Genomic DNA, 130,250 nt, shown 5'->3' with positions numbered 1-130,250 from the left:
CCAGCTGCAATTGAACCCAGATCCCTGGTGCTGTGAGGCAGCGGTGCTAACCACAGTCCCATTGTGTCGCCCCCATTGGTACCAAGTTGTGAGACTCTGCAGTATTAACAAAGTAATTTGAGATTATAGCAGACTAATCTTACAGCCTCCTGTCTCTGGTTCTTTTTCCTGTGTTGGGGTCAGTTAACTCAACAAACCCCTCTAATTTAAACACAGACTTATTGCTTACTTTTATGCCAGTTGTAATTCATGCAGCAGTATTCCTGGCTGGAACTCCAAATTGAAACCGCTACAATAATGCTGTTGAACCAGATGTCACCCTGAAGCAATGTAAACTTGCTTTACTGTTTGGCTGTATTAAAAATAGAACAGCAGAGATAATGAACACAACACTGCTGAGGAGTTGTGAGGAAACATCCCTCCAGCTGAAAACTTCACTTCCTGAGGTAAAGCCACTTGAGAGGTGGACATGGCAGCAGAGGCATTTTCAAAATCACAGTAGGGCATACACATGTATCAAAAAGGTTGGGTGGAAACTGCAAAAGAAGAAAGTATTTTAGATGCTGGAAATCCCAAAACAAAAACCACAGTGCCTGAAAAATTTGACAAAGGATTGCAACTGAAACCTGCTGAGTGTTTCCAGCACTTTATGTTTTTGTTGGATTGGATATGTTCCCATCATCCCCGCTGGCTGTTCGTAGAAAATATAACTTTTACCACTTTCTGATTCACCTGTTGTGTGTTTCCAGCATTCCCATTTTACTTTAGATTTGAACTATACTGCTGCTGCTAGCAGTCTCAGCACACAGGTTAGTAGCTTTAATAGAATCATAGAATTCCTACAGTGCTGAAGGAGGCCATTTGGCCCATCAAGCCTGCACCGACAATAATCCCACCCAGGACCTATCCCTGTAACCCCACGCATTTTCTTTGCTAGGCCCCCTGACACTAAAGGGCAATTTAGCATGGCCAATCTATCTAATCTGCACATCTTTGGAGTGTGGGAGGAAACCAGAGCACCCAGAGGAAACACACACAGACATGGGGAGAAAATGCAGACTCCACACAGAGAGTCATCTGAGGCCAGAATTTAACCTGGGTTCCTGGGGCTGTGAGTCAGCTGTGCTAACTACTGTGCCATTATCTGGTATGACAAAAATTATGGTCATGTAAATTTACTCCATTATTACAAATCTAAACAGGATACAGTCAAACCATCAACTATTGATAATCAAGGGAAGTAAACACTCTTTGATAAGTCCTTGGCTGCGGAGCTTTTGGTGTGGTTGTACCATTTTTTAATGCAATATTAATTGCAAATTAAACTGACATTGCAGTTATGTAGGTGGTTCTTTTTACACATTCAGATTTCAGACAGCCACAGAACACAATCCTCAGCCTGGGAAAATAATATAATGCAAGCTTGAGAAAGAAAATAAAGCCACTGTGATTCTGTATAAGAGGATATCCTGTATGACTCATATGATACTTTTATGATGCTTGTGCACAATATTTTGTGCTAAGTGGCGTGTTGTAATTTGGGTTAAATCAAAAAAGTTTCAATAATTGTTTAACCCATTTTCACAACTCAGAAATCAGGCCATTAATGCTCAGTGAGCTGTCATACCAATATCCCAATATTGAAGATAATTACATGCTGACAAAATAGAATGCTTTAGTTCCGATTCAATGAACAGATACTGGAAATTATAACGAATGACGTGCTCAACTGAAGTCCAAAATTATTGCAATACTCAATCCCTAAACCTGAAGATACATAGTTGAACGTATGATAAATCATAAATCTTTTGACCTCTATCTCTCTCAAAGTCAGATCTTCAGGGGGAATCCCGTATTTCATCAACAGAGTGAACTAATTCCCAGAATACGAAAATACTTTACTGCATCTTCGACCTGCAACTGAGTTCCCAGGTCCAAAAACAGGAATTCTGCCACACAAAGCCACCATTGAACGTTCTTTGGATGTTGACTTACTGAACTCTGCTCGTGTGAATTAATGCCAATACCTTTTGCTTGTTTTTGATTAACTCTCTATTTCTAACTTCTTTCCCCACCTTTCTGTGGATGACCAAATGGCTTCCCTCTGTGTTGTTAGGTTCTAAATACTCTGCAGGTCAGGTATCATCTGTGAAAAGAGAGAGAGAGAGCTAATGGGTGAGATTTTCTGTCCCCCAGGTGGCAGAGGCAGCCCACCATTGGCCGCTGGCATGGTCTTTTGGTCCCACTGATGTCAATGACTTTTTCCATGGCTCGTGCCCTCAGTTGCTGGGGAATCTGCTGCAGGAAGGGCCGGAAAACTTCAGGTAGCTAGCCATTTGTTGGAATTGGTGAAAGTTATAGATGTAATGGTTTTTCAAACCAGTCAGAGGCAGAGAAAGGGGGTATTGGGGGGAGGAAAGAATAAAAGGAAATGTCTGTGATAGGGTGGGAGGAGTGATTAAATGAGAAAAGTGATAAGGGTGCCCAGCTGAAGGGAGTGGTTCTATAACGGGATAAGTAAATAAATAAAAGGTAGGTCAAGTGGTGCTGTAAATAGCAACAGCAGAACTGATAACAGTGTCAGCAGCCTGATAAAATGGGAGCAATGGTCATGGTCTGAAATTGGTGAACTCAACTTTGAGTTCAGAAGGTTGTAAAGTAACAGCTGTAAAATAAATAATTATATTATTTTCTTTTTTGAAGTCCTTTAATTGTCTCATTGAGGTAACTTTTTATACCAGTACCATATTTATAATCATTTATTCCCTCACAAGTAAAAGAAAAGTGCATACTGCTTAAGTTCTTCTCATTAATGGAAATTCCATCTCTTTGCTTTATAACATTACAAAGAATCTTTCTTATCTCAGTTTTGAAGGAAAAATATTAGCCTGCTTTACAGTTATTAACTGAACTACTACTAGATATTTCCAGTAGATTATGACCTCCATCAGTGAGGGTGAGTGGAAGTGATGGTTTCACCCCTACTAGGCTGTCTGTAAACAAACTAATGGACAGATTTATGTAAAACATGGTACATAGGGTATGGCCCAAGGCAGAAATGATTAGTTTTGGGTGATAGTACAAATGGACATTTCCTTAGAAGGTTATGGATTGCTTTGTTTAGAATGTTGTTGTTTTAGAATGTTATAGATTGTCGCGGCTGTTGTCGTCGCATCTGTCACAGCTGTCGAAAGGTCAGCAGAGTTTTCAAAGCAGGTCATTGGATGTGGATTAGCTTGAAGCCTTCGCTATGAGATGGACACTCTTAATAAAAAGATGTTGTTTTCAGCTTTGTAGTTACAGACCATCAAGCCCACAGGAAAAAGCCTCAAGCTGTACAATTGTGATAACCTTGAGTTAATACAGTGCGGCAGAGGCATAAACTCTTCCAAGTGTCCTCTTCAATAGTTTTCATTTATGAAAACATTTTATTCCCCTGATTTTAAACTGATCTACCAAAAATAATAACATTTGTGGATGGTTAATACAGAAAATTGTATATTAATGTAAAAAACCTTATGTAGAATGTAGAGTAACAGAAATATGACATTAAATAAACGGTACCCTATTGCACTTATCAGTACAGTTTTGTCATATCGAATGGTATTCTGCTGAGGACAATCCAGTCATTGGTCACATATCTAATTCATTGCATATAGTTGCCATAAATGTCTATTCTACATGAAATATAGTTAGCACAGAGTAAAATGCATTTGTTCTTTCCTATTGTGCCTGTATTCAGTAAACTGAAAAGGAAAATGAACTTCAAATCTTAATGCAGAGCTGTCTTCTAAGTACAGATTCTCAACATTATGTTGATAGTTTCTATGTTGTCACATTCATGAATAATTTGCATATATCCTAAGTAACAGATGATTTCTTGGGCATCAAACTTGTTTTGCTGTTTTAGAGAGAGGAGGAAGAAGACTAAGGTGATTCAAATGATTGTGATAAAGAGAGATAGAACTTGATAGCTTTGTAGATCCAACAAACTTAGGATAAAAAAGCTGCAATAAAATTTTCCCATACAAGTTAATTAACTCATGCTCAACATAAAAGCTGCACCCCGAGCAGATATCCTAAACTTTTAATTGATAATAAACCTTCGGAAGTAGAAAAAGTATTGTTTCTATTTGTTCACAGGATGTCACCAAACCTGGCAAGTTGCATTTACAAGTTGCATTTACAGATATTTCCCATTGATTATTGCGTTGAGAAGGTGATGATGGTCTTTATTTTGCTCAATTCCTCGAAGTTTATTATCATGTCCTCTAAAGTTATAAGCTGTAATCATTTACATGTCTACATTGAATTTGTATGCATCTGAGAGAGAGATAAAAAAGACCATCCAACCTCAGGTGACCATCTGTATGGAGTTGACACATTCTCCCTGTGTCTGTGTGGATTTTCTCTGTGTGCTCCAGTTTCTTCCCACACTCCAAAGATGTTCGGGTTAGGATGATTGACCATCCTTAATTGCCCGTTAGTGTCAGGGGAATTAGCAAGGTAAATTTGTGGGATTACACAGATAGAGTCTGGACGCAGGCTGGACAGCCCAAATGGCCTCCTTTTGTACTGTAAAATTCTATGATCCTATGAGTCTCCTGATCATGAACTCACTTGCAGAAGGGATTTGAGTCAAATTACTTCTTAGAATCACAGGATTGTACAACACAAAAGAAGGTCATTTTACCCATCGCCACTGTATTAGCTCTTAGAAAGAGCTATCTGATTAGTCCCACACCCTGACACTTTCCCCATTACACTCCAAATTAATCCTTGAAGCATATGTCCAATTGCCTTAAATATCTCTCCTTTGATATGAGGACTTCTATGTGCCTGTTCTGCAAAGTGTCTTGCCAAGTAAATTAAATGAAAACCATCTAAGCACCTTGCCAGAAAGTTTATGCAAAGTAAAACACTAGCTACTTCCCCTTTCCTTCCTTGGCGCCAGCATGCTTATCATTTTAAAAGTAACTGCATTATCCTAACTCTTCACAACACATTCTGGTTAAGGAAGGCATTCATTTGGGACCCCACTGTATGGGAATCCAACTCCTTTGTCAATAACTACAACATTTAATTTCATGCAGATATTTACAGACATTCCGTACTAACAATGTGTTCAAGATGCAGACTAGGTAGCAATCCATTCTCTTTTAAGTCTAAGTCAACAGTACCCCACCCCTTGGCTCTCAGAAAGTGTGGCAAGGCACTGTATAATGATGGCAAAGAACAGCATGTGGAGACTGTAAGCTGTCCTATAGACATTGCCTGCCACTTGCATTTTGTTATTCACATTGGGAGGGCATATTGGATACAAAGGTGAATCATGCTTCTAGAGTTCTTTTCAGGCATAATTCCATTTAATCCTTGGCAACACCATGTTGCCATGTGGGTTGGCATAAATTGCCTTAAACATTTCCTTCCACAGTGCATATATTTATGGGGCTTCATATTAAATGCTAAAGATTTGGTCTCTTTCTTCCCTTATCTATGTCAACAGAATATTCACTGATGCTTCGGAGACTTAGGAGGGATGTTATAGAGGTCTATAAAATAATGAGGGGCATAGATAAGGTAGATAGTCAACAACTTTTTTCAAAGGTAGGGGAGTCTAAAACTAGAGGACATTGGATTAAGTTGACAAACGAGAGATATAAAAGGACCCAGAGGGGAATTTTTCCACACAGAGGGTGGTGAATGTCTGTACCAAGCTTCCAGAGGTAGCAGAGGCGGGTACAATTTTGAGTTTTAAAAAGCATTTAGACAGTTACATGGATAAGATAGGTATTGAGGGATATGGTCTAAATGTGGGCAATTACAACTAGGTTAATGATGAAAACTAGGCAGCATGGACAAGTTGGGCTGAAGGGCCTGCTTCCATGCTGTAAACCCCTATGACTCTATGACTGAGTGTCTGAGAATCTGGAAGCTGCTACCATAGCAAGTGCCTTTGAAGTTCCTCTTGCTTAAGCCATTTTAGACTTCTCTTGGTTCTCTCTATCTCTTTCTCTCTCTCTCTCCATCTTCTCAAGTTTAAAATACTTCTGGACCTATAAGCAACTGAAACTTCTCAAATGCCTTACTGTAACTACAGTTGCCTTCCTCCCAATGGTGGCAATACACCACTCATAGAATTCCTACAGTGCAGAAAAAGGCCATTTGGCCCATCAAGTCTGCACCAACTCTCCGAAAGAGCATCTTACCCAGGCCCACACCGCGCCCTATCACAGTAAACCTGCGCATTTACCATAGCTAATCCAGCTGATATCCAGATCTTTGGATGCTAAGGGGCAATTTAGGATGGCCAATCCATCTAACCTGCACATCTTTGGAGTGTGGGGAAAACCGGAGCACCTGGGGGAAGCCCATGCAAACAAGGAAGTGTGTGCAAACTCCACACAGATAGTCACCCAAGGCCGGATTTGAATCCAGGTCTGGAATAGGAATATCACTGAAAACCCATTCTGCGTATCAAATATCCTGGGAAATGTCATTTCTTTCCAGTGTTGTCAAATATACAGGTGAAGATCAGCCTCGAAGAAATTCCATTAGGCAAAGGAAACTGGCCAGTCCCTAAATTGAATAAGAGTCCCTGCTCAGTCATATTGACCGCAGTCTATGAACGGATGAACATGTGCAAGCTCTGAGAGGCGTTCAACATCATATTTAAACATTGACCCAGATCTTCTGATCTCCAGATAATCATACTCTGGAGGTACCATGGAAGGCACACCAGGGAACGACTTGGAAGTTCTCAGGCAATAACTATTACACAGGAGTTGCCCAGGAAGTTTCAGCTTCCATTGGGCAATTACCCTGCATCTGGAAGCCTCTGAAACTCTAGGTTAAGGCTGGGGACTTCAGATGGTTTTGTCTCACTTACAGAATTGTTACCCACGGAAAGTTATAAGGAGTTAGACCAATTCTAACTCCTTGCTTCTAGGTACTAACCCACCCGACTCACCACTGGAACCCCACTCACCTCCATTTCCCCCTCTCCCACTACACCCCCTGAAACTACTGCCCCAACCGCTGATTACACCCTAAACCCCAAAACTAATCACTTGATCCCCTGAACATCCAACAACAACTATCATTCTGATCCCCCAACTGCTCAATGACCCCTGCCTACCTTCTCTACGTATCCTACACAATCTACCCCTCACCCATCCACCTGCCACCCTGCCCATTCATCCACCCATCCCCTGAGGAATTGACAGTTTTTGTGCTGTAAGTTAAAAGCCTAGTTGTTACAACTTCTTTCTTCTGGTTAAGTTTCGCTATTCAATAAATCAAATCTGTAAACTATCGTCTAAGTTACATGGTTTAATGAATGCTTATTCTACCAATACCCTGTATTGTATCATTTCGAGTGAGCAAGATACAATAACATGGGTATTCTGTTCAACTTTACTTTCCCAGATATTAAGTGTAGAAGTTGCTATGTCAGTTTGTTGGGGAGTGAGGCTCAATTACAGGAGTGTTCTTTGGTGTCAAGTTTGAAAATTGCAACAGCAACAAACTCTGAATGTGGAAATTACATTTGTACTATTGAGATTCATGTTTCACATACAGAAACCAAACCTACAATGAAATATAACCTATGAATGCTTTATTAATACAAGCTAACAGGTAGTTATGAACCAGAAATGAAAATTTAAACCAACCATTAAGAGGTAAATGCTCCTTGTAAGTGTAGCTTGTTCTATCAAAATTACTTCTTACAAAATTACACTATCAAACAGTTTGTGGAGTTCTACCAGAAAATACTTTTTGTTTGCAGACTTTAAGCTTTGTAATTCATTTCCAATTCTCAATTTTAACAGGATGTAGTCCATTTCCCCTGGCCCCATGTGCAAACACAACCTTACTAGCCAATTTTATCACAGATTGTAGATCCTGTGGATCTATTATTAGAGTTGCTAAACAGAATTTTATTACAAAGTATCACCTGCTGTCCCAATAGGGGTCATTTTATCTGCACCATCTGGTGACAACTTGGCAGAATGAATCGCTCCCCTGTTGTAAAGGCCGTTATATTGCCCTTATTTTGGGCAATATAAATTTCAATTCCTGAGAAAAAAAACAGCCAATAATTATTTGGGGCATTTAAATGGTTCATTTTATTATTGGTTTGTCCTTCAGATTAATCATTCAGGATTGTCTGTTTCCATCAGTCCATTTATAATATTCCAGTCACGTTTTTCAAACTAAATTCTGAATTTTCTACATCCTCAGTCTGATTTTCTGCTATTTTTCTTAGAACCAATGAATGAAATGTTATAGGAAAAGTGTGACATTGTAGGAAATAAGTGTTAAACAATAGTGCACGCAGAGGGAAGATTTTTGATTTATAAGGGGAAAAAATGCACTTTAGATCGTGCATTTCAGGCTAATGGTGTGATGTTGGCAGGTTTCAAAATTAGAATTAAACACAGTGGATGGAATTTTCCCTTCCCACTCACCACATGAATCATAGCGGGCGAGCTGCGGACAGTGCAAATGTCTGTAGACTTCAGGCAGGATTTTCCAGTCTTGTGGGCAAGTACAGCTGGAAAATCCCAGTAGTGGGTATGTTATATATCCTCTGACAAGGTCAAACTTAATTGTTAGATCTTGGCTGTGTAAATTAAGTGCATTTTAATAACATAATACAAATTTCATTTCCTAGTCAACTTTCTGAGAAAATGAAAAACACAAACAGTTATATTTATGTCTAGCCATAGTTGCGTGGATTTCCTCCGGTTGCTTCGGTTTCCTCCCACAGTCCAAAAGACGTGCATTGGCCGTGCTAAATTCTCCCTCATTGTACCCGAACAGGTGCCAGAGTGTGGCAACTAGGGATTTTTCACAGTAAATTCAATGCAGTGTTAATGTAAACCTACTTGTGACATGAATAAATAAACTTTAAACTTTAAAACTTTTATAAGAGTATCCTTATTTGTAAGCCATTGTAGCATTTTCTTAAAATATATTAGAATGAACCAGACATAGAAACGTAGAGTGGAGTTTGACCAAAAAAATTGCGAAGTGACAGGGTCTGACTGAAAACCAATGTGTTTCACTCCAGGGAAACAGACAGGTTTTCTCAACTGATCTAATGGCACTTTTTCAAAAAAAAAGCAGTGGGGTGTGTTTCACCATGTTATTTCGCAGGACGGGACCTTAATAAAACTGGCACAGCCCAGAACCAGTCAAAGCAAAAAGTAACCTTTGCCCCACCTCTCCATGGAGGTATGAGGGCTCCCCTCCCCCACCAAACAGACTTTGCCCCCCTCGGTTACCTTTCTCCTGAACATCGCCAGAATCGTCCAACGTTCCCCCCCATCATCATTGGCATCTCCCCCACCCCCTTCCCCCCAAACTTCACCACTATTCCCATCACTCCCATGTCTGCTTCACTCCACCATCACCACAAATAAATGAGTCCCCGCAGTACAGACTCCCTATAGGGCCTGCCTCGGCACTACCTTCTGGTCTGACCTGTGCCATGGGCCCTTGCCAGAGTCCTGCCTGGCCTTGTCCCTCTCCCCTGGGAGCTATAGTCACCTTTGCTTCTTTGTGGGGATCCCAATGACAAGTTCACATCTGGGTGAACCTGTTGTAAACGTGCCAATGTGACGGCGTGGTGGGGATATGGCAAGAGGGCTGGTTAATCATATTCAAATTTATTAAAATTAATGTAAATCAGGTTCTTGCCCATTATGGGCCTGATTACATCAGGGGCAATGCGGTGGGGGGGGAGGAGTGAAAAGTGGAAATTGCGATCTCACCAGCAAGATTTGCAATTTCCAGATTCTGCCAGAACTTGAGCCCCCACCACCAATCCCCACAAAGACTGCAGGCTCAAAATCGCCCCCATAGTTTCTCTGGATTTGAGCACTTTCTGTAAAAATCATACGCCCTCTTAATTCTAGTAAGAAGTCTCACAGCACCAGGTTAAAGTCCAACAGGTTTATTTGGTAGCACAAGCCACAAGCTTTCGGAGCACTGCTTCTTCTTCAAATGAGTGGGAGTTCTGTTCACAAACAGGGCATGTAAAGACGCAAACTCAATTTACAAAATGATGGTTGGAATGCGAGTCTTTACAGGTAATCAAATCTTAAAGGTACAGACAATGTGAGTGAAGAGAGGGTTAAGTGCAGGCTAAAGAGATATGTATTGTCTCCAGCCAGGACAGTGAGTGCAAAATCTCACTAATTGTCCTGGCTGGAGATAATACACATCTCTTTAACCTGTGCTTAACCCTCTCTCCACTCACATTGTCTATACCTTTAAGACTTGATTACCTGTAAAGACTCATATTCCAACCATTATTTTATAAATTGAGTTTGTGTCTTTATATGCCCTGTTTGTGAACAGAACTTCCACTCACCTGATGAAGGAGCAGTGCTCCGAAAGCTTGTGGCTTGTGCTACCAAATAAACCTGTTGGACTTTAGCCTGGTGTTGTGAGATTTCTTATTGTGATTACCCCGGTCTAATGCCGGCATCTCCACACCATGGCTCTTAATACTAAATAGATTGCTGTCCCTGAACTACACAAGAGGTGAAAATGACTCCAAGGAGTGCTAATCATCTTAAAATAATCTGTTTGCTAAAGCTAGGGCAAAGGTAATTTAGACAAATCCTAATCCATTTGAATGTGATGTACACTATGAGTCAATATGAGTCAAATGTTTACAATCCTGGTACACCTGAAAAGTAAGCAAAACAATGAACTTTCTACCCCACTGGAGCATAAAAGCATTGTCTGCAATTGTGTTTTACATTTTCAATTGATAAATGTAAAATGTATGTAATACCATAATGGAAATATCAAATTATCTTTCCTAATGTACATTTTTGTTGACCAATTATTTGATAAAGCACATACCAGAAAGAAAGAAATACATTGATTAACTATGCAGCTATAGAGGAGAAACCAAAATGAAAGACAAATATTTAGCACATATTTATTAGGTACAGCATATGCACCGTGGTGTACGTCACTACAAAGAAATACAGGGTGTAGTGAAATGATAAAAAATTGGCTCTCTTGCTTTCCTTTGGAAAAAGAATGAAAGGAGACGTGAAGCAGATTTTAAATGGGTATATAAGGTGAAATGCAAATACAGCAGCTCATTTAATTTGGATGCAGAGCCAAGCTTTATTTGGAATAGCTAAAAAAAACTGGTATTTACTTGACAAAGTGATTTGATTTTTGATTTGATTTATTATTGTCACATGTATTAATATATAGTGAAAAGTATTGTTTCTTGCATGCCATACAGTAAAAGCATACCATTATAAAGGAGGGAAGGAGAGAGTGCTGAATGTAATGTTACAATCATAGCTAGGGTGTAGAGAAAGATCAACTTAGTGCAACATTGGTCCATTCAAAAGTCTGATAGCAGCAGACAAGAAGCTGTTCTTGAGTCATTTGGTACGTGACCTCAGACTTTTGTATCTTTTCCCTGACGGAAGAAGGTGGAAGAGAGAATGTCCAAGGTGCATGGGGTCCTTAATTATGCTGGCTGCTTTTCTGATGCAGTGCAAAGTGTAGACCGTGCCAACGGATGGGAGGCTGGTTTGAGTGATCGGGTTTGATTGATTGAGATTGCCTAAGTATGTCTTTTCCACAAAGAGAAAAGCAAATCCAATCCAGCCAATTCTCATTCCATCAGTCTACTCCCAATCATCAGAAAATTAATAGAAGTGTCATTGAGAGTGCTCTCAAAATTCACCTATACACCATTACCCTGAGTTTTGCGGAGGTCAATCATCTCAGTCCCAGGGCATCACTGCAAGAGTTCTTCAAGATAGTGTCCAAGGCCCAACCATCTTCCAACTGTTTTATCAATGATTCTCCCTCTAACATAAGGTCTGAAAGTGCAGATGTTCACTAAAGATTGCACAGACTTAATTTCCGTTGGCAACTGGTCAGATATTGAAACCACCTATGCCACATTCAGCAAAAACTGAGCAACATTCAGTTTTGGACTGATAAGTGACAAATAACATTGGCACCACACAACTACCAGGCAATGACCATCTTCAGCAAGAGAAAATGCCAGCAATATTGATCAACATTGGCATCATTGAAATTATCTCATCTTCAGCATTCTGGAAGTCACCATTGACCAGAAGATTAGCCATGTAAACACTGGAGCCACACATGCAGCTCAAGGGCTGAGTCATCTGTGGTGAGTAATTCATCCCCTGACTCTCCAGATCCTTTCTGCAACTGCAAGGCACAGACCAAGAGTGTAACGGAATACCGTTTGCTTGCCTGGATGTATAGAGTTCTACGAACATTCAAACCAAGATCCAGGTCAAAGCAGCATATTTGATTATTACTCCTTTAAGCATCTTCAACATTCAATCCCTCCAGGCACACAGTGGCAGCAGTTTGTGCCATGTAAAAGTTGCACTGCAATTCACCAAGGCTTCTTCAAAAGCATCTTCCAATCCTGCAACCTCTACCACCTAGAAGAACAAGGATAGCAGGTGCACAGGAATACCACCAAATACAAGTCTCCCTCCAAGTCACATGCCATCTTCATTTGGAAATATATCACTGTTCCAAACCTCTGACCTAACAGCACTGTGGATGCAACAACAGCACTATAGATGTACCTACAGCACACAGACTGCAGCAGCTCAATAAGTCAGCTCGCCATCACTTTCTTGATAGGCAATAAATGCTCACCCACATCCAATGGATGAATAAAAAAGAGCACATGCACCTCCAACAGGACTTGAGAGTGAATTTCCTCATCATTTCCTGAATTTCAGTGCTGCCAAAATGGCATTGGCAATCCTTCAGTACAACTTTGTAAGGCCTTAGCACAGAGATTCTTCACAATCCTTGAGCTGTTCCAAACATTGATTCCCACCCCACACTTCCACTATTTACATTTACTTCAGTTAGTGAGATGCATTGGGGGGAATTTTCTGTCTTCGTTTTCAACGTTTTGGAACAGCAGTGTGGTATGAAGTGTTCAATGTTGGGGAAGTCTCCTCAGTTGGCTTTTTGATGCAGGCATTGTGTGCAATTTCCTCCTGCAAAGCAACCAGTATATGAGCATAAGCTTGGCAGAGTTTGTAAAAGCAGATTGGGAGAGATTAAGTAATATACATGGAGTTGTGAATGAATGAGAAAAAATTGGTGTCATGGTGACACGGTGGCACAGCGGATGGCACTGCTTCCTCACAGTGCCAGGGACCCAGGTCAATTCCTGGCTTGGGACACTATCTGCGTGGAATTTGCATGTTCTCCCATGTCTGTGTGGGTTTCCTCCAGGTGCTCCGGTTTCTTCCCACAGTGGGTTAGATGCGTTGGCCATGCTAAATTCTCCCTCAGTGTGCCCGAACAGGCACCAGATGTGGCGACTCAGGGATTTTCACAACAACTTCATTGCATTATTAATTAAGCATCCTTTTCACGCTAAAAATAAACTGAAATAAATTTAAAAATGACACGTGATAAAGTAATTTGTGAGAGAATTGAAGGAGTTCTGGTGTTTTTTTTGTCCTATGGTCTGTTGAATATGACAGATTGAACTGTGCAATTAAAGAAATTTCCTGCCTGTACCAGCTGTTATAGTTTGACAGTATGACTTGCACAATGGATATGGAAATACCATACCCAAAAAACCTCTATACATCTCCCTCTAGAGACCAGCAGCAGATGTGACACTTTCTTAAAATAAATGCAGCAGCAGCAGCAGCCTGATTGGCATCGAGGAAATTATGGGGCCCAAGATTAGAAGGCATTTACATCCTGCTACGAGATTGTTAAACATGCAGAATAGATCTCCTGATAAAGACAGTTAAGGCTTCATGGACTGGCATGATTGACCAGCACGTAAGTGCAACAACAATTAGGAAGACAGTAGCAGACTTCAAGAGGACATAGGCAGGTGAGTAGACTGGGCAGATGCATGCCAAATAAAATTGAATGCAGAAAAATATAAGGCGGTATATTTTAGTAGGATGAATGAGGAAAATCAGTATGTGCTGAATGGTACAATTATTAATGGGGTGATGGAAGATAGATGTGTGGGATGCCTGGCATTGATCTTTAAAAGTGGTAGGGCAGGTTAACAAAACAATTTTTTCAACTTTTGAGATCCTATGTACAAGAATAATGGAGCAATTTGGAGAATGGGTGCGTAAGTAGAAAATGAGTTTCAATGTAGCTTAAAAAGATGCTGCATTTTGCAAGGAAACTGAAGAGGCCACCTATCCTCTAAATTCAGAAATTGTGAAACCATGCTTTATGCAAAAAAGTATTTTATGCACATACTGGCAGGAAAACATGAAAAAACTGAAGTCACAATCCAGTGATTTTAAATCACAAAGATGGCTGCATATTTGCATCACTGTTCCTTCCAAATTCCAAGTCTATTAAGTGGTACTAAGCAGTCTGCAAACCCACACCAGGAATAATTGCCTTGAAGGAGTATGAATGGAAGCTAGTAGCAAAGCACCAAGACAATCACCCTGATACCCTTCCGAACAGCACTGTGAGTGTTTCCTATGATACATAGACCGCAGCAGTTCAAGAAGGCAGCTCACCACCACCTTCTCAAGGGCAATTTGGGATGGGCAATAAAGCTGGCCTAGTCAGCAATATCTATATTCCATGAACAAATAAAAAAGGGCCTTTGTTTATTTTACATAGGACAAAGACTTGTTGGTCATTCTTACTAAAATAATCCTGCAGGACCTACAAGGATCCATGCAGACATAAGCAATAGTAAATTGGATGGATAATACAACTTTTGTTTTTCAGATTACAGACATGGTTTCAAAGGAATTATGCAATCACCACTAGTGGCCAGGTTTTCGGTTGCAAAATCCCAAACTCAGGAATTTCCCCCACTCTCACACACACACACCTCTCTACCTTGCTGATTGCACAGAGACCTCCAGGCCCATGTCTGAGTGAGGGTTGGGGGCACCTAAGGTTCAGTAAGTGACGGAGCTCTCATTTCAGTATGTCTATAACCACCAGTCTCCATGGCTCTTATCATTGGAGTTGCTTGGGGGGCTGGTAGAGGATTCTGAGTACAGATGGGGAGACAAAATCCCAGTGGGGAACAAGACAAAGAGGGAAATGTAGTGGCTTTGAGGTGCAATATGCTTTAATGCTAATTATTTAGTGCCAATTATCCTATCCTTAACTATAGTGTCTGCTTTCACCCATGCCCCCTCGATGATCTGAAATCTTCTTAATCTTGCGTGACCTAGCACTACGTCTCAATGACTCCCCAGGTTGCACATCAGAGGTAGAGCAGCCTGCTATTCCACATCTCATGGCCTTTGAGGCCTTTGGTGGTCATCCTTTGGAGGGCCAGGACCTGGATGATCCCAGTCGACTTTCAATATTAATAAAGCAAAAAGACCAAAGAAGGATTGAAAGACTTTATTAACATTTATTAATATGTAGCCGTGCCACCTGATTCAACCTGCTGCTCTTGAGATGCAAAGATATCAGGAAAGGAGGATTCATAAGGGCTGGAGAGTGCTGGAGTCTCCTGTGCGGAAGACCCCAGGATGTCCTCCAATGCTTCTTCCTTCTTCAGGGCATCGGTGGACACTCCATGGGTTGGGAGGGCAGCTGGAGTGAGCTGGTGCTGCTAGTCCTGGAGGTCCAACATCGTCTGCACCATGGTGTGAGAGCCCTCATCAAGGAACCTCTGCATCTGGACCAAGTTCTGGAGCCCTCTGCAATTACCCTTTGTGACTGGGCTATGCTTTCAAAGCCCGCAGCCATGGCTGTCTGTGTATGTAGCATGTTCCTGATGCTCTCAGGCACAGTCCTCAGAGACTCAGCCATGCCTTGGACCCTGCCACCCATGGCTACAAATTCCTGCTTCAGACTTCCTACTGTGGCAGCCACTCTGGCAGTGTTGGCCTGGGTGCCGTGCAATGCTGGCACCATCTCCTGTGCCTGAAAGCTATAGGACTCCTCCAATGCTGAAAGTGATATAATGTCAGAATTCAAACCCTACACATGTTGGTATACTTTGGCATAATTGCAGTTCAGGCATCTCACAGACGAGTGGCTCAAAAGTGTGCAACAACTGCTCTTTGAAAGAACTTGCACAACAACCATTCTGGTTAATGATCCAGTTTCTGACTTGGGTGCCACATGCAACTTTCCAGGCTTACGTATAACTCTGTTTATAACACAAAGCATATCCTGTGACATCTGGAATGCAAATAAAGCCAAAGTAGTGGAAAGAGGAGATGACCAACATCACCTGCATAACACAGGGCCTCTCGAGCTGTGACACCTAACCTAGGCCAATGTGTAATACTGTCAAGCAGATGAATGCTTTGAAGTCTGGATTCATACTTGACATGCGCCTGCTTCCCAGCATCTGCTTGTGTAGTCTGATCATTGAGCCACCCTTAAATTTGAGCTTTAATAGACAGTGAAAGATACAAAGTGCATCTCAAAGAACTTTTGAACACTGGAATCGTAAGTGATGTACGAGAGAGGAAAGAAGCCCTCTAAAGCATTACTAATCAGCCAACAATCTCAATTCTTTTGACCGCATGTTGAGATGAACCTTAGCATGCCACTCATGTTATCACTGGTAAGAATCACCTTCATAATGTTACCATTCTTTTGCCTTGGGTGAGGTGGAGGCAGGCTGCTCATTTCCCTGTCTAAATAGAACTGAGAAGAATGGTGGCATGCGGCATCAAACAGTCACCTTTCAGAACTGTAATTTCTACTCTCTGCATTGATAGCTGCGCTCACTAACATGTGGAGCAAACAAGGACTGTGGTAGAGGGGTTAGGAAGGTGAAGACAGATGAGGGTATTGAAGAGCTCTGTGATCTGCACAGCCTGATTGCTCTTCATGTGGGGCTGGTGGGTCTGGTTGATTGTCATTCATTCCAGCAACCACTGTGCCACGGTACAATATGCTTTTAAGGGATTGCAGTGCGCCATACCTCAAGAGAAGAGTGTCATGTGATCCAGCTTTTGTTTCACTTTGGTCTGAAATGGAGCACAGACACGTACAGCTCTGCAGCTCTGATGTTCTCATGCTTCCTATCCATGTAGATATGTTCACATGTGCCTGTTCTTAATAAATGAACCCACAATGTTATGAATGATTGATTGGTGTCTTTATTTCATCATAATACATATAACATGCTGTGCAGCAATTGTTCCTTCTAATTTGAAACAGATACGACAGAGTGAACAGTTTTAGATCATGCTACATGGCATGATCTGACACTCGAAATTCTGGTGAGACTGCATTGGGGTTGCAGCGTCGGAGAGTGTTGAAATTGCAGCAAGATGATTACATCACAAACTTTTGAAAGCACAGCTTTGGCATATTACTCAAATAAAGAGCTATCCTGAGATGGATAGAAAGCTGGTTAGCAGATAGGAAGCAAATAGTTGGCATAAATAGGTCTTTTTTAGATTGGCAGCCTCTGGTGGTGTCCCGCAGGGATCTCTGCTAGGACCCCAACTGTTCACATTATGTATTAATGAGTTGGAAGAGGGAACTGAATGTATTATCTCCAAATTTGAAGATGATTCAAAATTGGGTGGGAGGGTGAGGTGTGAGGAGGATGCAGAGATGCTTCAACGTGATTTGGACAGGCTGAGTATTTGGGCATAAGCATGTTGGATGCAGTATAATGTGGATAAATGTGAGCTTATCCACTTTGCTAGCAATAATAGGCAGACAGATTATTACTTGAATAGGTGCAAATTGAGAGATGTGGACACTCATCGAGACATTGGTGTCCTCATGAATCAGTCACTGAAAGTAAGTGTTCAGGTACAGCAGGCAGTAAAGAAGGCAAATGATGTTTTGGCCTTTTTAGCAAGAGGATTTGAGTATAGGGATAGGGATGTTTTGCTGTAATTTTATAGGGTATTGGTGAGTATTGTGTGCGACTTTGGTGTCCATATCTGAGGAAAGATGTCTTTGCTATAGAGGAAGTACAACGAAGGTTTACCAGGCTGATTCCTGGGATGGCAGGTCTGTCATGTGAGGAGAGACTAAGTCGGTTAGGATTATATTCACTGGAGTTTAGAAGAATGAGAGGGGTTCTCATACAAACTTATAAAATTCTAACAGGGTTAGACAGGGTAGATTCAGAAAGAATGTTATTACTGGTGGGGGAGTCCAGAACTAAGGGTCATAGTTTGAGGATAAGGGGTAAACCTTTTAGAACTGAGGTGAGGAGAAAGTCTTCACCCAGAGGGTAGTAAATGTGTGAAATTCACTAACACAGAATTGCAGTTGAGGCAAAAACATTATCTGATTTCAAAAGAAATTAGATATAGCTCTAGGGCATAAAGGGATCAAGGGAGATGGGAGAAAGTGGGGGGCATCAGGATATTGAATTTGATGTTCAGCCATGATTAAAATGAATAGCAGAGCAGGCTCGAAGGGCCAGATGGCCTATTCCTGCTTCTAGTTTATATATTTTCTATGTTATTATGTAAGCAGACAGATGCTTTGTGTTGCAGTGCATAGTCTGTTCAGTGTGTGGGATAGCATGTTGATAGGACCAGCATGGGGTCAGCTCAGCCGGCAAAAGTGAGTGACCAGAGGATAGGCCAGATCGATAATGACCGAGGGAGAGTCAAAAAACATCCTAAATCAAAACTTGTGATTGTAATGCGTGGAGCTTCGGAAGAGTGGCACAGTGGCAGAGCGGTTAGCACTGCTGCTTCACAACACCGGGGACACAGATTCAATTCCAGCTTCAGGTGACTGTGTGGAATTTGCACATTCTGACCCTGTCTGCATGGGTTTCCCTCTGCAGTCCAAAGACAAGTGGGTTAGGTTGATTGGCCATGCCCCCTAGTGTCATAGTAAATATGTGGGCTTACGGGAATAGGGCCTGGGTGAGATTCTAGTCGGTGCAGGTTTAATGGGCCGAATGGCCTCCTTCTGCAATGTAGGGATTCTAAGGAAGAATCCTTAGATTTGGGAAAGTGGCTACAACAGCTGCCATCCCCGATGCTATAGGAGAAGGCAGGAAAAGGAATATTGTCAGAGTGCCCACAAAACTCCCCTGAATAAATTGGGATTAAAAAAATGACCTAGTATCAGAATTCAAAATGTTCAAACAACGTGCAGAGCCTTGTTCCTTGATTCAGGTGTTTCTGAAACAGAAAAGCAAGCCATACAAATTTGGTTAACAATTGGGAATAAAGGTGTAAACGGATGGAATGATTTCACAGCAGAAGTGCTAAAGGATCCCCAAAAGATGTGGACTACATTGGAAGAATGGTTCAGTATCTGGTGAAATTTAAATTTATTTATTACTGTCACAAGTAGGCTTACATTAACACCGCATTGAAGTTCCTGTGAAAATCTCCTAGTCATCACATTCCGGCACCTGTTCAGAGAAATTTAGCATGGCCAATGCAGCTAACCTGCACGTCTTTCAGACAGTAGGAGAAAACCAGAGCACCTGGAGGACATGGAGAGAATGTGCAGACTCCACACAGACAGTGACCGAAGCCAGGAATCGAACCAGGGTCTCTAGTGCTGCGGGGCAGCAGTGCTCACCACTGTGCCAGCATGATGCCCTAAAACCATGTTCAACAACTTGAGTTCATGTCATTTCATAAGAACACAGAAATAATAGTAGCTCATACCACGCCTGCTCTACCATTCAATATGATTGTGGCTGATCCTGGGCTTTAGTTTACTCCACTTTTCTGTTTGTTTGCCATATCCCTTAATTCTCTGAGAGAAAAAAATCTGTCTATCTCAGCCTTCTCTGTATTTAATTCCAGAGTGTTTACAACCCTCTGTGGAAGTGAATTCCAAAGATTTAAGCAAAATAATTTCTCCTCATCTCTGTCCTAATCCTGGCATAGTTTGAGACAAGAAATGTTGAGAGCTGGGCTGCATACTAGAGGATTAGATTCCATTTCAATCTAGCTAATGTAACCTATACAAAGGTTTGCATTGCTGTAGCACCTTTCACAACGTCAAGATGTTACAGCCAATGAAGTACTTCTAAAGTGAAGTCACCATAGCAATCATTATGGTAATTCATACTGCTGCAACATACAATTACGCCTAATGACAGTCAGTTTGTTCTCTAATGTGAAGCCAGGATTATTTTATCTTTGTAGTCACACTTTTTGAGACAAATAACAAAACAAAAGGTTTCACACGAGTTCTCAGGAACATACAGTTCAGCAAAGGGCTGCTGCATTAACTGTTTGTACCAAGCCTGTGCTATAGAGTCCATTGAACATTTCATTAGCAGATATCGAGAAACGGGTATGCGCCGTGATTTTGCCAGAACTAGCAGATAGGATTGTTAAATTGATGATCACATTCACTCCATGGAAGCATTCCAGCAAATCTGCTGGACAAACTCAAAATCCATAACATCAAAGACATCAAGGATGGACATAAGCGCAAAGCGATCCTCGAAAGTCGATGAAGCCTGCAGGTCTGAAGTTAAACCCCAACTGGTGATGAACTAACTAAAACACCAACATCAAGCAAGACATGTGGAATGCGTAGCCTTCTACCAAGGAAATGCCCAGCTTTCCAGCAATTCTGCAAGGCATGTGACAGAATTGCTGGAAATTCAAAGCAAAGGTTAATGCGACTACAAAGATCCACGTGCTGATCCAAACAGACGATTCATGATGGATACCTTCAAACAATAAGAATGATCATCCAGTATCATGTCGGAAACATGCTCATGACACTTGCATTTAAAGTGTTGTTCTCAGGTGCAAAATTACAATGCATAGATCTTGCTGTCTACTTTTGAGAATTAGGAATTTCATCGTGTGAGTTATTCGTTCAGCAAGGTCATTACATAAAGGGTAATGAGGAGAAGTTGTAGTGTGATCAATGTTCCATTTCCCACACATATCCTGAAATGGCTTAGCGATGGATTGCAGACGACTACCTGTGATGATCTCTCCAGGCACACCAAATCATCATTCAATCAAACCTCCTGGAATCCATCCAGCTGGATTTTGTTTCCCACAACAACAGTGCTTTAAACTGGAGGAGGATGCAGAAAGATGGAGAGTGCAGCTACTGAATGAGGTGCAGCATGTAACAAGTTCCATGGATATGCAGTATGGAGTTTGTGTGGGAGACCTGATGGTCTGAGCGGTGCCACACAAATAATTAGATCCTTGGGAAGTCAGTCCAAACTCTAGCCTATGCCATGATGCAGCCAGTGCAGTATCTTGTAACTCCCGTGCCATACTTCTGCAATTTCTTCAGCTAATGTTTCAATTCAAAAGACTGTAAAATTAGGTGCATTGACCCGAACAGGCGCTAGACTGTGGCGATTAGGGGAATTTCACAGTAATTTAATTGCAGTGTTAATGTAAGCCTTACTTGTGGCTAATAAGTAAACTTTAGCAACAAAAACAGAATGGTGAAAGAGTCATCTGGACTCAAAATGTTGGCTCTACTCTTTCTCCACTGATGTTATCAGACCCGCTGAGATTTTCCAGCATTTTCTGTTTCAGATTGCAGCATCCGCAGTGTCTTAACAGGTTTTATGTAAAAATTCGCAGTTCGGGACGGGCAACCCGAAGAATTTACTAACTGGCTGCTGTCACCAGATGTCAGTGTAACACACCATAAAGAGAGCAACAGTTGGCTGCTCGGGAAGTGTGCGTTAAATTCATAGTTGGTGGCGAATTGGGAACCTGGGGACACAGCGGGCGACTTATTATTTGAAGTGGGCCCTCCCCCCCCCACCTCCACCTCCATCGCCAGAGGCAGGATTTAGCTGCGGGGGTGTGGAGACCAACTGGGCTACAAAGAGTTTAGAAAAAAAACAACCATTTTAAAAATGGGAGAAGGAGTCAGACCTGAAGCACTAGTTGTGGGAGGGGATTGATAACCCTTCCCTGTCATGGGGATAGTTTTCTCTGTACATCCTCTGCGGCAGTGGTCAACATAATTGATATTCAGTAGCCAACCAAAGTGGAGCAGAAGGCACGTTGGTGACAAGTTTGTTTCGGTTTTGTTTAGTCGTTGCTGTTGTGAGAGGCGCAGCCCCTTGGGGTGGGGAAGAATAAATAAATAGTCATCTTTCTTTCAGTCGCAGCGCTCCCGCCCAGTGGCTGCATTCTGCCAGAGTGCGCCAGCACCGCTTCACCGCCAGGGCTCTCCTCAAGGTTGCCTCTAATCTAAGTTACATAAAACACTCTTACACAACTCCCTCCTTCTGAAACCCCGGGAGAAAGCACTTGCAAAACACTTCGGCGCTGGACCCAACTTTAAGTCAGACCCAACCACGAGGAGAATTCCGGAGAATTTGCCTGCCCCATTCTTATCCTCGGGGCAGTTTTTGGCCCCTTGCTGTAGGTGCCCCAAATGGAGTGCAATCCCGGAGTCTTCATCGTCGGGCTCTCTTTTGGGGGCTTCAGGCTCATCAACCGGGGTCTGGAGTATCTCCCAATCCCGGAGTCTGCCCTGAGGAACACCTGGAAATGGAGAAACATCTGTACTTCCATGGTACACAGTGTGGTGACGGGCATCTGGGCTGTCCTTTGGTGAGTGTCAAATTTATATGTCCGATTAAAAAAAAATCACCAGGCTTTTTCGCCATTCCTTTCTTGTCTCTTTTGGATTTTATGGAGTTTGATGGGTGATTTGATTTTGTTTGGGAAACCGGTTTTTACACTGGAATCATCTTTCATCATAAACACAGCATTGCAATTTTCAGTCAGATAAGAAAGCTGATCTTTTCTCTACACTCTATCTGTAACTGCAACACTGTATGCTACACCCTCCTTTCTTTCGACCGCTATGTACTCTATGAACGAAGTGGAAATTATCGCGAGTTTCAATTTTCTAGGTATCTGGATCACCATCAGCCTGTCTTGGTCTCTCCATGCTACAGTTAAGAAAGCCCACCACTTTGTCAGGAGGCTAAGACAGTTTGGCATGTCCACTACAACTCTCACTAACTTTCACAGATGCATCATAGAAAGCATTCTTTCTGTTTGTATCATAGTTTGATATGTCTCCTGCTCTGTCCAAGACTGCAAGAAACTACAAAGAGTTGTGAAAAAAGTCCAGTCCATCACACAAACCACCCTCCCATCTTTTGACTCAGTCTACATTTCCCGCTGCCTCGGAAAAGCAGCCAGCATAATCAAGGACCCCACAAACCCCGGACATTCTCTCTTCCACCTTCTTCCATTGGGAAAAATATACAAAAGTCTGAGATTGTCTATCAACCGACTCAAAAATAGCTTCTTCGCTGCTGCTATCAGACTTTTGAATGACGTACCGTATATTAAGTTGAGCTTTCTCTATCTTCTAGCCATGACTGTAGCACTACATTCTGCACCCTCTCCTTTCCTTCTCTATGTACGGTATGCTTTGTCTGTGTAGCACACAAGAAACAATACTTTTCACTACATTCTAGTATTTACATTGAACATAGAACACTACAGCACAAACAGGCCCTTCAGCCCACAAGTTGGGCTGATCATATACCTACCTACTAGGCCTATCTGTAACCCTCAATCCCATTAAATCCCATGTACTCATCCAGAAGTCTGTTAAAAGACCCCAACGAGTTCACCTCCACAACCACCAACAGCAGCCGATTCCACTCACCCACCACCCTCTGAGTGAAAAACTTACCCCTGACATCTCCTCTGTACCTACTTCCCAGCACCTTAAACCTGTGTCCTCTCACAGCGACCATTTCAGCCCTGGGAAATAGCCTCTGAGAATCCACCCGATCTATACCTCTTAACATCTTATAAACCTCTATCAGGTCTCCTCTCATCCTTCATCTCTCCAGGGAGAAAAGACCGAGCTCCCTCACCTATCCTCATTAGGCATGCCACCCAATCCAGGCAACATCCTTGTAAATCTCCTCTGTACCCTTTCAATAGCTTCCACATCTTTCTTGTAATGAGGTGACCAGAACTGCGTCCAAGTGGGGTCTGATAAGGGTCTTATAAAGCTGTAGCATTATCTCCCGACTCCTAAACTCAATCCCTCGATTTATGAAGGCTAGTACACCATACGCCTTCTTGACCACATCCTCCACCTGCGAGGTTGATTTAAGAGTCGTTACTCTTAACCAGAAGGACCCCAAGGTCCTTCTGATCCTCTACACTGCTAAGAGTCTTACCCTTGCTATTATAGTCCTTCACCCCATTGGACCTGCCAAAATGGACCACTACACATTTATCCGGGTTGAAGTCCATCTGCCACTTCTCCGCCCAGTCTTGCATCCTATCTATGTCGTGCTGCAACTTCTGACACCCCTATTTGTGACAATAATAAATCAAATCAATAATTAATATTTTTCACTGTTTCCCAATACATGTGACAAGAATAGATCAAATCAAAACTTTTTGGCTGAATGAGTCTGCCAATGAGCATTCTAACTCATTTTCCTACTTTCCAGTTTTTATATGCACCCGCAGATGGCTGAAGACTTGATTGATACTCATTCTCCCTCCTCTCACGGCCTCGTGTCACTTTCCATAGGTAAGTCTGTAAATACGTGGGGGCTGGCAAGGTCTCCTCTTGTCAGTTTAACAATGTAATGCAAATGTTTATACAATGCAAGACTGTCATCAAATTATACCAGTATCCATCTTTGTACCTCGCTGACCGAATAACTGGGAGGGGTCAAGTGGATTTTACTGTGTGATTTCATTATTAGCTAATAAGATAAAATGTTGATTTTTGTCTAAGTAAAGCTCTGGGTTCTCAGTTGGGATTTTCAGAACTGTCCTGGTACCAGTTCCTCAGAATGATCTGTTCAGTCTAAATAAAGTAACGGAAGTTCACAGAATGTCACTAAGATTGTTCAGCTATGTCACCTACCAAGTCATGCCTTATTGCATACCCACACCCACTGGTGGAATTTCCTGTGTATTTGCATCCAGAGACATATATTGCAATCTGGATGCAAATCAGTCCTGCCACTAAAAGATTGCTGGATCTCCAGTTGGATAGTCGAAGATTGAATGTATCCCCAAGATGTGCTACGGGATGCCTTGGAAGCTCCAGTGTGGGAATTTCCTGGGAAGTTTAAACTTCTGATTGGCAATTCCCCTGCCCCTCCTGATCATCTGAAAAAGTAATATTACAGCCGTTCATGTTAGTGGGATTTTCTCATCGCACTGCAGTGATTGGAGATTTGGCTGTGTGCCAAATTCTATGAACTCCCTGCAGAAGGAGCATGGCATGAATGGCCAGTAAGATCATGCCAAAAACAACTTTGTGTCAGAAACTTTGGAAGTTCTGACTTGTTTACCTGGGTAGTTACCCAGGAAATGTTGGACAGAGCAATCCAAATCTGACTCTTGCATGACTATACAACTGATGCTCCAACTCCTCCTCCAACACAACTCCCATGCCCCAATCTCCTCCCAAAACAAATGAGTTTGTCATCGACTTCAGGAAGTGTAAAGGATGACATGCCCTTGTCTGCATCAATGGGGATGAAGTAGAAAGGTCAAGAGCTTCAAGTTTTTAGGTGTCCAGGTCACCAACAACCTGTCCTGGTCCCCCCATGCTGACACTATAGTTAAGGAAGCCCACCAACGCCTCTGCTTTCTCAGAAGGCTAAGGAAATTTGGCATGTCAGCTATGACTCTTGCCAACTTTTACAGATGCACCATAGAAAGCATTCTTTCTGGTTGTATCATAGCTTGGTATGGCTCCTGCTCTGCCCAAGACCGCAAGGAACTACAAAAGGTTGTGAATGTAGCCCAATCCATTACACAAAGCAACCTCCCATCCATTGACTCTGTCTTCAATTCCCACTCAGCAAAGCAGCCAGCATAATTAAGGGCCCCATGCACCCTGAACATTCCCTCTTCCACCTTCTTCCTTTGGGAAAAAGATACAAAATTCTGAGGTCATGTACCAACTGACTCAAGAACAGCTTCTTCCCTGCTGCTGTCAGACTTTTGAATGGACTTACCTTTCATTAAGTTGATCTTTCTCTACAACATAGCTATGACTGTAACACTACATTCTGCACTCTCTCGTTTCCTTCTCTATGAACTGTTTATTTTGTCTGTATTGCATGCAAGAAACAATACTTTTCACTCTATGTTAATACATGTGACAATAATAAATCAAATCAATCTGACTAGCCCCCACCAATTGACTTCCCTCAATGCCCTAACTCCCCCCAACTTAAATCAATGCCCCATTCCTTCACCAACCCTTAGCTGCCCTGCCCCTTTATCCACTTACCTTACCCATCCTACTCCCTTCCCTATTCTGTCCCTTTACCTAGTTATCTTACCCAGCTTGTCCCCTTATCTTACCCATCCCATCCCCTTAACCACTTTCCTCTCTCTGTAGCTTTTCAAAGAAGCTTCGGGACTTTTAAATTCTTTACTTATCAGAACACAAAGGTAGCGTCTTCTCCCAACAACCCAACACTACGAAGAAGCAGTTCCATTTCAGGTAAGCTCCGCATTTCTGAAGAAGCCGGAATTGGATGTCCCATCTGGAAATGCAGAGCTCCGGCATGGCACAGGAAAATAGGAGTGGAAGAGCAATCCAGTGGTGATTGTTGCTCCTTAGAAGATTTGGGTCTAAGTATTTGGTGTGAGTTACGTAAACAAGTGCAATACATCCAGATCTCCAAGATCTATTAGAGTTGTCTTTCAAATCCTTCACTTGAATAATATTGACTCTAATCCCAAGTTAGCACCTTTAGACCAAATGGGCCAAATTTCTTTTGGGAATCAGCACCACTGAGGGTGGTGGTCCCAAATGGGGCTCGCAAGCTTCCTAATTGGCTGCCTCTGACCTTGTCATCCTATTCTGGGTAAGGCCTCAATGCTGCAGGTTTATTCAGAGACCCTGCAGCTTAGAGTCTCAGCAGCCCCACTGGGAGGGTGGACACAAATGACCCCGCTCAGAGGATGTGAGGGCCCCTTACAATGGAGACACTCACAGAGCCTGGAAAATTAATAATTTAAGAAAGGGGAAGTGATAGGCTCCTTGGGATGAATGTGAAGCCTCCCTGCTTCAGTTGTGGCCTGGGGACATCCTTTGATGCCTGCATCCCCTTCTTTGGGAGATGGCTACCCCATCACCAGCAAAATTCTGCCAAGCATGAAAAATCACCCCTAATTGAGTCTTTAGTTACTTCAATTGGCTGCACACCTGAGTTGAGATGCAGGGATAGAAACAGGATATTTGTTGCTTCTCTTTTACAAGCAAGGCAAGAACAATTTCAGAAACCAACCCCATGTACCCCAAGGACATCTGGAAAACATCCAATGTGAAATAGGGCCCAGCTCTTTTTCAGGCAAACCAGATTCCTTACATGTGTACGTGAACAACCTAAAGTTTTTTGTGCTTTCCAGAACAATTGGCCTGTGTTGAAGAGGGGAAATGTTGGGCCTGCTCCAGTTAGAAATACCTGACATAATGTCAGGTTTTGATGTAAGCTGATGGCACCAAGTTCTATCTCACCAGCACTAGCACCTCTGATAACAACAATACCAGCCCACCACCACCCCCCCAACCCACCCCCACTGCTTCTGATTTATCATGCTGCTTGTCCAATTTTTATTATTGTGTGAGCAAAGGTTTTCTTCAGTTAAGTATTGGGAAGATCAAACCTGTTATCTTCAGTCCCCATCAGTAATTCTATCCCTCTCCTGACCACTGTCTGAAGCTGAACCAAACTGTTTATAAACTTGGTGTCACATTCGACCTCAGATGAGATAGGATCACGTATTCTTTCCATTACCAAGACCACCTACCTCCACCTCTATAGTATCTCAAGGCTCTACCCCACTTCATTTGCTGTTGAAACTCTCCATTCATATCCTTTCTTACCTCTGAACTTGACCATCCATTTTTGTCCTGGCTGCTCCCTACCCCACCTTATACCCTTTGTGAAGTTGAACTTCTGCTGCCTGTATCCTAACAGGCACCAAGTCCTGTTCACATATCAAAACCATGCTAAGTGACCTACATTGCCTCTGGCACTGACAATAATTAAATTTTCAAAATTCTCATCCTTGTTTTCAAATTCCTCTGTACCCTCAACCCTCCTCTGCAACCACCCCCCCACCCCACCCCACCCCTACAACCCTCAGCTTTCTGCACTCCACCAATTTTGATGCATGCCTAGTTTTCATCACTCCTCCATTGGTGGCCATGCCTTCAGCTACCTAGACATTAATCGCTATTATTCCATCCCTATGCCTCTCCAACTTTCTAACTCTTTCTCCTTTAAGATCCTCATTAAAACCAACCTCTCTAAGCACGTATGTTGATGTCAAGTTATGTTCACAATGCACCCCAGATGTACTGCGTTAAGGTCAGTAGATAAATATAAGTTATTATAACATCGCGAACGCTGCAGACAATTGTGCACAGCAAGGCTTAACAGACAGAATGAAATTAATGACTAAATACCTCGTCTTTGCAATATTCGCTGAGGGATAATCATTGAGCAGGATACTCTTACTCTACCTTCAACTGAGTTGGCATTCAATGTGTCTATTTAATATCTACCCCAAAAGCAGAGCGTTCATGGATATTCAGGGAAAATAGATTTTGTTTTATTCATTCATAGGACTTGGGCACCAGTATTTATTACCCAATGCTAGTTGCCCGAGGGCAGTTGAGAGTCAACCACATGTAGGCCAGATCAGGTAAAGATGGCAGATTTCCTTCCCTAAAGGACATTAACGAACTGGATGTTTTTTTTCCAAACAATCAACAATGGTTTCGTGGTCATCAGTAGATTCTTAATTCCAGTTTTTTTCATTGAATACAAAGTCGTGGCAGGACTTGAGCCTAGGTCTCCAGCACATTACCTTGGGTCTCTGGGTTAACAGTCTTGCAATTATACCACTAGGCCACCATCACCTCCCTGAATCTACAAGTCTGTTTGAAGCTATGCGGTCTGTTTAGTTATGAAGGGTATGTCCTCCATCTACTGCCCATGGTAGCATGGCTTGCACTCAAAACTGCTCTTTCTGGCAGAAGTCAGTGAAAGATAGAGTACATGCCTCCTAATGGATACATTTAGCAATGACACTTGAGGTACAGTAACCTGTAGGGTTATGGGCCACAAGTTGGAAGGTGGGATTATTAGACTGCATAGTTCTTTTTGACTGACACAAACTGGCCTCCTGCTGTGCTATAATCTTTATGTTTCTAACAATAGGTCTGACGCCCCATACAATGTTTAGGGAATACATTCTAACCAGCTTCGTCTTGCATAATAATGTAAGGCAGGTAGCATCAATCGGCTGCCGGTTTTGCGATATTTTCATTTCCACGTCAATGGAATAATTGAATGACAGTTGGGTTATTACTCAAACACATTGACTAATGTCAAAGATGAATTTTTGCCCATTGTGTTTTCAAGTGGTAGTCACACTGCTGCATACTGCACACTGCTCCACCCCATTTTTCTTCTATTATTCTGCATCAATTAGAATTAATGAACAGGAAACACTGGAAAGTCAATTCTCAGTCATCCGATTGTGCTCTCCGGTGGATGAAGCTCCACGTTGGGAGCATTCATTCAGAAAATCCGTGCTGCAGTGTTGATAGGATATCACAGAACTAGCATGTAAACATTTTGATTGGAAAGTTAGTTAATGGAACTAAAAATGTTGTACACCATTATCCCAATGATAGAATCCAGGTAAAGGAATCAATAGCACCATCATCTCATGTTTGTATAGGCGTGGTAACATAGCAACACAGCTCGAGATATTTTGTTGATGTTTAATCGGACAAAGATCAGATGCAAGACCAATGCAAGGAAGCAGACTGACCCGCTGGTACACAAGCTGGGTGTTAAGGAAGCGAGAGAGGTGGAGAAGGGAGGGGTTTAGAGAAGGTATTTCCATGCATTGGGCCTAGTCAGCTGATGATGCAGCCATAAATAATGGGCTGAAAGAAGCTGGGGTTGCACAAGAGGTCGGAGTTGGAGGAGCAAAGAATTTCTTTGTCCCTTTGAAGGAATAAAAGTAAGTACAGGGACGAGAAAGCACGATAATTGGGGAACATTAATTTTAGTGGAACAGGATGTTGAGATCTTGAAACTTTCCAATCAAAATGTTTACATGCAGTGGAAACTTAATAAATTATTGCCGGATAAAAATCCTGTGATTAATTTTGAAATTTCCTAGTGTTGAGTAACTGGCAGCTGTTCATGACCTCATTAAAGCTGTGTTAATCTCTACTTTGTGTGACCACATGGCAGTCGGAGAGAAGGGGCAGGAAATAGCTTGAAACTTCTTCGTGTTGAACGTTTCAGGAAATGATGCCTACATCATAAAGAATCACATTTCTATTATTAGAATTTCACTGTAAAGTTCTTTTACAGAAGTTCATACAAAAAAATTATTTTGTATGGAATTGGCAAATTAAGCTTGGCCAAATGCTCCAATAATTTCCTGAAGCTTGTGTTGTTATGGGCAGAGGAGAGATGTTAAGGATGGCTTCCCCTTTCCCTACCTCTCAACTGATGAAAGACATATGTATTTTCAAGTGTTTTAACCCCATTGAGTGCTGTAACTGGCAAAAACACACACAGGCACATGCACCCTGTAAGTTTGTAGTTTCTGTAGTTCCTTTGTTCCATTGACAGTAGAATCTGAAGGTTCGGGAAGATAAATTCGCTATGGTTTATTGCTTGCAGGAGCAGATTCATCATGTTCCACTCCAGTTGAGATACAATCCAAGTCCTTTAGTGAAACCCTGTTTTGGTCCCCAAATAGAGGAGTCAAGGCCAATCCAAAAATGTGATGTGGAGTTGCTGGCATTGGACTGGGGTAGGTAAGTAGTCTCACAACACCAGGTTAAAGTCCAACAGGTTTATTTGGTAGCCCGAGCTTTGGGACCACCGCTGCTTCATCAGGTGAGTCAATGTAAACCTGAGTTTCACTCCACTAATGAAGGAGCTGTGCTCCAAAAGCTTGTGCCACCAAATAAAGCTGTTGGACTTTAACCTGGTGTTGTGAGACTATTTATTGTGCCAACCCAAATATGTGCCCTATTAAATTTGATATACAGATAAAGCATACCGTTCATAGAGAGGGAAACGAGAGAGTGCAGAAAGAGGTGTTACAGTCATGGCTAGGGTGTAGAGAGAGATCAACTTAATACAAGGTAAGTCCGTTCAAAAGTCTGACAGCAGCAGGGAAGAAGCTGTTCTTGTGTCTTTTGGTACATGACTTCAGACTTTTGTAAATGTTCTTAATAAAAACATTGGGGGTGACCTTGAGCCCACATTTGCATCCATGCAAATGCCAATGAGCAGTCAAATCTCGAAGACACAGATCTCGCCAGTGAGATCGTGATCACAGATCTTACTTTGCCCTCACCGGTGACATCGTGCTTTACATGAATTTAAATAGATTTTAATATAATTAACCTGCCTCCTCGCCATATATAGACCTTCAGGTTTGCAACTGGTTCACCCAGAATTGAACCTATTGTGGGGGTCTCCCCAGCAGCACAAAGGCAAGTATAGCCACTGGGGGAGAGCGACATAACCAGGCAATGGCCTGGCAATGCCCCCTGGTACTGCTACTTGGCACAAGTTGGCACCATGCTCATGCCAACCTGGCAGTGCTAACCTGGCAGTACCAACCCATATCAGGGGGCAGGCCCCAGTGGAACCTCATGAGGGAGGTGGGGGTATTTGGTTGTGGACCAGGAGCAGATGGAGGAGCAGGGGATGCTGGCAAGAGGGAATTATGGGTGGGTGCCAGCTCCAGTTGTTGGGGAAGGGGGGGAAGGGCCAATGATCAGGGGTGAGGGGCTGATGACTGGGGAGAAGGGACTGATGTTATGGGGAGAGGGGGGCAGGGGCTCATGACCGGGGTGGGAGAAAAAGGGACTCATAATCGGTGGGAAAGGGGAAGGGGCCGATGATCGGGGACGGGGCAGGGGGAGAGAATGCCGACTCCAATCGGGAGAGGGAAGCCCCTGAGATCTCCCTGGTGGGCTGGGTGGAAAGTTCATTCCTGTTGTGATCAGGGCACCCTTTAAACTTGACGACGCCCCCCCACCACCACCACCCCCCCCACCCACCACGCGTGACAGTGAAATACACGCCTTTAATTCTTTTAGTCAGAGTATTGTAAAATCAGGAGATAAAAGCAGAGTGTTTCTCTGGAGGAAAGCTTTCCGATTTTCTCACTAGAAACAGCACTGTACCATTTTTGGTAAGACACCACCACTCCCAGTTTCTGTGATGTGACCAGTGTGTTTCTTCACAAGTCACTTCCAACAGCTATTGTCAAATAATCAAGATCAAGAGGGCGATTCTCCCATCGTGACCCGTGACTTTTCTGGTAGGTTGGGCTGGGAGATGCGCGTCGCAGACCTTGTTCCAGGATTTGCGCGTGGGCCAGGAATGCATGTGCATCTCCCAGAGCCGGAGAACAGTCAGAGGCCACACCATGCTGGAAACCGGCAGGAAGAGAAGTGAGTCGTTTGAATCTTCTTTTAATATAGTTTAAATATGTTTTCACTGTCATTATCGGGAACTTGCCAGTCCCAATTGAATCTCCCATCCTGCCAGGAGTACCGATGGGGTTTAGAGTAGTTCGCACGTTCGGGAAATTATGGGGAGATTTTGCCGGAATGAAGGGGGGAGAGCAGTCAGGACCCCCTAGGGGGTCAGGTGGGGGAGTGGTGCTTCCTGGGCGTGGGCACCCTGGCACTGCCCAAGGGGCAAAGTGCCCATGTCCAGGGAGTAATTTGGCACTGCCTACCGGGCATCGGGCAGTCCCAAGGGGGTGGGGACTACTGTGGGTGGGGCTTAGGGTGATCAGTGGGGATGGGAGAGTCCCGCTGTCGCTGTGCATTGTCACTGATTTGGGATGGAGGAGTAAACCGGGGCGTGTAGGGGGTCAGGGCTAGCCTGGGAATTGTCATGGGGCCAGTGGGGGGGGGTGGGGGGGGGGGGGAGCGGGAGGGGCAGCACTGGATTGTCCCAGGCTGACCAGCGATCAAGCTGGCTAGCAAATTGGGAATCTGACAGATTGGAGCTACTGCACATGTGCAGAGTTCTGGAGCTGTCAGACTCCGGTGCGAATAGACCCTAGGGTTTTTAATAAGATTCACGATTGTGACCTCCGCAGTGCACAGAGTGAAGAGATACGAGTGTGAAGTTGAACTGAGAAAACAGTCAGGATCTAGAACCGTTTTCCCACCAATTCAGCACTTTTGGGAGAATTGCCCCCAAGTTTCACCCATTCAGAAACTTTTCACACCCACTCCCCAAATTTTAATTTTGAAATCAAGAGGTCTGCATGCTGTATTGTGGAAAAGGAATTATTTAGAGACATTTAACATTTTAATTATTTGGAGAAAGGCAGCCATCAATGACAGGGAAGTTCTGTTGCAATTTAATGACTTTTCAAAGATGTGTTCTGAAAGTTGGTGAGCAGTTCAATGACTTGCCCAGAACTGAAAGTTAGCTCAGGGGTCTTTTATAATTCTCTATGTACTGACAGGAAAGAAACGGTTATCTGACCCTCTCAGCTCCATTTTGCTTTAAGTGTCCATTCTCCCTTTTCTAAAAAAAAGTGTCCATTTGGAATTTATACTCTGTAAGCCCATATTACGTAAGCATATCATTGAGCAAGCGATCATTTAAATGAATAAGGCCAATTTTTATTTAATTTGTTTCTAAATGCCTAGTATTGGTAATAATATCATAATTCTGTCCCTGAAATATCAATTCTGTATGAGCAAGAGTTTCTTTTTGAACTGTTAAAATCTTTGAATGGGTGTTTGCATAGTGAAATAGAAAAGAACCTTCAGTACTCATGCACAGAATACCATGTTCCCTTCCCCATTTAATTTGCCATGACCTCAGACTTTAAATGGTTTTATTGTCACAGGACCGTACTTGTAAATCACCTTCTCCTTCCTCTACTTCCTATATAGTTGGCCCTAGGCATGCAACTGTCTCGCAGATTTTTACTAAAGTCATTGTTCATCTAGATATTGGGATGTTGGGATGTTGCAAGACTTTTTTTTGGTTTACCTGTTTTTTGAACATGTCCTTGTCTGGCATATCAAGTTAGATGCAGTAAATTGTGCATGTTGCAGTATCTCCTTTAGTTGCTCTCAGTGTAACCAGCATGTCTCTAATCAACATAGAGGAAATCAGTTTCTGAACTAATGTTAACAATAAATAGATTTGTGAGTTCACAAATAATTTTCATAGAATCATAGAGTGCAGAAGAGGCCCTTCGGCCCATCAAGTTTGTCCTGACAGGCGAGAAACACCTGAACCTATCTACCAGCTCTTGGCCTTTAGCCTTGAATGTTACAACATGCCATGTGATCATCCAGGTACTTTTTAAAGGATGTGAGGCAACCTGCCTCTGTCACCCTCCCAGGCAGCGCATTCCAGACCATCATCATCCTCTGAGTAAAAAAGCTTTTTCTCACATCCCCCAAACCTCCTGCTCCTCACCTTGAACTTATGTCCCCTTGTGACTGACTCTCCAACTAAGTGGAACAGCTGCTCCTTAACCACTCTGTCCATGTCCCTCATAATCTTGTACACCTTGATCAGATCAGCCCTCAGTCTTCTCTGATCCAACAAAAACAAGCCTACCAACCTCTCTTCATAACTTAAATGTGCCATCTCAGACAGCATCCTGGCAAATCTCCTCTGCACCCCCTCCAGTGCAACCACATCCTTCCTATAATGTGGCAACCAGAATTGCAGACAGTACTCTAGCTGTAACTTCACCAAAGTTCTATACAACTTCAACATGACTTCCCTGCTTTTATAATCTATACCTTAACTGATAAAGACAAGTGTCCCGAATGCCTTTTTCACCACCCTACTAACATGCCCTTCTGCCTTCAGAGATCCATGGACACACACACCAAGGTCGCTTTGTTCCACAGAACTTCATAGCGTTCTGCTATTCATTGAATCCTTCCTTGTCAAATTACTCCTTCCAAAGTGTATCATCTCACACTTTTCAGGGTTAAGTTCCATTTGCCACCTGTCAGCCCATATGACCAATCCGTCTATATTTTCTTGTAGCCAAGACACTCGTTGCCCAGAGCTGGGAGTACAATCAAATAGTCAGTCTGTCTCAACAGTAGTTCATAGTTTACAAAAAACTAAACATAAGAACATAAGAAATAGGAGCAGGAGTAGGCCATCCAGCCCTTCGAGCCTGCCCCGCCATTCAATAAGATCATGGCTGATCTGTCGCTGCTCAGTTCCACTTTCCCGCCCTCTCCCCATAACCCTTAATCCCCTCTCTTATCAAAAACCCATCAACCCGCGTCTTAAAAATATTTAGCGAGGCAGCCTCCACCACTTCAACGGGCAGAGAATTCCAGAGATTCACCACCCTTTGAGTGAAGAAGTTCCTCCTCAACTCCGTTCTAAACCGCCCCCCTTTTATCTTGAGGCTGTGCCCCCTAGTCCTACTGTCTTTTTTGAGCGGGAAGAGTCTCTCCACCTCTATCCTATCCATCCCATTCATCATCTTATATGTCTCAATGAGATCTCCCCTCATTCTTCTAAACTCTAACGAGTACAAGCCCAGTTTATTCAGCCTCTCCTCATAGATCAACCCCCTCAACTCCGGCATCAGCCTAGTAAACCTCCTCTGCACTCCCTCCAAGGCCAAAATATCTTTGCGCAGGTGCGGTGCCCAAAACTGCACACAGTACTCCAGCTGCGGCCTCACCAATGCCCTATACAGCTGCAGCAAGACCACTCTACTTTTATATTCAATCCCCCTCGCTATGAAGGCCAGCATCCCATTAGCCTTCCTGACCACCTGCTGCACCTGCAAGCTGGGTTTTTGCAACTCATGCACAAGGACCCCGAGGTCCCTCTGCACCGTCGCCTGCTGCAGTTTTTCGCCCCGTAAGTAATAGTCCTTCCTACCATTCTTCCTACCAAAGTGGACCACCTCACACTTGCCAACATTAAATTCCATTTGCCATTTCCTAGCCCATTCGCCCAGCCTATCTAGATCCTTCTGCAGACTCTCCACACCCTCCGCACAATTTGCCGTTCCCCCTATCTTGGTGTCATCAGCAAATTTCGACACCCTACACTCAGTTCCCTCCTCTGGATCATCTATATAAATGGTAAAAAGCTGAGGCCCCAGCACCGACCCCTGGGGCACTCCACTAGTCACCATCCGCCAATCCGAATAGCACCCGTTGACCCCCTCTCTGCCTCCTATTTGACAACCAATCCTCTATCCACGCTAACACCCTACCCCCAACTCCATGTCCCTTGACCTTCTGCAATAACCTCTTGTGAGGTACTTTGTCAAACGCCTTCTGAAAATCTAGAAAGACCACATCCACCGGCTCTCCTCGATCCACCGCCCTAGACACATCCTCATAGAACTCCAGTAAATTTGTCAGACATGACTTCCCTTTAACGAAACCATGCTGCGTCTGCTCTATCAAGCAATTCCCTTCAAGATGCCTCGCAATTTCCTCCTTAATGACAGATTCTAACATTTTACCCACCACAGACGTTAAACTAACCGGCCTATAATTCCCCGCCTTTTGCCTGGCACCCTTCTTAAACAACGGCGTAACATTAGCCATTTTCCAATCATCCGGCACTTCCCCGGAATCCAGCGACGTCTGGAAAATAACCACCAAGGCATCCACTATCACCTCCGCCATTTCTTTCAGAACCCTCGGATGCATTCCATCCGGTCCTGGGGACTTGTCCACAATCAGCCCCTCCAGTCTGTCGAGCACCGCCTCTCTAGTAACAGTAATGTCATTAAGACCCTCCAGTCCTACCACCTTTCCATCGCTAACACCCGGCAAATTATTCACGTCCTCCTCCGTGAAGACAGAAACAAAAAAGTTATTCAATACCTTAGCCATATCCTCATCCCCTACCACTAGGTCCCCTTTCTCATCCTCTAAAGGACCAACATTCACCCTAGCCAGCCTCTTCCTTTTTATATATTTATAAAAACTCTTGCTATCCTTTTTTATATTAAGCGCTAGCCCAGCTTCATAGTTTCTCCTACCCTTCTTTATCAACTTCTTTGTCAATCTTTGTTGACATTTAAACCTCTCCCAATCCTCATCTCGCCCACTACTCTTAGCTACTCTAAATTCCTCCGCTTTTAATTTAACACTTTCCTTCACCTCCTTCGTTATCCACGGCTTATTACCTCTCTTCCTACTATCCTTTTTGACCATCGGAATAAATTTCCGCTGAGCACCAAGAAAGATCTCCTTAAAGATCCTCCACTGCTCCTCAGCAGACCCTCCCTCCAACGCGCTCCCCCAGTCCACATTCGCCAATTCTTCTCTCATCCTACCGTACTCCCCTCTATTCAAACAGAGGACGCGTGTCCGGGAACCCACTTTCTCCTCCTCCATCTGCACCAGAAACTCCACCATACAATGATCACTCTCCCCAAGAGGATCCTTCACCACAAGGTCCCTAATTCTACCCGCCTCATTACATAGCACCAGATCCAAGATAGCTCGCTCCCTCGTAGGCTCCAACACACACTGTTCGAGGAAACTATCCCGGCAGCATTCCAAGAACTCTTCCTCGATCCCCCCGCGTCCAACATGGGTCGACCAATCAATATGCAGATTGAAATCCCCCATAACTACGGCCGTCCCATTCCTGCACGCCGCACTTATTTGCGCGTTAACAGCCCGCCCCACCTCCAGATCATTATTCGGGGGCCTATAGACGACACCCACCAGCGTCTTCCTCCCTTTGCTGTTCCTAATCTCCACCCACAACGATTCCACCCTCTGCTCCTTGGCTCCAATATCATCCCTTGCTACCACCCTGATGCTATCCTTAATCAGCAGAGCTACGCCCCCCCCCTTTTCCCTCCTGCCTATCCTTCCTAAACACTTGATAGCCCTGTACATTCAGCTCCCAGTCCCTGTCGCCCTGCAGCCACGTCTCTATAATGGCCACCAGATCGTATCCATTTGTGTCGATCTGCGCCACCAGCTCATCCACTTTACTCCGAATGCTTCGTGCATTCAGATAAAGTGCTTTCATCCCAGCCTTCACCTGGACCCTATTTGCCATAACGCCACCAACCATACTCACGCCCCCTACTCCCTCTATTATTGGGACATCCTCGGCCTCTTCCCTTACCTGTACCCTCTCCTTAACTTTAGACCTCGTAACATCACCTACCCTCGCACCCTCCCCCCCCCAATTAGTTTAAAGCCCTGTCTACAGTCCTCTTTACTCGATTAATTATTAGTAAACAAATGCGGGAAATTTAGTGGCAAACCAAGTTACATAAGAACATAAGAAATAGGAGCAGGAGTAGGCCATCTAGCCCTTCGAGCCTGCCCCGCCATTCAATAAGATCATGGCTGATCTGAAGTGGATCAGTTCCACTTTTCCACTTTCTCCCCATAACCCTTAGTTCCCCTGTCTATCAGAAACCTATCTACCCATGACTTAAATATATTTAGCGAGGTAGCCTCCACCACTCCAACGGGCAGCGAATTCCAGAGATTCACCATCCTTTGAGTGAAGAAGTTCCTCCTCAACTCTGATCTAAACTGCCCCCCCTTATCTTGAGGCTGTGTCCTCTAGTCCTGCTATCCTTTCTAAGCGGAAAGAATCTCTCTACCTCTACCCTATCCATCCCCTTCATTATCTTATACGTCTCTATAAGTTCCCCCCTCATCCTTCTAAACTCCAACGAGTACAGACCCAGTCTATTTAGTCTCTCTTCATAGGCCAACCCCGTTATCTCCGGTATCAGCCTAGTGAACCTCCTCTGCACTCCCTCCAAGGCCAATATATCCTTGCACAAGTACGGCGACCAAAAGTGCACACAGTACTCCAGTTGTGGCCTCACCAGTGCCCAGTACAGTTGCAGCAAGACCTCCCTACTTTTATATTCTATCCCCCTCGCTATAAAGGCCAACATTCCATTCGCCTTCTTGATCACCTGCTGCACCTGCAGACTGGGTTTTTGCGATTCGTGCACAAGGACCAGGTCCCTCTGCACCGTAGCATGCTGCAGCTTTTCGCCTTTTAAATAATAATCCCTCCTACTATTATTTCTTCCAAAGTGGATAACCTCACATTTGCTAACATTATACTCCATCTGCCAGGTCCTTACCCACTTACTCAGCCAATCCAGATCTCTCTGCAGATTTTCCGTACCTTCCATGCAATTTGCTTTTCCACTCATCTTTGTGTCATCAGCAAATTTTGTTACCCTACACTCAGCCCCCTCCTCCAGATCTTCTATGTAAATGGTAAACAGTTGAGGCCCCAGCACCGATCCCTGTGGCACTCCACTAGTCACCAACTGCCAACCAGAATAGCACCCATTGATTCCAACTCTCTGCTTCCTATTAGACAACCAATCCTCTATCCACACTAATACCTTACCCCCAACTCCGTGCACCCTAACCTTCTGCAGTCCTTAAAACCTGACATTAAAGTAAAGGAAAATTCAAAGGTGTTTTAAAAGTACCTAACAGTTAACAGAAGTATTTGCAAGAAGATATCAATAGACTGGTGAGGTCAGCAGAAAAATAATGAATGGAATTCAATCCGGAAAAGTATGTGGTAATGCAGATGGGGAAGACAAACAAGGCAAAGAAATACATAATAAATAGGATACTTGGGAACAATAGAGGAATTGAGGGGCATTGGTTCATGTCCACAAACCCCCGAAGGAAGTGGGACAGGTAAGATGAAGTGATCAACATTTATGGAATATTTTATTAGCCAAAGCAAACAGTAGAAGAGAAGGAAGCTTGCGCTAGAACTATGTGAAACATTTAGGCAACAGAGTACTGTGTACAGTTGTGATCATGGCAATAGGTGGCACAGTAGTTAGCATTGCTGCGTCTCGGCGCCAGGGACCCAGGTTCCAGCCTTGGATGACAGAGTGAAATTTGCACGTTCATCCCATGCCAGTGTGGGTTTCCTCCAGGTGCTCCAGCTTTTTCCCAGAGTCCAAAGATGTACAGGTTAGATGAATTAGCCATGGCAAAGTGCCCCTTAGTGTCCCAAGATGTGTAAATTGGGGGATTAGCAGGATAAATGCATGGGGTAAAGGGGTGAGGTTGGGGGGGGTGATGGGCATGGGTAAGATGTTCCGTCAGACAGTCAGTGCAGACTCAGTGGGCTGAATGGTCTCCTTCTGCACTGTAGGCATTCTATGATTCTATGATTACAGAACAGATGTGGTCACACTCGAGCGGTTAAGATGATTTACAAGGATGTTGCCAAGATTTTAGCAATAAAGAATGATTGAATAGTCTGGGATTGTTTTCACTGGAGGCTGAGGGGAGATTGAATTGAAGTATATAAAATTATATGGGATGTGGTTGGAAAGGACCTATTTCCCCTGGCAGTGAGGTCAGTGAAGTAATTGGTAGAATGATTAGGGATCAGTTGAGGCTAAATTGTTTGACCCAGATTATGGTAGGGTACTGGAACTGCCTGAAAGGGTGCTAGAGACTGAAAACTTCATCACTTTTGGAACGTCCTTCGATATACTTAAAGTGCCAGAACTTACAAGGCTGCGGACTGGCTGACAAGGGACTGGGCCAGATTGATATTTTTTGGCCTGCAGTGACACAGTAGGCTTCTTGCTCTGGTGCAAATTTTTATGAACCGCCTTTTTTGCTCTACATTGGTGGCCAAGCCTTCAGCCATCTAGATCCCTCCCTCTCCAAACCACATCACCCCCTCCACCTCCATCCTTTGAGATGCTACTTAAAACCTACCTCTTTGACAAAGTTTGTCCCTCTTAATACCTCTGCCTTTGTTGTGATGTCCACTTTTGAATTAAAATGCTTCTATGAAGGACTGTGGGATATTTCCTTTTTTTACCCTTTTCAGGCAGTGAAAGATGTAGATTGTTGGCCTTCCCTGAATAATTGACAAGTGCCCTTTTAAAATTTGGGATGAAATTTTCCAAGTGTCAGGTTCTGACTGAAAATTGGCATTTTTCTTTCCAGAAATACAGCTAGATTTTCTCACCAAATTTTCCGACACTCTTGTCAAAAAAAATTGGGGACGCACAGTTTGCACTGTCACCCTGGTGGGTGAGGCCTGATAGAGCCAGCAAGGCCAGCTCCACAGAGCACCCTATGGGCTGATTAGTGGCATGTGCCACACAATTGCCAGGCAGTGACCTTCTCCAAGAGAATAGAGTTTAACTAACTCTCTTTCACATACAGTGAAATCCCAATAGCCAGAAACTGAACGGGACTAGCCATGGAAATAATATGAAAATAATAGACTCCTGTCTCCTGCGTAAAGCTGTTAGTTGTATTTAAATTTATGAAAATCAAGTTCACGCCCCCTTCTGGGCATAAACCTGATTACATCACCAGTGGGGATGATCTCTAACCATGATTTTGCTGACACAAATCATGTTATGGCTCTCTCGTGAGATTTAGTGGTCCTAATAGGATTTACACCTGTGGTGAATGGGCCCACTAAATCCTGCTCTTGGTGTCAAAGCACATTAAATCTAGACATCTGAGCCAATGATCTGTACTTGTTTTTCCATCCAAATGAGTAGAAAAGCTGCTACTTTATCTTCTGTGAAGTTGTTTCATTAATAGATGAAACATCATGGGTGGCACGGTGGCACCATGGTTAGCATTTCTGCCTCTCAGCGCCAGGGACCCGGGTTCGATTCCAGCCTCGGGTCACTGCATGGAGATTGCCTGTTCTCCCATGTCTGCTTGGGTTTCCTCCGGGTGCTCCGATTTTCCCCCCCACAGTCCAAAGATGTGGGGGTTAGGTTGATTGGCCATGATAAATTGCCCCTTAGTGTCAGGGAGACAAGGAGGGTTTGTCTGTGGGGTTACTGGGATAGGACTATTGTGGGATGGTTGTCAGTGCAGGTTCAATGGACCAAATGGCCTCCTTCTGCACTGTAAATTCTATGACTATGAGCAGAGTTAAAAGTGTGGCCATCTACCTGACTCTTTTCCCCTCCATACTTTATTGTTGATGGTGTAACAAGACAATGTTGTGAACAGAGGTGAGCATCAAGACATCAGCATATCTATACAAATACCAGACGGTCTGTTCCAAATTCTTATATTCATCTTTTCTGAGCATTGTCTAAGACTTAATCGCTTTTCATTTATATAAATAGCATGTATTGCCCATTCTTAATTTCCTTTGAAAAGATGGTGGTGACCCACCTTCAACCACTCCAGTCCATCTGGCAGTTGTACAATCAAGTAAGGGAGTTCCAAGATTTAATTCAGCCACAGAGAAGGAACAGTAATATAATTCCAAGTCAGGATGGTGTGTGGCTTGGAGGAGAACTTGCAGATGATGGTGTTCCCATGTATCTGCTGCCCTTGTCCTTCTAGGTGGTAAAGGATGTGGGTTTGGAAAATGCTGTTGAAGGAGGCTCAGTGAGTTGCTGCTTGTATCCTGTATATAGTCACACTGCTGCCACTGCATATTGGTGGAGGGAGTGAACATTTAAGTTGGTGAATGTGGTGGTGATCAAGTGGGCTGCTCTGTCCTGGATGGTGCCAAGCTTCTTGAGTGTTGTTGGAACCACACGTACCGGTCAAGTGGAGAGCATTTGATCACACATCTGATTTGCCCCTCGTGGATGATAGAGGCTTTGGGGAATCAAGGAGTGAGATACTGTCTGCAGATTTCCCAGCCCCTGACCTGCTCTTGTAGCTGCAGTATTTCCATGGCTAGTCCAGTTCAGTTTCTGGATATAGGGATTTCACTGAATGTGAAAGAGAGATAGTTAAACCCTATTCTCTTGGAGAAGGTTACTGCCTGGCAATTGTGTGGCGCATGCCACTAATCAGCCCAAATCTAAATGCTTTCCATGTCTTGCTGCATATAGGCATGGATTGCTTCGGTATCTGAGGAATTGTGAATGATACTGAACATTATGCAATCATCAAACTTATGATGGAAATAAGATCATTGATGAAGCAGCTGGACTGGGCTTAGGCCACAATTCTGAGGAATTCCTGCAGTCTTATCCTGGGACTAGATGATTGACCTCCAATAACCACAACGATCTTCCTTGCTACTAGGTATGTCTCCAATGAATCAAGGGTTTTCCCCCGATTCCAGTTGACTAAAATTTTACCAGAGCTCTTCTTTAATGCCACACTTGGTCAAATGCTGCTTTGAAATCAAGGGCACTCTGATCTTGCCTCTTGAATTCACTGCTTTTGTCCATATTTCAACCAACATTTTAATGAAGTCAGGAGCATAGTGGCCCTGGCAAAACCCAAACTGAGCATCAGCAAGCAGGTTATTGTTGTCTCATTAGCACTGTTGGTGACACTTTCCATCACTCTACTGATGATTGCAAAAAGGCTAATGATGTAATAATTGGCCAGATTGAATTTATCCTATTTTTGTGGACAGGACATACCTGGGCAATTTTCCACATTGCTGGATAAATGCCAGAGTTTTAGTTGTACTGGAACAGCTTTTCTAGGAAGTGATCAGTTCTGGAGCACAGGTCTTCAGCACAATTGCCAGAATATTGTTAGGGTCCATTGCCTTTGCAGCATTTTCACTCAGAGGGTGGTGGGTGAGTGGAATCGGCTGCCGTCGGTGGTGATGGTGAACTCGATGGGGTCTTTTAAGAGACTTCTGGATGAGTACATGGGATTTAATGGGATTGAGGGTTATAGATAGGCCTGGTAGGTAGGGATATGATCAGTGCAACTTGTGGGCTGAAGGGCCTGTTTGTGCTGTAGTGTTCTATGTTCTACGTTCTATGTTCATTCCCTTCAGTCATTTCTTCATCTTATGTGCAGTGAATCAAAGTGATTGAAGATTGGCATGTGTGGGCACCTCAGGAAGCGGCTGAGATGGATTATCCAATTTGTCACTTCTGGCTGAAGATGTTTGTTTAAAAATTTCAGTTTTTCATTGCTCTGTCCAGAGGCACTTGAAGCCAATCAGTTAAAGAAACTAGCAACATTGGCTCCTATCCAATATAGCTGGCTAAAACTTTCAACAGCAGAAGGTGGGTTGGAATCTTGGATGCCATTGAAACTTGTAATGCTTCAAACTTCTGTATGTGGATCACTACAAAATTTTTCCCAGATGTTTCAATTGAAACTCTCAGGATTATTTAACTGTTTCAGGACTTTTTTTTTCATAAGAACATAAGAAATAGGAGCAGGAGTAGGCCATCTAGCCCTTCGAGCCTGCCCCGTCATTCAATAAGATCATGGCTGATCTGTCGTGGCTCAGTTCCACATTCCCGCCCTCTCCCCATAACCCTTAATCCCCTCTGTTATCAAAAACCCATCAACCCGCGTCTTAAAAATATTTAGCGAGGTAGCCTCCACCACTTCAACGGGCAGAGAATTCCAGAGATTCACCACCCTTTGAGTGAAGAAGTTCCTCCTCAACTCCATTCTAAACCGCCCCCCCTTTATCTTGAGGCTGTGCCCCCTAGTCCTACTATCCTTTCTGAGCGGGAACAGTCTCTCCACCTCTATCCTATCCATCCCATTTATCATCTTATACGTCTCAATGAGATCTCCCCTCATTCTTCTAAACTCTAACGAGTACAAGCCTAATTTATTCAGCCTCTCCTCATAGCTCAACCCCCTCAACTCCGGTATCAGCCTAGTAAACTTCCTCTGCACTCCCTCCAAGGCCAAAATATCCTTGCGTAAGTACGGCGCCCAAAACTGCGCACAGTACTCCAGCTGCGGCCTCACCAATGCCCTATACAGCTGCAGCAAGACCTCCCTACTTTTATATTCAATCCCCCTCACTATGAAGGCCAGCATCCCATTCGCCTTCCTGACCACCTGCTGCACCTGCAAGCTGGGTTTTTGCGATTCATGCACAAGGGCCCCGAGATCCCTCTGCACCGTCGCCTGCTGCAGTTTTTCACCACTTAAGTAATAATCCTTCCTACCATTCTTCCTACCAAAGTGGACCACCTCACACTTGCCAACATTAAATTCCATTTGCCATTTCCTGGCCCATTCGCCCAGCCTATCTAGATCCTTCTGCAGACTCTCCACACCCTCCGCACAATTTGCCGTTCCACCAATCTTGGTGTCATCAGCAAATTTCGACACCCTACACTCGGTTCCCTCCTCCAGATCATCTATATAAATGGTAAATAGCTGAGGCCCCAGCACCGACCCCTGGGGCACTCCACTAGTCACCATCCGCCAATCCGAATAGCACCCATTGACCCCCACTCTCTGCCTCCTATTTGACAACCAATCCTCTATCCGCGCTAACACCCTACCCCCAACTCCATGTCCCCTGACCTTCTGCAATAACCTCTTGTGAGGTACCTTGTCAAACGCCTTCTGAAAATCAAGAAAGACCACATCCACCAGCTCTCCTCTATCCACCACCCTAGACACATCCTCATAGAACTCCAGTAAATTTGTCAGACACGACTTCCCTTTAACGAAACCGTGCTGCGTTTGCTCTATCAAGCAATTCCTCTCAAGATGCCTCGCTATTTCCTCCTTGATGACGGATTCTAACATTTTACCTACAACAGACGTTAAACTAACCGGCCTATAATTCCCTGCCTTTTGCCTGGCACCCTTCTTAAACAACGGCGTAACATTAGCCGTTTTCCAATCTTCCGGCACTTCCCCAGAATCCAGCGACGTCTGGAAAATAACCACCAAGGCATCCACTATCACCTCCGCCATTTCTTTCAGAACCCTCAGATGCATTCCAATTGTTTATTTTATATTACATACTTATGCAAAGTAATAACTTGGAAAAAATTGAAGGCTGCAGGTTAATGAGTAGGCTGCTGTACAGTGTAAAGAAAGTAGAAGTGGAACCGAACTGGATTTGCTGTTTCACTGTGCAGAATTGGAGTATCTGGCATAGTGGCACAGTTGTAGGCACTGCTGCCTCACCGTGCGAGGGACCCCGGTTCAATTCCCGGCTTGGGTCACTGTCTGTGAAAAGTCTGCACGTTCTCTCTGTGTCTGTATGGGTTTCCTCCAGATGCTCCAGTTTTCTCTTACAGTCTGAAAGATGTGCTGGTTAGCTAAATTCACCCTCTGTGAATCTGAACCTGTGCCAGAGTGTGGGAACTAGGGAATTTTCAACTTGTAACTTCATTGCAATGTTAATGTAAGCATACTTGTGATATAAATAAAAAAAAACTTTAAACTATTTTGGTCTTAATAAAGCCTATGGCTGAGACTGTTGACTCCACCTTCAAAAGACAGTGGGCATGATTCCATCTTACAGTTAAAAAAAGGTTTTTGTCTAATTATTGACAATGTATTGATTCAGCAGCTCCAACATGAACTGACTTGTTGTGGCTTGACAACATTTTCTCAAACAGTCCTTGCTTACTGCATGACTCAAAATAGTCTGTAAACTGTCAATATTGTAAATGTTGCTCTGTCCTTGGTTTGAAGTAAATCATTTGCCTCTGTTCCCTTTCTCCCAAGCTAAGGTCTGGCTGGTAAACATGCATTCTAAACATAGAACATAGAACATTACAGCGCGGAACAGGCCCTTCGGCCCACAATGTTGCGCCGACCAGTCTTATTTTTAAAAAAAAACATTGACCCACTAATCTAAACCAATCCCTTTTCGTCCATAAACCTATCCACCAATCTCTTAAACGCCCCCAAACTAGGCGCATTTACAACTGCAGCAGGCAGGGCATTCCAGTCCCTCACCACCCTCTGGGTAAAGAACCTGCCCCTGACATCCGTCCTATAACTACCCCCCCTTAATTTAAAGCCATGCCCCCTCGTGCTAGCTTTCTCCATCCGAGGAAACAGGCTATCACCATCCACCCTATCTAAACCTCTAATCATCTTATATGTTTCTATTAGATCCCCTCTTAGCCGCCTTCTTTCCAGTGAAAACAACCCCAAATCCCTCAGTCTCTCCTCATAGGACCTCCCCTGCATACCAGGCAACATCCTGGTAAACCTCCTCTGCACCCTCTCCAAAGCCTCCACATCCTTCCTGTAATGTGGGGACCAGAACTGCACACAGTACTCCAAGTGCGGCCGCACCAGAGTTGTGTACAGTTGCAACATGACGCTGCGACTCCTAAATTCAATCCCCCTACCAATAAACGCCAAGACACCGTACGCCTTCTTAACAACCTTATCTACTTGATTCCCAACTTTCAGGGATCTATGTACACATACACCTAGATCCCTCTGCTCCTCCACTCTATTCAAAGTCCTCCCGTTAGCCCTATACTCAACACATCTGTTATTCCTACCGAAATGGATTACCTCACACTTCTCCGCATTAAACTCCATCCGCCACCTCGCGGCCCAGCTCTGCAACCTGTCCAAGTCACCCTGCAAACTTCGACACCCTTCCTCACAATCTACCACACCTCCGACTTTGGTGTCATCAGCAAACTTACTAATCCACCCAACTATACCCTCATCCAGATCATTAATAAAGATTACAAACAGCAGTGGCCCCAAAACAGATCCCTGAGGCACACCACTTGTAACCGAACTCCATGATGAATAATTACCATCAACCACCACCCTCTGTCTCCTATCTGCTAACCAATTCCTGATCCAAGTACCTAAATTACCACCAATCCCATACATCTGCATTTTCTGCAGAAGCATACCATGGTATACCATTCTTTCTGTTTTCTACCTCGTCATGCGTCAAACCACCAGGAGCTTCAATGGCCTCTGATCCCACAGGTGTGGCCATAGTGCATGGTCTCTACTACTGCAGAGCAGTGGTGATTCTCACTGGCGTGACTGTTCTTTCCCTGAATCTTTAGGCTTGCGGTTGTTTTGCTGAAAACCGCAGGCATGTTGTTGGGGAGATCTGAGGAAATTGCAGAGCAGCACCTAATCAGGGATTGTTTGGTGAGATCAGATACCTGAAATTTGCAGTTCTTCAAGTACTAACGTTCCTTTTTCAATGAGAAAATTCACTTTGTGCCAAGGCGAGCAATGGCCTAAAGAGTTGACCCTTTAAAAAGAAGTATTCTTATTTCTGTCTTGCAGGTTATTTCATCCATGATTTTACAGACATGCTGTGGAACCAAAAACTTCAGAATTCCTGGGAACTGCTTTTCCACCATGCTGTGGTAAGTTGTTTCTTAACTGCTGTGTGGCTGTGTTCAACAAGCCTCAGATCTTGTTCACAACCCAGACTGCCTCATCCACAACTACTTTTCTCACTGCAACATGAGTGATATTATCCACCCCAAAGTAACTTGTGACCCAGATCAATAGCCAGCTTTATATCTATGTTGTATTTACTAATAGCCAGCTGTTTTCTTATAGTGTGTTATCCAAAGGACCTCTGTATAATAGAACTAATTATCCCAAGCTTCCTGCAAATAGCTGCTCGAGCAGCTGTTCTTTGAGTGCGGGATGACTGTTTAATATGTATGTATGCAGAATTATTAAATCGAAGGCAGGAATGAGAAACCAAGAAATGACTGTGTTAGTCCAGCGTCTGTGATGCAGAAGTTAGTGAACTTATAATTAAGAGTAGAGTATCTGAGCTCTTGGAGACATTTGAGCTAATTACAGGGAGATATTGTGGATTTTTAAAGAATCGGATGAACCTAGTCAAATTTATTAAGGAAACAACTAAAGTAGTAGGCAGGAAATGTCTAGGAATGTAATATGTTTGGATTTCCAGAGGTTACTCAATGTGGCTGTACATTAGACACTGTTAGCTAAAATTGAAGGTCATGACATTGAGGGCATGTTATTGACCTGGTTAGGGAATAGAAGAAAGTAGGAATAATGGGTATGTACTCTTAATTAGTAGGAAGTGTTTGGTGGTGTCTCAGAAGGGTCTGTTATAGGGTCTCAATAATTCATCATCATTGTGACTGCCATGTATCCAAGTTTGTCAATGACACAAAGATTGCAAGCAATATAGATTGGAATATAACGTTTCAAGAAGATATAGATTAAATGGGATGAAAGCATAGATTAAAGAGATGTGTATTGTCTCCACACAGGACAGTAAGTGTGACAGTAAGTATCTGTAACCCCCATGACTTGCCTGGGCTTGCAAAATCTCACTTACTGTCCTGTCTGGAGACAATACACATCTCTTTAACCTATGCTAATGCTATCTCTACTCATATTGTCTGCATCTTTAAGATTTGAATAGCAGGTTAGCTGTAAAGACGTGCATCAGTATTCTGTAAATTGTGTGTGACTTTATATGCCCTTCTCTGATCATTCCCTTTTTTTGTGAAAAATACTTCCAGATTTCATTTTCAAAGACTCTCAGGAGACCATGAGCACAGAGCCATTGGATGGGAGCTGGGTTAGGGAAGGAAGAGATGGAGACCAGATGCTAAGTGAGATGCCCAAGAGTAACAAGGGTGCTATTTTATGGGGAAACCGAGCATGGAAGTGAAAACATTGGGAATTGATTTTATTCTTTCGCAGGATCTGGGCATCGCTGGCTAAGCCAGATTTATTCCTCAATCCTAATTGTCCTTGAGGAGGTAATGATGAGCTGTCTTCTTGAATCAGTGCATTCCATGTGGTGCAGGTATACCCACAGTGCTGTTGGGAAGGGAGTCCCAGGATTTTGACCTAGTGACAGTAAAGCATTTTGGAAGATCTAATAGAAGTCTACAAGATTATGAGGGGCATGGACAGAGTGCATAGTGAGAAGCATTTTTTCCAGGGTGGAAGAGTCAGTTATTAGGGGGCATAGGTTTAAGGTGTAACGGGCAAGGTTTAAAGGAGATGTACGAGGCAAGTTTTTTATACAGAGGGTGGTGAGTGCCTGGAACTCACTGCTGGGGGAAGTATGGGAGCAGCTACGACAGTGACTTTTAAGGGGCGTCTTGACAAATACATGAATAGGATGGGAATAGATGGTCCCTTGAAGGGTAGAGGCTTTAGTTCAGTTGGGCAGCGTGGTCGGTGTAGTGCCGAAGGGCCTGTTCCTATGCTGTAGTTTTCTTTGTTCTTTGCTCAATGGTGAAATCATTCCACATCAGGATACAGTGTCTCTTAAAGAGAAACTATCAGATGCTGGTGTTCCAGCTTATAATCATGCTGCCAGACCTTGAGGATAGTGCAGCTGACCATTGAGAATGGCTGTTTAGGTCATTGTTTAACATTTGAGCACGGTTAACTATTTGAGTCAGTCAACATCACAGAAAAAATTCAACCAATCAGCCAGTCTCCTTTTTCATTTGTGGACTGATTCTCCTTGCTACTGAGTTAACACATGTAGCTTTACAAAATATTTGAAAAAATATTCCATTGTTTTTACTTCAGAGTGCGTGCAATTTTTTTAAAATCTCAAATGTCATATGAGGAGCATATAATGTTGTACCAAACGTTATGGTTATTTGTAGACATCATTTTGCAGGCAGGAAAGCTCGGATACAGAAGGAGCAAGGTCCACTGGGATTCCATCTAAACAAAGCGTGATCATGTGTTGTAATCATTAGTACGCACCGTGAGTGCATGTCACACACGCACAGTAGGAAAGGTAATTGGAATGGTGTCATTGGTAATTTGTAGGAATTGCTACAGCTGAGACCTGTGGTGTTAGGAATATGTTATCTCGACACCATCCTGGTCTAATGGTACAAATGTAAATAGGTATTTTTTAAATGAGCGTAATTCTTTTGTAAATAGGCTACTGTGTTAATACTATTTAGACAAATAGAATGACATAGCACAAAAGGTAGCCATTTGATCCATTGTGTACCCAGCTCTTTGGTAGAACTATCCAATTAATCCTACTTAACTTGCTTTCTCTATCAATATTTTTCCCCCTTTAGGTATTTGTCCTATTTATTTTTGATCTACATCCACCATCCTTTCTGGTTGTACATTCCTGAGCACAACAACTCACTGTTTTTTAAAATAAGAAAATTTCTTCATGCAGCCGCTGTTTGTTTTGCTGGCCACCTTGAAATCTGTCTCTTCTGGTTACTGATCATTCAGCCACAGGAAAATTTCCCTTTATTTACTCTTACCAAAACCATCATGCATTAAAATTGTCATAGGATGGCACGGTGGCACAGTGGTTAGCATTACTGCCTCAAAGCACTGGGGACCCGGGTTCGAATGGGTGACTTTCTGTGTGGAGTTTGCATGTTATCCCTGTATCTGCATGGATTTCCTCCAAGCGCTCTGGTTTCCTCCCACTGTCCAAAGATGTGCAGGTTGGACTGGCCAAGCTAAATTGCCCCTTAGTGTCCCAAGATGTCTAGGTTAAATGGATTAGCCATGGTAAATGTGTGGGTTTGCGGGGAAAGGGCAAGGGAGAGGGCCTGTGTAAGATACTTTGCCAGAGAGTTGCCGCAGACTTGGTGGGCCAAATGGCCTCATCTGCACTGTAGGGATTCTATGATTGATTCTATGATATTTTTGAATACTTCTATCAAAACTCCTCTAAGCTTGCTCTGCTCCGAAGAGAAGTTTCTCCAGCTCCTCCAAATAACTGCAATCACGTATCACTGGAATCATTGTAGTTCATCTTTTCTAAACTCTCATCAAGAGCTTGACATTTGTCCTAAAACGTGATACCCAAAATTGAACATTTTTTACCGGCAAAGGAAGAAACTCCTTTGTTGAGACAAAGAATGAACTACCACCCTATATCTGACTTGGGACTCATGACTGATACTGGGTAACAGAAATGGGAAAAAGAATGTTGCCCATCATTTAACAAATAACATTGCTGGAAATGGAGGAGCACATACCAGTTTCTATCTTAGAGTCATAGAGATTTACAGCATGGAAACAGGCCCTTCAGCCCAACTTCTCCATGCTGCCCTTTTTTTTCAAAACCCCTAAGCTAATCCCAATTGCCTGCATTTGGCCCATATCCCTCTATTTTTGTACCCATGTAACTATCTAAATGCTTTTTAAAAGATAAAATTGTACCGCCTCTACTACTACCTCTGGCAGCTTGTTCCAGACACTCACCACCCTCTGTGCGAAAACACTGCTCCTCTGGACACTTTTGTATCTCTCCCCTCTCACCTTAAACCCTCTAGTTTTAGATTCCCCTATCTTTGGGAAAATATATTGACTATCTACCTTGTCCCTCATTATTTTGTAGACCTCTATAAGGTCAACTCTCACCTCCTACCCTCCAGAGAAAAAAGTCCCAGTCTATTCAGCCTCCTTATAACTCAATCTATCAAGACCCAGTAGCATCCTAGTAAATCTTTTCTACACTCTTTCTCTTTCAAAAACAAACTATGGTCATAGTAACAGCCTTGAGTCGTTGATAGTGTTTTGCTTCTGAGTCAAGACCCGCTCCAGAAACCTGATAGCAAAATCTAGGTTGGCATGCTGGCACAGTACTAAGAAAGTGTTGCAATGTTGGTGTCATCTTTCTGATGAAGCTTTAAACTCAGCCCTTATACAGCCTCTCATGTAGACAAAGAAGACGCCATGACACTATTCAAAGAAGAATTAAAAAACACTTGCTGGTGTTCTGGCTAAAATACATCCCTCAATCAACAGTAACACAAACAGATTTTCTCATCATAAGCATATTGCCATTGGTGAGGCCTTGCTGTGTACAATTTGGTTGCCCCATTTCCTACAGTATCCAACAGTGTCTACATTTCAGATATATCTCATTAATTGTGTAGAGCTTGGGAATGGCATGGTGGCACAGTGGTTAGCACTGCTGTCCTCATAGTTCCAGGGACCTGGGTTCAATTCTGGCCTTGGGTTACTGTCTGTGTGGAGTTTGCTCGTTCTCCCTATGTTTGCTTGGGTTTCCTCCCACACTCCAAAGATGTACTGGTAAGGTTGATTGGCCACACTAAATTGCCCCTTAGTGTCAGGGGGAATTGCAGGGTAAATACTCGGGGTATGCCGATGAGGCTTGGGTGGGATTGTTGTCGGTGCAGGCTCGATGGGCTGAATGGCCTTCTGCACTGTAGGGTTCAATTCTATGTCCTGAGGTTGTGAAATGTGCTTGTCACATGGACCAATACTTTTTAAAAAATAGACAGGAATGTTCCATTGGCCAACACATAGGAATCACACAACAAGATCAATTTTTAAGACTATCATTGTAACTAACCAACAAATGAAAATCAACATCAATGATTGACTAACCTACAGAAAAAGAATTTCAAATTAATTTGATCCCCATGCCATGTTCCTGCATTGCACCGCACTTTAGTTTTGTGTTAAAGATGCCAAGCTTCCCCAGACTTTAACAGGATTCCTTTTCCCTGCCCCCGCAGGATAAATTTTCCAGGGTCCTTTTTAAACAAATTCCCTTCCACGCAGTCTTCTGAGCATAATTGATTGGACTTCCAGTAGTGTACGTTTTAGACAGGCTTTGTAGACAAGACAGAAAGGTGACTGAGAAATACTTTTGTTCAGTAGCTTGGGAGAATTTATTAAGTGTTAAACTATAATGAAACTTAACAAATCATGCAGCAGTTTACAGGTTGCTGCAACAGGCTTTACTTCCTATTTTGATCTTGGAGAGTGGAGTGCACTAGGATTGGTCATGTGATCTTCTCATGACGCTGTGTGGTTGTCCTTGATGATGATCTCCTTCCCTGCTTTGACGAGGATTTTTGACTTGCTCCTTTCATACAGCTTCCAGTGATTGGATCTTCTAGGGTGACGTGGTTTGCCCTTGCTGTGATTAAATTTGTCCTGGCCTCTTCCAGGGATGATGTGTTTTATTCATACTTTCACTCAAACCAGTTCAATCTGTACATGCAGTTAGATGTCATTCTTCTAAGCCAGCGTGCGCAATTTCAGGTAAGTACACCATTTGCAGTCAAGACATTAAAATGCAACATTTAAAATCGAATGTTTACTTATTAAAATATTCTTAGTGCCAAACGAGCATGAAAACAGGAAGATTTCAGATCCGTTTTTTGAGCGAGTTTGAAAATGCAATCTTATACTACTTTGTGCAAAAAATGATGCACAATCTGTTTCCTGCCAGCAGGGTGAGGGGGCGGGGCAGAGCTTAAGCTCTCTGGAAAGCCAGCTGCTGCTCACACCAGAGGGCGTAATTGCACACACAGATATCTCTCTGCCAGGCACCCACTCCGCCCTCCCCTCCCCCCCCGCCCCCTATCCATAATATTGTGCCACCTCTCCACCTTGATCGCTGGTCTTCCCACCCTATTGCCCCTCACCCTGCCCACCAGCCCAATTGATCACTGCACGAACCCCCAATTCCCCAGCCCACCAATCCTCGGTTGCTGAATGCACGTCGTCCCCTCCACCTCCCTCCCACCCCGCCCGCTCTGCTTTGGTTGAAGAAATCAGGCAAAGAAAAACATGTAAAGTTTGCACAGTACTTTCCCAGTTACCAGCAGGAGAGATGGCCGTGTTGGCCAGCAATTCTGGAAGTGAAGGTGCCCAATTCTTAGTTACTAAGCAACTGGAACCTGGATAAACGAGTCAGCAAAAGCAGGGCGAGGTGTGTCAGTTTGTTCCTTTTGGTCCGAGTCCATAAAATTATTAAATCTGGCAGAGTGCACACACGCCAATGTTATTGCTATTAATGGCATTCAACTGTTAAGCAGCTGCAAACTATATGTTATTGCCTCCATTCTGTGTCTCAGATGAATGGATTGTAAATTACTTCAAACATTGACAGCTAGAATCTGTGGTGGGTTCTCCGACAGGCTTTTATTAAAAAGGACCAAAGTTCTCTGTCATTTCTCCAAGGTTTCCTCAGAAGTTAGAGCAGCAAAATCCCATGGAAATTGATTCCTGTTTACATTCATTAGTTGGTGTCAATATCAAATGCAGACAACAGTGTTATTTTGTTTGTTTATGGGAGATGGGTATCACTGGCTAGGCCAACATTTATCACCCTCCCTAATTGCTCTTCAGAAGGTGGTATTGAGCCACCTTCTTGAACTGCTGCAGTCCATGTGGTGTAGGTAAATCCACAGTGCTGTTAGGAAGAGAGTACTAAGATTTTGACCCAGTGGCAATGAAGGAATATCAATACAATCCCAATTCAGGATGGTGTGTGAATTGGGAGGGAACATGCAGATGATGGAGTATCCATGTATCTATCTATTGCTGTGGGAGGTAGAGGTTGCAGTATTGGAAAGTGCTGTTAGAGCAACCTTGGTGAATTGCTGCAAGTGCATCTTGTAGATGGTGTACACTGTTGCTGTGTGTTTAGGATGGTGGATGGGATGCCAACTGAGCAAATTATTTTGTCATAGATAATGTCAACTTCTTGAGTGTTGTTGGAGCTGCACTCATCCAGGGGGAGAGTATTCCATCACACCAATGACTTGTGCCTTGTACGTGGTGGACAGGCTTTGGGGAATCAGTAGGTGGGTTACTCACCACAGAATTCCCAACTTCTGACCCAATCTTGCAGCCACAGAATTTATATGATTGGTCCAGTTCAGTTTTTGGTCAATGGTTACCACCAGAATATTGATAGTGCGGAAGTTAGCAATGTGATGCCATTGAATGCCAAGGGGAGATGGTTAGATTTTCTCTCGTTGGAGATGGTCATTGCCTGGCACTTGTTTGGCACAAAGGTTACTTGTCACCTCTTAATCCAGATTTGAATGTTGCCCAGGTCTTGCTGCACCAAACTAAAATTGATGATACTATTCAAGCACAAAGCTCTCCTCAAAGAGAAATTTCAGAAAGGCATCGTCGTCCATATTCGGAAGATGGGCTGCATAGAAGTAAGCAGGTGCAAGAAATGGATCAAAGAATTGTGAAATTTGAGACAAGGAGGATGATACAAAGAAAAATGTTTGTTCACCTGCAAGATGTTCAAATCCCACCTTGCTGATGATATAATCCATGATGTGAGATCACCAACACTGATGTGGAAATTATGCTGGGCAGTCTTGAGGGTTGTTCAGCCCATGAATGTGTATATAAATGGACAGTCTCTGAAAGATGTGGAACATTTGGATGTTCCCAGGTGAAAACTAAAGGCAGAAATATGCAAATACCCTCACAAGTAATAATGTGCCAATGGGTAATAGACACATGGAATGAACTTAATTCCAATATTGTCAAAATATAACTTTTAATCTGTGGAATATCAACTGCTTGACGGTACTGGGGATGACTACATGTAGAATTATGACACTGAAATTACCAGTGCTACCGATGATATGAAGATGATGTTGACTTTGAAGACAAGGATGAGCCATATTATGTTACACAATCAGGCCACTGGGATAAATTGTTCCGTGATTCAGATAATGATCTGATGATTGCAAAGAATTTTAATATGAAGTTGCAGTTCATTCATTATGGATGTGTTGGATGAAACATATATAGTTTGTAATGTTATAAAATAGATAAATGTTAGGGCATGAAAATTTTCTTTAGTGTTATTAGCTTTTACTTTATTGTGACAAAGTATTTTTTGGGCCCAAATTAAATAGTCATTTCAATTCCTCAAAAATGTTACACATCTTAAAGTCAACCCCATGACTTCAACCTAAAAAATTGATCTTAAAAATAAACTTTCCCATGAGTATATATATGGTAAATGCTGCTGGCCAGACATTGTGAAATAGATTACTTGTATGATAATGGCAAGGCATTCTCAATTTCCTAATGTCTGTAGATGCATTGAAAAACCACAGATGCAACAAATTGCACTTTGATTTCTAAAATGGAATCTTTCACTGTAACTTTAGTCTCTTTTTGAGATGCTGTGTTGAACTCTGTGGATGTGGAGCATAATAGAATTTGCAAGCTGCATGGACAAAACAAGGAAATTCAAGTTCAACAGGGGCCTCGATAGGGAAAATGTTCAGTATTTCCAAGTCTGCAGGAGTACTCATGACGTTAATCATATTGCTCTATTGTTTATTTTCATAGTTAAATGATGAAGCTCTTTATAGTGCAGAACTCCCACTTGTAATTGGCCACCAATTAAAATATATGGCAAATTTTGGGGGTGAGTATGGAGGCAGGTAGGTGCAGATATTTGCATCAGCAGCCGTTTATTGGCACAGTCACATCCCCAAGCCATTTTCTTGGAGGCAGGATGGGCTTCAGAAGGGCTGACCTAATTCCCAGAAATGTCATGATGGGAGCTCTTACACAAAACATATAACCTCCTCTCCGACTTTGCTCCCTCCATCATTTCTTGTGATGCAAATCAAACCCACACCAATGGACAACTGCATTTGATACTTCTAATTAAGTATCAAGAACTTTGAATAGGGCAGCACATTGGTTAGCACTGCTGCCTCATAGCACCAGGAACCCGAGTTCAATTCTATCCTTGGGTGACTGTGTGGAGTTTGCATGTGCTCCCTACGTCTGCGTGGTTTTCCTCCGGGTGCTCTGATTTCCTTCCACAGTCCAAAGATGTGCAGATCAGCAGGATTGGCCATGCTAAATTGTCCTTTAGTATCCCAAGATGCGTAGGTTAGGGGGATTAGTAGGATAAGTACGTAGGGTGACGAGGATAGGGCCTAGGCAAGATATTGTGGGGAACTTTTGTGCGCTCTCAATGGGCTCAATTGGCCCCTTTCTGCACTGTAGAGCTTTTATGATTTAATAAAAGCATCTTACACCTGTAATCAAAAAAATGCCCATCTTGTACATGTCCCGCAGAAGAGTCAATAACATTGCAGTGTGGAGGAATATCCTTCAATCATCTGACCAAAGCAGTAGGTTGTTTCTACCTGACCTCCAAGTATGACTGTTTCCTTCTGGTTGCTGGATATGATTCCCAGTAGCCAGATTAACAGACTCTACACACCCTCTCCTCTTACTGGATGGAGACCAAGTTAGAAGCCTCCTGTGTAAATTAACTGAAGAATTTCTTAACTTATTGTGTTTAAAAAACATCTTCGTATTTCTGTTTTAATTCTTCAGTCACTGGTCTATAAATGCAGGCAAATATATTGGGTCTATTATATTTGGAAAAAGGAGTCAAGGAAGGAAATATGATGTTGAGTAAAAATAATTATAATTGGTGCGGTTTTCAGCTGAATGCGTAGCCTAAATAGATTCCAATATGGATTTTAATGGAGCCTATATCATAAACTTAACCAGTTCTTATATTAAAATAATTAGAACATGTAGGATCGATTCTCCTAGCCCGCTGGGCATTAGGCAGCGCCAAGGGTCAGGGCCAAAGAGGTGGGGCTGTAAAAGTGCAATCGTTGGGGTTTTGGGGATCCCATTGGCACTCTGCCAGAGGATTGCAGGCAGAGGAGGGGAAGGGGGTGGTCAGTACTGGTCATTGGGGTGGGGAGGTGCAGGGGGAGTCAGGGCTGCCGGGGTTGGGGGGGGTCGGGTGGGGGGGGGGGAGGGCGGTGGGGGGAGGCAGTCAGGACTATGGGAGGCAGGGGTTCGGACTGTGGGGGGAGTTGGGGAGATTGCGGCTGGCCGATGAGGGAGGGGTTTGGGGGTGGGGACATCAGGGCTTGCCAGAGAGGCCAGTGATCAGGGGGCAGGGAGTCCAGAGGGTAGCAACAATGTGAGGTCATGGGGCTGGTCAGCGATTGTGGGGCTACTATGCATGTGCCAATCTCCGCTCTGACTGATTAGCGCATGCGCAGTGGCCTGCTCAGTGCTGTGCTGCCATCCTCTCCAGCAGGAATTTCAGAGTAAATCTCGCTAGGGCACTCTACAGTGCTCAGAGTGTGGGAGATTTTGCATATTACTCTTTTCAAAAAAAACCAGCAGGAGTTACTCCAGTTTTCATGTGAATACAGCACTTAGAATTTTTTGGGAGAATCACCCCCATAATGTCTACTTGGCAATATTATCTCATACAAATGTTTTCTTTTGGGAACAGTTGGATCATAGCACTAACCTCTCTTCCCCTGGGTAGCTATTTGGCAATTAATATGGATTCATGAGCAAATAAACTTGTACATCCTCAGTGCTTCAATTCTTTTGAATTACTTCTAAATTTTAGTCACTTATTATGTGGGCGAGCAGAGCAACCAAATTGCGTATGGACAAATTACACAAACAGCATTTTTCACAGCTGCATTGTATATTTGTGAAGAAATCCATATTTGAGTACCTCAAGAATTCTCATTTTAGCTTTATTGATGCCTGATTATGCTTCTAATTATCCTTCCCCACCCACTCATTCTGAACCAGTTGCAGGCTCGGGATATGGAAGCTACAATGCTTTAGCGTCAAAAGCCTGGCCTCCCATCCAGGCCAAATTACTCATTAACAATGGTGAGAACATTAGATCACACTTCTCCATCTTTGGGTTAGGAAACGAAAAAAAAAAATTAGTGAGGTTTAGGGTGAAGGGAAAGGCCTGGTGTATGTGTGTGTATGTATCAGTCATAGGCTTAATTGTAAGGCTTACCTCTGGCCTTACATGAGAGACTTGCATGGAATGTGTGATTTTATACTAATCCAAAACACAGAACATAGTCAAAGCAGAGCCAAGCATCAGTCACTATCCAAGGGAAAGGAATCGTTTTAATTCCTGTAAAGATGTGTTTTATTTTAGTGTTGTAGAACGCCAAAAGGTATGACTGTCAGAATTAAATTGGGTTAAGTTGAAGGTTGGTTGCATAAGCTTGACATATATTCCCCTGAGTTTAGGAGATTGAGAAATGATCTGATTAAGACGTTTAATGTGTTAATAATTAATGGGATTACATAAGGAGAAAATGTTTCTTCTGGGGGAAACACAAATTGGGCAATATAAAATAATAGAAAAACAGAATAGAAGACGACTACTTGATCCATTGTGATTGTCCCACATTCACACTTTTTGTCCATAGGCTATTATGTTCAACAGTATCTGTGGAGAGAGAATAGAGGCAACATTTTGTGTCTGGATGACCCTTTATCAGAGCACTGAACACCAAACATTAGGCCACTGTTTCCATGAGAACATGTTGTACGCAGCAAAGCACTCAGCTTCAAAGATGTGCGGGTTAGGTGGATTGGCCATGCTAAATTGCCCTTTTGTGTCAGGGGGAGTAGCTAAGGTAAATGTATGGGGTTGTAGAGGTAAGACCTGGGTGGGATCATGGGCAGTGCAGATTTGATGGGCCAAATGGCCTCCTTCTGCATGATTTCATGATCCTTATGTCCTCACGTCAACAAATTTTGGTCTCTTCTTCTGCCATCTTCGTCTCCATGCTCACTTCTTTGGGTAGGAGTCCTCTGCCCCATTCAGCAGATCCTTTCACCCACCTCCAGCATTTTCCCTCCACTGGAGCCCTCCCTCTAGCCTCTAACCTGCTCTTTATCTTTTCATTGAGAACTGTCAGCGTGACATCGGCCATCTCAATTTCTCTACTCCTCTCACCCACTCTAACCTGTCTCCTCCTGAACTTGCTGCACTTCACTCTCTCAGATACAACCCCGATTTTTTTAATCAAACCTGCTGACAAGGGTGGTGCTGTTGTCTGGTGTACTAACCTCTACGTCGCAGAGGCTGAGTGCCAATCTCATAGGCTTCTTTCTACCTCCCCCAAACTATGATCCCCCCACCAAACATCAAGCCACTATTTCCAGGAAGCTCTGAGAAAGAGTTATCCTGGCTTGAAACATTCGTTCTATTCTCTCTCCACAGATGCTGTCAAACCTGCTGAGATTTTCCAGTATTTTCTGTTTTTGTTTCAGATTCCAGCATCTACAGGAATTTGCTTTTAGCTATCACCTTCCTTGCACACCAGTTCAGCAATCTTTTTATAATTATTCATGAAGTCAGCTCCCACAACGTTTTCAAGTAGAGCATGACAGATCTTGATAACTGGGTGTTTTAAAAAAAATCCTCACCCACCTCTAATTTAAAGATTTTAAATCTTTGACCTCAGATTATTGACCATAGGAGTAGTTTTTCACTATCCATGTAGCAAAACCTCTCATCATATTGAAAACCTCTATCAAGTGATCTCTTAACTTCTAGAATCAGAGAACAATTAGAGCACTGAACAAACTGTTTGACCCATCATCTCTTCTTTACATTTCTCCAGATCTGCTTCACACTCCTTCTGGACTGCTTCATAGTGATTCTGGCTCATGGAGAAGCAATCTAATTTTTCAAATTTCTCCCAGCATTTAAAGTCCCTCATCCCAAGTAAATCCTTTTTGTGTCCTTTTTAAGATCCAAAGTGTGGTATGTAGAATTGTCCAGAATAATCCTGCTGAACTCCAATGATTTTGAAAAGTAATAGCATCCCCTATTTAGAAAATCAAGTAACTGATACTTTGACAAAACCTTATCGACTTGCTGTGCTGTCTTTAAGGATTTGTGGACACCAAAGTCTTTCAGTCAAACTGCACTTTCCCGATTGTGCCATTAATCATGTGCTGCCTTTTCACATCAATCCTCACAAAGTTAATCACTTCACACTTCTCTGCATCTGACATGTTTCTGCATAGTCCACCACCCTGTCTGACACGCTGAGGCCTCTGTCTATCCTCATCACTATCTGCTACTTTGGGAAGTTTTGCGTCATCTGCAGACTTTATAATACAGCTCTTTACATCCAAGTTTAGGTCATTTATTTAAAGATTGCAAATGATTAGTAAACCCAATGGAGGCTTGAAGGGAAGATCACTCTCCGTAAACCACCTCCTGATCTGAAAAATAATCATCCACCACCAGGCTTTACTTCTTGTCACTGAGCCAATTGTGTGCTCTTTCTTCACTTTTCCCCTTAATTCCATGCACACCATGTTATTAACAAGCCTTTAGTATGGTACTTCATCGAACACCTTCCGAAAGTCCATATATGCATTTACTGCACGACCTGGATTAACCCTGTTTGTTGTCACATCAAAGAATTCAGTCAGGTTAGTCAGACAGATTTGCCTTTAACAAATCCCTGCTGTCTCTTCTTGTCAATCAATGCCTTTCCAAACTAAAGCCTCACAATAGTTTCTAATAACTTACCCATCATCGCTGGTGGGCTAAAAGATTTGGGCCAGAATTTTCTAGCCATCCACGCCAATGGGATTCTCTGGTCCCACTGCAGTGAACGGAGATTTGGCTGAGTGCCAAGTTCTTTGTCCTTGCTTGCAGTGGCAGCGGGGCATGAACAGCCAGAATATTCCGCTCTTCTTGTTTCCTGTTTTTTCAGAAAAGGAAAGCTTGCATTTATATAACACTTCTCACAACCACCAGATGTCTCAAAGTGCTTTACTTTATTTTTGAAGTGTAGTCAATGTTACAATGAAGGAAATGTGACAGCCAATTTATGCAGAGCAAAGTGCCACAAACAGCAATGTGAGTATGTCCAGACAATTTGCTTTGGGGTTGGTAACTGAGAAGGAAATACTGGCCAGGATGTGGGGGATAACTCCTTTGAAATAGTGCCTTGGAATCTCTCACACCCACCTCCCTTTCTTGAATAGTCTCTTCTTTAACTTCAGAGCTAAGCTATACAAGATTGAAATCAGGAACCTCTTCTTCGCATGAAAGGCAATGGAGATTTAGAGTGATTCTCTAAAAGGCTACGGATGCAGAGGGACAATTGAAGCTTGCATGACTGGGCAAGGTGGATTTTCCTCACGTGTGTTTATCAAGAGGCATATAGCAAAGATGAGAAAATTGAACCACAGAGCAGATCATTCAGTGATCAAACTGAATGAGCAAGCAGGGCTGAATGGCCTACTCATGTTCCTAATGCTACTCTGTTATTAAAGGTCCAGCAATGCACATTGCAACACACTGGCAATAACTGGAACACTATTTCCCCTCCCATGCAGGATCTTTAGAGACTGCGCAGCAGTGACACAATTTTGAATGTTGAATTCAAGTAACTTGCTGGGTCATTACACACACAACATGCTTTTTCCATTGATATCATTGTTTGTGTGAGAATCCATTCTGTGCAGGAACAACAGCTCTGTTGGAAGGCAGGGCAGTATTCTATTACAGGAAGTTCAGCAAAATCAGGACTGCCTAAAATGTGAGTTTAGGACAGAGGAATAATTCAGCAGGTTGTCTTTTACATTTACACATCTATTCTGCTTCCAACTCAGCAGAAATACAGATTCCATACAATTTTCTCTCAGCAATAGTTCCAGCTGTATCCATTTATACTCTTTTGGAGATAGTGCCAATAATCATACCTGTTTCTAACAAGGCAATTAGCTTAACAATGTATTTGTTGCAACTTGCATTTGCTGATATATTGACATAAAATGCCTGAGAACCTGAGGCCGAGACCAAATTGCCAGGGGCTTTATGAGCACAACTTAAGCAGTCACTGGATGGGCCATGAGTGAAATCAATCAGTTAGTGTGCAGGGACTGGAAAAATTGGTTGTCTATCAGCCTGGTGGGGATGTGCTGTGGGGGTGGGGTACTGGTGGAACTCTGACGCATCAATCTGCATGGTCAGACAGTCATGCCTGCATGTGCTTACAGCAACAGGGAGACAATCAAAGTAAAAGCTCAAGACTTTTGGAACAGGAAGATCAGTGATTCCATTAGGAATCAGGATCATGTTAAGAAATACCCACCTTGTAAATCATCATTACTTCTGCCGATGGTGAAGTAATCTGAATGCAGAATGAAGTAGGGTGGCACAGTGGTTAGCACTGCTACCTATCAGCTCCAGGGACCCGGGTTCAATCCTGGCCTTGGGTGACTGTGTGGAGTTTGCATGTTCTCCCCATGTCTGCGTGAATTTCCTCCGGGTGCTGCAGTTTCCTCCCACACTCCAAATACGTGCAGGTTAGGAGGATTAGCCATGCTAAATATGTGGGGTTACAGGGATAGGATGGGGAGAGGGCACGGGTAAGATACTCTGCCAGAGAGGCGCTTGGCCTCTTCTGCACTGGAGGGATTCAATGAAACAATATTGCTCAAAAGAATATCAGTGGAATGAACACGAGAAATAGAAGCGGGAGCCATCAGCCATGATTGTGTTAAGTGGTGGGACAGAACCTGTCCCACCATTTAACACAATCAAGGCTGATCTGTGCCGGCCTCAACTCCTTTTCTGTGCCATTTTCCCATAGCCCTCTATTCCTTGATGTATCAAATATTTATCCATGACCACTCTAAATGCTTCTAGTGATCTTTCCTCCACCAGTCTCTGGTGCAGAGAATTCCAAAAGAAAGAAAATAAATTAAGCAGTTTTATAAAAGTGTAAGATATCAATGTGGCAAGTAAACATTTGATGGACCTGTCCGTTTGTGTATTTTATCACATATTTGTGTTTTAATTGATGAGGGGGCAGTTACAGTGGTGGAAAATGGGCAGCACAGTGACACAGTGGTTAGCACTGCTGCCTCACAATGCCAGGAGCCCGGTTTTGATTCCGGCCTCGAATGACTATCTGTGTGGAGTTTGCATGTTCTCCTCGTGTCTGTGGGGGAAAACTCCGGTTTCCCACACAGTCCAAAGATATGCATGTTAGGTGGATTGGCCATGCTAAATCGACCCTTGATGTCAGAGGAATAAGCAAAGGTAAATAGGTGGGGTTACAGGGATAGGGATTGTTGTCGGTGCATCCTCGATAGGATGAATAGCCTCCTTCTGCACTGTAAGGATTCTGTGATTCTATGAATGTTCCTGGGCTAGGATCCCGAGAATTCATAATGAACTCCAAAGTAAAATTCCATTGATAACCTGAATAAATTCCTGCCATTAGTTACACGTTTGTTACTGTTAATTTTGGACCTGAAATTTGAGCCCATGCATACACACGGAAACACACCATCAGATTTTGGATTGAGTTCTTCACAATTCTTCCAACCACTATTCCCTTACTTCCCACAGGGGCGCTGGTGTGTTTTTTAACAGTTGAGAATGTTTTGATAACTCATTACTTGCAAGATTTCTCTTAAGCCGACTAGTTTTCTTTCAAAATTTATTCTAAGACAAATATCATTGTACTGTTTCCTAAATCATTCACGTGTATCTCTGATAGGCAAGGAGGGATTGCCCCAGTGTTTGGTTTTGGTTTATGGTGGGATGAAGAGAGAAATTCCAGTTCGCCCCTTCCTTCCCCCACCCAAGTCCCTTAGGCAGTTAGACCAGGTGTGCCTAATTTGTATGGTCTAAAATCAATTTCATTTAAACTTTCCCATTTCCAGTTTTTGGTTATTGACATTGTTTATTTAAATTATTGCAATGCTTGCCTTGGACCTGGAAGTGGGCACAAAACAGCTCCTGGTCTGGTTGGCCTGTGAGTGCGATTTCATATTAGCTGGCCAATGTGGAAGTTTGGGTGCTGTTAGGGAAGGTGGGAGGTTCTGAGGGAGCAGCACGGTGGCACAGTGGTTAGCACTGCTGCTTCACAGCGCCAGGCACCCGGGTTCAATTCTGACCTTGGGTCTCTGTATGGAGTTTGCATATTCTCCCCATGTCTATGTGGGCTTTCTCCGGGAGCTCTGGTTTCCTCTCATACCCCAAAGATGTATGGGTTAGGTTGATTGGCCATGTTAAATTGCCCCTTAGTGTCAGGGGGATTAGCAGGGGAATGACATGGGGTTACGGAGGTTGAGACTGGGTAGGATTGTTGTTGGTGCAGGCTCAATGGGCCAAATAGCCTCCTTCTGCACTCTAGGGATTCTATGAAAAGGGAGAGGACAAGCTGGCGTTTCCATGTGCTCCCTCAGGGGGACAGCCACTGCGAAGTTGCCTCAGGGAGTTGCTAACTGGTGAAAAATAAATATCAATGGAAAATGATTGTCCAGGCAGCACAATTTCACACAGACCTCAATTTGCAGACACTTATTAACTTTATCTGAGCTCTGACTTTCATCCCCCCTTGGATTAAGGTTGCAGCCTAAACGTGAAGATCCCTTTGTCAATCGACCCTCCCACCAACATACAGGCAGACAGGCAAGGTAAAATTCCGCTCAGTTGGGATTTAATTAGTTTGAACTGGCTTCTTTAATGTCAGTAGGCGGGCATACGCCTGACTCTCATAAAGGCCTGCTGATCAAAATATCACGCGAATGCGTAATGGTGACAGGATGCGTACCCAACATCTTCTCATGTGATTTCTCGTGCTTCCAGGTCAAGGGTACATCCAAACTTTGTCTGTTAAACTCTGGTCTGTATTCTAAATTTGTTAACAAAAATCTACATTGAATTATCAGGGTAAACTCTAAATATTTTCTACACAATTGCTCATCTTCTTGTTTGGCAATATTTATGCTACAAGTGTAAGGCTGGCTACTTTTAGAAAATTGGGCATTGATTATGGGCGGCTCAGTGGTTAGCACTGCTGCCTCTCAGCGCCAGAATTCAGGTTCAGTTCCAACCTTGGGCACTGTTTGTACGGAATTTGCACAATCTCCCCTTGTCTGTGTAGGTTTCCTCCAGATATTCTGGTTTCATCCCACAGTCCAGGGATGTGCAAGTTAAATGGACTGGACATGGTAAAGTACCCCTTAGTGTCCCAGAATGTGTGGGTTGGAGAGATTAGTGGAATAAATACATGGGGTTTCGGGGTTCAGGCCTGAGTGGGATGCTGTGTTGGAGAGTCGCTGTAGACGCAATGGGCTGAATGGTCTCCTCCTGCATTGTAGGGATTCTACAATTCTATGATTTGACTAGGCAGGCCAAGAATAGTGCAATACCAGCACATGCAGGAGCAAATCTGGACTGATCTCCCGTCCCTTCCAAAGGTCACATTAATTATAATACAGACGATCATCTTTCAGTATGAAGAACACCTGCTTTTGGTAACCTGTAATTTTGTGAATGTATTAACATTACAAAGCTTAGCCTAGTGAATACCCGTCATGTTAGCAACTATTTGCTGAAGCTCAAATAAATAACACCTGTGCTATTCCGCAGACTTCCCATGGATGTGAATCCCCATTCAAATTGCTTGACCCTATTCCCAGCCACTAACTTTTAAATATTAGCAGGAACTCTTAAACATTAACAGGGGTAAACTAATTCCTGCAGTTAAATGTTCAGCAAGTCAGAGGAACCATGGAAAACTTCATAAACCTGGCTTCATTTGGCAATGGTTTTAGACATTTCTGGTGCCGTGTGAAGTTGGCGCTTTTAGCAACAAAGCAAGTACTGCTGTGCTTCAGAAGTCAGACTGGGACTCTTGAAGAAATTTTGTGTTACCCTAAAGTGAACTATTTTGTTGCAATGCAAATATGACATTATCACTTCACCCTTAAATAGTTTATCTGCTGTAACTGATTTGATTTGGAGGGCACAGTGGTTAGCACTGCTGCCTCACAGCGCCAGGGACCTGCGTTTGATTCCCATCTTGGGTGAGTGTCTGTGCGGTGACATTCTCCCCTTGTCTGTGTGGGTTTCCTCCCAGGTGCTGCGGTTTCCTCCCACATTCTGAAAGACATGCTGGTTAAGTACACTGGCCATGCTAAATTCTCCCTCAGTGTAGCAGAACAGGCACCAGAGAGTGGTGACTAGGGAATTTTCATAGTAACTTCACTGCACTGTTAATATAAGCCCACTTGTGACACTAATAAATAAACTTTAAACTATTATTGTCACATGCCTTGGGATACAGTGAAAAGTATTGTTTCTTGCCTGCTACACAAAGCATACTGTTCATAGAGTACATTATGGAGAAGGAAAGGAGAAGGTTCAGAGTATAGTGTTACAGTCACAGCTAGGGTGTACATAAAGATCAACTTACCAGAAAGTAAGTCCATTCAAAAGTCTGATGCCAACAGGGAAGAGGCTGTTTTCGAATCGTTTGTGTGAAAATATTCACAAGTCTCTACCTGCTGCTTACATGGAGGCGTAAATAAACCATTAAATCGCCATGACTAACCACTGTCTTGTAGCTTTATGATTAAATTAATTTGATTTCACAGAAACTTGCTGTCTAATGTTTTCACAAGCTCAGGTCACCAAGGGCATCAAGAAGGTTTCCACTGCTACGTGTCACAATATCATAAAACCTATGTTTTTTTGTGTCTGTTCTTTGTATATGAAATTCCATTCTGAACCACCTTTAAACATGCCTCTCTAAAAAAGAATTTCTCCTCCTATTGTTTGTCGTTCATTCCACCTCCTACTTACCCCAATTCCTCCAAAGTACTATTTGCCTTTTGACAACAACAGCTTGCATTGATGTAGAACCTTTAAAACAATAAAAAGCTCTAACATGTTTGGTGCATAATCAGATCGAAATTGGCACTAAGCCAAAGAAGGAGACATCAGAATAGGTGACCAAAGACTTGGTGAAATAGTTTGGTTTTAAGGAGCATCTTAAACAAATGGAGCTGAAGGGTTGAGGCCTGACCAGCTGATGACATGATCACCAAAGATGAGCAAAGGAAGTGATGATGGAAGGAAGCAATTGGTGTCTGAGAGGATACAGGATCAGAAGACCTAGCCATGGTCAAAGGTAGCAAATAATCTGGCTCAACTCATGACAGTGGGTAGAGAGACCTTTATACTCAACGGTTCAGGAATGGATTTGATGGTGCTTGCTGAGGCTTCAGTCTTTCCAGTGTTTAATTGGAGGAAATTCCTGCTTCTCCACCACAGGATGTTGAACACACAACATGATAATATAGACGATGGAGGAGTCAGGAGAAGTGGTGTTGAGCTAGAGCTCGGTGTCATCAATAAACATGTAAAACAGAATATGAAAGATAAAGTTTATTTATTAGTCACAAGTAAAGCTTACATTAACACTGCAATGAAGTCACTGTGAAATTCTCCTAGTCACCACAGTCTGGCACCTGTTCAGGTCAATGCACCTAACCAGCATGTCTTTCAAAATGTGGGAGGAAATTGACACAGACACAGGGAGAATGTGCAAACTCCACACAGATGTTGACCCAAGCTGGGAAGCGAACCTGGGTCCCTGGCGCTCTAAGGCAACAGTGCTAACCACTGTGCCACTCCATGTTGTGTAAGGTAGGCTGACATTGGCTTTTTATCAGTAGTAGAACATAGAACACTACAGCACAAGCAGGCCCTTCGGCCCACGAGTTGCGCCGATCACATCAACACCTACCAATCTATAGACCTATCTATAACCCCCAATCCCATAAAACCCCATATACTCATCCAGAAGTCTTTTAAAAGACCCCAGCGAGTTCGCCTCCACCACCACTGACGGCAGCTGATTCCATTCACTCACAACCCTCTGAGTGAAAAACTTACCCCTAACATCACTTCTGTACTTTCCTCCCCGCACCTTAAATCTGTGTCCTCTCGTAGCGACCATTTCAACCCGGGGAAATAGCCTCTGAGAATCCACCCTATCTATTCCTCTCAACATTTTATAAACTTCTATCAGGTCGCCTCTCAACCTTCGTCTCTCCAGGGAAAAGAGACCCAGCTCCCTCAACCTAACTTCATAAGGCATGCCTCCCAGTCCAGGCAACATCCTTGTAAATCTCCTCTGTACCCTTTCAATAGCTTCTGCGTCTTTCCTATAGTGAGGCGACCAGAACTGCGCACAGTACTCCAAATGAGGCCTGACAAGGGTCTTATAAAGTTGCAGCATTACCTCCTGACTCCTAAACTCAATCCCTCGATTAATGAAGGCCAGTACACCATACGCCTTCTTGACCACCTCTTCCACCTGCAAGGCCGATTTAAGAGTCCTGTGGACCCGGACCCCAAGATCCTTCTGCTCTTCAACACTACTAAGACTCCTGCCCTTGATAGTGTACTCGTTCATCCCGTTGGTTCTGCCAAAATGGACGACTACGCATTTATCTGCATTGAAGTCCAGCTGCCACTTCTCCGCCCAGTCCTGCATCCTATTTATGTCCTGCTGCAACTTTTGACATCCTTCCAGACCGTCCACAACACCACTGACCTTCGTGTCATCAGCGAACTTACTTACCCATCCCTCCACTTCCTCATCCAGGTCATTTATGAAAATGACAAACAGCAAGGGTCCTAGAACAGATCCCTGGGGCACTCCACTGGTGACTGACCTCCATTCAGAAAAAGACCCATCCACAACCACTCTCTGCCTTCTGCAGGCAAGCCAGTTCTGGATCCACAAGGCCAAAGGCCCTTGGATCCCATGCCCTCTCACCTTCTCAAGAAGTCTTGCATGGGGGACCTTATCAAACGCCTTGCTGAAGTCCATGTACACCACGTCCACGGCACTTCCTTCATCAATGTGTTCAGTCACATTATCGAAGAACTCAACTAGGCTCGTAAGGCACGACCTGCCCTTGACAAATCCATGCTGACTATTCCTGATCATGTCAAACCTCTCCAAATGCTCATAAATCTTGTCCGTCAGAAGCCTCTCCATCAGCTTACCGGTCAGACTCACCGGTCGGTAATTTCCCGGGCAATCTCTGTTCCCTTTCTTGAAAATAGGGACTACATCCGCAATCCTCCAATCTTCCGGAACCTCTCCCGTCTCCATTGACGACGCAAAGATCATCGCCAGGGGCTCTGCAATCACTTCCCTCGCCTCCCACAGTATCCTGGGGTACATCCCATCTGGTCCCGGCGACTTATCTATCTTGATAGAATTCAAAAGTTCGAACACATCCTCCACCTTAATATCCACAAACTCAATCTTTTCCATCTGCTGCAAATCCGTAGCAAAATCTCCCAGATCAGCTTCCACCGTGAATACTGAGGCAAAGTACTCATTAAGCACCTCTGCCATTTCTTCTGGTTCCACACAGAAGGATCGCTTAAAGCACATTTAACTAAAGTAAAAAGCAACACAATGAGGTTACATATTGTGAATTCATAGCCCACTCGTCATATCAACATGAACCTTAGTAGTTTCCCAGTCTGACTGACAACCAGTCTCCAGTGAACAGGCATAATTGTGCAACACTAAGTTCTGCAGAGAAAAGTAGTCTAATCATTGAACTGTTTAGTACTGAATTACACTGCTAGTGCTGACTGCTTTATATAGCTGACTATTGTTTTATTGTAGCTGCAGCTGACCCTGGCATGGAAAGCAGTTGTAACACTTGAGGTTTATATGGGTAATCGGCATGTCACTTGTTTGCCTTCAGGCCTCTTCATTCTCATTTAGCATAAAAATGTCACGGCAATGCTGCTAACTGGAATTTAACCCAAGTAATTTAAGTGGTAGAACATGTGGATAGAGGTTTGTGCTGTTGTAGTCAATCAAAACTATAAATGAAAATTAATAAGAATGATGATGAACTCTCGTCCTCATTGTAGGTATTAATGGGAGTCTGTCACGATCAGAGTTTCAATAATGATAAGACTGAGATTGATCATCACCAAGGATTGGGGAGTTTGTAAATTAATTTTTAACACAAGCTATGTTTATTCAAGAGTGGAAATATCAAAATGTATAAATTTTGAACCAAAATGCACATCATTTAAAGTGGGATTTGTTGTGCCTTGTTTGACAGGCCTATATATAGAATCATTAAAGTAGACTATTTGGCCCATCATGTCTATGCTAGCTCTTGGCAGGGACAATTCAGCTAGTACCACTCCCCAGCCTTATCGCTGCATCCCTGTAAATATAAATCACCTCATTCCTTTTTGAAAACCAGACTTGAATCTGCCTTTACCACACTCCCAGTTCCTGGTCCTAACCACCCACTTTTTAAAAAAAATGTTTTTCCTCATGCCCTGGTCCTTTTGCCGCTTGCGTTAAATTGGTGCCCATTCATTCTCGATTCTTCCGCCAATGGAAACAGTTTCTCCTGATCTACTCTGTTCAGAGACCTCATGATTTTGAACGCCTCCATCAAACCTTCTTTCTTGGTGTTCCAGGGTTTTCACCAGAGATCCCTGGAGTAAGGAATGGATGACTGGACTCAGGTAATTGAGGGCAGAATGGAGATTATGTGGAGGGTGTTATGGTGGGTGCTGGTCTGAGGCAAGGGTGGGTAGTGACTTTCAGCAGCCAACCCCCTTCCTAATGCCAGCTCCCTTGATTGAGCCTTTGAAAAAGGGATCTCCCTCAAGGCAGGCTGCAATCCCAACAAAGGCTCTCTTTGGGAGACACAGAAAAGCAATGGCATTCACAATGAACTCCTGATTCAACATTAACTTCCAATTGGTCAAGGGATAATGGGTATCAATTGGTTCAATATTAAATCTAATTGACAACTTTTTGGACATGTTTCCCCCATGAGAACCTTTACTCCTCTGACTTAATTGCAAATGGCACAGTTTTTCTGTGGCTTCCAAAGCACTTCTGTATATTCTCCAAATTCATGAACAAATAAACAGCTTAGTTCTAACTTTCAGGTGTTCTTGGCAAATGTCATTTTCCATTTAATTTGTGTGAAGGAAAGATTAGGATTCATGCAGGAATGTGAGCAAATGTTTGCTAAACTCTGTCAGCGCAGGAAAGCAATTTATTCTGAGCAGCTATCAGCTAATTATAAGCAAGTTCACAAGGTACTCCTCCCAACATGATAAATGACAACCACACCTAAGCTTTGCCACAATAAATGCTACATGAATGTCTTTGCTTCTGACAGCTGGTTGTCAGGCTGACAGTGTTACAGAATGTTAAATAAATCTACTATTAGGTTTGTTTTCAAATGGTAATTGTTTCCCCTTTTGTGGTTGGAAATTTTCTAGACAAACGTAATTGCAGAATGTAGGAAACTGTGATGTGTATTGGGAACATAGAAATGGGACTTCCTTTAATAATAGCTGAGTAGGGCTATTATTTGCACAGAAGAATTGGGACACTCGGACTAATTGGCATTGTGTAAATCAAATGAGAACATAAGGTATCAGTACTGCGACTCCTCCCCATTACAGGAATGAAGCTGAAAAACAAGGCTGTGGTGTAATTGTTTCTGACTGCTTTGACAACCAAGAAAGGGGGTTTCAGAGCTGCCACACAGTAGGTTACTTAAACCACTGCAGTTTCACTTACAAAGTGTTGCCTGATTGAAGTCGAACGTGGAAGAGGATAAAAGCCCAAGAATGCCTCTGATGACGTCAGAGGACATCTTGTGACAAATCCCACAAAGATGCATTGCATTACAACACGTAACACAGGCCTATCACTCAGATTGGTTGATTGTTTTTAATTAACAAAGCTCAAATTGTACTATTTCAGTAAAGGTCAGAAAAATCTGTTGCGCCGTAGGTGTAAAGTAGTCTTCCAATTGCTGATTTTTGAGAACACTCCTGATAATGTCTTGGATATTGGTAGGAATTTGTAACAAAACAGGGGATGTTAATACAGATGGCCAAAGTTCTGATCAGAGTTAGGTTTTAAGGAGCACCTTACAGAAAAAGAGAGAGGCACAGGAGTTAAGGGAGGGAATCTAGTATTGGTAGCCTAAGTTTTAAATTTATTTATTAGTGTCACAATAGGCTTACATTAACACCAATGAAGTTACTGTGAAAATCCCTAGACGCCACACTCCGGTACCTCTTGAGGGAGAATTTAGCATAGCGAATGCACCTAGCCAGCACACCTTTCAGACTGTGGGAGGAAACCCAAGTACCTGGAAGAAACCCCCGCAGACACGAGAAGAATGTGCAGACTCCACACTGACAGTGACCCAAACTAGAATCGAACTCAGATCTATGGCACTGTGAGGTAGTGGTGCTTATCAGTGTGCCACTGTGCCTAGATGACTGAAGGCCCGACCACCAGTGGATGAAGACAGTGCAATGAACAAGAAACCAGAGTTGAAGGAAGACTGCATTCTTAAACAGCTGAAGAGCTAGAGGAAGCTACAGAGATACGCAGAGCTTGGGCCCTCAAGAGTTTTGAATAAGAGATAAAAATTCTAATATGGATGTGATATGGGAAACAATGCAAGTTAGTGAACATTGGAATGAATTATTAGTACATAACTTGGTACTAATAAATTGAAGGCTGTTGATTAATTTTAATGTTTGATATTCTAAACATCTGAATTTGTTTAATGTCAGAGTCAGATCCATTTGGTTGTTTGTGCAGTGTGTCCCAGTGAGCTGACTGATGAACCAATCAAATTTTAGCACAGTTTTGCTCTCCCTCATTTTGAGCCAGTGAGACAGTGAAGACCCCCCTGACCGTAGACCATGTTGTGTCAACCTCTTGCCCGCGGCACCTGACAGCCGTCCCTAATGAACTGTGGTGGCACAATGGTTGGTGAAGGGCGCACAAAGTGAGGGATGGGGGTGTGTGTGGCAGGACTGGAGAAATCCCAGCAGCTGAGCCACTAAATGGAGTGGCTCGGAATTTTTTTATTGTTCATTTCTGGGACATGGGCGTCACTGGCTGGCTTGCATTTATTGTCCATTCTTAATTACCCTTGAGCAGGTGATGGTAATCTTCCAGATATCACAAATGTTTTCAGCTGCCGGGATTTCTCCAGTCCTGCCCACACACACCCCCCATCCCTCACTTTGTGTGCCCTTCACCAACCATTGTGCCACCTCAGTTCATTAGGGATGGCTGTCAGGTGCCACGGGCAAGAGGTTGATGCAACATGGTCTATGGTCAGGGGAGTCTTCACTGTCTCACCAGCTGGAGTGCTGCTGAAGCAACAAGTTCAGTGGGAACGCAGTGGAGACACCATCTTTTATCAATGGAGCAACTGCCACTCTATCAGTCCCACACCATTGGACACATCAGTCCCAGGTGGATTCTGACACATCGGCAAGCCTCTGACCTGGGAAGACAGAGGCCTTAGAAAGAGAAGACATCTTTTTTTCAGGAACTCATTTAAAAACCTTCAACCTTCCGCTGAGCAGTGGCTTCCTCTAGGTTCTGGTGGGTGCTGGCCCAGCAAGGGGCCTGTGCAATGCTGGCAAAATTCCTTTGTCATGGGAGAATATCCCTCAATTGATTCCTCAATTACTTTAATTGGTTTCCAACCATGGATGTGTATGCGGGTTGTTAACATCAGACACAGCGCATTCCCAGTTCACTCCTGGGAAAATTTGTGGGGAGCCAATATCCTGCTCACTCCACCTCGAAGGAGTTGGGTAAACTCTCCCACCAACCGGCACCCACCTCGACCTCCATCCCCCCCTCCCCAGCATCTCCTTTGTTTCCCATCAGCTTTGACTTTGGCAATATCGTATCATGTCCAAATGAGTATCTGAACTCACCTTCTACGATCAACTTCTAGCTCAATAGCACAAAGCCAAAGAATAATGGGAACATCACTGACCAGGATGTCTGAGGGCAAATGGGTATGGAAATTGAAAGAAAATAAAAAGGCTCTTCACCTCTAGGCCTGGTTTGACGCTGAATTAACTTGTACAATTTTACAATCTACTTATTTGTCTCTGTTAAGATGTCTTTTTTTTTGAATGTTAACTAAAACTTTTGTAGAAGCTTCAGTCAATATTTGACATGATTGTCAACAGTGTGAAAGAATTGTTTTGCTCTGATATTGAGCTTCTACCTTTTGTTCCCCAGATTACAACAGTAGCTCTCTTCCAAAATATTGCACTGGCTGCCAAGCTGATAGTGCGTTATAGGATTGGGACTAACTGGCAGTTTTATAGTTCAAATGTAATGAAATAGTACTTAATTATTAGCAAATTGACTTCTGAAACAAAATGTCACATTCAGGAAAAGCGCATCTGATCCAAACCAGGCAACATACAATGGGAATTCTTCAAAACAATGGATTCATTTCTCCAGCCCCTGGATTTGTGCACAAATCATGGTAGGGCCGGAGTGTCACGGGGGATCGCCATAGTGACGGCAAGAATCACTTGTGGGATTCTTCCGGCCCCCGCACCTCAAAGTAATCTGGAAACATGAAAAATATGCAGCGTGGGTTGGAGCTGGATCCTCCTGGCCCCTGCAATTCACCAATCCTCAGGTGAAGTGGGGACCTGGCATGAATCACTAGTGTTCTCCACAAATGGAGACCAGTCGTGATGGCTACGCCAGAAGCTCAGTGGCCAGCGAAGCCCCCCCAGGTTGGTTGGGGAATTGGTTAAGCAGTGCCCTGGCATTGGCCACTGGTACCTAGTACCTGGCAGTGTGAAAGACTCCCTAAGGGGGTGGGGCCTTAGGCAACCCCATAGCAGAGTTATATATTTCCTGGTTGATTTGTCAGATGAGGGTTTGTTAATTATTTTGTGTCTATAGTGATTTCAGAATTCCATGGCTGCCAAGATTTTTTTTGTCTGATGCACTTACAATGATTCTTCCCTCTCGGAAGCTTGCCTTCCCTTCAATAGTTCTGTTAAAAAGTACTTACAATGTTGGATGGCCCTTATGGCTAGGCACCCTTCCAGGGAAACTGAGGCACCCTAAGGCAGAGCATCTTTAATATTAGATACTGATCCAACATGTAACCTGATTGCTGCAGCTCCAGCAAGCATCTGGGATCTATTTATGAAGTTCATTAAAAAAAGTGAAATTGGGCGCCTCGTCATATCAGTGACTTTACTTAAAAGGTATTTCATTGGTTGAAAAGCACCTTGGGACACCCTGAGGACATACTATGTATAAATGCATATTTATTCTTTCTCTGCTTTGATATTTGACCATTACCCTGGAGATTTGGATCACTTGGGAAGGGCAAGGTAAGGGTCAGCATGTCAGATAAGGACAGCGACACCCTTGTCAGCAGGCTTGATGTCAAAGTCAGGTTGGATTTGAGAGAATGCATTGCAGCGATTCAGAAGGAGTCAGTTTGGAGTGGGTGAGAGGGGCAGAGAAATGAAGGTGGCTGAGTTTGCTCTGACAGTTTGCAATGAATAGATTAAGGGGGGGTTCCAGGTTGTGTAAGTATTTGTCACTGTTGCCATCAGTGGTAGTATTTTTGTCGAAATTCTTTTTTAACATCACAACTTAATTTAATATTTTGATCCCTCTTTTAAGTCCAAAACTATTATTGTTATGGAGAATTACATTTGACATTCATGTTTGTGCTAGGTTTCAAATAAAACTTTGCTTTGTTGAGGAACTCCTCCAATGATTCACTGAGTTTATCCAATGTGTTGGTGCTGTTAGTCAACAATAATGTCTGAGGTTCAGTGCTGCTAGCTGACCTCAGACAGATTAGTTCTTTAGCCCCTACACAGTGTTTGCTTGAGTCTCATCTTCTTGGTATGAAAATTCAAGTTACGTAATGAAGATGTTTACATTGTGCAGTGGATTATTCTAAATCATTTAGAATTTGAACTTGTGTCCAGTTACTCCCATTATGAAAACTATGCACTGGAATTTATAACAGACATCCATTGTATGTGCTTGATTGTGTAATAATGGCACTCTATTGTACACAGTGAAATAAATAACCTTGTCATGAGTCTTGCAAAAGTCTAACATGTGGTATCACTCACATGATCAATCTGATGTATCCTGTAAAGATCACGAGGAGAGCTATTCCATAATTACATTGATTTTGTCTTCAGATGCAGTAACGTTAGTGACAATTAGTAGTATTTCCATGCACAAGTCTCTAGTGTATTGAAATCAGGGCTCACAGATTGTCTCCTTATGCAGTTCATCCTTTTTATCAGTGCCTCCAAAATGTGGAACTCCTGTTCTCAGTCTTTCCTTTCTCCTACAATCGCTAACATTTGACTTTACCGTCTCTTCACCACTACTTGATTTACTGTCATCTCAGTTCCTGTCCTACTCTTTCCTTCTCAATGATGTTTTTCACTATAAGGCTTAGCCTAAAGTTTGCCTTCCCTACAATAATTCTGTTACAAATTACCTACAATGTTGGATGAGCCAGAAGGATTGGCACCTCCAGCTTCTACGATCTAAGATGGCCAAAAGAAACTGCAGCAATGCTTGGTGCCTCCTACTTGACTGTGATATTTTTCCAAGAACTTCTCTAAGATTTTGATTTTCACTGTTTACTTCATGTAAACCCTTACGTCTTGCTATATTGAGACAACACAAGCCTTCCAAATGTGTATGAATAATGTTTGTGAAATATGTGTGAAATGTGCAGACTTTTCCCCAAAGATTTAAAAATATTTTCCAAGGAAAATTCTTGCCCTGCAATAACAATGGTACATGAACCAAGTCTTTCACTGTTGACCTCACAATGTTAGTTGTGGTTGCTTGATTATTTACGAAAGATACATTGGTGATAGGCATTGTTTCATTGAAGACTGAGATCACATATAAAGAGAGTTCATTGGGACACTGAATTAGTAGTTGGGAGGCAGAGATCGCTAATGCTGCATCCTGTGAATAGGCCAAATAACAAAGAAAATATCTGTCTTATAGCATACTTCGCTATCTGGCTTGGATCCATTTAACACAATAGTTTGAATGTTGGAAAGTAAAGAAAGGCTTGCATTTATATTGCATCTTTCCCAAGTCCCAAAATGTATTCCAGCCTGAATTGTAGCTTTATGTAAACACTTTATATTGCTGTCGTTGTTCTTTTTCAGTCAAAGTTGTCAGCACAAGGTTTTTCTTAAATTTTTAAATTATGTTATTCCACGTCGCCGCTGCCTAAAAGAAAAGTTTTTTTCTACATAGTGGACTGGCAGAACATTCGGGCAAACCACAGCCTTTTCTTGTTTTCATAAAATGATGCATGTAATTTTAATTTTTATTTGACTGAGATTTGCTGGCAAGTACTGAAGAAGTTGTGGACTTTGTGTCTTCAAAAAATGAGCAGGTGCGTCCCTGCTCCCTGCAAGGCATTACAAGGAAATATCCGTGGTGGGAGATGAGACAATGAGACATTTATGATCCAATCTGTGGCCCACTCTTTCTTGGAGCAGGACAACACCCTGGAGACACAGGATTGTTGAGTTAGCCTTGTCGCCTTTGAGTTCCACAAACAAATGTCTCTCGAAGAACAGAATCGTAAGCAAGAACTGCTCTTTCACTTTTTTTAATTCTCCCTAACTCCACACTGTTTTGGAAGGGGAGTGAAACGAGAATTGAGTTACCATTACTAAAGTTTCAAATCTTAATGAAATGACATTGCACAGGCAACCGGATAGCACAGTGGCCTGAAATACACTTTGGTCTTTTAGAAATATGGTGGCTTGAGTTACAATTTTTGCATTGTTCCAATTCTTGCATATCCCTGATTTTAATTGCTCCACCTCAGCTTTTTGGTCTTCAACTCTGGAGTTCCTTTCCTAAACCTTTCCCTGACATTTTTTTTTCAATTGGGGTCCTCCTTATAACAAGGAGCGTCATATCAACCTCTGGCTCTTCTGTCCTGGTATCTTGTCCTGCAGCTCCAGGTCAAATTTTTATTGATAATGGCTGGAAAATTTCAGCCATTTGACAGCCCCAGTTACTGCAGGTTTCCTGGTGGCGAGGAGTGCAGTCAATGGGAAACCCCATCGACAGTGGGGCCAGTAAAGCATTTTTTAAAAATTGAAATAATTGCATTATGATGGAATGAGACTCTAAAATTTTAAAGTAGTGTTTTTCAGAGCCAGAGAGGCTATTTGATGGTAATTAGTCTTATTGTGCCATTAAATATTTACTTGCACTTGAATGCATCAGCCTTTACTTTTTCTGGCATGGTTAGTGAGTAAGTACAGCAACTTCATGCTCGTGAATTCATTTCAATGTGAGTTTCTTGCTGAGAAACCAGTGTAGTGAAGTTTCTGAGGAGCAGGGCTAATCGGACATCAACCTCTGGATTTCCATGTTTAATTGCACGTAAATGGACTCCAGAAGTTGTCTGATATGCTGAAGAATTACAGTGAGCACTGATATCCTCTCCGTTACAGTGAATGAAAAATCTGGATCATTGATGGTCTCGCTTTTCAGAACTTCTATAGGAACAGTTTGTGCAGTTACATATCTGTAGTTTTTGAAAAGAAAATACTATAAAGGTCAGTGTAGAAGTTGAATTTTGAAGCCCCCTTCCAAAAATAGGAATACAATTGATTATAAAATTGAACCACCAGCATGGGTGTGGGTCCTCATCATTTTGGCGTGTCATCAGCATCTGACAGAGTGGGCATGTATTAAACTCACGCACAATGTTGCAACACTACCTGTGTCACCTGCTTGACCCCTTGCACCCCATCATAAGCTAGTAAGGAAAGTATGCATCAGTGGGGTAAAAAATTGAGGCTGACCACTAATGTAAGTGTGGCATGACATGACTGAAAATAGGACTGACTTGTACACCATGACTTTTGGGGCTGAAAAATGGGGTCATCTTATACTCTGGGTCAAATTGTACACCACAGTTTTTGATAAGAACTCGTATGAGTCCAGCAAGGGAGCACTGAAGCTTGCTGCAGAGCAGTGCTAATAAGTAATTGGTTGCAATTTGAGTCACACACACATCATTGTGAAGCTTTACAGCAAAATATTGGAAAAATGTAGAAATGAAAGTGATTGGAGCTAATGGTGAGTCTCATGCATGTTAGGTCACAAATATGCATTGCAGTAAAACTTTATTTGCATTGCTTGGTCCTGCTTATTTTTTTGTCAGGGGTGTGATGGAATACTCTCTACTTATCTGGTTGTGTGCAACAACACTCAAGAAGCTTGACACCATCCACAACAAAGCAAACCGCTTGATTGGAACCCGAACATTCACTCCCTGCACCACTGACATAGAATTGCAGCAATGTGTACCATCTACAAGATGCACTGCAGGAACTCAGCCATGTTCCTTAAGCAGCACCTTCCAAACCCATGATCACTATCATCGAGGAGGACAATGACAATAAACACATGGGAACACCACTACCTGGAAGTTCACCTCCAAGGCACCCACCATTCTGGCTCAGAAATATTTGCTGTTCCCTCACTAGTGCTGGGTCAAAATTCTGGAACTCCGCCTCCCTATTAGCACTGTGGGTGAACCTAACACTAGATAGGTTGCAGTGACTCAAAAGGCAGCTCATCACCAACTTCTCAAGGGCAGTTAGAGATGGACAATAAATGCTGGTCGTGCCAGCGACACTCATCCCATGAACAAATAATAAAAAGGTTCTTGGGGGATCCATTTGGGTTACATTGTACATCGCAGGTTTCAAAGCCTCACTCCTTTTTTTCATTCTTTCACGGGATGTAGACATTGCTGTCCTTCTGCTGTCTCTGAAATCTCAAGTTTGGAAGATGCTGTTAAAGGAGCAGCAGCAATCTGTCTCCAGTCTGAATTCCTGATGTTTTCAAGTATATCATTATCTTTTCCAAGAACAATACTGAAATTTGGCAGAGGCTTCTATTCCAAAATTAAATTATAATTTAAATTATAGTAACCGTAAAATATATATATTAGTATATTTTGTAAGCTTTGCAGAGCCGTGTTTGTACAATCTGATGATATCATATAGACGCTATTAAATACTGTTAGTAGGAAAAACTGTCAATCAAAAATATTGGAAGGTTCACATAGGAGAGGGGAAACAAATGGAAAATATTTGGATTTTAGACCAAATATATTTTTTGTAATTGTTCATGGTACGTGTGTTCAGTTTCTTTATTCAGACTATTGTATCTGTGGCACAGTCATTGTCTGCTGACCTCAGCCTAGTTAACAATCAAGAGTGGGACATTCTATGATCAATAATCATGGACGTGGTGTGACTACTGGTCCCCAGCAGATACGTGCACTGAGCCTCATATCAGATTTGTTTCTGAATGTTCAGTTTGAAAAGATATTTTCAGTCGTTACACCATGCATTACATCACCAAAAGAATAATGGAATATATAGGGTTTGATTGTTGAGGCTAGCTTCTAGATTCTGAAGGGAATGGCTCCAGTAAAAAGAAAACCACAAAGGAAAGAATGGATGTTGAACTACAAGATGTCATTATTTCTGTTTTTCTCTTTCCAATTCAATTATTTTGAGGGTAAAATCTTCATTTATGAAAAGTCAGTGGCAATTTCCAAAGACCTATGCTTGCTTACCTTAATATTTGCTGATACAAATATATATATATGCCCCAAGCCTTCCTGAGTGTAAATCAGCCCCTTAGCACCCCCTGTTCAATGTTGCATGACACATGCAGCCCTTGGTTGAATCTTCCTCAGGTTAGAAAGCCTGCTGGTGTGAAACACTGGGCTGGATTTTTGCTGATTCGACATGACTCAGGGACCCTTTAAAAGTAGCAGATGGGTCCCGATTCTGGGATTCCCAACCCCAATCCTGGGCTATCTAATTTTTGGAGGGCCTTTAAGAATGTGGGCCAGTTCCTGTCAAAAGCCCGCACCTGGCACTCCCAACCTGGCCTGCTCCTACTCTGCAATTTTCATAGTCAGGCTGAGTTTTTAAAAAGTCACAGTTCATCGCCCTTCAGCAGTTGTAATGCCTAGTTTATGTAAGGGTACCTTTATAATAAGTAGGTTGGAAAGATCCTCCTCATACCTAATGCCCAGCTCTGCCCTTTCACTTGCACTCTATGGCCCCTCATGCCCCAAATGCCATCCTGGGGCAACACCTATGCCCCAGGAAAATCATTGCTTGATTGACAGCTCAAGCTCTGACCTCTGTTGTCAGTTTCACAATATGTACTTTCACAAGGTTGGGTAGTTGCAAAAGTTTGTGGTTTTTGTTATTGATACACTCAAGAGGGTGGATGATTGGCAGCTTTATTGCCTTCTACCGAAATTTTTTTTGAAATGTTAGGAAACTATGAAAAAATTACTCATTGAAACCTTTTTACATAACTTACTGACTCTACGGGTTCTATGTAGTAAATGGGTGTAGAAATGCCACTGGATATCATTGGAGGTTTGAGGACTATAGGGGTTGAATGGAAGGGCAGAGTTTGGCATGGGATGTATAAGGGGCCAAATGGAGGTGGGTGGCATGGTTGGAGTAGGGGAAGTATTTGGAGTGTGAGGGCTGGAGGACCTTTGAGACTTTATTTTGACAGGTACAAAGTCTCATTTTAACCACGGTGGGCATTTTAAGCAACCTGCTCCCACACTTCGCAGCCCCTGTGGATGCTTCCAAACGTTTTCCCGGATTGACTGGACTACTCCAGTCTGCCTCTACCTCTGGCAATGGAGATGCCAACATTGCCGGCACTTCCTTTTGAAGCAGGTGGGCTGAGCCGGTAATTTTCCCAACTCCCACCACAAGGATGAAAATTCAGGCCACTGTCTGTCTTCACTGCTTAAGCAGAGCATCTGCAACAAAGTTTAAAAACTGCACGTACAAGCTCACTAAACGAGTTGATTTGTTCTTAGGTCAATGTCTTTTGTGTCCGCATAAGCTCAGAAACTAGTTTCAAAGGGTCTGCGCATTCGTTATTTCCAAAACATGTGGAAGGAAATGACTGAAACATTGGGTAGGTTTCTTTATAGTCACCTGTTTTGACTTGTCTGTCTTTCTGATATTCACCTTGCCCAGGTGACCAACTGCTTCTGGGTGTGGAACCAGACACACCCTTGCTCAGCACCAATTTTCCCTCTACCTTAATCTAGGATGATGTGGAGATGCCGGTATTGGGCTGGGATAGGCACAGTAAGAAGTCTCACAACACCAGGTTAAAGTCCAACACGTATATTTGGTAGCACGAGCTTTCGGAGCATTGCCCTTCAGGTGAACTGGAATGAATGAAATCAAACTCATTCACATGCTAGAAAGCTGGTGAAGCAATTACATTATGGTGGGCATGATTATTTTTTAAATTTACTTTGCACGCTTTTTAAAAGAGAAAACTCTGCAATAATGCGGATCAGCTGCTTAGTGCCATGATTCAGTCATTACTTTCTTATTAATAATGTGACAGTTGTGAAGCCAGCAGTATGATGCCGCAGTGCTGCGCGGTTGGTTAAAATGACTGGTGTACTAGTTTTACTTATCAAGCATAGCATATTGTTTGTGCAAACAAACATTTAAGTGGCATTGAACATCTGCTGCAAGGACAGGCTGTGGACTGTTCAGGGGTTAAAGGCTAATCCACAGCAAATACCCTGAGATCCAATGTAATATTGTAATTAATTGACTATAGCAGTACTATTGCTACACAATTACCATTCAACAGCTGAGCCTGTTAGACAAGCAAGAATCTTTTGAGCATATGGGTGACTAGACGGCACACAAGAGAATAAATATGATGCAAATTGCATTGAAAAAGATAAAGAGCTCAAATTGAAAACATTAATGGAAACCTGAAAGAGAAAAGTTGTTTAAAATTTTCCGCTGAAGATTAGTCTGGCTGCTTTGGAAGTTGACACTGTGCCTTTCTGGCATTTATTAATTGATTGCTAGCACTTTTGGTCTTATTTGTATCTCCACAAGTTGTATTATTAATCAGCTAACATAAGGAAAGCCAAAAGCCCGTTCAGCCCATCATAAGAAATCAGAGCAGGAGCAGGCCATTTGGCCTCCCGAGCCTGCTCCACCATTCAAAGGATTGTGACTGACCTTTTTGTATTTATTCATGGGATGCGGACGTCGCCGGCTGAGCCAGCATTTATTGCCCATTCCTAATTGCCCTTGATAACACCATGAGTTCTTATTTTATGTAGTAAACTTTTATGTGACACCTTATCAAATGTCTTTTGGATGCTCAAAATAGTCTGGCACCTCTTTATCCATTCCACTTGTTACCTCCTGAAAAAACGCTAAAGAATTTGCCAAAAACAATTTGCCTCCCCTGGTCCCATCAAACTTGTACTCTCCCAATGTAACATTTGGAACAACATCAGTGAGTTTGACTACTAACTTGCCTGATCGATTGTTTCAAGAATTCCTTCTTAATTTCTGCTTTAAATCTCTAGTTTAGATTTCTATTTTACATTAATCCAGTTTGCTCTAACACTCCTGTATTCACGGCTTAACTCAAGTCCCTCATCTATAATATATTTTTAGAAAATGTATGCATCTCACGACTTACCTTTTAACCATCTCTATAGATTGGAAAATTGATGTTTACTTAATCTTTCTGATGAGTAAGACACTAAGGAAATAATGCGTAAGTGGCCAAGTGAGTGGTGAGCAAACCTATTGGCTTGAATAAGGCAAAGGCAAAATACCATGAATGCTGGAATATGAAACAAAAACAGAAAATGCTGGAAAATCTCAGCAGTCTGACAGCATCTGTGGAGAGAGAACCAAGCTAACATTTCTATCCTGGACAACTCTTTGTCAGAGTTGGAGACAAATAAAATAGGGCGAATTTTACACTGAGGGCGAGGGGGAAGACTGTAACTGATGACATAGAGAAAAAAAACAAACGGAATGTAAGTAGTGATAATAAAGCTAATAGTATCCAATAAGAGATTGGAATGTGTAATTGATCATTGATTTGAATGTTCTGTACCCTTGGACTTTCTGTAGTTTTCCTGAATTCTGACGTCCATGTTTCATGAAATACTAAACTGTTGTTTATTTCCTTAGGTAATCACCTGCTTTGGAATTGCGGTAAGCCTCTGCAGCTACATTGGGTTCGCCGTTGTGGCCTTGCTAGTCGAAATCAACTCAATCTTCCTCCACCTGCGGCAAATTCTTCTGATGGCCAATATGCGCAAAACCACTTGCTTCCGTGTCAACAGTATCATCAATCTCGGAACCTACATCGTCTTCCGCATCAGCACGCTGGCCTGGATGACACGCTGGCTGGTCCTAAATCGTGACAATGTCCCCCTAGTAACCTATAGTATCGGCAGTGTGGGGATGGCCATCATGACTCTGATGAATATTGTGCTTTTTTACCGTCTACTAAGAAGTGACTTTCTGAAATCTAGCAAAGAAATGAAGAAAGAAAAGTAACATTGCAGTGCAATCCTGGTGCTTGGATTTTTTAATGACGAGCAGACGGGAGACCTTTAGTTCCTTCTAACGTAACTGGTCCCATTCGATTAATATGGAATTCTCGATAGCTTGATGGGCTTAAATGTTTGCGTATTTTGGAAATCTGTCCCTAATATTATGAATGACAGCTTTTTTTATCTAATGATGTTGTGGACTATATGAAAAACTGAAAGACAATTTCTGCAATTTTTTTTCTAAACACTTAATGCTACAGAAATTTTTGTAATTTTACACTACCTCACTTCAAACTATATTGGGCAACTGTTTGCTATCAAGCAAGAGTGGGATGCATAAGGTTGTCGGGGGTAGGCAAGAATGTGGAGTTGAAGTCACAAGCAGATCAGCCGTGACCTTATCGAGTGGAGGAGCAGGCTCGAGGGCCAAGTGCCTACTTCTGCTCCTAATTTGAGTGTTAGTATGCATCAGGCAGTGTTACAGTGATGCTCACAAAACACATCCCAAGGGGATTCATTCTAAATAGTTTCATGTTGGATTTGTTTGATGCTGAAAAATCAATTTGATAAATTATAAATTCTGAAGCCTCCAAATGTCGGCGGCTCAGCTAGACTATAAAATGTGTTGAATTAAACACAGTCATGTTAAATAATAAAGTACTGGGGAGTCAGAGTGCAGCCCGTCAGAGGTGATCTGGAAATAATGAAATGTTTGAACACTGTAGCGAGGTGTAGTACTCATTTTCTAAATGTCTTCATTTTATATAAACATTTGATTGAGAGTTAACATGTTATATAAAGCGATGGCATATTTTAAATAACCAAACAGGCATTCTATGGTACTGTCAGTTCAGAATGGGGCAGATACAAGATGTATAGAAAAATAGAATTTTACCTTGAATATTCATAACTTCAAAAGCTGTGATGTATTTATGATATAGCAATATACACAACTAAACTGTTTGAAATAATGTTAATAACCAGATAACACTTCTTTTTGGGCTGGTTTTATAATATGATTTGTTCAGTTGTTTTAAAACTTTTATGCAGTATTCAGGCTCAAAGAGATTTCAGTATATAGAGAATAATTTTTAATTTTACAGAAAATATTGTCAGTTTGTCTTTTAAAAAAAAATTCCTGTTGTACTAAGTATTCCTATTTCAGTGCTAAAATTCTGTGATCACTTTTTGAACAATATTTTCCGGTATTTTGACTAACTTTCAATGTGTAGAACGTAATCAAAAATGTTGGCCGGAATTTTTCGGCTGCTCACACCGTTGGGATCTTCTGGTCCCACCAATGGCACACCCTCACCACAAGTTTCCTAGCAGCGTGGGTTGCAATGAATGGGAAATCTCATTGGCAGCAGCAGGACCAGAAGATCCCACCAACAGCAAATAGCACTCCTCCTCCTGCCTTGAAAAAGTTACTGTGGGGAGGCCAGAAAATTCCTCCTACCCCCCACCCAGCCCCCATTAAGTGTGTATCATCTATTTTAGGGAACTTGTCAATTAATTTTGAAAATATTTATTATGACACTGGACAAGCTCTCCCGGTCAGACTGATCAGACTATGCGTATCTCCTGAGTGTGGCCATGTGTGCTTGTTAACATTGAATTTGACCATAATGTCATTGAATTTTCAGAGATTTTTTTTCCTAATATAACAAGTGTGAAAACCTCGTCAAGATCCACCGCTCTTCTACTTCAGGATTCCTGTTTATTGATTAAAAAATGTTGCAGAAAGTGTTCTGTCTGAGTGATGAAAGATTGCTTTCTGTAGTTTGGTTATCTAAACTCTGAGTCTAAATCAAAAGAATTGAAATCTGTTCCATCTTGTGGCAATGTGGAACTAATGCACATTTCAGGCTGAAATTAAAGTGGGAGAGGGAGAATGTTTGTAAGGTATAAGGGATCCTCTGTATGGTTGCACTGAGTACATAGAAACTACCATACAGAAACAAGCTGTTTGACTCAGCCAGTTCGTATTCATGTCTATCTTCCACACACACAGTAGTTTTAATCCCATCTACTTTTTTTGTTCCCAGATCCTATATTCCCTTATCTTTTAACCACCTATCTAACCTATTCTTAAAAGTTAATATGTGGTAACATATTACAGGGATGGGGTGGGGGTAGGGTGTGTGTGTGTGTGTGTGTGTGAACTCCCACCCCCCTCCAAAAGCAAAGTTAGCATGTAGATGGCATGCTCCATGCCAGCTGTCTTGCAGCCATAACGAATTGTGGGTGGCAGATGTCAAGACTGCAAACAGGCCTAAGAAGAAGGAGGCCCATGGAGCCTTGATCCAAGTAGGCCCAGGGTCTTGGGCAGGGAGGTTGGTAGGTGGGTTGGGAGTGGTGTCTTTTATAGAACTGGAGAAGTGAAGGGGAAAACTTTTTTAAAGAGGCTGTCTTGGTTCACAAAGGGCACTGCCCCAGATATTGTACCCGTTTCCTTCCCAGCCTTTTAAAAGTTTTTAATGTTAACAGCCTGCCCACTCACACCGGACTGTCCACACCAACTATGTTATGACATGGGCAGAGTATTAACATGATCAATTGGCTTGTTAATGAGTTCGACTGACCCTTGATGATTTATTTAAGTATGGTGATCTCCATCCAGCCACACCCAGTCTACTATATTATGGGGCTGAGTTCAGGGGTGGATAGGCTGATAGTACAGTTGGCACCTGCACTAATTTACGTGCTGTTATTGCCTCAATATTCCTCCTTTACTGTTGAACTTAGCTATGTGTTTAAACTTAGTGTTGAAATTAGCTATGAGGAGAGATTGAATACACTGGGATTGTTCTCCCTGGAAAGATGGGGGCTGAGGGGTGACCTGATAGAAGTTTATAAAATTACAAGAGTTATAGATAGGGTGAACAGTTGGAAGCTTTTTCCCAGGGCAGAAATGACAATCACAAGGGGGCATAAGTTCAAGATAAGGCTGGGCAAGGTTCAGTGGAGATGTGCAAGGGAAGCTTTTTACACAGACGATGGTGGGGGCATGTAATACATTGCCAAGTGAGGTGGTCAAGGCAATTACGTGATCCACATTTAAGACTTATCTTGATAGACATGTGAACAAATGGGGAACAGAGGGACATAAGCAGCTGGTCTAGATAGATGAACATGATTGGCGCAGGCTTGGGGGGCCAGGGCGCCTGTTCCTGTGCTGTACTGTTCTTTGTTCTTTGAACAGTCTGCAACATTTTTGTACAAATTCCAGTGGCATCCTTATAGAGATACTGTAGACAACAAGTAATTGTATCTCAGCCTTAGGCATCCATTGCAAGAACTCATTCCTGGGGACTGATGTACAGAAACAAGCTCCCAAACCCTTCAAGCAATTTTCTTTTAGCAAAGATGTTAAAAATAAAGAGCTTGTATCATTCTGAATCAGAATATGTAATGCATATGTTTTATTATCTGTTTTTGAGGTCAAGGAGTAAAATATATTCATTTGATCAAGTACCTAGAATGCAATTAAACAAAGACAAGGATATCAAAATCACAAAATAAATTCCATCTTTATTGATATAAAAATTCCATTTGCAATTGAGTTAACTGTTTAAATGCTACTTTTAAAACAAAGGCAACCATCATAAAACCTTGGTATTTGGTGAATTTCAGTGCAGATAAATCATGATAAACTGATAATACGGAATTGTCTCCAGCCCCACCTTTCTTAATCCATTTCCAAAGCTTTTAGTGGTTAAGCATTTTATAAACCTTTGCATTAATGGTTCGACGGTATATGAATTGTCTTCTTGTGGGATTAAATTCTTAGGCAGTGAAATATTACAGTTTAAACAGGAAATAATGCAAATGCAATGACCAGTATATTTCCTATTATACTACTAATGGGGTTTGGGGCTGGGAAATACTACCTTTAATGGCACAATATTTTATTACTGTAAGTAAATTTGGGAGCTATGATGATATTCTGTAGTGTGGCTAATTAACCTGCTGTAAATACGTGAATTTAGATCAGTAGACCAACACCAAATGAAAGGCCTTAGGCTAAAGCTTCAAAAAGAGTGTCCAATTCCAGGACTGACATGTTGCAGAACACTGATAACAAAAAGAAGGCTGAGCCTAGGAGTCCAGGTTGGGAGATGAAGAGCAAGTGGTGAAGGAGAGAAGTTGAAACTGGTAAACTGATTTGATTTGATTTGATTTTTGATTTGATTTATTATTGTCACGTATTAACATAGTGAAAAGTATTGTTACTTGCGCGCTGTAAAGACAAAGCATACCATTCGTAGAGAAGGAGACAAGAAAGTGCAGAATGTAGTGTTAAAGTCACAGCTAGGCTGTAGAGAAAAAATTTAATGTGAGGGAGGTCCATTCAAAAGTCTGACAGCAGCAGGGAAGAAGCTGTTCTTGAGTTGGTTGGTACATGACATCAGACTTTTGTATTTTTTTCCTAAAGGAAGAAGGTGGAAGGGAGAATGTCCAGGATGCGCGGGGTCCTTAATTATGCTGGCTGCTTTGCCAAGGCAGCGGGAAGTGTAGACAGAGTCAATGGACGGGGGGCTGGTTTGCGTGATGGATTGGGCTACATTCATGACCTTTTATAGTTCCTTGTGGTCTTGGGCAGAAAGAATGCTTTCTATATGCGTACGTAAAAGTTGGTGAGTGTTGAAAGTGATATGCCAAATTTCTTCATCTTCTGAGAGAGTCGAGTTGGTGGGCTTTGTTAACTATAGTGTCAGCATGGGGGTTGTTGTTGACCTGGACACCTAAAAACTTGAAGCTCTCGACCCTTTCTACTTCATCCTCTTTGATGTAGACAGGGGCATGTTCTCCTTCACACTTCCTGAAATCGATGAAAATCTCCTTGATTTTGTTAACATTGAGGGAGAGCCTCAATGTTGCCACACCAGTTGATCAGATTCTCTATTTCATTCCTGTACTGTCTCGTCATTGTTTCAGATCTGACCCACCATGGTGGTGTCACCAGCAAACTTGAAAATCTGGTTGGAAGGGAATTTGGCCACAGTCATCGGTGTATAAGGAGTATAGTAGGGGGCTGAGAACACAGCCTTGTGGGGCACCAGTGTTGAGGTTGATAATGGAGGGGATGTTGTTGCCTATCCTTACTGATTGTGGTCTGTGAGTTAGCAAGTTCAGGTTGCAAAGGGAGATGCCAAGGCCAAAGGAGATGAGTTTTGTGGGAATAGTAGTGTTGAAGGCTGAGCTATGGCCAATAAATAGGAGTATGACATAGGTTTCTTTGTTATCTAGGTGTTCCATGGTTGAGTGCAGGGCCAGGGAGATGGTGTCTGCTATGGACCTGTTGTGGCAGTAGACAAACTGTAGTGGATCCAGGTAGTCCAGAAGGCTGAAATTGATTCATGCTGTGACTAGCCTTTCGAAGCACTTCATAATGATGGATGTCAGAGCTGCCAGCCAATAGTCATTAAGGCACGCTGCTTGGTTTTTCTTAGGGTACCAGCTTGCTGGTCATCTTCTTGAAGCAGATGGGGACCTCAGATTGTTGTATTGGTATGAGGCAAGGAGTTATACAAAGATGGCTGGGCATTCAAATCAAGAACTAGGTAGAGTGGAATTTTTAGAGAGATGTAGACTGTGAAGAAGCAGAAGTTGTTGACAGACGCCTGACTATTTGATAGCAGCTATCCAAATTGTCTGACACTGGCGACCAGAAAGCAGCCATACATTTTGGAAGTGCAAGGAAGGAAGGATCCTAACAGTGGGATGCCAGGAACTAACACTAGGAAAGCAGAGAACCCATGGGGTATAGGTCTGTTGGTGTTGGAGAGGGGTGAAGGGAGATAATTGTGGTTGGAGGTTACACACTGACACAGTGGAGGCTACAGTGCATTCCAGAAATGAACCCAAACAAATGGTCAGAGAGATTGGGGAGAGTGGCTATCAGATTCGATCTATAATACTAAAAATTTTCAAATTGATCAATTCTATGAGAGTATCGGGTCAATTGGGATGGCAATACAGACTGAATGAGCTAATCAGACAATTAACTACAGGCCTAAACTAGCTTTTAATACTAAATACGGGTTAATAATTTTCTATTTCTAAATAGGACATAAGAACTTGGAACTTAAAAATTTCCAACCAGAAGTATAAATTATAAAATAAAACAATGTTATAGCTCAGGTCAGTAACCCCAAAATGTTTTGTGAAGTCCCCTGCGTTTTGCGTTTTGAATTTGGCTAGGATGAGCATCAGGTGTTTTGCTTCAGGTATGATTCAAAGGGAGTTTTTAATCAAACAAAGTTTATTTAAGAATACAGTTAACATGAATAGAAAGAAAATTAGCAACAACTTACCAATTACAAACAAGAAATAAAAACCATGGTATTGTATATACCTGAACAGCTAAATACCATTCCAACCAAACAAATCCCAGAAATGAAACCCTTGCCATAAAGTTAGCTCAGACAATACAAATGTTCATATGATGTTTGAACTTAGTCCTTTTGTTGGATGCTGCAGTTCTCTTGATCTACATACATACAAGCTTGTAGTGAGAACAGCTTTCCAACACTCCAGGAAGAGAGAGGGGGGGAGAGAGAGAGAGAGACTCGGTACTGGCTAGCAAACCACCAACAGCACAATTTTTACTCCAGAAAGGCAAGAAACCTTGTTTACTGCTGGTCAGCAGAATTTACAATCCCAGGGAGGAAGGGGGAGAAAACCTGCCTGCCACTTGACAACAGGACAGCTTCTGACTCGTCAGTCAGTCTTCTCCCTTACAATGCATTTGATTTGATTTATTATTGTCATATGTATTACAGTGTCACAATGCTCACCAAAGCATTAAATAGGAAATTAAATCAATGTTTTATCAAGGGAAGAATTGACCTATAGGCAGCCTACGTCTATGTAATAATTACCTGAGTGAGGCGATTACTGGATTTTCACAGTAACTTCATTGCAGTGCAAATGTAAGCTATTTGTGACACTAATAAATAAACTTGTTGAAAACTAAATGCAAAAGTTAAGACTTTTGTTAATGACTAATGTCATCCTGTTGCTTACACCTTCTGTATACAACCGTACTTGACACATGCATAAATGTTCAAACCCTAAATGTAATTGTGTCATATATACAAATTGGACTGTTGACACCTGTGTGTTGGCTGTATCACTCATCAGCAGAATCCTTTCTTTCCCTTCCTGTCGGCATTGTGCTGGGAAAACCTCATAGCTGCTATGAAAGTTCAATCTGTCCCATCTGTTACAAGGTTGAATCCCTGATGCAACTGAATTGGAGTGTCAGTGAATATGCGTAGCATAAATGCTCCATCAGTGTTTGAGGCAAAGGTACTTGGAATGATTACATAGTGTCCTGGTGCAAGTTTGCTACGGAGGTTTATGCTTCTCTGGGCTACATAGGCTCCCGAATCCGAAACTGTTCTGTGATGTGTAAAATGCTCTGCAGTTAGAACCTTCTGCGGGTTGGACGACTGTGAAAAAGAAAAAGGGGAACTAACAATTCTGTTTCGGTTTAAGTTTCTTTCTTTGTATTGGACCACGCACAAAACACAACTGACAGAAGACGTTTTTTGAAAAGCAAATGAGAAAATCAATATATTCTTTTGATGGTGTGGAAATCAGATTGGAATTTGTCAGGTTTGATTCACAGTCTCTATTGACGACTAATGAACTGTGACGCCCCTGCAGAGCTGAATCTGATGACTCTTATTGTGCCGGCACACTCATGGCTGAGTAACTAAAAAAAAGTTGGCATTGCTAGAACAGAACTCAGCAGGAGTCAATGTTGGCCACATTTTCCTTCGTAGTAACAGTAATTTGCTACAAGCAATTCATTGGGTGTGAATGTCCTATGTAGAGGGAAGTATTCTTGTGGGAGGAATTAGAAAGGAAAATATCTCCAAACGTTACTTTATTTTCTCGAATCAAGTAAGGCACAGTAACAAGAAATCATTACAGCGTGATTATCACTGCTGCCTCACAGCGCCAGACACCCTGAATTGATCCCCAGCTTGGGTAACTGTGAGGAGTTTGCATTTTCTGTGTGGGTTTCTGTGTGGGTTTCCTCCAGGTGCTCCAGTTTCCCCCCACATTCCAAAGGTTAGGTGGATTGACCCTTGGTAGGTTCGGGGGATTAGCAGGGTAAATATGTGGGGTTACATGAATAGGGCAGGGGGATGGGCTGGGCTTGGGTACAATGCTCTGTCAGAGAGTTGATGCCGACTGGTTGGACCGAACAGCCACTTTCTGCACTGTAGGGATTCTATGACTAGATTTTCTAGCAAAGTATTGTGGCTTCCTTGTCAGAAAGTAACAAATTGTCAGCTCACCTGGTAGATTTGGATCCCAATAGGATTCATTGAGATGCCAAGCCGCCTGTCCATCCTGCGATAATTCTGAATTAAAGATATCAGAACATAGCATGCCTCATCAGCATGGTCTTCATCACTGCTTGAAAGATCATCTATAGAGTGGCAGACAGCACATGCCAAGAAACAGTCTGTTAGCATTTCTGTTCATTTAACAGAACAGATGTCATTGGAACAACTGAAGAAACCATGCCTATTTCCAAGCAACAAGAAAGCAATTGGAATAAAAAGATGCATTAACATTTCTCAGTGTAATAAAAAACAAAATCTTTATCAGTAAAAAGACATCTCAAAGGCACAATCACATCCCCCTGTTACAGTGACCTGTACATCCTCTTTATGGGGACTGCAAATAGGTGTAACCACTGTCATCATATTCAGGATTGTCCTCTTAGCTGCAAATCTTTTGATTTGAGTGAGAACCACATCATAATTGTTCCTAGTACAGTTCGTAATCAAGATGTGGAAATGCCAGCGTTGGACTGAGGTGGGCACAGTAAGAGTCTTACAATGCCAACTCTACACTCAGCTGATGAAGGAGCAGCACTCTGAAAGCTTGTGATACCAAATAAACCTGTTGGACTTTAACCTGGTTTTGTGAGACTTCTTACTGTAAGTATTCAAAACAGCATAAACAAGCTTGGATTTTTAAAGGGAAATTCTAAGGGTTTAACTAACTTCCTGGAATTTTTTGAAACAGTAACAGAAAGTTTTGATGAGGGTAATGCTGTTGATGTGCTGTATGTAGAATTTCAAAAGGCATTTGACACAGTGTCACACAACAGACTTGAGAAAATTTATAGCTCGTGGATGAAAGTACAGTAGCAATGTGGATACAAAATTAGCTGAATAATAGAAAGCAGAGTTTAATGGTCCATGGATATTTTTCATCTGGAGGAAGCTTTGTAATGGAGTTCCTCATGGTTCTGGACCCTTGCTTTTCCTGATATAAATTAATGATCGAGATCTTGGTGTGCAGGGAACAATTTTAAAGTTTGTGGGTGATATAAAATTTGGACTGTTGTAAGCTGTGAGGATGACATTGTAGAACTTCAAAAGGACATAAACAAGTTAGTGTAGTGAACAGATAGATGACAGATGAAGTTCAATGCAGATAAGTGTGAGATGATGCATTTTGATCTCAGTGTATATGTGCATTGATCACTGAAGGTGGCAAGACAGGTAGAGAGAGCAGTTAATAAAGCTATAATGTCCTGGGCTTTATTAGTAGGGACATGGCATACCATCTGAATGCTGAACTTATACAAGACACTAGTTAGACCTTAGCTGGAATGTTGTGCACAGTTCTGGGTGTCACAATGTGGGAAGAGTGTGAACACATTGGAGAGAGTGCAGAAGAGGTTTCCAGGAATGGTTCCAGGGATGAGAAACCTCAGTTCTGAGGATAGATTGGAGAAATTGGGACAGAGAGATGAAGGCACAGATCTGAAGTGATTTGTAAAAGAAGCAAGTGTGATGTGAGAAAAAAAAGTTCACACAGCAAGTGGTTAGGGTTTGGAATACATTGCCTGGAAGTGGTGGAGGCAGGTTCAATTGAAGCATTCAAGAAGGCATTAGATGATTATATGAATAGAAACAACTAGCAAGAGTATGGGGAAAAGGCAGGGAAATGGCACTAAGTCATAGTGCTCATTTGGAGAGCTGATGTGGACACAGTGGGCCGAATGGCCTCCTTTTGCACTATGACAATTCTATGAATCAATGCTGGAATAGAATTTTCCAGGACTGGTAATTCCTGGAATTGTGATTGATGAAAGGTCAACATATTACAAGGTGAAACAGTCTGGCTAATTACCAGTAGACTCCCTTGTTCTAAGAATGGCTTTTTATTCCCAATTGCTGCTTTATTCAAGAACTTTCCTCCCAACTGTCCTAATTTTGCTGGGGATAGATGTGTAGGGTCATCACAGACATGGGGAGTCATGAGCTATGAGGAGAGGCTGAATAAACCAGGCTTGTACTCATTAGAGTTTAGGAGAATGAGGAGAGATCTCATTGAGACATATAAGATGATGAATGGGATGGATAGCATAGAGGTGGAGAGACTCTTCCCGCTCAGAAAGGACAGTAGGACTAGAGGGCACAGCCTCAAGATAAAGGGGGGGCAGTTTAGAACGGAGTTGAGGAAGAATTTCTTCACTCAAAGGGTGGTGAATCTCTGGAATTCTCTGCCCGTTGAAGTGGTGGAGGCTACCTCGCTAAATATTTTTAAGAAGCGGGTTGATGGGTTTTTGATAAGAGAGGGGATTAAGGGTTATGGGGAGAGGGCGGGAATGTGGAACTGAGCCACGACAGATCAGCCATGATCTTATTGAATGGCGGGGCAGGCTCGAAGGGCTAGATGGCCTACTCCTGCTCCTATTTCTTATGTTCTTATATTCTTATGACAGTGACAAATTGCAATGCTAAAGGGAAAATTGTGTATTTATGCAAACACCCCCAAACTGATGCCTTTTTCAGTCTCTTTCTGCTTTCGTTCAGCTTTTTTTGCCTGCAACAATTCTTGCTATACATTAACTAGTCAAAGACTTTTTAACCTGTGTTGAAGAGCCCGAAGACAGTCACAATTAATGAGAGACACATCAAACAACTTCCCATAATTGTGGGGACCAAAAACATTTTGACCAAAGGCTCTCACCTGTTTCTGGGACAACGACAGTGATGGGATACTGAGGGTTGCTGCTATACTCAATCATATTGTTCCGGCATCCACCCGCATTAATTCCAGTCACCCATTGACCCTTCACCTCCTGCAAGCTGCCAGCATCTGGGAAGAGTAGAAAAGTTGTTGATAGGTCCTTGAAACCAGTTTTACTCTGAGAGCTGAATTGCTTTCAACATGTGGAAGAAATGGTGACATACTACCACAAAGGTAGAATATTACAAGAGTGGGTGGGGGGAGGGGGGCGGGGTGGCAGGATGCGGCAGGGGGGAGGTGGTTAGGCAGGGGGCTTATAGCTTGCCACCATCCTCTCGGAAGCAAAGTTGACATGGAGCTAAGGCACTCTACGCCTGCCCGCCCCTCAGCTATAACACACTGTGGGCGGCAAGCTAAATTGGGACAGTGTGGGACTCTCACCCCTCTGCCCCAAGGAGCTGCTGGCCAATCCAATTGGCCAGCAGCTCCATCAGTCCCAGCAACACCAAGAACATATGGATGGGCACTGCCGTGGCTGCCACCAGGATGAAGAAGAATCCCCAGTGGATCTCGGGGACAGTTACATCTACTGTTGGGGGTTGGATGTGATGGGGATCTGCTTAATGGAGCATGCAGGTAGGAAAAAAGGTGGTGAGGGGAAGGGCTCCATCTTTGGGGTCTGCCCATTCTCAGCCTTCCCCTTTCCCTCCCCATCCCTCGATTTGCAAAGGGTACCCCCAAAGATAGAACCCCACCCTTCTTTTCTGGCTTTTGAAGATTTTTTTAAAATCAGGTTTCCCCATATCAAATGTTTTATGGTGTGGGCAGCATATTATTGAGGTCAACTGGATAACAAGTCCAATTTACCCTTGATTATTTAAATATGCCCAGTAGGCTGTCGGTTTTGGACCCCACCTTATCCCCATAGCATGGGGGTGAGCTCAGGGGTGGGCGAGAAGGTGGGGTGGTTGGGCACCCACTCAGCACCCATCCTGCTTTATGTGTTCCCCTGCCGCCCTCACCCCTGCCAAAAACAGAGAAATGTAAAATGCAGCTCAAAGATTGGGAAAAAAATTAACTCTAAAAGGTTGAGGAAATGGGCCAAACAGCAAGAAGTAATGTCATTTTAAAATGGCATGAAGCTAAATTAATTTTGAAAGACTAGCCTGGCGGTATAAGAAATAGTTGATGGGAAACAGTGGGTAATAGACATGGAGTGGTTACCCTGAACATTTGAAACACATAATTTTTTGATATTTTATCAACTGATGAATAAGCAGAAATTTTGCCTGTACTTTGTTAATTGTCCTGTAAGTTCAGACTTAAGTAAATGTTAAAAGTCATTACCTGCCCTACCTGGTACACTGGTAACAGCTTTCCAATCTGCACAGAGGATACTGTTACTCTACGCTGTATGTCTTCAGAATGTTTAGGTCCATATGTACACCAAAAAGCAAGGATATAGGGCAGAATTTCATGGCCTCGCAGGTCCCAAAACTGTAAAATCCCATCCAAGGTCAATGGACCATTTCATTGTCCATCCTTTGCCCGCTCCAATGGTGGGCAGGGCTGTAAAATTTTGGCTATACTTTTAGCTACTTGGATATGTTCTTTTTTATTCAATAGGCACATGAATGGCTACTTCCATCTAATCAGTGATTTCTATATTGTGGCGTCAAGACCAATTTGGAACAAATAACTGTTGGTAGTTGATACTGAGGTGTATTCACTGTGTGAATAAGTAAGGGGACAGTCACTTTTCTAATTAAGTGTGGCACAGAGGAGAATTCAGTTCCTCTGACATAGCTATGGATGCCTGGAAGCATTACCTGCTATAAAGATTGAAGTGCCATTGTGTTCAATACTGAGAGTACTAATGCCATGGCTGTTCATGCCTTGCTTATGTATTTTTCCAAGGTCATGATGTGGAGATGCCAGCGTTGGACTGGGGTAAAACAGAAAGAAATCCCACAACACCAGTTTAAAGTCCAAACAGGTTTATATGTAGCAAAAGCCACAAGCTTTTGGGTCAGCCTGTCCTTTCGTCAGGTGGCTGGGAGGAATTTTGCTACAAATAAACCTATTTGGACTTTAAACTGGCGTTGTGGGATTTCTTTCTTTTTTCCCAAGGTGGCAGACATGCCTTCATGACTTATCTGCTTCTTGGCTTGTTCTCGAAGTTAGAGGCCTCCCAAACTTCTCCCTACCAGCCTGCTGCCTTCTCTTTCTTGTGAAGCACTTAAAGATATCTGACAATAGGCACTCCACTGATAGTGGGCAGCAGAAACACATTTCTGTACTATTCTTTTCTGTCAGTATCCAAGTGACTTTTGGCCCTGGTTCAACTCAACTAATACATGGCCTGGCTTGGAGCTCAGCATTCAATCTTTCTTTCTGCTCTCCCTCTCCTAGGCCCTCCTTATTTTGGTGGATGTATCAATTGGCCTTAGGAGCTGAAAAGCTGATTTTTGTTTTATTTTCCTTATTGTATTTTTAAATATGAATAGGAGCTCCCTCCACCAACAGAAAGTGGGTAACATCCCTTAATAAATTGTATAATAAAATTCCAGTCATTACCTGCACTTCCATCACCATCAAAGTCAGGTCCCAGAGTCAAAACTGTGATTGTTGCAAACTTTTTACAGAAGTCATCAAACTTCATCCTGTGAAATAAAACAGTGCTATGACCATGCTAGCTGGAACACAGGAACAGGAGTAAGCCATTCAGCCCATCATGGCTGATCATCAACCTGAATGCCATTTTCCTGCACTATCTACCAACTGGATATACAACAAACGTACAAGCCAATGGATTGAAATGTCCTACCAGAATTCCCCGTCATCCTTCTTGGTAAATCCAAATGCTTCCTTCGTCCAGATTGGGATTTGATTCCATAGTGGAGAACTTGTAGAAGGAAGAAATATCATGTAAAGATTCATTGCTTTTTCCAAGCATCCTGACTATCACACTTCTTCTTTCAAAGGATAGAGCTATTCAGAATTTCAAGCTTGCTGAATTTCAAACACAGACAAGGAAATTCAGGGCTGTCAAAAATGTGGATGATGGAGAAAATGTGCCAGAATTTCCACAGGAGGACACAATTTCCCAGTGGAGTGGATTTTTATTCAAATATATCAAGATATGGGATGCAGTTGCTGGAGATTGAAATGTCTTTTGAACATGTGCACCTACTAACATTTGCGGCCTCAGTGTGAGTGCAGGATTACTAGAAAACAATATGAAAATTCCTCTGCATTCGCCCCCAACATGCCACATACCCCACCTCTGAAGGATATCCCTATTGCACTAGTGAGACGCTAAGTTTTTCATGCCAATAATTTACAAGTGTGTCAAGTAATCGTGGAACTTAATTTCTCTCAGCTGTAGGATTCAGATAATGACTGGCATATTCTGTTTTTTGGTTAATCTGGGCCCAGCTGGGTGAACCAAAATGATCCATTCCAGACCGTGTCACCAGAATTCTATCACCTTGCCCGCCAAGGAATCGGAGTGGGCGAGGGGTGGACAATGGAAATATCCCTTGACCTGAGGTGGGGATTTCCTGTCTCGCTCCAGCAAGGCTGTAACCCCACCCCACCCCCCCCAGATATTTCTAAATATCGAAACTATCCTATGCAGTGTGCAAAGTTTGCAAAACAAGTTTTTTAAAGTTTATTTATTAGTGTCACAAGTAGGCTTACATTAACAATGCAATGGAGTTATTGTGAAAAATCCCCTAGTTGCCACCCTCCAGTGCCTGTTCTGGTACGCTGAGGGAAAATTTAGCATGGTCAATGCACCTAACCAGCACGTCTTTCGGACTGAGGGAGGAAACTGGAGCACACCACACAGACACGGCGAGAACATGCAGACTCCACACAGAAAGTGACCCAAGCTGGGAATTGAACCCAGATCCCTGGTGCTGTGGGACAGCAGCTGTAACCACTGTGCCATCATGCCGCCCCATCAACAAACAAAGGGGAAAAGCTCCCTCTTATTGCTTCCCTTCAAGGTAGTTTCTGAGAATTGGGCAGGATCAAAAGCCTGGGGGTGAGTTTTTAAAATCAGGGCTTTTTCCTTTTTAAATCATTAATAACAACTTTCATCAACAGATTCCTATCTGAAATACAGCAAAATCCCGCACTTACAAAGTTAAATGATACCAAATTCAAATATGGAAAGAGACACAAACTGGGCATGATGCCAGTGTTGAACCTCCTCCCACTAGCCCATATGCTATCCTCCCTGTGTGTGTGTGTTAACATGAGCTGAAACATATCAGCTGAGGATCGGCTCTGTATTTACCATCTGGCCAAAGAAATAACTCAATGCAAAATAAAGAATAATTTCTACACATCCAACCGGGAATTAAAACATTTTGAAATGACAAATTAAACCATCCCACACTCAGTTGTGCCCAGGATTGCCTCCTCATCCCCCAGAACCTCTCACCCCATCCACTCATGGGGTTGCATTGGGGGTATATTATTGGCTCTGTTTGCCCAAATTCGTACTTCTATCTATTTGTCCTTCAACCAAGCAGCTGAACAGAGACACCCAACCTGCAATGTTCTAAAACAAGAAGAAATGGGCAATAATTATTCAACTATATGTATTCAAAGTGACAAACCCCTCTGCAGAATGAGGGCGATTGGTGACGAACAGGAAAAAAAAAATTCTGGGGTTATAAAACTGGAAATAAAACACTACAAAATTAAAATTCGAAAACTAGGGAACGCCTATAAAATTAAAAGTGTAACTCTTTTTGCAAAAAAAAAGTACATTCTCTGTCTTTTTGTTTTGATTGATATTTGAAATTTCTTCAGTCCAAAAAAAAGACATGGCTCTGATTATTGGTACTTGATGTAATGTTGTGCTCAGTGATTGGACTCAGTGGTATAACTAGCTCCGCACACTTGTTGCTTGCACTGAGAGCAATGTTGAAACAAGGATTACCCTCCCTGTTTTCATGGCTGCTGCTTCTAAGGTGAGCTATGTGGTGTGTTTTGGAGCTTTGTTGAGGCATTTTGGACTAACTTAACAAAACCACCACCACTCATACAAATTTGCACTTTTTGCTGCCCTGGACTCCAAAGATTCTGATCAGTATTTCTCTATTGGGTTACCCCAAATTATTCTCCACGTCTCACTCTGGTTCCATAATCACCACTGCCAGCTCAGTCACCAGTGCCCAGTGGAAAATTGACGCTCCAGTCGGACATGATGGTAAGGGTTGAAAGGTCAGCTCTGATCACCAATACGCAAGAATGAATCCAGACTCTGGAATGGTCTTAGGGGTGGCACAGTGGTTAGCACTGCTGCCTCACAGCGTCAAGGACCCAGGTTCAATTCCTGGCTTGGGTCAATATCTGTGTGGAGTTTGCACATTCTCCCCATGTCTGCGTGCGTTTCCTTTGGGTGCTCCGGTTTCCTCTCACAGTCCAAAGATGTGTGGGTTAGATGGATTGGCCATGTTAAATTGCCCCTTAGTGTCACAGGGACTAGCTCAGGTAAATGCATGGGATTATGGGGATAGGGCCTGAGTGGAATTGTGGTCAGTGCAGACTTAATGGGCCGAATGACCTCCTTCTGCACAGTAGGATTCTACAATTCTATGAGGAGTCACAAGATTGCATTAGGATAAAATTTGTAGGCCGGAATTCCGTGGTCTCGCACGCCCCGCTACCGCTGCCAGTGAAAACGGAGAATTTGGCACTTAGCCAAATCTCCCATTTACTGCAGCAGGACCAAATAATCGCAGATACGTCATGGGTGAGGTTGGTGAATTCCGGCCGTAGACTGGGAAAGGAGGCAACGAAGAAATGACCTACAGTAAACGTGTATAAGCAGCGTAGAAAAATTAATTCCCCAAGACTACTCCAAAAAAAACTTGACAATAGGATGGCACAGTGCAGGTTAAAACTGGTAAAATGCAGATTCAGGAGAGTTAAAAGTTATTTATTACAAAAATAAATGAAATAAATCTATGAAAAGCATAAGGGAGGCAATAGTATTGGAATCTGTGCTAGGGCGATACTCTGGGATCACAAGGAGGTGGGTGAGCTGAGAAATATTATCTGGCTTTCCTGTTCTAAGTTTAATGATTTCTTAAAAGCCTTTTCCAAACTCCACAGGAAAAAATATCATTCCACAAGGATGACGGAGGGAGTAGGGCCTTTTGGCAGATATTATTGTGTTGCAGGATGTCTTTTGGGACTGCCTCAGTTCCAGAAATGTTCCAAAATACAACATTAGATGCTTATGAAGGAGCAGATATCACTGTACATGATACAGTGATTGAGGAAGAGAATAAGCAGAAACAAGACCAAAGGTTGGGGAAAAAAACAATCTATTAGGTAATGTGAGGCTGGATATGAATGAATGCAACTCAAAGTACAAAAGGTTAGTCAAACATGTCACATGATAATGGCAAAGGAACTGAAAGTTGATGAAACACCTTGTGAGCAAACAGACAAAGACATCAGCAGCAATAAATAACATAATGATAATTGATGCAGGCTAATTTTAAACAACTCTGTCAGAAAGCTACTTGGCAAAGATAAAGGGGCTTGAAATTCCACAGGGTTTTTCCCAATTTCCTGGCTTGAAATCTCGGAAGAAACCACCTAAGTACCATTTCTCTGAATGTTTTCACCGAGGTTGCGGCAGGGCTAAAGGGGTCAAAGGATATGGTGGAGGGAAGTGGGATCAGAATATTGATTTTGACAATTAGCCATGATCAAAATGAATGGTGGAGTAGGTTCAAAGGGCCGAATGGCCTACCCCTGCTTCTATTTTCTATGTTTTTATGAGGCCAAAGGATTTCACTTCTAGGCCCAGCTGCGGAAGGTTTGGTGAGGCAGGGGGATGAAAATACACCACTCGTTAAGCGCCCTTTAAGGCCAATTAAGGATGGTCAAATGGGATTTTCTACCAAGGTACCTGCAGGTGGTGGGGAGAGTTTAACTGCCTGGAGGTGCCCCCTCCAAATTGGCAGACCAGAGAGTCAGCACCCTGGCCAAGCTCAGAGTCTCAACCTGCCAAAAAGAGAAAACCAGCAAAACCTGTCTGAACTGTTTTTGTTGTACACCTTCTGATGGAAATCCACCGTTACTGATTTTTTAAATTGGGATTTGACAACTTTGAACTGGTTTTCCTTCCTGGGTTGGTGCCAAAGAGCAGTGGCATTGGGGGCTTGACTGAAAGATAAAGAGAAGATTTTTTACTTCAGATTTTAAAAAGTTGGCAAGAGGATGACTTCACTGTGAAGCACCCTCTTCCTTGTTTACTCTCCATTGCAGCCTGCTGCTGCTTTCAATTTGTGAAGCATCAGATTTGCCCTCCAGGGGTCAAAAGCCCACCTGCCATTCTTAGTTCTCCCTTTGACCATAAAGTGGCTACCCTGGGGTTTCCTACAGAGCGTGGACCTCCGATCTGTATTTCTGTCAGTCAGCAGGGTTCCAAACGAAGACTACAAGGGAAAATTCTGCACTGGATATTTAACTGAATCATTGAACAGAAGGGCGCTCTTTTGAATATTTACACATTGGTAGAAAGCTTGAAAATATCAACAGGAAAGCTGTGTGTTTCTCTTGGTAACCAAATGGATGGATTAGTCATGGGAAATGCATGGGGTTATGGGGATAGGGCAGGGGAGAGGGCCCGCATAAGATACTCTATCAGAGAGATGGTGCAGACCTGACGGGCTGAATGGTCCCTTTTGCACTGTTGGGATTCTATGATTCAAATAAACTAAAAAGGTATAAAAGCAAAATACTGCAGAATTTGGAATCTGGCACAAAAACGGAAAATCATGGAAAATCTCAGCAGGTCTGACAGGATCTGTGGAGAGAGAATAGCCAACATTTTGAGTCAGGATGATCCTTCGTCAGATTTGCTAAATCAATACATTGGGGGATAAATTAAAACACTGCCCCTTAAAGGGAGATGCCATCAAAATAGACAGAGGCTGGAATTTTACTGCCCCGTTCGCCACGAGAATTGGAACGGGTAAGGGGTGGACAATAGAAAGGTCCATTGACCTTAAGTGGGATTTTACAGTTTCAGGATGAGCGAAGCCATAAAATCCCACCCATAATCTCAGAAGAAGGGTACTATATTGAAAAAGAGCAGAAAAATTCCAGCGGTGTCCTGGCTAATATTTATCCCCGATTGCCACTTAAGAAACAATTATCTGGTCGTTATTGCATTGTTGCTTGTGGGACCTAACTGCATGTCACTTTGGCTGTTACATTTTCTATGGAATAAGATTAGCTGCACTTGGAGAAAAGCATTTCATTGGCTGCAAAGAATTTTCGGACAGCCTGAGGTTGTGAACAGCATTACATGAATGCCAGCCTTCTTTTTCTCTTTAAAATGCAATGTTTAAAACAGAAATAATATGATGTGTGTGAATAAGCTGGTGAGGGCTAGTGTCGCTTCTTGCAGTTCAAGAGTGGGCACAGTATTATTACAGGTGGAATAAGCCATAATTTATGACTTATGAATGTTCGCATAAGCTCAGTGCAAGTGTGCACAAGCGCAGCTATGGTATTCGGGTACACAAAGTCTCAACATTATGTTTTTATATAATGATCATAAATCTCAAGTCAATTTACAAAAGTCATAGAACCATAGAATCCCAACAGTACAGGAGACCATTCGGCCCATTGAGTTTGCATCAACTCTCCGATAGAGTATCTTATCTCTCCCCCACCCTATCTCCCTAACGCTACACATTTACCATGGCTAACCCATCTAACCAATATATCTTGGAACACAAAGGGGCAATTTAACCTGGTCAATCCACCTAAGTCGCACATCTTTGGACTCAAGATGCCCAAATTTAACGAAGATTACTCCGTTTCAGCAGTAAAAGTGCAAGACTGTCAACCAGAAGGAAGATACATGACTAGAAGGCTCTTGACGGGACCATTTGGAACTTGAGAGTTTCCAGGTTTGCCATAAAGGAAGAAGGAATGGAGGCTTTGAAGTTAAATTGCCAATGCATTGTCCAAGGATTTTCAGGTGGTTTTCGAGGCCAGAAGAGCATTTCAATAAAGTGGGAGGTGTCCTGCACCCAGATATACAAATATACATTCCATCTGAGACCAACACCCAGGCCAGGTAGGTGACGAGGAAAGTCAGGGCCAGTGTTTAATTGCACAATAATAGAATTACCTCCAGGTGCAATTTTGTGTTTATTTGAATGTTGAGTTCACTTCAGAAAAGTTTGTTTTTTAAAAAGGGAAGTATGTTAATGGACAGATATTTCCCTGGTTGGCGCAGATTGGTTCCCATTATTCACAATGATGGGTTTTCCATGCTTTTCAAAGAATCGAACTAGATTCATAAGGTGCGGCTGATGTGCTACCCGCCTGTTCAATGACACAGGCAATGTTAAGGTGGATACAGCCATCTAGTGGTCAGAGGTAGAAACAGAAAATGCTGGCTATACCTCAGCAGGTCTGGCAGCCTGCGTGGAGAGAGAAACTGAGTTAACATGTTTTGGTCCAAATGACTCATCCAGGGAGTTGAAAAGTCATACAAGTTTGAAACGTTAACTCAGCTTCTCTCTCTCCAGATGCTGCCAGACCTGCTGAGTTTTTCCAGCATTCTCCGTATTTATTTCAGACTTCCAGCATTCATAGTTTTTTGCTTTTATTTTAGTGATCAGAGGGAAGACTGAAATATTAAAAAAGGGCCGAATTTTCGAAAGGCCATGGAGATGGAACTGGAGGCAGATAAACTCTTGATTTTCCCAACCCTGTCTCCCATCCTAGTGCTGCCCGCCACTGACTGCCTTGTTGAATGCGCCCCCACCTCCACTTCCGGCCCAGCCCCTGCACCCCCCCTTCCTCACCTCACCTGCCACCATCCTCACATTCATGATGACCATCTACCAGTTGTGGTTTCTGAGCAATTTTGCTATTTAAAAACTTCTCCAGAGGCTTTTCCCCATTCTGAGGCAGCCTGTCATTCTCCCTCTCTTCCTACATCAGCAGCTCCCACTTCTGAGAGTGGACCTGTTACTTTGTCATTGCTGAAGAAGCTCATACTGTTCCTTCAGTTTCCAGGGGTGCACCCAGTGTCCTTAATTGGATGGTGACCTTATACCCAGCCCTGAATGTCCCTGCTCGTCAAAAACCAGGCATTGGTCTTCAGTCATTACATTACTGACACGTAGGTGCAATGGCTAATCTGGGCAATGCACCATTGGTGAGACCCTGGAAACTTTCTCTGCTCCCGCTGTCTCCCACTGACATGTCAATTGCCAAGGAGGCAGCAGAGGCAATTGACTGATGGTACAACACAGAGGTACAGCAGTTTCTGTTAGAATCTCGAAGGTGAGAACCATTTTGATATGGGTGGTTGAAGCACATTTTACGAAACCCAAACTTAAGTTGGACGTCAGGAACTCCAAGTCCCGACAAACCACAGACTTCTCGTGCACATGCTGGCTCAGGGTGGGTGCTACATGCGTAGTTCATCATTCTTGGCATTGTTAGGCAACGCTGCTAAATGCACATTAGTTTAATGCATTATCCTGATATCCTGGTCTTGGTTTAAACTCAGGCAATTCCATGACTAATCACTTCAACGTTGCTTATTGTTAAGTGAATGCTTAAGAGGAAGAGTCTGGATTTGCCAATTTGAAACGAGTAATTTTGAGAGAGTCTTGATGAGCTTTCTCATCCTTTATCTCAATACAATTGCTGCAAGGATAACACTTACTCATCGCTCCAGTCACCTGTCCATTCCATGTTGTGCCCCGATCCCCATGGATTGAGAATCCGAACAAGGGGGACTCTGCCTTTTGGAGTGGTCAGCTATAGGAAACAAAGTTTTAAGAAGTACAGTCAGTATCTTCAGAATTCAGATCCTTTATATCAACATCAATGGGAGCTGGAAAGGATTCAAAGGTGTACAACAAAAAAGACAAAGTCAAGAATTTAGCTGTAGAAATTTTAAAAAGTGTTCCTTGAAGGTTTTTCACATATATTCTGGCCGAGAGAAACATCACAGAAAACACTATGGCCAGGATTCTTCAGTTTTGTTCACTCTAACTGGGAATCGCAGAGCAGACTCAATGGGCCAAGTGGTCTAATTCTGCTCCAGTATCTTATAGTCTAATCCCGATGGCCTGCTGCCAACGTAGTTCCCAACTCCAATGTTTATAAACAGCCCAGGACGATTCTCCCAGCCTACTGCACTGATTTTGTAGCGCAGCAGGCTGGGATACTCAGGCAGAAGCCGTTTCGTGGGCTACCCGCTGGATGCCAAGGCCTCCATCTGGCAGCCAGATTTCAAGAGCCATCAGCTCTGTGCCAGAAATTGGTGCACAGCTGCATAAATTATTTAAATAACCACTTTAATATATTTTAAATGACATTGTCGGGCCCAGGACTGAAATCTCCAGGGCTGCTAGCATCCCCTCTCCCTATCCACACCCCCCCCAAAGAAGGCCATTCGTCCCATTGAGCCTGCGCCGACAGCAATCCCACCCACACTCTATTCCTATAACCCCACATATTTACCCTGCTAATCCTGCTGATACTAAGGGTTAATTTAGCTTGGCCAATCAATCTAACCCGCACATCTTTGGATCAATTATGGTATTTCGGTTCCTCTTTCTAACCAAAATATTTTCAAAGCACATGAGAAACATTCAACCATGAAGGGAAAGAAAAATTAAAAAAAGCTCCTGGCTAGTGGGTAAGTGATCCAACCTGTCAATCAAAATACATCAAAGAAGCCAGACACTCGATAATACCCTTTCAATGTTAAAAGGGGAACTCCCCAGTGAAACTTAGTTCATACTGTCATTCAAAGAAATTTCCAGGCATCTGAGCCTTATGAGAGAAAACAAGGGGATCTACCAGTAAAACTGACTTTTCTATCAGATACTTTTAAGAGGTTATTTAACATCTAAGCCAATCCCTAGTGTGAAATGGAGTGCTGCAGTGATTTTGAAAGTATCCAGCTATACATGGGGCATGGATATCAAAGTGACCAGGACACTCCCAATGTTTTAAAGGACAAAGACATTAATGAAAATCCTTCACATTAATGAAATCACCATTCTAGAAGTTACTACCTTTGCCAGGGCAACAGGGACAAGTGCAGCCGCTAGACCACCATCCTGCGAAGGGTCCACAAAGGTCAACCCCTTCATCCCAACTCAAGTCCACCCAATGCCCAGATCTTTTGGAAACCCTCCCTGTGCAGCCTGGCAGCAGCAGAGGAGCACATGGGTGCAGGATTTACCTCTATGCATTCCCTCAGACGCATCACATCAGAGCATCACTGCCAGGATGCCAGAGGGCAGTGCAAGATTGGCACTGCCAAGGGGCGGTGCCTGAAGGGGGATTGAGGGTGGTTTGAGGAGGTGAGACCCCACCTTAGAGTTTCTGTCTTGTGGGGGGGGGGGTGGGGAGAAGTGAGGGTTCTGCCCGGGAGGAAGGGGAGTCAGGTCACCCTCATGCCTGCGTGGTGTAGGAGGGACGATCTGTTCTTTCAGTGGTGGGGGAGGATGCACCTCTATGCTGAGGCATTAGGGGTGCTCTCCTTGTCAGCGGGCTTCACCAGGTCTATTGGGAGGGGAAGGGTGCCCTATTTCTCAGCGCTGAGATCGGGGCATCCTTTAAAATGGGCACCCAATCTCTGTAAAGCTAGGCTGGCTGGCATGTTTTGATACTTAGAAGTTGCTTTATGTTTTGATAGACTGTGATTGTAGTTGCCTTTATTGTGTTAAGACTGAAAGATGAGCAGGTAACCCTTCATTCTGCTGTGAGACAAGAGAAAGGTGGAAGGGAGAAAGGCACAGACACATATGTAGATGCCATTCCAGCTGATGCTTGGGCCTCACCCATATAACCAGATCAGATTGTTTTTAACATAGTGTGATAAACTGTTATAAACTAAACCAGTAAAATTGGGTGATTCATGGGTTGTAAAGATAAAAGGATTGAGGACACATCAAAACCAGATGTCACCTAAAAGTGACATGTTCCAATGCTTTATAACTCGAGGGAGCATCTTCTATTAGCGATCCATCATCAAATATGTTTCTCAAGTCAGTATAACCAAACCCAGGTCAGGCTCTTGCCACTGCCTTTGGGAAGGAGAGGCTAAGTCATACAAGACAGACTACACCTGAGTGTCACATGCTAACTAACAGAGAGATCACTAATGCATACTTCACCCAAACTATTGCAAAGCTTTGGGAATTGGATTTCCACATTGTCAGGCTCAAATAACCGAGGGCTTTTTTGTTCTTGATGTACTGAATTCAGGGAAATGTGAGTGGAAAACACCATTGCGTGCAAGGTTATACAAGGCCTCTTTGGCAATTGGTATGTTCAATGTGTCAGCCATCAATTATAAGTACTGGCTGATATTTCAGATCTGTTGGCCTGATGACAGATCCGAGATCGTCATCTCAATTGTTTATGACCCTGCAATGTGTTGCAGTATATTGTCATATAAAAGCAAATTGTTGGGCAATTGTCTTCCATGTGTCAACCTGACACGAGCAACTACATCTCAAAAGGTAATTTACTCATTAAGAAGTATTGCAAGGAATCCTGAGGAAGTGATCAGGTGCTTTATCAAGTGGGGAGCAATGCGGGGGTGTGAAATTAGGGGGGGTGATCAGGGGGCCGTGATTGGGGTGGGGCAAACATAGGGGTGGGGTGTAATGTCTGGAGAGGTGCACAGCCATGACGGATTTCCAATGCATTATGTACTCTTGCACACAATACACTGGGAGAGCAGGGCATATGAGCAAAAGCACCCTTTAGCAGTCTGCAGCAGAGTTCCCAGCATAAGTAGACTCCGTCCACTCCCCCTACTGGTGAGAATCACACTTTGTCTCATTTTTCTTTCTAAATGACATAAGAAAGTGTCCGGGAGCTCGCCCAAAAATGGGCATAATTCTGTCCTGTTTTCACACTCATTCTTTGGTAAAATCGCCCCCTGTGTCTTTCCCTTTGGCTCCACATCTCCATCTAAATATTGTTCTCCGTCATCTCTCCCTGCCCAGCACCTAGAGGCAGAATTACAATGAAACACACTGTGTCTAAGCACAGGGCCCCGACCAATGGGGGAGGGGGGGAGGGTGTGCCAGCCACAGTTCTGGGAGACCAAGCAGAGCCTGATAGCTCTGCATTTGCTGATAGGCTTGGAATCAACAGACAATGTGGAGTGACGTCAGACTCTAATTGGTTGAGTCCCATTAGAGTGGGTGTATTGTGTGTGGCCTTCCCCATCTCCACATCCCTTGGGTAACACTGAGATTTTGCAGGTAGAATGAAGTCAAGCCAAGGAGAAAAAGAAATATTTTGAGTAGGGAAATGGGAACAAAAATAAAAAAATTGGGACTACGTTGAAATATTGTGTATAAGTAGAGAAAATGGGGCATAGAAAGAGAGTGCCAGGTGGTAACAAAGAAACAAACAACAGAAAGACAAAAGAGATCAACTCATATCAGTGGGGATAAAAATTAGAATCATAGATTCTACAGTACAGAAGGAGGCCATTCGGCCCACCAAGTCTGTACCGACCACAATCCCACCTGCAGCCATATTCCTGAAACCGAACATATTTATCCCTCGACACTAGGGTCAATGTAGCATAGCCAATCAACCTAACCTGCATATCTTTGGACAGTGGGAGGAAACCAGAGCACCTGGAGGAAACCCATGCAGACGCCGGAAGAATGTGCAATGAACCGAAACCAGAATTGAACCTGGGTCCCTGGCGCTGTGTGGCAGCAGTGCTAACCACTGTGCCACCGTGCCACCCCATATGAAAAGAGAAAGAGATTAGCTGAAACAGACAAGAAAGGAGAGATACCTTAGGTTCAAGACAGACAAAAATCAATAGTGTCAAATATCAGGGCACAGAGAAGGAGAAATATAAGTGAATAGAGAGAGGCATTGGTGGGAGAAGAAGACAGAGACAAATGAATCCCAGGATATTACACAGCGATACCGTGAGAAAATTCTCATTCTCACACAGAAAGTGTCACAAAAACTCAGTCACCGACTGAGAGATAGACAACTCATAGGATGAAAGGACTTACCATGAGCAATATATAATGATCTATTGCGTATTTATTTTACAAAAATATGCAGAATTACATTGTCAAAGAAAGTGACACATTCCCTGAAACAGGCTAATGAGTGGGGAATATAAAAAGGAGTAGAACTTAATTCTGCAATAAGAAACAATGGCAGTTTTTTTGTTCTGACAGTTTACCTTTCTTACTGCAGTAACACTATAGGCATGGCCAGCTACTAAACCATCTTGCTTTTCATATCTTTCATCTTCCTGAATAAAATTTAGGTGGAGAAAGTCGTAAGTCAAAAGTGCTGCAAAAAATATGACAAGAGTTCAGCTATTGTTCATGGAGTTATGCTCAAATACTTAGCTTTGGTCTTGACAGTTACATTATGCACCAATATTTCAGGTTTATCTGTGAGTAGAGAGCTTTGTCCAGTGGCAGCCCAGGCCAAGCAAACACAAGGGAAAAATCTCGATGAAGAGTCTCACACTTTGTCAATAAGCACGATGGCAAGCTGGGTCCTTGCCAGCAAGAAGTACTTGTTAAATTACAAGCAGCATTTGGAAATGCATTATTAGAACACAAATTCTTGCTGGAAATGTTGATGTTGGGATTAAATAAAAAGATGAATGCAATAATTTTATGTTATTATTGCTTAGTTCCAGTAGATTAGATTTTGGCTGAGCAAAAATGTGCCTCTTCACAGCACTCTCATTGTATATTGAAGTTTAATTATAGTGTTACAAGTAGGCTTACATTAACACTGCAATGAACTTACTGTGAATAAGTACTCACCATACTCCGGCACCTGTTCAGGTACATTGAGGGCGAATTTAGCATAGTCAATGCACCTAACATCAATGGAATGGATAATCTAGCAAGATGTTTAATAAGCAACCAATTCCATGTTACTTATTTTACATCCCTTTGAAAACCTGTCCACTCTTATTGTGGCCAGCATTAGGTCCTCTCCAAAAAGTAATTAACAATATTAGGAAGAAAATCAACTTCAACTTGCTTTAACAGAAAATGCTGGAAAATCTCAGCAGGTTTGACGGCATCTGTGGAGAGAGAAACAGAGTTAACGTTTCGTATGAGTCTTCTACAGAATATCACCGGTCTAACCTTTCCTGTTCCACAGGCCATCAAAGCATTCTTCCGAGAAGCAGCAGCAAGATGGTTGTACAGTTCCTCATACCTATCTGCAAATTCTGAAAACCTGTAGATCTCACCAACACCGCCAGTGAGGTCTGTCAGAGCATCCAGTGTCCACCCTCCTTCAATCGCCTTATATGACCCGTGCAACCTGCAGGTAAAATCCAATGCTGATGCAAAAGAAGTAGGCAAATAACTGCACAGGACAATCATTGAATACTGATTTGATGGTTGAGAAGACAATGGAGTGGCAAAATAAAATAACGTGTTAAAAGCAACATACTGTGGATGCTGGAAATCTGAAATTAAAAGACAGAAAATGTTGGAAGAACTCTCAAGGGGTCCAGGAGCATCTGTGGAGAGAGAAACAGAGTGGCATGGTGGCTGCCTCACAGCGCCAGGGACCCGGTTTGATTCCAGCCTTAGGTGATGTCTATATGGAGCTTGCACATTCTCCCTATATCTGTATGGGTTTCCCCTGGCTGCCCTGCTTTCCTCCCACATCCAAAGATGTCTGAGTTAGGTTGATTGGCTATGCTAAATTGACCCTTACTGATGACGGGGAGTAGCAGGGTAAATGTGTGGCGTTACAGGATTAGGGCATGTGTGGGATTGTTGTCGGTGCAGGCTGAATGGTCTGAATTGCCTCCTTCTGCACTGTAGAGATTCCATCCATGAGATCCGAATTCTTCAGCTTGAAAGAAGTCACATGAACTCAAAACATTAACTGTGTTTTTTTCTCCACGGATGCGAACAGACTTATTCAGTGTTCTTCTACCATTTTCTGCTTTCATTTTATATTATTTAATCTAAATTAAAGCAAAGACTTGCACCATTTTTATTTATATTCTTTTTCTTTTGAAAATTCAAATAATTTTACAACACAAAATTCAATAATTTTACAACACAAAAAAATCAAAGAATGTGAATACAAATGACAATGTTGTTAACACAGATATTTGTCTTCAAAATAGGAAGTGAAACCATTTATTCCCTTTGAAGAAACCACAGCTATCAATCAGGTTTGTCTTGTAAACATTGTGGTTAGGAAAAATGGGGGTGCTTGAGATGCATTCAAGCGTGAAGGGAAAGGTAAATAAGATGACTGAAGGCTGAGTAGAAATCCATTAAGCTATGAATTAAAGCCTATTTCATAGTATGTGCTATGAAATTGAAAGAGATCAAAAGTTTTCAAAGGTCTCAGCTTTCTAGGAAGGCTCAGAGATTTCAAATCAAAGCAGTGGGAATACATTGGAGTTGAGTGAACAGCTGCGGAGAAGGAACCCCCCCCCCCGCCACCCATCCACAGTGAAATTGACATCTCTCTGTCAGAAGATTTCAAAGGGGTCTCAGCTCAGCTTTTGACAGAGAGAAAGAGAAATCTCTGCTGCAGAATGAAGTCTGCTGTAATTTAAGAGTCTTCCAGCTGTTGAGGGGGCATGGACATTAAATTGACTAGACCACTTCAAAGTTTCACAGTTGACAGGCAGGAATGTAGTTATTAATCACAGAGCTGCCTGAAATCATCATGCTGGGGGCGATCTTCAGGTCTGCCAGGGCTAGAAAGGGCCATCCAACCATGCCCCCCAATCTCAGGGGAGAGGGATGAAATCAACACCTTGCCCCCAGCCAACCAGCTCTAGTATGCTTGAGGGACCCTTCCTTTGCAGCCTGGCCTGGCATTGGACATACCTTGGGGCCCAATGTGCTAGGTCAAGGTGTATTACCAATAATGCAGTGCATTATTAACACTGCCATGGTTCATGGCCTGAAAGGGCCCTGAATGAGGGTCTGCGGGGGAAGAGACTGAGTGGGGTTCTGAGGGTGAAAGGGGGTTGAGGGAGTTTGAGTTGGGTCACCCTCATGTCTGCATTGTGTTGTTATTTCAGTGGTGGAGGGATGAATGCCTCTTGCATTTGCTGGCTGGCGAGCTGGTGTTGCTCCCTGAACCCTCAGGGTCCAGCACACCAGGTCCAGGTTGGTCATTGCCAGCATCAAAGCCCACCTCGTGTATTTCCTGCTGAAGGGACAGGTTAATGGCAGGGGGCCAGTAAATGGGTCATCAAACCCACTAATTGTAAAATTTTTGGCCAACACTCTTTTCTGTAGGCCAACAAGATTTCGACCGGCCATCTGATACGACTGGAGAATTCCCCCAGCTCAACTTGCCTTCTGCACTTATTTGACTTACACCTCAAAAACACAAGTCAGATACTTATCAGAAATTGGAAGATTAAACCTGGCCTCAGTACTGTTTCAAAGTTTCAAGTGAAAACTGAGATTTCTTGGGCTTTTTACTAGAAAGGTTGCCCCATTTAATCTCCTCCAAGGTCCCATATTTGGAGACTTCCAGCTCACAGTGGCATCATTAGCTTCTTGAGCAGAGCCATTTCAGGTCAAAACCTTTCTAATTTTAATATTCCTTAACTTTGGAGTTTTGCATCTAAAACTCTCTCTCCCTGCTTGGCTTTTCCTAGAAGTCCAACTCATTGCCAGGAGTCTTACAATTAACAAGAGGTTTTAATTCTTTGTAGCCAATGCACAGAATTTCAACTGAATCCTGCTTGAAAGAGATGTGTCCTGCACTTAGCTTGTTCTAAAACTAAAATCTATAACCTTGTTTGAGAGCAGAGCTGCACTCACAGTCTACTTATCCTGATAACTAACTCATGGGCCCTTGTTTCCAAATTGTTATCACCCAGATATCTTGGTCACATGCCAAGTAAGCGGCAGTTTAAATTTTAAAGATAGATTGGAGAAATTGAATTGGTCTCCAGAGAAAACAGAAGCTGGGGGGAGATTTTATAGAAATTTTCAAAATCATGAGGGATATAGACAGAGTAGACAGGGAAAATCTCTTCACATTGGCAACAGGTTTGAGATGTGGGTATGAGAACCAGAGGACATTGATTCATTAAGGTGAATGGCAAAAGAATCAAAGATGGAATGAGGAAAAATCATTTTACACAGGGAGTGGTTGGGACTTAGAGTGTGATGAAGGCACATCCAGTAATGGCTTTCAAAAGGAAATTGATCCTGGAGAGAAAGAAATTGCAAGATTTCAGAGAAAAGACAGAGGACTGCAACTAGCTGAGTTCATCGTGCTATTAGCTAGCATAGCCATGAGCGGCTGAATGGCCTCCTTCTGTGCTGTAACCATTCTTCAATTCTATGATGTTGCTGTAAACAGACTTCCTTTTATGATACATAGAACCTCACCCCTCATCTCAGTGCTGCCTTAGTGATAGGAACTCTTAATTGCAGAATGGTGCATTTACATGGGAAATTTCTACTGTAAGCATGGATATAGGAATCCAACTAGATGACAGGAGAATAGATATGGATATATGATATATCAAACACAATATTAATCAAACAATGAAATTGTTGAACATTTTCACCGGGTATTTGTATAAATAGAGGATCCTGTTCAGCAGAATATCAGCTGTTCATATCGCCACACCACAGTGTGTTTGGTACAGGCATGTTATGTAACAGTGAAACATAAATCTGACAAGGAATTGATTACACTTACTTTGCAAAGGCCTTTTCAAAAAGCGACGGCCAGAATTCATTGTCAGCTTCTGATCTGGCATAAATAAGTTGTCCATCTCTTGTTGGCAAGTAATCATCCACCAGAATTTCCACCCATTTTCCAAATTGCCAGAATCGGAAGCGAAAGATTCCATAGTAAGGAGTTTTCCCAGTAATATACTGGCCTGTGAGCATTAGGATATATTTGTTAGACACTCCCCTTACTATCTGAAAAATTTCCTTTAGCAATTTACTCCTAATTGCTCCTAATAGTTCCTTTTACCTCTGCAACAGTACTTCAATTGCATAACAGGACTAAGGCCATGTGATCATTAGGGAATAGTGCCAGATATAAAAGGGGTTGAGCTTTGATGGGGGAGTAAAGGGGGCTCACCCTTTTACAGATGGGGATTGAGGGATGGACTCGGGGATGGGGAGGGGCTGCCAGCAGCAGTGCCCCACTACTGCAACCTTCCTGTCGGTGTGGGAGGGACAATGCACTGCCATTCTCACACTCCACATGGACAAGGCAGCAGGTGAGCGCAGTGCTTCCCCAAACTTGGTGACAAGAACAGACAGGGGTGGAAGCTATGTGGGTGAACAAAGTGAATTTGAATGACAAGCATTCAATACAATGGTGACCCATCTACACTAGTGCCCATATTTACCTGTGCCTACTTAGTACCTACAGTTTCTTAATTTTCCTCATCCTCACGCTACATCTAGGTGTATCCTCAGGATCCACAGTTAAGGTTGAGGCGGCCTGCTGACTTCCACACATGGCAAGGACTGCCTGAGATGACCTTGGTGGGCGACCCATGGGGGGTGAGCCAGGAGCTGGCCTGCTTTTGGGCAGCATGGATATTTGCTGTCCTCAGTTTCAGGGGCTGGAAATGTGTTGCTCACAGGGAAGGGAGAATGTCAGATGGGCTGGAGATGCCTAGGGTCCCCTGGCAGGAGTGCCCTGGGCGGTATTCCTGCCAATCCTTTATTTTTGTTCATTCATGGCACAGGGGCATCACTGGCTAGCCAGCATTTATTGCCCATCCCTAGAGAGAAGGTGGTGGTGAGCTGCCTTCTTGAATCCTTTTCTGTTTGGGGTCCTGGGGCGGCTCCCTGTGCTCCTCCATGGAATAGAAGAGGGCAGCTGGAGTGAGAGCTAGAACTCCACCGTCTTCGGGCACTGACACTTGTCGATTCCCACCAGTGCCTGCACCATGCAGTCAAAGCACTGCATCATGGAGCTCATGCCCTCAGACAGGGTCACGAGCTGAGTCGTGATGTGGACGTCTCCTGCTCATCGAGTGCTCATGCTATGCCAAGGTCTCCACTACAGACGCCACCCTGACAGTGTTGGTCTTGGTGTGATGCAGTGCTGGCACCAACTCGCCTGACAGAAGGCAATGGGACTCCTCCAGTTGGCCTTGCAGTCAGAGGAGGGATGCTGTCATCCCTTCCTGATGCCTTTGCACTCCAGCAGCTGTGGGGCAACAGGGCCCAGGGACACGTCATTAGCCAGAGGCTCAGCAGAGTCCTGAGCACTGACACACTTCTGTGTGCCAATTTCCTGGGACATCCCTGCCTCCAACTGCTGTGGATCTTCAACTGTGAGGCCATCACCAGTGTGTGGCCCAGAAGCTTGTTTACTTAGTGATCCCATAGAAGTGCAAGTATCTGCGCTGGTACGAGGTGTGGGTGATGGTGGTGACGCATTTTCAATGGTGGGACAGGAGAAGTCCCCCTCATAGCTGCTTGTCTAGTGGGTCCGGGGGAGTGAGGATGAGCTAGACTGTTCAGCTGGTAAGTCTGCAAAAGAAGGGAGATGGCATCAGTGCATTACAGGGGAGATGGAGGGATCATTGATTACTCACTTGAGACTTGGGGAAATCACAGTGTGTCTTGGGATTTTCACATCTATCTGCTGCCCTCACTTCACAGCAGTTTAGACACACTCTTCCACCTCAGAGACCAGCTCGAGTGGCCGCCTTTGCTCCAATCCATCCAGCATCCTGGTGAGGGCTCCATCCTAAAAGTAAAGTGCAGACTTCTTGGCTGCCATCCCCTGCAGTTGTTCCGGAACAAGTGGTGGGGAGCCATTTATATAGAGCTTCTATTGATTGCAGGGATTAAGTTGGTGCGGAATGGGCGAATCAGAGGGAACACGCCAAAGGTTCATGTGATTCTCATGTGCACAAAATCTCTTTAATGAGATGTAAGATTTGGTCCAAAATAACGGTTTAGTGATTATTAAACTTGTTCTTTCTTTGACTCAAACAAGCCTTGTTGGATTTGCTCCTCATTGCTTACTGCATAAATATATAAATACATTTTGATTTGGAAAAGGCATATCTTCATGAAAAAGAAACCTAAACCTTTATTGTGACAAACCAAGGAGGTTGAATAGAAGGAGCCAGTTCACTCCTTCTCACCTGATCATAACAGGGTCAGGACCCTCATATTGTCCTGTTATCAGAGTTGTAATGCTCCAGAAAAATCAACCACCCACTCTCTGCCTGCATCTCCAGAAATGAAGCCTAGCATCTCAGAAGAATACTCGGATCATAGAATCTCTATAGTGCAGAGGCCATTCGGCCCATTGAGTCCGCACTGATAACAATCCCACACAGGCCCTATCCTCGTAACCCATGTATTTACCCTACTAACCCCCTTCATACTCTGGGACAATTTAACATGGCCAATCAACCCAACCTGCACATCTTTAGGCTTTGGGAGGAAACTGGACCATCTGGAGGAACCCCACGCAGACATGAGGAGAATTTACACACTCCACACAGACAGCTACCAAAGTCTGGAATTGAACTCAACTCCCTGGCGCTGTGAGGAAGCAATGCTAACCACTGTGCCACCATATACATGCCACAAATACAAGATATATTTATTCTCAGACAATCTGTATCTTCAAAGCAGCTCATTTCAAATGATATATTGAATATAAGTTGTAAAGGGAATTATGGTAAGCCATAGAGTAATCTTAAACAAGGACAAAGGGTTAAAAAGAATAAAAAGAGAGAATACTAAGCTTGTACTTAGTAGGATTATCGTGTTTAGTTTTAGGTACCTTGTTTTGGGAAGGATGTCGAGACATTGGAAATGGTACAGAAGATATCCTGTGGGAGAATTATTTATAGAAAGAGACTAGAGAAGCTGAAGCATTTTTCTCCAGAACAGAGTTAGATAAGATTTGATTATAATGATCAAAATTAGAAAGTGGCTGATGAAGTAAATTTGAAACAAAGCATTCCCACTTGTCAGTGAGTCGGCACTTCAAATTAAGATTGCCAAACGAGTGAAGGCTGAATGGAAGAACTGATTGATGGTTATATTTTAGAAAGAGGGATTTGGGGGTACAGAATGCCCCATCAGAAACAGCAATAGAGGCAAAATCCATGCAAGATTTTACAAGGGAAGCAGATAAATATTTCAAATATGAATGTTTTAGAAGTTTTGGGGAAAGAGCAGAGGAAAGGGACTGAGCAGATTGCTTTTTCTGCAAGCTGACATAGGTGTGATGGGCAGAATGGCCTCCTACAGTGGTTCCATATGGTTATCATGGTGTTAATGATTAATAAATTGCATGCACTCATATTTGTGTTCAAAAGACAAATTGAACGTTAGTCTACAGCACATCCGCGAGTGAGGGATTTACACATAAGTTGTGATTTGAAACGCTTGTTGACAGAATTCCTAATCAGCATATTTCTTATTTCATTTGGCCTATTTAAACAGCATGATATAATTCACAGGTAATCATGTTATCTGCTGTTGCCATGAATTCAACAGTATGAATATTTTATTCGGTATAAACTCAGTGAAATGGGATGATGATATTTTGTTACATTGCTGGCACCAATCCAAACCAGCACTTTTCATTTTGGTACCAGTGATTCCTGAATGCACTAAAGCATCGCTTTAGTAACTACCTTTTCTAGCATCAAGAACTCTTCCTTGTTTGGTTTTCTCCTTGAACTCTGGGGGTGATTCTGTACTTGATAAACATCTCAAACCAGCTTTGCTGCGGCCTTTTCGGAAAGACATTTATCTAATTTTTATACTTACTGAAAGCTGTCTACATATAAATATTGGAATGCATGCTGGTTTCCGCTTGTTAATTTATTGATAAGTACCCATTGCATAGCTATATCTAGGTTCAAAGAGGTAAAGGTTAAGACAACTGTTCTATCTACATGGTTCTCCCAGTCGCTTGGTCTCAAGTTAATTAATTTCATGTGGATGGTGCCGTTACAATTTCTGGCTTAGGGAGGGGTAAAGATTAGCCAACCTTCCCAATCTTAATTGCCCTAGTGATCCTTGTTGGAAATTTAAGTGTGAGCATTGAGTGAAGGTCCAGTAGATGTTTTTTCAATACTCACATGAGAACATAAGAACATAAGAAATAGGAGCAGGAATAGGCCATCTAGCCCTTCGAGCCTGCCCCGCCATTCAATAAGATCATGGCTGATCTGTCATGGCTCAGTTCCACATTCCCGCCCTCTCCCCATAACCCTTAATCCCCTCTCTTATCAAAAACCCATCAACCCGCGTCTTAAAAATATTTAGCGAGGTAGCCTTCACCACTTCAACGGGCAGAGAATTCCAGAGATTCACCACTCTTTGAGTGAAGAAGTTCCTCCTCAACTCCGTTCTAAACCGCCCCCCGTTTATCTTGAGGCTGTGCCCCCTAGTCCTACTGTCCTTTCTGAGCGGGAAGAGTCTCTCCACCTCTATCCTATCCATCCCATTCATCATCTTATACATCTCAATGAGATCTCCCCTCATTCTTCTAAACTCTAACGAGTACAAGCCTAGTTTATTCAGCCTCTCCTCATAGCTCAACCCCCTCAACTCCGGCATCAGCCTAGTAAACCTCCTCTGCACTCCCTCCAAGGCCAAAATATCCTTGCGTAAGTACGGCGCCCAAAACTGCACACAGTACTCCAGCTGCGGCCTCACCAATGCCCTATATAGCCGCAGCAAGACCTCCCTACTTTTATATTCAATCCCCCTCGCTACGAAGAACAACTATCAAGAACAACACATGAATGATGTTCCGCTAATCAAGCTACTGAAGCATGCTTGTGGAACAACCCCATCATGAATCAATCTCTTCAGAAAAGGAAGGAACAGGAGATAATTGACTGGAAAGAGAGAGAGAAAGAGATCTAAAGGTCCTCATTAGAACAGAACCAAAATTGCAATAATGACGAATTGTGTCGTCAATAAATGAACTGCAGGTGAACACTTGAAGGAAAAATTAGAAATGAACTGATTAGAGGTAAAAGTAAATATCATCCACATTTCTCTAGACCTATCACTTAATCTGACCTGTCACCAATTCTGAGGACATCTCTTATTACAACTATTCATTTTCTTCCCTCTGCTAGCTGTGTTGGATGCATTTCCTGAATTTTGACATCCTTAATTTGCCACCCTCCATTGCATAGTGTGGTTCCACTTCATTGCTAATGGGATAGATTAAGTACAAGTCTAACATTAGAACGCTGGGAATCCATGTGGAACAGTGGGCGATCAATTTTGAAATCATGCACCATCATAGCCAGGTGGATCACTCACATCTCCATTACAAACCAGCCCCCCTCCACCCCGCCACAGAAATCACTGGGGGCAGGACAGACAATTTGATGAACTATTGAAAGATCTGTTAACCTCAGATAAATATTTTCGGTCTTGCAGCAGGTAGGACCGCAAAATCCTACCAATGGTATAAACCAAAAGCAGCAACTAACAAAGTCCAGGTGAATACAGTATTCTTGATTGGTGCTCCTACCAAAACTTTCTCTACCACTGTTTTGCATTCATTACAAAATGCTTTGCAGCAACATTGCAAGTTTAGTTCAACAGCATTTCCTAGCTCCATGTCACCTGCCCCAGAGGAAGACAAAGATATGCATGTAAAGGGAACACCATCAATGTCTAGTTCCTTTCTAAGCAACTTTGCCATTATTTCATTGTTGCTGAATCAAACACTGGGATTCCCCATTAACAACATTAACACAACAGCAATTCAAGAACATCCACCACCATCTTTTCAAGGCAATATCATCAGATTGCTGATTGCCAGCAAGTCCCATTGCCAAAGCTGAAAGTGAGAAACAATCACACTTCAGCAGGCGGCAGGACCCATGCTGACATTTTGCCAGAGACAGCCAATGAACAGACGTTGGCTGGGCCACCAACTAATTAAGGATGGCAACCCACCTCGGGAGCTGTTGGACCAATCAGATGGAGGCAACAATACAGGAAAAGGATGCCTCAATTGTCAGGCACTCTTAAAGAGTGTTGAAGCTGTGCGGGAGGAAGCTGAACCAGGCAGTCAGGCCCATGTGATTGGGGATGGGGGAATAGGTTGTGAAGTATTGGCAATGCTGTTGCTGTCAGGTTAGTCATTGCCCTGGGAGCCCTTTTGTAAGCCCTAGATTGCCCAAAAAGACAGGCCCCCACCCTACCCCTCCAGAGCCTCTGGGAAGGCTGCCAGTTTGCGCTTAAGTGGTTCAATTGGCCGCACGGTGACTATTCAAACTTTCTTCTTTTCCAATAAAATATCACATTGGCAAGAAAACATCAGTCTCTTCTTCCAACATCTTCTGCTTCAATTCTGCCAGCCCCCCTGCCTTCCCGATGTTCCAAAGAGTCCAAAACATTCAACCCTTGGTGTTTCACTATTAATTTCCGATATGTGCTATTTTAAAACAGGCTTTAAAATGAATTAAAATTTTAATTAAAAATACTGCAGAGATAAAGGAGTGTTATAAGATTCATATTTGAACCGCAATTGGAAAATGTAATAGTTTTTTGAGTTGAAAAACAAGGCTGAAACCTAGCCCAGGAGACATCATAAGCTAAATGTCAAGATTGACTTGAATGTGAAGTTTATTCAATTCCAAAGACTATCTAAAAGCCTCTAGCTGCATCCCAAAGGGCGACTCTGTTTTTAAAAGTCCCCAAAGTTTATAGATATGCATGGTTAATGTGGATGGAATCATGGGATGTGATCTCCAAAATGTTAGTAAGAATCCTAGATCCCACGCATTGAAAATTAAATTTGATTTGTTCCATTATCAGAGGTCAGTGACACTGAATATAAGTGCAGTGTACCCTGGGTGAGACTTAAGTGGGAAAATATTACAGCATTTTGTTACATAAGCATTGAAAATTCTAACATCATGGCAAGCAGAATCATACGACAAGGCTCCCTTTGCAATAATTTATCAGGTCAAGTTACTCATTATGTCTCTACAGATCTGCAAAGCTTAAGCTTCTCTATATTTTGTTTTAAACATTGTGAACAGAAAACTTTAGTATGGTAGCCTGAAATCTCAATTTTAAAAATATAAATTCTCACCAGTTGGAATAACCCACTCAATCAGTCTTCTGGAATTGGCTATTGTAGCCACGGAGGCCCAGAACCAGCAGTCTCCCAACTCTCCCTGGATAATGTCACTTTTGCTAACCCCATCTGTTACAAAGAAAGCATTTTCATGCAGATCCTAAGAACAAAGAAATAAATAATTTACAAAGAGGAGTATTCTTCTCCTGTTCACCATTTCAACTCTAATCAACAACTTGCATTTCATGGAATCATGTAGCAAAACTGCACAAAAGACGCCATTCGGCCCATCACAGCTGTTCCAGTTCTTTGGTGGAACTACTTATTTGATGCCATTCCCTTGCCCTTTTCCCATAAGCCCTGTAAATTCTTTCCTCTTTAATTGTTTATTCAATTTGCACACCATCTTCAATACAAAATTCCTCATGACACATAGCTTACAAAAAAAAACACACAGATCAGCTCAGATTTTAAGGAAATTCATTGAAAGCACAGCTATTAAGTAAATATATGTGAATTTGAAGAGAAAATGCTGGAAATGGTCATAGATCAGCCATCATCTGTGGAGAAGGGATGGTAGCCTTAAGATTTTAGGCAGATAGCTTTATACATCAATGAATCTTGATTTAAGGAAATGTTTCTTGAAATATACTCTCATTAACACACCTGAAATGCTAACCTATCTTTTCTCTTTTGCAGATTGGCTGACTCAATGTGAAGTTCCAGCATTTTCGGTTTTCCTCTTATTGGATTATGTTACAATCTGTCACTTATCCCTGACAGCTTTAAGAAACTAAAGTAAAACTACAGCAAGTGCTGCCTGCTGTGCTGGAGCTGCTTGTTTCTCATTGAAATTGTCCATGGGAAATAATGCCTTAAATCATTTGTAAGAGAGTACAGAGTCAAAATTAGTCATGGGCAATAATTTTTAATCTGCAATGCGTCTCCTGATTTTAGTCCTCACCTCCTGATATTTTCCACTATTAAAGGAACTATATATATAGTGGATGTGGGAGCTGTTGTATAATAACTGCTTGTTTTGCTCTATTATCATAGAATCTATAGAATCATAGAATCCCAACAGTGCAGAAGGAGGCCATTCGACCCATCGATCTGCAGCAACCACAATCCCACCCAAGCCCCACCTCCACAACCCGATGCATTTACTCTAGCTAGTCCCCCAACAGTAAGGGGCAATTTAGCATGGCCAATCCACCTAACCTGCACGTTTATCCAAAACAAATTTCTATCCTTACATTTTTTCACAATATCTACCTTTCATGCTGTGGCATATATTCCCAATCATTTTATCCTCGATAGATACTTAAGCTTCCAGAATAGTTTAGGATAGTTGTTTGTTTCAAGTGGAGCAAGCTATATCTAAGGCTGATCGGTATGTAATCATTGCAGTTACCAAGGTGCGCATCCATTTGATTCCTTCTGGGGCTATGTCCTCATAAGTTAATGATGAAGGTTCAGGGAGAAATTCGGGGTCTTCCCAGAGTTTACCAGTCAGCTCAAGCTCTTCTATAATTTTCTGATAGTTCTGAATAAAAATAAAATAGGTCTGACGGTTACGATGGAATAATATCTTTTTCTGTGTATTAAAAATAATATGTATCATGTAAATATTACAAGCTAGGAATGACTGCTGGTAATATTAATGATCTAACAGATCACGTACTCAAACAGCATTCCTCCTCTAACTATACCAAAAGTGAAATATTGTGGCTGCTGAAAATCTGAAATAAGAACAAAAAGCAGGAAAGGCTGTGCAATTGAAAGGCTATTAACCTGAAAGATGGGGTTGGATTTTCTGCTCGAGCCAGTGGCAGGATATGTGGAGAGCTGGGGTTGATAAGATGTTGGGAGTTTGTTAAGAGGACCACGGAGGATCATCAATAGATCTCCCCATGAGCCACATTGAACACAAGCTCCCCTATTAGGCGATTGGAGGCTTGCCCAATAGGGAAGGTGCAGGGGGAGGTTTAAAACAAATTGGCTCCACTCACGCCAATTTTGGCTACAATCTTACCAGCTTGCTGTGCCAGTCGATCAGCACAGCGAACCGATAGGATTGCATACAAGGCCAGAAATCGGGTTTGTGATCAGTTTCATGCCGTGTGCAGAGTTACTGGCGCTGTTTTGCCGGTGGGATGGATTTGAATATTAACGGCATGATTTACATACTCCAAGGGTTACCTCAGGTAGTAGTGTGCCTGGACGATGTCTTGGTTACAGGACATACACTCTTCTTAAGAATTAGTTAGCACAAAAATAAGCATGCTCACATGATGCTGGATTTTCAGCTTTTTAATAGAGATCAGACAGCAATTTTCAAAACAGCAGCTCTCAGACAGCAGAATTTCCAAGAAAGAAATTTATCTTCTGGCTGATTCCAGTCTCCAACTTCGAAGGCAAGAAGAGAGAGACGCTGCTCTCTCTTAACTCAAAAAGCAGCATCTGTGCTTGAATATTCAGTGTAAGACCATACCTGCCAATCATCCCATTCAAGCTCCAATCTGCAAAATCCCAGAGGAAAAAGCAGGAACTTGCCAGTGCAAGTCCTGCTTTCTAGATTTTGAGCACATGCTACCATTCCCACAGATGGAGAGTATAACTACATAGTTATTATGCATTAGATATGTTCGAGAAGACACCAGACATGGCCCTTGCGGCTAAAGGGATCAAGAAGTATGGAGAAGCAGGAGTGGGATACGCAAAGTGCATGATCAGCCATGACCATATTGAATGGTGGTCCAGGCTTGAAGGGCCGAATGGCTTACTCCTGCACCTATTTCGTATGTTTCTATATTTAGTGGGATTATGTTGTCTGCAGTGTGACATCTACTACTGTTGGTGGCAGTTTTAGAGTAAAATATAGAATTAGATGGTCAAACTTTTGTCTTGAACTTTGTAGTGCAGGAAGAAAAGCCTAATTAAAAAGGAATTCAGCAGCAGAATTGATCCAAAATGAATACTAATGCTGATATCCAGCATGTTAAAAGTCAAACATGCACGAAATGACAATTATTTGTAAATTGCAGTATGACTGATGAAAGATATGTTTAGACAGTTCTCCCCACCTAATTACATAAAATACTTAATTGGACAGAGTCTATAATGCCCATTAATCACATCATCTTTTTTGTTAAAACAGTTTTGACTCCTTTTAATTGTATACAAAATTGTCATTCACATTTGGTCCCTTAATTTGCCAAGCAACAATCAACATCCCTATTGGTCTGACAGAAAGGATTAAAATGTAGCATTTTTACAAGCTAAACAAACTGACATAATGAAAAATATCGAACTAGTTACTAAGCAACAGCCTTATTTTAATACTTTGAGTACTATAGTACTACTTCCCACAAATATCAGTGCACAGATAAAGTGGGGCCTGAAATGTTAGATAAACACTTGTTTAATTATATATTATAATCAAAGGCATAAAAGTATTCTTTCACAAGATTCTGAAATTCAGATACATGACAAAGATAGCACATTGTAAAAATAGCACCATCTCCATCAGAATTCCCTTGAATCTGAACATTAATGTACAATTACATTTCACTTTCTAAAGATACTACGAAGAATGTGATGTTCTGAGTATTAAATAGATGCTCCTAACACAACATGGGGCCAAAGCAAATACTGCAGTCCAATCTCATTACAGATTTGTAAATATTAAGGAATCTGGAAGGTGCAGCCCACTTAACACTATAATGGCAAGGAATTTTAGATTCCAGTCTCCAACTTCAATTTTTTTAAAAACATACATTTAAGATTTTTTTCATCTAAATTGTACAATGCAATTAAAATAATGAGCTACTAATGAAGATTTCAGTAAAATATTTCGGGCACAAATTATAAGTAAATTGACAAAAGCAGCAGACCCATGCTTATCAAAGTGCTTGGCAGTATGCAATATATATAACACATAAATCTGATTACCGATGTCATGACCAGGCTGTCAGCTTTAAAGGTTTCATTCAGTTGATACATTAGCTCCTCCACGTTGCCTTCTCTTGGACGAATGTCGAGTAGTGCTTTGACTTCTCCAGCGAGCATATTCCATTTTTCATATTGTTCTTTTACTTCTGCCACTTCATGTTTGCCCCCTGCTTTCACTTCCACCTGTATCTGGTCTTTATATTCTCTTTGCGAGGGTGGAGAGCCATCACCTTGCAAGAAGTGAATTTGAGTTACAGTAGTGTGGGTACACGAGCAACTATTCCCCATTCAGCAGTGGCTGAGGTCTTGCAGGATCTTCACAATAACACCTGTTATTTAGGTAGTCATAAGATATTCAACAGGATTCTCAGTAAACTGTGATCAATTTCCTTTGTTGCTATGAGATGATACATGCTGGAAAAAAAATGCCCTCCTCTCGGGAGGGTATTTGTAACTCATTTTGTTTGTTGTTGGAAGCACTGTGTAAATCTGTCTGAGTGACCCCTTCAAAAAGAATCTTAATTCAGACACTTAGTGCCCAAAGTGGTTCATTGCAATGAGCCCTTTAACCTGAAGCCTTGCAACAGTCGCTGTTTTTAAAGGAGATTAGAAATGATGCATGCTGAAGGGAATTTTGCTCTGTGTGAGAGGAGAGACTGAACCAGATGAGCAGTTAAACCTAACAAATGTGCTGCAAGTCCCCAGATTTTCCATAAGTATCATCAGGTTCTTCTAAGCAAGACTCTTTCTGGATTTGCACCGGATCAAAGTACCATAATTTTAATGTTAAAGCGATACCACACAGGACTACCCACTTAATCGATTGCATTTTCCTGGAAGTTCAAATAAACTTGAATTGAATATTTAATAAACCTAGATATTTGTTTCTTCTAACAATATAACTCCCGTTATCAGATAACAGTTGGCAAACTGAACAGTTTAGTTTAGGCTTGGCTGTGGTTTCAGGCAACATTAATAATACGTTTGTAGATATGTACATGATGACAATAAATCATCTTAAGGTAATTCCTTGATTCAATAGGTTCAAGTCTGCATTATGCTTTGTTACTAAAACGAAAGATGAAAATAATGGAACTGAGAGCTATAAGTTTCGATAAAGATATTACATCACTCATTCATCACATTTTTTACTTACATTATATATTTTTGAACATTTATATGTATCTACGTTGGCAAATGGATTTTTGTTTTCAATTTTAGCACCCATTCCAGCCATCAACTTCTTCCAAGTCAGATGACCCTCTACATTTCTCCAGCAAGTTAATGAAATACCAAATACAAAAGGCATCTCGTTCTCCACCTGTGTAAAGTTTGCTATATTTCCAACTATCTACTTTTACGCTTCTGCCATTCTTATTACTTCATTGTGGAAATGTAGTTTTGATTTTTAAAAATTCATCATAGAATCTCTACAGTACAGAACAAGGCCATTTGGCCCATCACATCTGCACTGACCATAATCCCACCCAGGCTTATCCCCATGTATTTACACTAGCCTGACACTAAGGGGCAATTTAGCATGGCCAATTCACCTAATCCACATACCTTTGGACTGTGGGGGAAACCAGAGCACCCAGAGGAAACCCAAGCAGACCCATGGAGAACACACAGAACTCCACACAGACAGTGACCTGAGGCTGGAATTGAAACCGTGTTCCTGACTTTGTGAGGCAGCAGTGCTAACCACTGTACTACCAGTTACCTCCATGAGCATTTAGCATTCCCAGCGTTATTTGTTTTCATGTCACTGGTCACTTGGCTGGCTTACCATCGTCCATCCAACATAAACTTAAGACTTTTCTGTCCCTTCCTACCCCTCCACGACTCCACCTCACTTGTCTTTGAAGACCCTCTTTAGCCAAGGTTTTAGTTAGGAATTCTAATTCTTCCCTCTTCTTTGTTCCAGTGTAAACTTTGTTGTATTAAGCTTCCTAAGATAAATATAGTATGTGAGCTGTTGTTATGGCTCTCCGGAGTAGCCTCCTATTCTTCAGTCTCAGTAAACTTCACCTCATGCGAAACTCTGCTTCCATTTGCCAATCAAACAGCGTCCTTCAATGCATAAAGTTCTCATCAAAGCTCATCCCCACTTTGCCCATTTCATTCTCTGTAACCTCTTCCGGTCCGACAAATTCCCTAGAATTCCTACTCCTTTGATTCTGGACTTTTGCGCATTGCTCTACCCTTGGACCCAACAAAGGCGCTTGTGCTTTCAGCTATTCATCTGCTACACTCTAGCATGCTCTCCTTGAACCTCTTCACTTCTCTTTACTCAAGACCCAATATTAATGACCCACCACTTTCATCAGGGTTTTGGCCAACCCTGCTAACACAACCTTCTTTGACTAAACGTTGATTGTACCCATGTGAAGCAACTTGGGGTTTTTTTTTGTTATGGTGGCAGTGTTATGGTTAGCACTGCTGTCTCACAGCACCAAGAATTGAATTGGGTTCAATTCCAGTCTTTGGTGACAGTGTGTGTGGATCTTGCACAATCTCCTTGTGTTTCCTCCAGGTGCTCCGGTTTCCTCCCACAGTCCAAAGATGTGCAGGTTAGGTGGATTGGCCAGGCTAAATTGCCCCTTAGTGTCCCAAGATGTGTAGGTCAGATGGAATTAGGGTGTAAATGTATGGGGTTACTGGGATAGGGCAAGACTAGATGAGATGCTCTGTTGGCAAATTGGTGCATACTTGATGGGCCAAATGGCCTCTTTCTG

At 42.7% G+C, this 130,250-nt stretch overlaps 2 protein-coding genes across 2 annotated transcripts; one reads left to right on the top strand and one right to left on the bottom strand.

The window, feature by feature from the left end:
* The first annotated feature begins 21,986 nt into the window (after positions 1–21,986).
* tlcd2 (TLC domain containing 2) lies at positions 21,987–90,576 on the top strand. Its single transcript, XM_080210681.1, has 4 exons — positions 21,987–22,538; positions 24,419–24,501; positions 47,989–48,071; positions 85,052–90,576. Exons 1-4 carry the CDS (start codon positions 22,360–22,362, stop codon positions 85,421–85,423), a joined length of 717 nt encoding a protein of 238 aa, XP_080066807.1. The 5' UTR covers positions 21,987–22,359; the 3' UTR covers positions 85,424–90,576.
* Positions 90,577–92,317: 1,741 nt separating this feature from the next.
* On the bottom strand, positions 92,318–111,842 carry LOC145357372 (calpain clp-1-like). The gene is made up of 7 exons (XM_080210679.1): positions 111,698–111,842; positions 107,171–107,265; positions 99,263–99,340; positions 99,013–99,098; positions 96,436–96,564; positions 93,738–93,871; positions 92,318–92,879 (listed from the first exon to the last, which is right to left on the bottom strand). The coding sequence occupies exons 2-7, from the start codon at positions 107,197–107,199 to the stop codon at positions 92,634–92,636; spliced, it is 702 nt and encodes a 233-aa protein (XP_080066805.1). The 5' UTR covers positions 107,200–107,265; positions 111,698–111,842; the 3' UTR covers positions 92,318–92,633.
* Positions 111,843–130,250: the final 18,408 nt, after the last annotated feature.

This window comes from Carcharhinus amblyrhynchos, chromosome 23, assembly GCF_965287045.1.
Source record: "Carcharhinus amblyrhynchos chromosome 23, sCarAmb.v2.hapA, whole genome shotgun sequence".
Lineage (NCBI taxonomy): Eukaryota > Metazoa > Chordata > Chondrichthyes > Carcharhiniformes > Carcharhinidae > Carcharhinus > Carcharhinus amblyrhynchos.
This window is presented reverse-complemented; position numbering and strand designations above follow the sequence as displayed.

Coding starts and splice junctions, on each gene's coding strand:
- LOC145357372 (XM_080210679.1), bottom strand. CDS start 107,199: ATGGAATGGACAGGTGACTGGAGCGATGA. Junction 96,565..99,012: donor TGATGGTGATGGAAGTGCAG/GTAATGACTGGA, acceptor TACTCTTCCCAG/ATGCTGGCAGCTTGCAGGAG. Junction 92,880..93,737: donor TTGGGATCCAAATCTACCAG/GTGAGCTGACAA, acceptor TCTTTTTCACAG/TCGTCCAACCCGCAGAAGGT.
- tlcd2 (XM_080210681.1), top strand. CDS start 22,360: ATGGAGTGCAATCCCGGAGTCTTCATCGTCGGGCTCTCTTTTGGGGGC. Junction 22,539..24,418: donor GGCATCTGGGCTGTCCTTTG/GTGAGTGTCAAA, acceptor CCTACTTTCCAG/TTTTTATATGCACCCGCAGA. Junction 24,502..47,988: donor CCTCGTGTCACTTTCCATAG/GTAAGTCTGTAA, acceptor TCTGTCTTGCAG/GTTATTTCATCCATGATTTT.